This window comes from Rattus norvegicus, chromosome 17 (assembly GCF_021556685.1).
Source record: "Rattus norvegicus strain SHRSP/BbbUtx chromosome 17, alternate assembly SHRSP_T2T, whole genome shotgun sequence".
Taxonomy (NCBI): Eukaryota; Metazoa; Chordata; class Mammalia; order Rodentia; family Muridae; genus Rattus; species Rattus norvegicus.
Window position 1 is genome coordinate 61,085,732 of NC_141550.1, and position 143,694 is coordinate 61,229,425.

General features: G+C 42.7%; 3 protein-coding genes and 1 pseudogene across 10 annotated transcripts; 2 read left to right on the forward strand and 2 right to left on the reverse strand.

The window, feature by feature from the left end:
* Nucleotides 1-5,418: 5,418 nt before the first annotated feature.
* Nucleotides 5,419-7,986, forward strand: LOC120097863 (ral guanine nucleotide dissociation stimulator-like). 2 transcript variants are annotated; one of them, XM_087591717.1, is made up of 5 exons: nucleotides 5,419-5,661; nucleotides 5,802-5,998; nucleotides 6,552-6,599; nucleotides 7,049-7,239; nucleotides 7,444-7,986. In XM_087591717.1, exons 1-5 carry the CDS (start codon nucleotides 5,485-5,487, stop codon nucleotides 7,638-7,640), a joined length of 810 nt encoding a protein of 269 aa, XP_087447843.1. In that variant the 5' UTR covers nucleotides 5,419-5,484; the 3' UTR covers nucleotides 7,641-7,986. The 2 variants fall into 2 exon arrangements, with proteins under 2 accessions (XP_087447843.1, XP_087447844.1); XM_087591718.1 differs by having other exon boundaries at nucleotides 5,419-5,550.
* Nucleotides 7,987-40,281: 32,295 nt separating this feature from the next.
* Nucleotides 40,282-47,896, reverse strand: LOC148000221 (ral guanine nucleotide dissociation stimulator-like). 4 transcript variants are annotated; one of them, XM_087591721.1, is made up of 6 exons: nucleotides 47,691-47,896; nucleotides 45,947-46,032; nucleotides 42,269-42,465; nucleotides 41,680-41,727; nucleotides 41,040-41,230; nucleotides 40,282-40,835 (listed from the first exon to the last, which is right to left on the reverse strand). In XM_087591721.1, the coding sequence occupies exons 3-6, from the start codon at nucleotides 42,442-42,444 to the stop codon at nucleotides 40,639-40,641; spliced, it is 612 nt and encodes a 203-aa protein (XP_087447847.1). In that variant the 5' UTR covers nucleotides 42,445-42,465; nucleotides 45,947-46,032; nucleotides 47,691-47,896; the 3' UTR covers nucleotides 40,282-40,638. The 4 variants fall into 4 exon arrangements, with proteins under 4 accessions (XP_087447847.1, XP_087447846.1, XP_087447848.1 ...); XM_087591720.1 differs by having other exon boundaries at nucleotides 45,947-46,184; nucleotides 47,691-47,852; XM_087591722.1 differs by lacking the exon at nucleotides 45,947-46,032 and having other exon boundaries at nucleotides 47,691-47,845.
* Nucleotides 47,875-87,385, forward strand: 4921524L21Rikl1 (RIKEN cDNA 4921524L21 gene like 1). Of its 4 annotated transcripts, none has more exons than XM_087591349.1 (9): nucleotides 47,875-48,008; nucleotides 57,839-57,998; nucleotides 68,718-68,776; nucleotides 69,178-69,277; nucleotides 71,577-71,788; nucleotides 80,187-80,397; nucleotides 80,633-80,745; nucleotides 83,024-83,153; nucleotides 87,021-87,385. In XM_087591349.1, exons 2-9 carry the CDS (start codon nucleotides 57,852-57,854, stop codon nucleotides 87,237-87,239), a joined length of 1,191 nt encoding a protein of 396 aa, XP_087447475.1. In that variant the 5' UTR covers nucleotides 47,875-48,008; nucleotides 57,839-57,851; the 3' UTR covers nucleotides 87,240-87,385. The 4 variants fall into 4 exon arrangements, with proteins under 4 accessions (XP_087447475.1, XP_087447476.1, XP_087447477.1 ...); XM_087591350.1 differs by having other exon boundaries at nucleotides 47,881-47,947; nucleotides 57,839-58,013; XM_087591351.1 differs by having other exon boundaries at nucleotides 47,905-48,008; nucleotides 57,839-57,922.
* Nucleotides 87,386-129,601: 42,216 nt separating this feature from the next.
* On the reverse strand, nucleotides 129,602-130,172 carry LOC148000222 (small ribosomal subunit protein uS11 pseudogene; annotated as a pseudogene).
* Nucleotides 130,173-143,694: the final 13,522 nt, after the last annotated feature.

Below are 143,694 nucleotides of genomic sequence, written 5' to 3' on the forward strand. Positions count from 1 at the left end.
CCTTAGGTTTGATCTTCTCATTGAGTCCTGGATTTCCTGTATGTTTTGGACCAGTAGCTTTTTCCGCTTTACATTATCTTTGACAGTTGAGTCAATGATTTCTATGGAATCTTCTGCTCCCGAGATTCTCTCTTCCATCTCTTGAATTCTGTTGGTGAAGCTTGTATCTACAGCTCCTTGTCTTTTCTTTTGATTTTCTATGTCCAGGGTTGTTTCCATGTGTTCTTTCTTGTTTGCTTCTATTTCCATTTTTAATTCCTTCAACTGTTTGATTGTGTTTTCCTGGAATTCTTTCAGGGATTTTTGCGATTCCTCTCTGTAGGCTTCTACTTGTTCTCTAAGGGAGTTCTTTATGTCTTTCTTGAAGTCCTCCAGCATCATGATCAAATATGATTTTGAAACTAGGTCTTGCTTTTCTGGTGTGTTTGGATATTCCGTGTTTGCTTTGGTGGGAGAATTGGGCTCCGATGATGCCATGTAGTCTTGGTCTCTGTTGCTTGGGTTCCTGTGCTTGCCTCTTGCCATCAGATTATCTCTAGTGTTACTTTGTTCTGCTATTTCTGACTGTGGCTAGACTGTCCTATAACCTGTGTGTCAGGAGTGCTGTAGACCTGTTTTCCTGTTTTCTTTCAGCCAGTTATGGGGACAGAGTGTTCTGCTTTCGGGCATGTAGTTTTTCCTCTCTACAGGTCTTCAGCTGTTCCTGTGGGCCTGTGTCTTGAGTTCACCAGGCAGGTTTCTTGCAGGGGAAAAATTGGTCCTACCTGTGGTTCCAAGGCTCAAGTTTGCTTGTGGGGTACTGCCTAAGTCCTCTCTGCTGTGGCAGCAACCGGGAAAATCTGTGCCGCTCCTTCCGGGAGCCTCCGTGCACCAGGGTTCCAGATGGCGTTTGGTGTTTTCCTCTGGCGCCTGGATGTGCACAGAGTGCAGTCTCTTCTGGTTTCCCAGGCGTGTCCGCCTCTCTGAAGGTTCAGCTCTCCCTCCCTCGGGATATGGGTGCAGAGAACTGTTTATCCGGTCTGTTTCCTTCAGGTTCCGGCAGTGTCTCAGGCGCAGGGGTCCTGCCGCTCCCGGGCCCTCCCCTACGGGAACCCAGAGGCCTTATACAGTTGCCTCTTGGGCCAGGGATGTGGGCAGGGGTGGGCAGTGTTGGTGGTCTCCTCCGCTCTGCAGCCTCAGGAGTGCCCACCTGATCAGGCGGTGGGGTCTCTCTCCCACGGGGTTTGGGAGCAGAGAGCTGCTGCGGTCCGGGATCCGCCGGTGTGGGACTTCCGATCCTTTGATGAATATGAAGTGTCCTTCCTTATCTTTTTTGATGACTTTTAGTTGGAAATTGATTTTATTTGATATTGGAATGGCTACTCCAGCTTGCTTCTTCTGACCATTTGCTTGGAAAGTTGTTTTCCAGCCTTTCACTCTGAGGTAGTGTCTGTCTTTGTGTCTGAGGTGTGTTTCCTGTAGGCAGCAGAATGCAGGGTCCTCGTTGCGTATCCAGTTTGTTAATCTATGTCTTTTTATTGGGGAGTTGAGGCCATTGATATTGAGAGATATTAAGGAATAGTGATTATTGCTTCCTGTTATATTCATATTTGGATGTGAGGTTATGTTTGTGTGCTTTCATTCTCTTTGTTTTGTTGCCAAGACAATTAGTTTCTTGCTTCTTCTAGGGTATAGCTTGCCTCCTTATGTTGGGCTTTACCATTTATTATCCTTTGTAGTGCTGGATTTGTAGAAAGATATTGTGTAAATTTGGTTTTGTCATGGAATATCTTGGTTTCTCCATCAATGTTAATTGAGAGTTTTGCTGGATACAGTAACCTGGGCTGGCATTTGTGTTCTCTTAGGGTCTGTATGACATCAGTCCAGGATCTTCTGGCCTTCATAGTTTCTGGCGAGAAGTCTGGTGTGATTCTGATAGGTCTCCCTTTATATGTTACTTGACCTTTTTCCCTTACTGCTTTTAATATTCTTTCTTTATTTTGTGCGTTTGGTGTTTTGACAATTATGTGACGGGAGGTGTTTCTTTTCTGGTCCAATCTATTTGGAGTTCTGTAGGCTTCTTGTATGCCTATGGGTATCTCTTTTTTTAGGTTAGGGAAGTTTTCTTCTATGATTTTGTTGAAGATATTTACTGGTCCTTTGAGCTGGGAGTCTTCACTCTCTTCTATACCTATTATCCTTCGGTTTGATCTTCTCATTGAGTCCTGGATTTCCTGTATGTTTTGGACCAGTAGCTTTTTCTGCTTTACATTATCTTTGACAGTTGAGTCAATGATTTCTATGGAATCTTCTGCTCCCGAGATTCTCTCTTCCATCTCTTGTATTCTGTTGGTGAAGCTTGTATCTACAGCTCCTTGTCTCTTCTTTTGGTTTTCTATATCCAGGGTTGTTTCCATGTGTTCTTTCTTGATTGCTTCTATTTCCATTTTTAATTCCTTCAACTGTTTGATTGTGTTTTCCTGGAATTCTTTCAGGGATTTTTGCGATTCCTCTCTGTAGGCTTCTACTTGTTCATTAATGTTTTCCTGTGTTTCCCTAAGTGTGTTCATGTCTTTCTTGAAGTCCTCCAGCATCATGATCAAATATGATTTTGAACCTAGATCTTGCTTTTCTGGTGTGTTTGGATATTCCATGTTTGTTTTGGTGGGAGAATTGGGCTCCGATGATGGCATGTAGTCTTGGTTTCTGTTGCTTGGGGTCCTGCGCTTGCCTCTCGCCATCAGATTATCTCTAGTGCTACTTTGTTCTGCTATTTCTGACAGTGGCTAGACTGTCCTATAAGCCTGTATGTCAGGAGTGCTGTAGACCTGTTTTCCTCTCTTTCAGTCAGTTATGGGGACAGTGTGTTCTGCTTTCGGGCGTGTAGTTTTTCCTCTCTACAGGTCTTCAGCTGTTCCTGTGGGCCTGTGTCTTGAGTTCACCAGGCAGCTTTCTTGCAGCAGAAAATTTGGTCTTACCTGTGGTCCCGAGGCTCAGGTTCGCTCGTGGGGTTCTGCCCAGGGGCTCTCTGCAGTGGCAGCAACCAGGAAGACCTGTGCCGCCCCCTCCGGGAGCTTCAGTGCACCAGGGTTCCAGATGGTCTTTGGCTTTTTCCTCTGGCGTCCGAGATGTGTGTGCAGGGAGCAGTCTCTTCTGGTTTCCCAGGCTTGTCTGCCTCTCTGAAGGTTTAGCTCTCCCTCCCATGGGATTTGGGTGCAGAGAACTGTTTATCCGGTCTGTTTCTTTCAGGTTTCTGCGGTGTCTCAGGCAGGTGTCCTGCCGCTCCTGGGCCCTCCCCCACGGGAGCCCAGAGGCCTTATACAGTTTCCTCTTGGGCCAGGGATGTGGGCAGGGGTGAGCAGTGTTGGTGGTCTCTTCCGCTCTGCAGCCTCAGGAGTGCCCACCTGACCAGGCGGTTGGGTCTCTCTCTCACCGGGTCTGGGAGCAGAGAGCTGCTTCCTCCACTGGTGCTCTTACTCGGCTATTCATTGTTACCTATGAGGTTGGAGCCCAGGGTCAGTCAATGTATAGTCTTTGAGTAATAGCTTAGTCCTGGAAGCTCTGGTTGATTGGCATTGTTATTCATATGGGGTCTCAATCCCCTTCAAGCTCTTTCCGTCCTTTCTAAGATTCCTTCAACGGGGGTCCTGTTCTCAGTTCAGTGGTTTGCTGCTGGCATTCGCCTATGTATTTGCTGTATTCTGGCTGTGTTTCTCAGGAGAGATCTACATCTGGCTCCTGTCGGCCTGAACTTCTTTGCTTCATCTGTCTTATCTAATTGGGTGGCTGTATATGTATGGGCAACATGTGGGGCAGGCTCTGAATGGGTGTTCCTTCTGCCTCTGTTTTAAACTTTGTCTCCCTATTCCCTCCAAAGGGAATTCTTGTTCCCCTTTTAAAGAAGGAGTGAAGTATTCGCATTTTAGTCATCCTTCTGAGTTTCATGGGAATACACAGTTCTAAATGACATGTCTCCATCAAATATTTCCCTTCAGAGATCTGAGAACCCTGCAGAAGAGGAGAAGAAAGAGTGTTAGAGTCATACAGGATGGAGAACACCAAAAGAATAAGGCTCAATAAAGCTATTGACCAAAGCTCATATGAACTCACAGACTCCCATGCTATTCAAGCTACTCTTCCTGTACAAATGGACATCTTAGCAAGTCTGTCTTTATAACATTATTATGTGTATTTTCCTTCATGATTTTGATATTTTCCATTAGACTGAGAAGTGCATCCATTACCAGACCACAAAGGCTTACCTCTCTGCTTTCTCTAGAAGTTAGTTTTTGAGGCAGGGTATTTCTTTGGAGACCTGGCTGTCCCAGAACTCTATATGGAGACTAAGCTAGCCACAAACTCAGAAAGATATCTGATCTTGGCTCTCAGGTTCTTGGATTAAAAGTATGCACCATCACAAGAAACTTTTCTAGAAGGTTTATGGTTCAATTTTACATTTGGATCTATTGGAGTTACAGACAGTTGTTAGCTGCCATGTGCATGCTGGGAATTGAACCCAGGACCTCTGGAAGAGCAGCCAGTGCTGCCAACTCTTCAGCCATCTCTGCGACCCCTATATTGACAATTCTTGGGCATTTTCAGTTATGTATGATGTTTATTTTTACATCTCTGAGGATCATATCCTAGCTCTGGTCCATGTCAGTAAAGTGCTCAGCCACTGATTCCAACTGGCAGATTCCATTGGGAACTTTGGGAACATTGTAGAAAAAAAAGCATCCAAGTCTATGTGTCTTACTAGGAAGGATTCTTGGGAGTACTGACCACCTTTTAACAATACTGTCAACTCTTGCAAAGGGTTCTTGCAAGCTACAGATCATAGGCCATCATTGTAGAATGTCAGGAGAAGGACTTAAGCAGAAACTTGAAGCAGAAACAATGGAGGACAAATCCGTTCTGAAACAGAGTTGGGGGCCAGCTTCCATCTTGTAAGTTGGTGGATGTGGCTGAGACAGCAGTTTACAGAGGGCCACAAACCTTTGGGATTGAGCTCTAAAATGATCTGAGAAAGACAATTCCCATGCAAGAACACGGACATTATGTGGCTGAGGGCTGGTACAAGTGTGTATGTGTACTTGCATTTCACACAGGGAGCACACAGGGTAGCATGGAAGAAGGCAACATGGCTAGGGTTTAAGGTGGGCCTGGGTGTGCAGAGCTAAGTTTAGGTGTAGGGATAGAGATGTCATTCAAGTGTAAGGACTCAGATTGCAAAGCTGAGGTGTTGTCTGTACCCAGACATCCCTTGGAGCAGTGGAATGGGACACACCTATGTAACTGTGTCTAAGTGTGTACCTGAGGAATGGGAAGGGACCTAGAAACATTTAGGGAAAGTCCTGTGTGAAGAGGGGACAGTAAAGGGACCCCCAGGAAATGACCTCACTTCCTTCACTATGACCCAACAAAGCAAAATCCTGATGACCAGGCAGCCAACTGCTTACACACAGCCCAGCAGGCTCACTTGTCCAAGAGCTTAGAGAGAGCAGGATGTTCTCTTGTTGTCCTTGGACTACTGAAGGCTCAGGCCTGAGGAAAGATAAAAATGAAGGTCAGGTAGGGACCTTGAAATTCATGATTCTTTCTTGCCTACACTGTCTCTGGCCATTTGCCCAGAAGGATACAGACTTGACCCAGGACAACCAGGGCCAGGACTACGCAAACGAGGTAACCTCTCTGAACTCTTAGAGGTTTTACTAGTTTTGCTCAGGGTGTTACTATTGAAGAAGACTTGTAATGATAATAACCAATGAGAATGTTTTAGAAACCTGTGCTTGTCTGAACCATCCATCATGATGTCTCCTCAGGGTGAGCATGAGTGTGCCCCAAAGGTCGTGACGGAGCCCTGTAGAGAGTCCCGCATCAGTGCAGACATGGTGGAAAATCTGGTGAATCGACTGGTGTCATCTCTGCAGGATGGGGACCCCTCCTTTGTCCCTGCCTTCCTGTACACTTACCAACAGTTCACCACCACACAGCATGCGCTGGATCTGCTGTTGAAGAGGTGAGTGCCAACCTCGGAGACCAGAGGTCTCAAGCCCTCTTGTGTGTTCTGAGAAGCACTCTGTCTACTCCTTGACTAGAGTATTGTCAGGCCGCAGCAGCATCAATTCAAAAAATGCTTCTCCCAGACTTAGCCCAAAGGGGTTTGCTGGCCAAGCTGAGACTAATGAATGTAGCTGTCCTCTGTGCCTTACTGAAGCTCTTTATCTTTTGCCCACTATTTCTGAGGCCTTGGTGGAAGCACTCTTCCCATTTGTAAAGAATGTTCCACAATTCCTATAGAAATACCCAATATAGATGTGTCCAGATTAGAGACCTATGGAGGGAAATCTGAGAGACCTGTGATCACTGAGACGTCAGAATAGAGATGTGTTCCCCCACTGCACAAGCATCTTTGAAGCACCTACTGTATGTAGCTGAACTAATAATTCTGAGAGCAGACAGAACTTCCACATTCTGAATTTTGATTCTTATCTAGGTAGCCACCTGCCCGTGATGTCTTTTAGGTGGGGACCTGGGATTTTACAGGTGACATGAGTTCTGGTCTCCTCTAGGTTTGCCTACTTCTACCTGGATTGTGAAGAGGATAAACACATAAAGAGGCAAGTGGGCTTTGTAGAAAGAGGAAGGATTTGGGTCTCCGGTGTGGGGCATTTGGGTTCCTAGGGTAAGGATGGCCAATGTTTTGGTCTGGTTCTTCTCCTGGGTTCTAGTACCATAACGTGGTCCAAGCAGTGCCTGCGGGATGAGAATTGCATGGGCATGGTTCTTCCCAGTGGTGAGATGGGGAAGCCAGGGGCCTCAAGTGCTGCTGTGAGACTCTACGCACATACCAGCTCATGCCAGGAGGCTTGTTCAGCTGTTCTCCACTAGAGGTTGACAGTGAGGTGTGTGAGGTTCCTTGCTCACTAGGACCTCACAGCTCTGCCCACCGTTCTCATCTGCATAGGGCTGGATCTCTTCCTTGCAGTCCTTCCTGTAGGCAGAAGCCATGGGAGGGTTGTAGAAGGAAAGGCCTGCTCATAGCCTGTTGTGCATCCCCTCTCCCCAGCACTCTCTGTTGCTTCCTGGACACATGGATAGACCAATACCCTGAGGAGTTTAGTCAGACCATTCTGAAAAAGTTGAAGACCTACTTGACTGTGAACATGCCCTCCTCCGATCTGAATGTCCGTGTCCATATGCTCCTCAAGGAGTTGCGGCAAGAGTCCAATGAGTCAGAGGGAAAAGGTGAAGACTCAGGTAGGTGTTTGAGACCCTGTGTGTGAGGTTCTGTACTTGCTGTGCTGTGGCTGACGGGCTCCTGTTTGCAGAAGCTGTCACTTGACCCTGATCTGGGCACAGGACCTTTTGTAGGACAGAGTTGAGATCCCCAGCAGACATGGTCTCCTCTGTCTTTGGAAAGGCTGAGAGGAAGTCTCATCTTGGGGATCTTGTCTCTTGCAGTTTCACTGCCCGTTACCTTTCTCTACAAGACTGAATCGGCTGCAGATTTGTCTTCATCTGTAGAAGTGAGGAGCTACACCTCTGGAGATTTAGAGATGGAAGCGTGGTTTCCGTCAGGGAACGTGCAGCCAGAACCAGCTTATCTGCAAGAGACAGAGACCCTAGAATCCACCATAAAGGTCATCTCTTGGGACTAGATGGGACAGCAGCAGCCCAGCCAGCATACGGGCTAGCAGCTGTGGAACCTGTGTCTCACCGTGTCAGCCGACACAATGTCCTTCTTGCATCTTCTCCCCTTCTCGACCTTGTCCTATCTCCTTAGAGAATGACCCTGTCATTATCACCTGAGGGGTCTCTTATATCTGCTCTGCAGACAGCACCTGTCTGACGTACTGGCAGAACCATTCCCCGATTTCAATATAGCAACTTCCCTTACCCCACAGCCAGCCCTCACCTCCCCCTGAGAAATGGCCTTTTTACTTCTGTGGTTCTTTTTTTGTTGTTTTTATTTTAAGTATTTGTTTTAATAAATTGTTAGTACTCCTTTTTTGTTGATTACTTGTGGTTATGGTGTCCACTCAGCAGGCTTGTACTGGGCATAAACAGTCTACCAAGGAGACCACACTGCTCCTGTGAGAGGTTCCATGGAGAGAGACCATCTTGGAGGATGGGAGGTGAAAGTGACTGCTTAGACAGAGATCAGGTCTGTGCCTGAGAGTGGTGCTAGACATACAGGTCGTTGGGGCTGACTGCACTTTGCTGGGGTCCTAAGGCTAAGGTCATGTGCTGAGGTCAGACTGACCAGGTGCCCTTGAAAGTGGTTTCTGTTTTCGTTTCAGGCTCCTGAAACTGAGTAGCCACGCTATGTCAGGGTCTGAAGGGGGCGTGTCATGCTACACTGTTTACACCATTTTGATTTTCTTGAAGGAATGGTTAACTTCCACGGTGCTGGATCATGTAGGCTTATATTTTTCAGAACTTTACTAAGTGTACGTAAATGCTTTAACTTCCCTTCTGGCTCACCACTCGCCAGAAGCAGTGGAAAGGGAAGGTTAATGGGGCAAAAAGGGATGTAGATCTAGTTAGAAATAGTTCTTTGGGGGCGAATCCGATCTATGGGGCCCGAATATCAGTAGTTTAGTTCCCATAAGTCAGCAGTGGTAACTCAGACCTCTGACAAACACCATTCACGAATCAGCAATGGCAGCTCAATCCAGAAGAAACAGAGGCTCTCCCAATCGACCAGAGTTCATGGAAGCAGCAGGAAGCTGCCAGAATATCACCTGAAGTTCTTTGGTGCATTTTTATGAAGCCATGACAAATGACGATCCATCAAGTAGGTGAGGTGAACCAGTGCCACAGCTTCAGCATCCAAGTCCAGCATCAGGAAACCCCAACGAATCAGTACCACACAGCATCATCCCCTGTCTGTTGAGTTAATATTTGTACACTTTCCAAAAGTCATGGTTCTCTCAAGCATCCACTCTAGGAAAAACATCACACAGTCTTTTTGCAGGCAGCTTCCAGAAATAATATGAGTCAGTTCTCTGCAAAATATCCTGCCATGAGTCTGCTTCAGCAAACACATCCTCTCATAAGACAGTTTCCAGAAAAGCATCACATGACACAACTGAGGCTTTAAAGTGTCAGGAGCCATCTAGGATAGGCAAAGGCTAGCAGGTGGCCTACCTGGAGGTGGCCCACCAATTTTGCATGGTCTGTGATGAGTGAGCTCTATGAGGCAAGGTCCAAAAAGACTTCATCTCAGGATTGCTCCTTGCAGCTGATGTCTTTCCTGTCATCATTAAAATTAATATAATAACCCGTGGGCATCAGCCCAAACTATTGATCAGATTTCCTGTGGATTCAACATGAAGATGAACTTTTATGAATTAAGGCTGTTCAGGTGATTTAATTATTCTATAGAATTTCTGATTTGATTCAAATAGGTTTAGAAATAAAGTATTAAGGGATGGTTTTAGTTGTTGTGCTAGAAAGATGTAATAAAATCAGAATCAAGAATAGAATGTGCCCATTCCTCATAATAGTAAGCCAAAGCTGCATAATAAAATACAATGCGCTTTAGTAATTACAGTAAAAAGAGAAACAGACTTGGGACACATTCGTGTTCAAGGAAAAGTGTTTTGGTCCAAGGATGAAGCTCTAGGTGTACACTATGATAAGCAAGGCGTGTGAAAATTTCTGTGAACACATAATGAACATAATAGGATGAAACACTGCCTTGAATTTAATGTCAACATCCCTCTGTAACGCCCACTTTATATAACATTTTACCTCTGATGTAATTTTCTAAGAACTTTTGTCTAGGAGGGTGTAAAAAGGCCAAATACAAGAAATAAGGTTGGTGGCATGGGGGTCTCTGCTCCATCCATCCATCCTCCATCCATCCATCCAAATCTATGTTTGCTTATATGTACCTATGAAGGTATGTATGTACGTATGTAGGTATGTATGCATGGAAGCATGCGTGAACACTTGTGGAGTTGATGAGACAGGTGGCTCCACCTGGCCAGACTGTGTGTATGGATATGTGTCTGTGCACATTTGCCTGTGTAAGGGATTTCAATTTTTTTCTTTGTAACATTTTATCTATAAGGTAATTCTTTTTTACATAGAGAACTCTTTTGTCTAAAATCTAGAGAAAACTGAAAGTGACAAAAGATGGTGTATCATTTTCTGTTTCATTCAGTGTATGTGTTTTCTATGTAACGCTTTCTTTTCTGGTTCACAAAGAGTTAACCACCCAGGTCAGTGAGGGGCTCCTGGCTGCCTGGCCAGAGAAGGGAGCATTAGTAATGAATCCTTTACCTAATTCTCCTCTTTACCCACTTTCAGCAACAAGCTTCAGTAGGTCCAGAGGCCCAGAGCTTCTGGCTTGAGTAACTTAAAGTCAAGATAGGTAAAATTAGAGAAAGCCACCATAATCTCTCATAAAACCAAGACTTAACCCTTGCTGATGCTTTCCCCTTCAGTTTCCTTCAAGATAGAACCAGAGCGCTGAGCTGGCCTCCAGTACTAAGGAAACAAGAAATTTTACTTGAAGGCAATGCCAAGGTTTTATTTATATTTCTTCCTGTGTTTCTGGATATGACCTGGAAACCAGCTAACTGTTCTCAGCATGTTCTTGTCTCTCCACAAGACAATAACATTGATGACCACCACCAGTTGCTGTCCAACATGTGCAATCTTGGGCAGCTAAGGTGCTGGTCTATCTAGTGGGGCCAATCAGGTTGTGCAGGACCTCTTAGTGGTCACAGATCTGCTCACTACAGCTTTTTAGGAACAAAGGGGACTCTGCTCATCAGTCTCCATGAGATTATTCTTGGTTAAAAGTCAGACAAGTCTTAGCTCTCTAGAAGCTCTCTAGAAGCCAGCCTCTGCACTTCAGAGAGTCCGCATTATGGCATGGGAGTTTAGCTTCAAGAAGGGATGTGAAGGGTGAGATTTGCTGAAGTAGCCCTGTTGTGCAGGAAGTCAGCTGAGAGACCCCCTTCCTGACTCAGGTAGAGTTAAGCTTTCTGGTGATACAGGAAGTGAGCATGTGTCAGTCTAACAGCAGGAGATGAACTAGTAGTAGCAGTGGACTGGCTGTCACAACATAACAAAGAAAATACAACATGCTGAAGATACTTGTGTATCCATATATGAACAGCAATGGAAAGTGCCCTCACAGGTCACAGATTAATTAGATTTGGAAAACAGTGAGCCACCACATGGTCTCATTAGAGGTAATGAGAGAATCCCTCGTCATACGTGAATTATGGATAAAATCTGCCTCTATATCGTTATGCATGAATGAGCTACAACTGAAATTAGAATTGGTATCAGTAAGATGTACAAAAGAGTATACTGAAAATATACACAGTGAAAATCAACATTTCACAAAGAATTTGGGGAAATGAAAATAAAGAGATCCTGTGTTAGACAGTTCATGGACTGAAAGACACAAGAGCGTGTACAGTTGTCAGTGTTGCTCAAGTTGGCCTCATGATTGCTGTCAGCAGGGACTTGTCAGCAGCAAAGGAAGGAAAATCATCTTGGCTCTCAGCTTCAGAGGTTTAGTTCACCAGGGCAAGAAGGGCAAGAAGAGTGAGGAGGTCTGGGAGGGCAGAGAGGGCAAGGTGCAGTTGGGCAGTTCACACCCCCCACGGAGTCAGGAAGCAGAAGCGAATCGGGGAACTTGGCTGACTTTCATCTGTGCTTCTGTCCAGACCAATGGGATAGTGCTCTGCACACCCAGTGTGGACATTCCCTCAGCAGGAAATCCTCCTCGGAAACTCCACCACAGCACACACAGTCAGGTGCATCTCACCAAGCTCTGGGTTTTCTGAATGCACTCAGGTCTACAGCCAACATTGAACGTGAGTGCAGAACAATGGGAAGGGCAGAAGAAAGCAGAGGAGGGCAGCGCGTTGGGCGGGCAGAGCAGCTCCAGGCTTTGCAGCTTGTTAGACATTGGTCTGGAAACGTTTGCCTGGGATGATGACGGCTGGAAATGCATCTCAACCAGCATACACAGACTTCTGTGTTTTAGGGACAAAGTAATTGTACTGGGGTAGAATAGGCTTGGAGCTCATGAGGATTCCAATGGGATCTGTGCCGGTTTCACGGCTTTACTCAAGTATTTATATATTACAACCAGAAGAGCAGTAGCCCAGTGAATTAAGGATGAAGGGTGGAGAAACTTGGCACATAGTATAGATAGACTAGGTCCAGACCAACAGGACTAGAGCCTGATGTGGAGGTCACATTTTGCGGTGGATTCCAAACAGGGCACAGATGTATCCTGCTACAAGAGGATGGACACGTGCTTCAGAGCTGAAGAGTTTGTTTCTCTCCCATAGAGTTGTCCGAGGTGGAGAGTTTAGGACAGCTAGACAGTCTTACTGTGGCCTCCTGCTACTAGCTTCAACCTGGTCCCATTCAGTCTTGCTGCCTGCCTCCTATCTATCTGGCATAGAACACACAGAAAAGATTTTATGCTTTAGTGTCTTTTCCTAGCGAGCCAGGTTCAAACTCCATAACTCTGAACCTGCTCAGCCTGGAGCTCTACAAGGATCCAGGAACCACGGGCAGCCATCCCAATTGGCCTCCTCCTTCCCAGGGCCAGTTCTTCTGGTGCTGTCATTGACTGTCTGGTCTCTCTGATTCCTGTGACCAGGCCCGGGACTTGCAGACTCTGCTCAGATATCTTCTTAAGAGATGCTCAGAGGGGAGGCCATAATTGTCACTCAGGAGGTGGGAGGCTGTATCTGGCAGGGTGTGTATCCTAGAAACAGAAGTGGCATGATAGTGACCTGGAGTCACATCAGAGTGAGATGTAGATGGAGGAGGATGAGAACACAGGTCTCAGGTGTCCAGACAGCTCAGATGTTGGGGTTCAGAATGGATAGTTCTTCAGAGAATAAGGTCAGCAGAAAAGAGAGTAGGTGACTGGGAGGCAAGGAGAGGGAGATCGCGCTTGGAGCATTCTCAGACGCCTATGCTGGTGCGAGGTCTCTCAAAGCAGTATTTTTACACTGTAAGGAAATGGATTTGCCAGGGAAATGAAGGGCTTATGAAATTAATCTTATACCATGACCCAGACTTAATAGAAGAAAATAAAAGTCATGAGAACATGAACTTCCTGCTCAGGAGAGGTGAGGTCCAGAAGCAGGCAGAGTGCTTTTGCCAGTGTTTTCTGAGGCTGAGCTTGGTCTCCCCAGTGCTTGAGACAACATCTCTTGTTACTGAATCTCAAATCAGTAGGCTCCGTCCAGCTACTGGGCACATGGTGTGGTGGGGCATGAATTAAAGTAAGCTTAGGGAACGCAGAGAGGTTTTTCTGATCCTGCACTGCCCTGAAGTCCCCTCTAGGCCACACGAAGTGCTATCCAAAATCTGCTCTCATAGGAGTATGAGTAGACTTTGAAGAAAGAATCTGATGCTGCTAGAATTCCCTGGTCACCCATGAGGTTTTGTGACTTTGGGGGATGTAACACTAAGTCCGGTTGGACAGCGGTCCTGAGCATGCGTGTGGAGGTATACCTGCAAACTCCTGGGTCTATCACTGTTTTGGTTATCAAAGCCCTAATGAGTGAGTAATCCTGTGTGATCAGTGGAGGGATACTTGATGCTTACCTTAATCTCTCCATTTGTTCTGGACCTGTGGTTTACTGAAAAAGAAAGAAAGAGAGAGAGAGAGAGAGAGAGAGAGAGAGAGAGAGATAGAGAGAGAGAGAGAGAAGGAAGAAGGAAGGAAGGAAGGAAGAAGGAAGGAAGGAAGGAAGGAAGGAAGGAAGGAAGGAAGGAAGGAAGGAAGGAAGGAAGGAAGGAAGAAAAAGCTAGGTTGGATAGGGAAAAGGGGAAAGTCAAGTGGGTACCTGGCCTCCAGCACTCCAGCATAAGGTAGACCTGAATTTTAAAGAGTTAGGCAATACATCTGTAGCCTCCTTTTCTTCCCTTGTTGGGAACCAGGGCAGCACAGGCGGCTCCAGACACCTCACAGGATACAGAGACTCCAGACAGCTCTAAGGCAGCCTTCATGAGCAATGTCATCAGAGTGCAGGGCCAATTTACACTTGGGAATATTTGTGCGAATGACAGGAAAAGAGGGCAGATTAGGAGACCTGGGAGTCAAGGATGATGTGTGGTATGAGGCAGAATGGCTGCCTTCCATGGTTGCCTTATGGCAAGAGAAGCCAGAAAATACTGGCTCTGACTTCATCCAGTATGATGGTTCCTGGGTCTCTGTGCTCAACATAGTTGGGCCAGGGGTCCACCCACCTTACTGTGGTGAGCAGTAGCTTAATACTCGTGCTTCAACTGGGTCTTCTTCCTTCCATTTCTCTTTTCTTTTTTTTTTTTTTTTGTTCTTTTTTTCGGAGCTGGGGACCGAACCCAGGGCCTTGTGCTTCCTAGGCAAGCGCTCTACCACTGAGCTAAATCCCCAACACTCTTTCCAGAACTTTTATCATGAAGGGGTGTTGAATTTTGTCAAATGCTTTCTCAGCATCTAATGAAATGATCACGTGGTTTTGTTCTTTCAGTTTGTTTATATAATGGATCACGTTGATGGTTTTCCGTATATTAAACCATCCCTGCATGCCTGGGATGAAGCCTACTTGATCATGGTGGATGATTGTTTTGATGTGCTCTTGGATTCGGTTTGCCAGAATTTTATTGAGTATTTTTGCGTCGATATTCATAAGGGAAATTGGTCTGAAGTTCTCTTTCTTTGTTGGGTCTTTGTGTGGTTTAGGTATAAGAGTAATTGTGGCTTCATAGAAGGAATTCGGGAGTGCTCCATCTGTTTCAATTTTGTGGAATAGTTTGGATAATATTGGTATGAGGTCTTCTATGAAGGTTTGATAGAATTCTGCACTAAACCCATCTGGACCTGGGCTCTTTTTGGTTGGGAGACCTTTAATGACTGCTTCTATTTCCTTAGGAGTTATGGGGTTGTTTAACTGGTTTATCTGTTCCTGATTTAACTTCGGTACCTGATATTTGTCTAGGAAATTGTCCATTTCCTGTAGATTTTCAAGTTTTGTTGAATATAGGCTTTTATAGTAAGATCTGATGATTTTTTGAATTTCCTCTGAATCTGTAGTTATGTCTCCCTTTTCATTTCTGATTTTGTTAATTTGGACACACTCTCTGGGTCCTCTCGTTAGTCTGGCTAAGGGTTTATCTATCTTGTTGATTTTCTCAAAGAACCAACTTTTGGTTCTGTTGATTCTTTCTATGGTCCTTTTTGTTTCTACTTGGTTGATTTCAGCTCTGAGTTTGATTATTTCCTGCCTTCTACTCCTCCTGGGTGTATTTGCTTCTTTTTGCTCTAGAGCTTTTAGGTGTGCTGTCAAGCTGCTGACGTATGCTCTTTCCTGTTTCTTTCTGCAGGCACACAGCGCTATGAGTTTTCCTCTTAGCACAGCTTTCATTGTGTCCCATAAGTTTGGGTATGTTGTACCTTCATTTTCATTAAATTCTAAAAAGTTTTTAATTTCTTTCTTTATTTCTTCCTTGACTAGGTTATCATTGAGTAGAGCATTGTTCAATTTCCACGTATATGTGGGCATTCTTCCCTTATTGTTATTGAAGACCAGTTTTAGGCCGTGGTGGTCTGATAGCACGCATGGGATTATTTCTATCTTTCTGTACCTGTTGAGGCCCGTTTTTTGACCAACTATATGGTCAATTTTGGAGAAAGTACCATGAGGAGCTGAGAAGAAGGTATATCCTTTTGCTTTAGGATAGAATGTTCTATAAATATCTGTTAAGTCCATTTGGCTCATGACTTCTCTTAGTCTGTCTACGTCTCTGTGTAATTTCTGTTTCCATGATCTGTCCATTGATGAGAGTGGGGTGTTTAAATCTCCCACTATTATTGTGTGAGGTGCAATGTGTGTTTTGAGCTTTAGTAAGGTTTCTTTTACGTATGTAGGTGCCCTTGTATTTGGGGCATAGATATTTAGGATTGAGAGTTCATCTTGGTGGATTTTTCCTTTGATGAATATGAAGTGTCCTTCCTTATCTTTTTTGATGACTTTTAATTGAAAATTGATTTTATTTGATATTAGAATGGCTACTCCAGCTTGCTTCTTCTGACCATTTGCTTGGAAAGTTGTTTTCCAGCCTTTCACTCTGAGGTAGTGTCTGTCTTTGTGTCTGAGGTGTGTTTCCTGTAGGCAGCAGAATGCAGGGTCCTCATTGCGTATCCAGTTTGTTAATCTATGTCTTTTTATTGGGGAGTTGAGGTCATTGATGTTGAGAGATATTAAGGAATAGTGATTATTGCTTCCTGTTATATTCATATTTGGATGTGAGGTTATGTTTGTGTGCTTTCATTCTCTTTGTTTTGTTGCCAAGACGATTAGTTTCTTGCTTCTTCTAGGGTATAGCTTGCCTCCTTATGTTGGGCTTTACCCTTTATTATCCTTTGTAGTGCTGGATTTGTAGAAAGATATTGTGTAAATTTGGTTTTGTCATGGAATATCTTGGTTTCTCCATCTATGTTAATTGAGAGTTTTGCAGGATACAGTAACCTGGGCTGGCACTTGTGTTCTCTTAGGGTCTGTATGACATCTGTCCAGGATCTTCTGGCCTTCATAGTTTCCGGCGAAAAGTCTGGTGTGATTCTGATAGGTCTGCCTTTATATGTTACTTGACCTTTTTCTCTTACTGCTTTTAATATTCTTTCTTTATTTTGTGCGTTTGGTGTTTTGACTATTATGTGACGGGAGGTGTTTCTTTTCTGGTTCAATCTATTTGGAGTTCTGTAGGCTTCTTGTATGCCTATGGGTATCTCTTTTTTTAGGTTAGGGAAGTTTTCTTCTATGATTTTGTTGAAGATATTTACTGGTCCTTTGAGCTGGGAGTCTTCACTCTCTTCTATACCTATTATCCTTAGGTTTGATCTTCTCATTGAGTCCTGGATTTCCTGTATGTTTTGGACCAGTAGCTTTTTCTGCTTTACATTATCTTTGACAGTTGAGTCAATGATTTCTAGGGCATCTTCTGCTCCCGAGATTCTCTCTCTTCCATCTCTTGTATTCTGTTGGTGAAGCTTGTATCTACAGCTCCTTGTCTCTTCTTATGATTTTCTATATCCAGGGTTGTTTCCATGTGTTCTTTCTTGATTGCTTCTATTTCCATTTTTAATTCCTTCAACTGTTTGATTGTGTTTTCCTGGAATTTTTTCAGGCATTTTTGCGATTCCTCTCTGTAGGCTTCTACTTGTTCTCTAAGGGAGTTCTTCACGTCTTTCTTGAAGTCCTCCAGCATCATGATCAAATATGATTTTGAAACTAGATCTTGCTTTTCTGGTGTGTTTGGATATTCCATGTTTATTTTGGTGGGAGAATTGGGCTCCGATGATGCCATGTAGTCTTGGTCTCTGTTGCTTGGGTTCCTGTGCTTGCCTCTCGCCATCAGATTATCTCTAGTGTTACTTTGTTCTGCTATTTCTGACAGTGGCTAGACTGTCCTATAAGCGTGTGTGTCAGGAGTGCTGTAGACCTGTTTTCCTGTTTTCTTTCAGCCAGTTATGGGGACAGAGTGTTCTGCTTTCGGGCGTGTAGTTTTTCCTCTCTACAGGTCTTCAGCTGTTCCTGTGGGCCTGTGTCTTGAGTTCACCAGGAAGGTCACTTGCAGGGGAAAAGTTGGTCCTACCTGAGGTTCTGAGGCTCAAGTGTGCTCGTGGGGTACTGCCTAAGTCCTCTCCGCGGCGGCAACAACCGAGAAGATCTGCGCCGCTCTTTCCGGGAGCCTCCGTGCACCAGGGTTCCAGATGGCGTTTGGTGTTTTCCTCTGGCGTCTGGATGTACACAGAGTGCAGTCTCTTCTGGTTTCCCAGGCGTGTCTGCCTCTCTGTAGGTTTAGCTTTCCCTCCCTCGGGATTTGGGTGCAGAGAACTGTTTATCCGGTCTGTTTCCCTCAGGTTCCGGCGGTGTCTCAGGCGCAGGGGTCCTGCCGCTCCTGGGCCCTCCCCGACGGGACCCCAGAGGACTTATACAGTTTCCTCTTGGGCCAGGGATGTGGGCAGGGGTGGGCAGTGTTGGTGGTCTCCTCTGCTCTGCAGCCTCAGGAGTGCCCACCTGACTAGGCGGTGAGGTCTGTCTCCCACGGGGTTTGCTAGCAGAGAGCTGCTGCGGGCCGGGATCCGCGGGTGTGGGCCCATTTCTCTTTTAAGAACTTGTTTGTCACCATGTAAAAGTGATTACAGAGGCTTGAGGAATTACTCAGTGTTGGGGAGCACTCTGTGTTTTTTCGTGAGACCTCAATTTGGGTCTCAGCAGCTTGGTCTGGGTGGTGTACAACTGTCTATCCTTCACTGGCAGCAGCGTGTATGGCCTCTTCTCACCTTGAGGGGAACTGCACTAATAAGCACACATTCACAGACTTATAATTTAAAAATAATCTTTAAGTGTATAGAAAGACTCAGTAGAGTCTAAAAGAGTCAGTCACAATCTTTATGACAGCAGGTAAATCGGATGAGGATGACTATGGAGCAAGTTGAAGTCATCTTAGTTCCTAGAGGCCTAGACCCATCATAGACCACCAGGCCTGGTAAACCTAGGGACAACCAAATAGCTAAAGGCCAGTGTAAGAACACAACAAAAGCCAGGGCTGTATGGCATGACCCAGCTCTCCTCCTACAGCAAGGCCTGAATATCCAAATACACCCGAGTTGCAAAAAAATGACCTTAAATCTAATCTTATGATGATGACAGAGACCTTTAAAGAGGTAATGAATAAATCCTTTAATGAAATACAGTAAAATACAATCAAACAGGCTCTTAAAGAAGTAATAAATACAATTGAAATGTAAATAAGAAATGCCCACGTTAATAAAGATGGAGAAAAAAGAAGTAATAAATAAATATAGAAAAATACAGAAAAGAATGCAGGAAAATAGAATCAAATCAGTGAAAGAAATGAGTAAAACTGTTGAAGACCTGAAAATGGGTACAGAGGTGAGAAAGAAAACGCACACCGAAGGATTCCTGGAGTCGGAAAACCTAGGAATGAGAACAGGAACTACAGATGCAAGCATCATCAACAGAATACAGGAGAATGAGGAGAGAGTCTCAGGCATAGAAGGTACCAGAGAAGAAACTCCTACATCAGATAAAGAAAATGCCAAATCTAAAACGTTTCTAACACAAAACATCATGAAAAATTGGGACTATGAAAAGACCAAACCCAATAATAATAGGAATAGAAGAAGGGTGAGCTCTGGGAGTCATGTGTAGAGTTGGGAGAAGGATTGAGAATCCAGGAGGGCAGAGGGACCCCACAGGAAGACCAATAGAGTCAATAACCTGGACCACCAAAGAGCATACACAAGCTGGACCTAGGCTCTCTGGTCTTGGTTTACCTGCAGGTCCCCTAACGACTGGACCAGGAGCCTGGTGCCTGCCTGTGGATTCTGTTCCCCTAAATGGGCTGACTTGTCCACCTCAGTGGAGAGGATGCACCTAGTAATGAGTGACTTGTGTGTGGGTTTATAACCAGGGAGGCCTTCCCCTCCACAGAGAAATGGGGGGAGGAGAAAATGGGGAAAGATCTGTGTGAGGGGGTACTGAGAGGAGAGGGGGACTGATACTGGGGTTAAATCCAGGATCCAGTGAGTAAATAAATAAAGATTATTTTTAAAGGCAGGGATATGAGCATCTCAAGGAAGAAGTACTCTTTGTTGTGTTTACAAAGACACATGGTTTTGGTGGATTCTCAATTCCTATCTCTGAAGGGTCACTCAGGATTTAAATGGGATGGTAGGCTCCGTCTTGAGGTAATTGGGATAGGATTATAGCTGATAAGCTTATCCTAGATTGCTGAGTTCATGGGAAAGGGTGTTTTTATTGTAAGCAAAAGTCTTATGAAATTCCTTGAAAACATCAGAAAAAGGAAGCAATGTCACACACTTTCGGGCCTTTGTATGGTTTATTGCTATTTTAACATTATTAACTTGAAATTATCTCTCTATAAGAATAACATTGTCTCCATGTAGGAAACTTTCAAGACAATGTTGCTAATTGTGCTGAAATTCTTTGTTTTCAACTGGTGAGCCCTTTCCTTTCCCTGCTATGGCCCCTTCATTTCTCCTTTCTACCACTGTAGCCACCAGCAGGGCTATGGGCAGCAGCATTGTCCTTGTACCAGAGCACCTGTGTCAGGGGCCAAGTTAAAAGGTTCAATTCTTCCCTACTGTGTAGATATCTGTGAGCTCGGTGGGAACACCGCATTCACAGAGCCACCTCACTGAGTCTGTCCCAGTGTTCTTTACTGAGGAACTTCCAGTGGGCAGAGTGAAAGGCCAGGAGGCTCTGTTTGTTTTTTTCTCTTTATTTCACATTATGTTTCTCAGGGGTGCCTTTTTGCTACTTAGGCTCTTTCTATTTTTCGCACAGGCCGTTTCACCTAATAGTCTGTCTGCTCCCGAGGGCTTACTCACAAAAATACTCCATCATCATATGCTTTGCTGACAAGACACGGACGGTCCTCAAAGTCTGTAACATTCAAGGGTAAAGAAAACTCAGGTCTTGGATCCCATTCACAAAGCTCCCACCACCTTGCCCTTGCCCATTTCCCCCAACTCCAGGCACACTCTGGTCACCAATATCTCTACAAGTTTCAGGAAACTGGTGATGGCTAGGGTCACAACTAGCATGTTCCCTTGCTCCCCATTCCTGCATTTTGGTCGAATTTTCACTGGAGAGCACTGAGGGTCCACACCATCAGCAGGTGCTGCCCTCAAGCGGGGGTTTTCGGGAGATGGAGCCAAGATGGGCTTCGACTGTGTACGCTGACAATCTAATCTTGGCCAACTTCTCTCAACTTTCACTCCTGTTCTCCATTAAGGAGACTTGTTTTCTTTTCTTTCTATTTTAAAATATCCAATTTTATTTCACACCAAGACAGTAAATATCTGTTCGGTTCTGATGAGGACGAGAGTGCAGTAAGAGAGATTACAGCAGCCCGTTTCTTTTCTTTGTTTTTAAAAGACAGCTTCAGCAGGACAAGTTTTATTTTTTTATTGATTTTCAAATTTTGTTTTGCCATGCTGTGACTGTTTATTAACTGACCAGATTATAAAATACCATAGGTGACCCCTCAGCACGTCTGTCTAATGAGCCTGTTTACCTGGTCCTCGCTGTTGCTGGCAGCTCCACCTTCTACAAAATGAGGTGTCTTTTTCTCCATTCCACCTCGTGGGGAAGATATTTTGAATGGCCACAGGAAGGTATTTGTAGCATATAGATCTCATGAATTAGATCCTCCATGTAGATGATGCCAAATTTATAAGATATTGGGAATGGAGGAAATCCACTTTTTATTGAATTTTGCCATAGCCTCGCTTGAAGATGAGTGTGTTTACTGACTTCAGATTGGGGTGCCCCACGCAATGTATGGTTCCACAATCCTCAGCGTGGTAACTGAAGCCTTGTTGAGCCTAACAAAGGTGCCATTGAGGATCTGCTGAAGACGGAGAACCTGCAGTACCTTGTGTACCTTCTTAGAAGGGAGAACAAAAATACTCACAGGAGGAAATATGGAGAAAAAGTGTGGAGCAGAAACTGAAGGAAAGACCATCCAGAGACTGCCCCACTTGGGGATCCACCCCATATGCAGGTACCAAACCCAGACAATATTGCTGATGCCAAGAAGATCATGGTGACAGGAACCAGATATAGTTGTCGCCTGAGAGGCGGTGCCAAAGACTGACAAATACAAAGGTAGATGCTCATAGCCAACCAGTGAACTGAGAAAGGGGTCCCCAATGGAGGAGTTAGATAAGGGACTGAAGAAGCTGAAGGGGTTTGCAACCCCATAAGTAGAACAACAATATCCAGACCCCTCCCCGACCAGAGCTCCCAGGGACTAAATCACCATCCTAAAAGTACACGGGGATGGACCTATGGCTGTAGCCACATATGTAGCAGAGGATAGTATTGTCAGGAATCAATGGCGATGAGGCCCTTGGTCCTGTCAAGGTGGGATGTCCCAATGTAAGAGAATATCAGGGCATGGAGGTGGGAGGGAATGGGTGGAAGGCTGAGGGAACACTTTCATTGAAGCAAGGAGAATGGGGATGGGATAACAGGTTTCTGGAGGGGAAACCGGGAAAGGGGATAACATTTAAAATGTAAATTAAAAAATATCCAAAAAAAAAAAAACCAAACAAAAAAAGAAAATTACATAATAATGGGTTGAACAGGAACGAAAGAAAAGAATTGTATCTCTCTCGGTCTGTAATGGTGATGGCTCTGTAGTTCACAATGATTGGCACTCTTACAGAGGATGTAAATTCAGTTCTCAGAATCCACAAGAGGAAGCTTACAGCCACCTGGATCTCCAACTCTAAGGGACCTGACTCCCATACCTGGCCTTCAAAGGCACTGGAAACATGTGTTACATACAGAGATACATCCACATACTTTGACAATAAATCATTTTTAAAAGAACTTATTTTTGTCTACTGATATATTTCTCATTTTTGTATTATTAAAATTCAACATGGAATTTACTGTTTTGTAAAAATAAAAGGTAACTTTCCTAGGGACAGTTAAAAGCCATTTCTTTCTCTAATGATTCTTTTCTTTCCTTCATAATTGGAAATTTCCTCTGACTTGAGTTGCAAATTTGTACATGTATTTGGGTGTTTCTGTATTTTCTAGTCTGTTTCTTGTATTTGTCTGTGAAGATGCAATTAAGATGTGTATACAAAGTAAATATTCTAGAACCATCAGAAGCAGTGTATGGTTGCTCAAGTGAATTCTCTCTAGGATTTCATCATTGAATTAAAAAGGGATTACTGTACAATGCATCAGCATAGAAAAGGCTTGAGGTAAGAAAACAATTCTCATCCCTTCTGCTCTGAGAGACCCACCTGGAGCCCTGAGGACCCAAGAGCCAAGGCGCAGTCTGACAAAGGATCCTTCAATTTTCAGTCTGAACCTGGAGATGACCCTGTGTCACAGGACTCAGTACCCAAATCCTGCCTGGAGACAGCTGCTCTCCCAGGAGTGATAACACACCCAAGAGTGCAGGGGCTCAAGCCCCGTCAGAGACAGCAAGACCAGCTAACACTAGAGATAACCAGATGGTGAAAGGCAACTGTAAGAACCTAAGCAACAGAAACCAAGGCCACTTGGAATCATCAGAACCCAGTTGACCCACAACAGCAAGTCATGGATACCCCAACACACCAGAAAAGCAAGATTCTGATTTAGAATCACATCTCATGATAGTGATAGAGGACTTGGAGAAGGACAGGACAACACAGGTAAACAGGTAGAAGCCCTTAAAGAGGAAACACAAAAATCCCTTAAAGAATTACAGGAAAACACAACCAAACAGGTGAAGGAATTGAAAAAAACCATCCAGGACATAAAAAATGAAAACAGAAACAATAAAGAAATCACCAAAAGAGACAACTCTGGAGACAGAAAACCTAGGATAGAGAGCGGGAGGCATAGATGCAATCATCAACAGAATACACGAGGTAGAAGAGAGAATCTCAGGGGCAGAAGATCCATAGAAAACATTGACACAACTGTCAAAATACAAAATGCAAAAAGCTCCTAACCCAAAACATCCAGGGAATCCAGGACACAATGAGATCGAACCTAAGGATAATAGGTATAGAAGAGAGTGAAGACTCCCAACTTAAAGGGACAGTAAATATCTTCAACAAAATTATGGAAGAAAACTTCCCCAATCTAAAGAAAAAGATGCCCATAAACATACAAGATGCCTACAGAACTCCAAGTAGATTGGACCAGAAAAGAAATTCCTCCCATCACATAACAGTCAAGACACCAAATGCATTAAACAAAGAATCAGTTTTAAAAGCAGTAAGGGTAAAAAGTAAATTAACATATAAAGGCAGACCTATCAGAATTACACCAGACTTCTCAACAGAGACTATGGAAACCAGAAGATCCTGGGCAGATGTCATACAGACCCTAAGAGAACACAAGTGTCAGTCCAGGCTACTATATCCAGAAAAAATTTCAATTATCATAGATGGAGAAACCAAGATATTCCATAACAAAACCAAATTTACACAATACATTTCCACAAATCCAGCCCTACAAAGGATAATAGATGGAAAACTCCAATACAAGGAGGGAAACTACACCCTAGAAAAAGCAAGAAAGTAATCTTCTTTCAACGAATCCAAAAGAAGAAAAACACACAAGCATAAATGCACCTCTAATAACAAAAATAATGGGAAACAATAATCGTTGGTTCCTAATATCTCTCAACATCAATGAACTCAATTCCCCAATAAAGGAGAAGCGATCCTGCATAGGATCTCAGGCCATTAGACACTTTAGTTGAACCATCCTTCTTCCTCAGGACTATTAATGATTTTGGACTTCTTCACTTGTTGTAGGCTACAGAGTCATCCTACAAAAGTAACTCACTTGATTAGGATACTTGAGTTCCCCTTTCAATTTCTTTTTTTTTAAATAAATATTTTAATAATTATTTCATGTGTTTGAGGTTACTACATAATGATCCCACTTCCATTTTCTTTCTCTGTAGCATTCTGTATATCCCCTTTATCTCATGGAAATTCATGGCTTCTTTTTATTTTTGTTAAGCATATGCACATACACAAATACAAGCACATACATATGCACACACAATTATACATATATAAAGTATTCCTAAGTATATTAATATTTTTTAAAAAGGATATTTCATTGACCAGTGTGACACTTTGGCTTATTCATTTTCTCATAGAGATCAATAAAAGAAGATGGTACAAATGCAAACACTTCAGCAGTCATTTATTTTCTGCCTATTTTTCCCATTGAGTTAGTTTCTACATGTTGTTTTGTCTCAAGGATAATATTGAATAATACTTGATTGAGCAGTGAAGCAGAAAGAAACATGGAAAATATGGACTATGACGATAGATTATTCAACAAAGTATTTGTCATGAAAACATATGAGGGTCTGAGTTCAATAGCCAGAACTCACAGAAAAACTGACTGTGCTGTCATATAGGTGGAAATTCAAAATTTGGAAGCCATCCAAGAATACTCAGTAGGTTCCAGACTATTGACAGTCCCTGTAAGTTTAGTTTGTTTCTTATGTGTATGTGTGCATGCTTGTCTGTTCATCTCTGTGTGTGTGTGATGTGCATGCATGTGTGTGTGTGTGTGTGTGTGTGTGTGTGTGTGTGTGCAGAAAATCTCCATCTCTGTTCCCCACAACACTGAAGTAACTCAACTTCTTTTAAGGCATTTAAATTCAAAGGCTTGCCAAGGTGAAGCCATCCCACCTTTGATCTCATATCATTAGATGCTTTTCTAGTAGTCTTAGAAGCTCCTTTACTTGGTTCCAGAGCTTTAGAAGTCAAAGGAAAATACTAATGCTAAAAATTTATTGGTAAAATAAATAAAAGTGATGCTTTTGCCTGAGTATATCAGTAGAAAATCTGGCATAAATAACCAGTTAAAAACAAGCTTTGTGCCCTGGAGTCTGTGGTTCTGTAAGGGTCCAAAATGACTGAAGGAAGACCCAAGACTCAGATAGTATGCGAAGACAGAGGGTGTATTCTGCAGAAACATCTACCCTGCAAAGGTTACCATTTCTTGAGAATGATAATGACTTTTGTAACAACTGCTTAATTGCTTCTGAGATAACAACAAGCCTCTAAAACTTTATGCACTCTCCAATGTATTACAAAACCATTAAGCAATGGTCCTACAGAAGATATACACCACAGGACCACAGGTGCAAAAACAGGAGGCTATGGGAGAGAAGAGGAAGAAGGAGGTTGGAGATGTGCAAGAAACCCTTAAGAAAAAGGGAGGAGGGTTGGGTATTTAGCTCAGTGGTAGAGCGCTTGCCTAGCAAGCACAAGGCCCTGAGTTCGGTCCCCAGCTCCGAAAAAAAGAATAGAAAAAAAAAGATTCTAATTTTAAGCCATCTTTGTTTTACCGCGCCACTCCCTACACATTACCTTTTTGTACTGGCTAGTTTTGTGTGTCGACTTGACACAAGCTGGAGTTACCACAGAGAAAGGAGCCTTAGTTGAGGAAACGCCTCCATGAGACCCAGCTCTCCCATGGAAGTCCTTGACTAGCATCATTGAATATTATTACATGTGGAAAACTACTGACAGATACATTCAACAGAAGTGCCTAAAAACCACGGAAGCCGAGAGCAAACTGAAACAAGTATACATCCCAACTTAAACACTCTGTCCCCATAACAGGCTGAAAGAAAACAGGAAAACAGGTCTACAGCACTCCGGACACATAGGCTTATAGGACAGTCTAGCCACTGTCAGAAATAGCAGAACAAAGTAACACTAGAGATAATCTGATGGCGAGAGATAAGCGCAGGAACCCAAGCAACAGAAATCAAGACTACATGGCATCATCGGAGCCCAATTCTCTCCACCAAAGCAAACACAGAATATCCAAACACACCAGAAAAGGAAGATCTAGTTTCAAAATCATATTTGATCATGATGCTGGAGGACTTCAAGAAAGACATGAAGAACTCCCTTAGAGAACAAGTAGAAGCCTACAGAGAGGAATCGCAAAAATCCCTGAAAGAATTCCAGGAAAACATAAATAAACAAGTAGAAGACTATAGAGAGGAATCACAAAAATCCCTGAAAGAATTCCAGGAAAACACAATCAAACAATTGAAGGAATTAAAAATGGAAATAGAAGCGATCAAGAAAGAACACATGGAAACAACCCTGGGTTTGGTACCTGCATATGGGGTGGATCCCCAAGTGGGGCAGTCTCTGGATGGTCTTTCCTTCAGTTTCTGCTCCACACTTTTTCTCCATATTTCCTCCTGTGAGTATTTTTGTTCTCCCTTCTAAGAAGGTACACAAGGTACTGCAGGTTCTCCGTCTTCAGCAGATCCTCAATGGCACCTTTGTTAGGCTCAACAAGGCTTCAGTTACCACGCTGAGGATTGTGGAACCATACATTGCGTGGGGCACCCCAATCTGAAGTCAGTAAACACACTCATCTACAAGCGAGGCTACGGCAAAATTCAATAAAAAGTGGATTTCCTCCATTCCCAATATCTTATAAATTTGGCATCATCTACATGGAGGATCTAATTCATGAGATCTATATGCTACAAATACCTTCCTGTGGCCATTCAAAATATCTTCCCCACGAGGTGGAATGGAGAAAAAGACACCTCATTTTGTAGAAGGTGGAGCTGCCAGCAACAGCGAGGACCAGGTAAACAGGCTCATTAGACAGACGTGCTGAGGGGTCACCTATGGTATTTTATAATCTGGTCAGTTAATAAACAGTCACAGCATGGCAAAACAAAATTTGAAAATCAATAAAAAAATAAAACTTGTCCTGCTGAAGCTGTCTTTTAAAAACAAAGAAAAGAAACGGGCTGCTGTAATCTCTCTTACTGCACTCTCGTCCTCATCAGAACCGAACAGATATTTACTGTCTTGGTGCGAAATAAAATTGGATATTTTAAAATAGAAAGAAAAGAAAACAAGTCTCCTTAATGGAGAACAGGAGTGAAAGTTGAGAGAAGTTGGCCAAGATTAGATTGTCAGCGTACACAGTCGAAGCCCACCTTGGCTCCATCTCCCGAAAACCCCCGCTTGAGGGCAGCACCTGCTGATGGTGTGGACCCTCAGTGCTCTCCAGTGAAAATTCGACCAAAATGCAGGAATGGGGAGCAAGGGAACATGCTAGTTGTGACCCTAGCCATCACCAGTTTCCTGAAACTTGTAGAGATATTGGTGACCAGAGTGTGCCTGGAGTTGGGGGAAATGGGCAAGGGCAAGGTGGTGGGAGCTTTGTGAATGGGATCCAAGACCTGAGTTTTCTTTACCCTTGAATGTTACAGACTTTGAGGACCGTCCGTGTCTTGTCAGCAAAGCATATGATGATGGAGTATTTTTGTGAGTAAGCCCTCGGGAGCAGACAGACTATTAGGTGAAACGGCCTGTGCGAAAAATAGAAAGAGCCTAAGTAGCAAAAAGGCACCCCTGAGAAACATAATGTGAAATAAAGAGAAAAAAACAAACAGAGCCTCCTGGCCTTTCACTCTGCCCACTGGAAGTTCCTCAGTAAAGAACACTGGGACAGACTCAGTGAGGTGGCTCTGTGAATGCGGTGTTCCCACCGAGCTCACAGATATCTACACAGTAGGGAAGAATTGAACCTTTTAACTTGGCCCCTGACACAGGTGCTCTGGTACAAGGACAATGCTGCTGCCCATAGCCCTGCTGGTGGCTACAGTGGTAGAAAGGAGAAATGAAGGGGCCATAGCAGGGAAAGGAAAGGGCTCACCAGTTGAAAACAAAGAATTTCAGCACAATTAGCAACATTGTCTTGAAAGTTTCCTACATGGAGACAATGTTATTCTTATAGAGAGATAATTTCAAGTTAATAATGTTAAAATAGCAATAAACCATACAAAGGCCCGAAAGTGTGTGACATTGCTTCCTTTTTCTGATGTTTTCAAGGAATTTCATAAGACTTTTGCTTACAATAAAAACACCCTTTCCCATGAACTCAGCAATCTAGGATAAGCTTATCAGCTATAATCCTATCCCAATTACCTCAAGACGGAGCCTACCATCCCATTTAAATCCTGAGTGACCCTTCAGAGATAGGAATTGAGAATCCACCAAAACCATGTGTCTTTGTAAACACAACAAAGAGTACTTCTTCCTTGAGATGCTCATATCCCTGCCTTTAAAAATAATCTTTATTTATTTACTCACTGGATCCTGGATTTAACCCCAGTATCAGTCCCCCTCTCCTCTCAGTACCCCCTCACACAGATCTTTCCCCATTTTCTCCTCCCCCCATTTCTCTGTGGAGGGGAAGGCCTCCCTGGTTATAAACCCACACACAAGTCACTCATTACTAGGTGCATCCTCTCCACTGAGGTGGACAAGTCAGCCCATTTAGGGGAACAGAATCCACAGGCAGGCACCAGGCTCCTGGTCCAGTCGTTAGGGGACCTGCAGGTAAACCAAGACCAGAGAGCCTAGGTCCAGCTTGTGTATGCTCTTTGGTGGTCCAGGTTATTGACTCTATTGGTCTTCCTGTGGGGTCCCTCTGCCCTCCTGGATTCTCAATCCTTCTCCCAACTCTACACATGACTCCCAGAGCTCACCCTTCTTCTATTCCTATTATTATTGGGTTTGGTCTTTTCATAGTCCCAATTTTTCATGATGTTTTGTGTTAGAAACGTTTTAGATTTGGCATTTTCTTTATCTGATGTAGGAGTTTCTTCTCTGGTACCTTCTATGCCTGAGACTCTCTCCTCATTCTCCTGTATTCTGTTGATGATGCTTGCATCTGTAGTTCCTGTTCTCATTCCTAGGTTTTCCGACTCCAGGAATCCTTCGGTGTGCGTTTTCTTTCTCACCTCTGTACCCATTTTCAGGTCTTCAACAGTTTTACTCATTTCTTTCACTGATTTGATTCTATTTTCCTGCATTCTTTTCTGTATTTTTCTATATTTATTTATTACTTCTTTTTTCTCCATCTTTATTAACGTGGGCATTTCTTATTTACATTTCAATTGTATTTATTACTTCTTTAAGAGCCTGTTTGATTGTATTTTACTGTATTTCATTAAAGGATTTATTCATTACCTCTTTAAAGGTCTCTGTCATCATCATAAGATTAGATTTAAGGTCATTTTTTTGCAACTCGGGTGTATTTGGATATTCAGGCCTTGCTGTAGGAGGAGAGCTGGGTCATGCCATACAGCCCTGGCTTTTGTTGTGTTCTTACACTGGCCTTTAGCTATTTGGTTGTCCCTAGGTTTACCAGGCCTGGTGGTCTATGATGGGTCTAGGCCTCTAGGAACTAAGATGACTTCAACTTGCTCCATAGTCATCCTCATCCGATTTACCTGCTGTCATAAAGATTGTGACTGACTCTTTTAGACTCTACTGAGTCTTTCTATACACTTAAAGATTATTTTTAAATTATAAGTCTGTGAATGTGTGCTTATTAGTGCAGTTCCCCTCAAGGTGAGAAGAGGCCATACACGCTGCTGCCAGTGAAGGATAGACAGTTGTACACCACCCAGACCAAGCTGCTGAGACCCAAATTGAGGTCTCACGAAAAAACACAGAGTGCTCCCCAACACTGAGTAATTCCTCAAGCCTCTGTAATCACTTTTACATGGTGACAAACAAGTTCTTAAAAGAGAAATGGGCCCACACCCGCGGATCCCGGCCCGCAGCAGCTCTCTGCTAGCAAACCCCGTGGGAGACAGACCTCACCGCCTAGTCAGGTGGGCACTCCTGAGGCTGCAGAGCAGAGGAGACCACCAACACTGCCCACCCCTGCCCACATCCCTGGCCCAAGAGGAAACTGTATAAGTCCTCTGGGGTCCCGTCGGGGAGGGCCCAGGAGCGGCAGGACCCCTGCGCCTGAGACACCGCCGGAACCTGAGGGAAACAGACCGGATAAACAGTTCTCTGCACCCAAATCCCGAGGGAGGGAAAGCTAAACCTACAGAGAGGCAGACACGCCTGGGAAACCAGAAGAGACTGCACTCTGTGTACATCCAGACGCCAGAGGAAAACACCAAACGCCATCTGGAACCCTGGTGCACGGAGGCTCCCGGAAAGAGCGGCGCAGATCTTCTCGGTTGTTGCCGCCGCGGAGAGGACTTAGGCAGTACCCCACGAGCACACTTGAGCCTCAGAACCTCAGGTAGGACCAACTTTTCCCCTGCAAGTGACCTTCCTGGTGAACTCAAGACACAGGCCCACAGGAACAGCTGAAGACCTGTAGAGAGGAAAAACTACACGCCCGAAAGCAGAACACTCTGTCCCCATAACTGGCTGAAAGAAAACAGGAAAACAGGTCTACAGCACTCCTGACACACACGCTTATAGGACAGTCTAGCCACTGTCAGAAATAGCAGAACAAAGTAACACTAGAGATAATCTGATGGCGAGAGGCAAGCACAGGAACCCAAGCAACAGAGACCAAGACTACATGGCATCATCGGAGCCCAATTCTCCCATCAAAACAAACATGGAATATCCAAACACACCAGAAAAGCAAGATCTAGTTTCAAAATCATATTTGATCATGATGCTGGAGGACTTCAAGAAAGACGTGAAGAACTCCCTTAGAGAACAAGTAGAAGCCTACAGAGAGGAATCGCAAAAATGCCTGAAAAAATTCCAGGAAAACACAATCAAACAGTTGAAGGAATTAAAAATGGAAATAGAAGCAATCAAGAAAGAACACATGGAAACAACCCTGGATATAGAAAATCATAAGAAGAGACAAGGAGCTGTAGATACAAGCTTCACCAACAGAATACAAGAGATGGAAGAGAGAGAATCTCGGGAGCAGAAGATGCCCTAGAAATCATTGACTCAACTGTCAAAGATAATGTAAAGCAGAAAAAGCTACTGGTCCAAAACATACAGGAAATCCAGGACTCAATGAGAAGATCAAACCTAAGGATAATAGGTATAGAAGAGAGTGAAGACTCCCAGCTCAAAGGACCAGTAAATATCTTCAACAAAATCATAGAAGAAAACTTCCCTAACCTAAAAAAAGAGATACCCATAGGCATACAAGAAGCCTACAGAACTCCAAATAGATTGAACCAGAAAAGAAACACCTCCCGTCACATAATAGTCAAAACACCAAACGCACAAAATAAAGAAAGAATATTAAAAGCAGTAAGAGAAAAAGGTCAAGTAACATATAAAGGCAGACCTATCAGAATCACACCAGACTTTTCGCCGGAAACTATGAAGGCCAGAAGATCCTGGACAGATGTCATACAGACCCTAAGAGAACACAAGTGCCAGCCCAGGTTACTGTATCCTGCAAAACTCTCAATTAACATAGATGGAGAAACCAAGATATTCCATGACAAAACCAAATTTACACAATATCTTTCTACAAATCCAGCACTACAAAGGATAATAAAGGGTAAAGCCCAACATAAGGAGGCAAGCTATACCCTAGAAGAAGCAAGAAACTAATCGTCTTGGCAACAAAACAAAGAGAATGAAAGCACACAAACATAACCTCACATCCAAATATGAATATAACAGGAAGCAATAATCACTATTCCTTAATATCTCTCAACATCAATGACCTCAACTCCCCAATAAAAAGACATAGATTAACAAACTGGATACGCAATGAGGACCCTGCATTCTGCTGCCTACAGGAAACACACCTCAGACACAAAGACAGACACTACCTCAGAGTGAAAGGCTGGAAAACAACTTTCCAAGCAAATGGTCAGAAGAAGCAAGCTGGAGTAGCCATTCTAATATCAAATAAAATCAATTTTCAATTAAAAGTCATCAAAAAAGATAAGGAAGGACACTTCATATTCATCAAAGGAAAAATCCACCAAGATGAACTCTCAATCCTAAATATCTATGCCCCAAATACAAGGGCACCTACATACGTAAAAGAAACCTTACTAAAGCTCAAAACACACATTGCACCTCACACAATAATAGTGGGAGATTTAAACACCCCACTCTCATCAATGGACAGATCATGGAAACAGAAATTACACAGAGACGTAGACAGACTAAGAGAAGTCATGAGCCAAATGGACTTAACAGATATTTATAGAACATTCTATCCTAAAGCAAAAGGATATACCTTCTTCTCAGCTCCTCATGGTACTTTCTCCAAAATTGACCATATAGTTGGTCAAAAAACGGGCCTCAACAGGTACAGAAAGATAGAAATAATCCCATGCGTGCTATCAGACCACCACGGCCTAAAACTGGTCTTCAATAACAATAAGGGAAGAATGCCCACATATACGTGGAAATTGAACAATGCTCTACTCAATGATAACCTAGTCAAGGAAGAAATAAAGAAAGAAATTAAAAACTTTTTAGAATTTAATGAAAATGAAGGTACAACATACCCAAACTTATGGGACACAATGAAAGCTGTGCTAAGAGGAAAACTCATAGCGCTGTGTGCCTGCAGAAAGAAACAGGAAAGAGCATATGTCAGCAGCTTGACAGCACACCTAAAAGCTCTAGAGCAAAAAGAAGCAAATACACCCAGGAGGAGTAGAAGGCAGGAAATAATCAAACTCAGAGCTGAAATCAACCAAGTAGAAACAAAAAGGACCATAGAAAGAATCAACAGAACCAAAAGTTGGTTCTTTGAGAAAATCAACAAGATAGATAAACCCTTAGCCAGACTAACGAGAGGACCCAGAGAGTGTGTCCAAATTAACAAAATCAGAAATGAAAAGGGAGACATAACTACAGATTCAGAGGAAATTCAAAAAATCATCAGATCTTACTATAAAAGCCTATATTCAACAAAACTTGAAAATCTACAGGAAATGGACAATTTCCTAGACAAATATCAGGTACCGAAGTTAAATCAGGAACAGATAAACCAGTTAAACAACCCCATAACTCCTAAGGAAATAGAAGCAGTCATTAAAGGTCTCCCAACCAAAAAGAGCCCAGGTCCAGATGGGTTTAGTGCAGAATTCTATCAAACCTTCATAGAAGACCTCATACCAATATTATCCAAACTATTCCACAAAATTGAAACAGATGGAGCACTCCCGAATTCCTTCTATGAAGCCACAATTACTCTTATACCTAAACCACACAAAGACCCAACAAAGAAAGAGAACTTCAGACCAATTTCCCTTATGAATATCGACGCAAAAATACTCAATAAAATTCTGGCAAACCGAATCCAAGAGCACATCAAAACAATCATCCACCATGATCAAGTAGGCTTCATCCCAGGCATGCAGGGATGGTTTAATATACGGAAAACCATTAACGTGATCCATTATATAAACAAACTGAAAGAACAAAACCACGTGATCATTTCATTAGATGCTGAGAAAGCATTTGACAAAATTCAACACCCCTTCATGATAAAAGTTCTGGAAAGAGTGTTGGGGATTTAGCTCAGTGGTAGAGCGCTTGCCTAGGAAGCACAAGGCCCTGGGTTCGGTCCCCAGCTCCGAAAAAAAGAACAAAAAAAAAAAAAAAAAGAAAAGAGAAATGGAAGGAAGAAGACCCAGTTGAAGCACGAGTATTAAGCTACTGCTCACCACAGTAAGGTGGGTGGACCCCTGGCCCAACTATGTTGAGCACAGAGACCCAGGAACCATCATACTGGATGAAGTCAGAGCCAGTATTTTCTGGCTTCTCTTGCCATAAGGCAACCATGGAAGGCAGCCATTCTGCCTCATACCACACATCATCCTTGACTCCCAGGTCTCCTAATCTGCCCTCTTTTCCTGTCATTCGCACAAATATTCCCAAGTGTAAATTGGCCCTGCACTCTGATGACATTGCTCATGAAGGCTGCCTTAGAGCTGTCTGGAGTCTCTGTATCCTGTGAGGTGTCTGGAGCCGCCTGTGCTGCCCTGGTTCCCAACAAGGGAAGAAAAGGAGGCTACAGATGTATTGCCTAACTCTTTAAAATTCAGGTCTACCTTATGCTGGAGTGCTGGAGGCCAGGTACCCACTTGACTTTCCCCTTTTCCCTATCCAACCTAGCTTTTTCTTCCTTCCTTCCTTCCTTCCTTCCTTCCTTCCTTCCTTCCTTCCTTCCTTCCTTCCTTCTTCCTTCCTTCCTTCCTTCTTCCTTCTCTCTCTCTCTCTCTCTCTCTCTATCTCTCTCTCTCTCTCTCTCTCTCTCTCTCTCTCTCTCTCTCTTTCTTTCTTTTTCAGTAAACCACAGGTCCAGAACAAATGGAGAGATTAAGGTAAGCATCAAGTATCCCTCCACTGATCACACAGGATTACTCACTCATTAGGGCTTTGATAACCAAAACAGTGATAGACCCAGGAGTTTGCAGGTATACCTCCACACGCATGCTCAGGACCGCTGTCCAACCGGACTTAGTGTTACATCCCCCAAAGTCACAAAACCTCATGGGTGACCAGGGAATTCTAGCAGCATCAGATTCTTTCTTCAAAGTCTACTCATACTCCTATGAGAGCAGATTTTGGATAGCACTTCGTGTGGCCTAGAGGGGACTTCAGGGCAGTGCAGGATCAGAAAAACCTCTCTGCGTTCCCTAAGCTTACTTTAATTCATGCCCCACCACACCATGTGCCCAGTAGCTGGACGGAGCCTACTGATTTGAGATTCAGTAACAAGAGATGTTGTCTCAAGCACTGGGGAGACCAAGCTCAGCCTCAGAAAACACTGGCAAAAGCACTCTGCCTGCTTCTGGACCTCACCTCTCCTGAGCAGGAAGTTCATGTTCTCATGACTTTTATTTTCTTCTATTAAGTCTGGGTCATGGTATAAGATTAATTTCATAAGCCCTTCATTTCCCTGGCAAATCCATTTCCTTACAGTGTAAAAATACTGCCTTGAGAGACCTCGCACCAGCATAGGCGTCTGAGAATGCTCCAAGCGCGATCTCCCTCTCCTTGCCTCCCAGTCACCTACTCTCTTTTCTGCTAACCTTATTCTCTGAAGAACTATCCATTCTGAACCCCAACATCTGAGCTGTCTGGACACCTGAGACCTGTGTTCTCATCCTCCTCCATCTACATCTCACTCTGATGTGACTCCAGGTCACTATCATGCCATTTCTGTTTCTAGGATACACACCCTGCCAGATACAGCCTCCCACCTCCTGAGTGACAATTATGGCCTCCCCTCTGAGCATCTCTTAAGAAGATATCTGAGCAGAGTCTGCAAGTCCCGGGCCTGGTCACAGGAATCAGAGAGACCAGACAGTCAATGACAGCACCAGAAGAACTGGCCCTGGGAAGGAGGAGGCCAATTGGGATGGCTGCCCGTGGTTCCTGGATCCTTGTAGAGCTCCAGGCTGAGCAGGTTCAGAGTTATGGAGTTTGAACCTGGCTCGCTAGGAAAAGACACTAAAGCATAAAATCTTTTCTGTGTGTTCTATGCCAGATAGATAGGAGGCAGGCAGCAAGACTGAATGGGACCAGGTTGAAGCTAGTAGCAGGAGGCCACAGTAAGACTGTCTAGCTGTCCTAAACTCTCCACCTCGGACAACTCTATGGGAGAGAAACAAACTCTTCAGCTCTGAAGCACGTGTCCATCCTCTTGTAGCAGGATACATCTGTGCCCTGTTTGGAATCCACCGCAAAATGTGACCTCCACATCAGGCTCTAGTCCTGTTGGTCTGGACCTAGTCTATCTATACTATGTGCCAAGTTTCTCCACCCTTCATCCTTAATTCACTGGGCTACTGCTCTTCTGGTTGTAATATATAAATACTTGAGTAAAGCCGTGAAACCGGCACAGATCCCATTGGAATCCTCATGAGCTCCAAGCCTATTCTACCCCAGTACAATTACTTTGTCCCTAAAACACAGAAGTCTGTGTATGCTGGTTGAGATGCATTTCCAGCCGTCATCATCCCAGGCAAACGTTTCCAGACCAATGTCTAACAAGCTGCAAAGCCTGGAGCTGCTCTGCCCGCCCAACGCGCTGCCCTCCTCTGCTTTCTTCTGCCCTTCCCATTGTTCTGCACTCACGTTCAATGTTGGCTGTAGACCTGAGTGCATTCAGAAAACCCAGAGCTTGGTGAGATGCACCTGACTGTGTGTGCTGTGGTGGAGTTTCCGAGGAGGATTTCCTGCTGAGGGAATGTCCACACTGGGTGTGCAGAGCACTATCCCATTGGTCTGGACAGAAGCACAGATGAAAGTCAGCCAAGTTCCCCGATTCGCTTCTGCTTCCTGACTCCGTGGGGGGTGTGAACTGCCCAACTGCACCTTGCCCTCTCTGCCCTCCCAGACCTCCTCACTCTTCTTGCCCTTCTTGCCCTGGTGAACTAAACCTCTGAAGCTGAGAGCCAAGATGATTTTCCTTCCTTTGCTGCTGACAAGTCCCTGCTGACAGCAATCATGAGGCCAACTTGAGCAACACTGACAACTGTACACGCTCTTGTGTCTTTCAGTCCATGAACTGTCTAACACAGGATCTCTTTATTTTCATTTCCCCAAATTCTTTGTGAAATGTTGATTTTCACTGTGTATATTTTCAGTATACTCTTTTGTACATCTTACTGATACCAATTCTAATTTCAGTTGTAGCTCATTCATGCATAACGATATAGAGGCAGATTTTATCCATAATTCACGTATGACGAGGGATTCTCTCATTACCTCTAATGAGACCATGTGGTGGCTCACTGTTTTCCAAATCTAATTAATCTGTGACCTGTGAGGGCACTTTCCATTGCTGTTCATATATGGATACACAAGTATCTTCAGCATGTTGTATTTTCTTTGTTATGTTGTGACAGCCAGTCCACTGCTACTACTAGTTCATCTCCTGCTGTTAGACTGACACATGCTCACTTCCTGTATCACCAGAAAGCTTAACTCTACCTGAGTCAGGAAGGGGGTCTCTCAGCTGACTTCCTGCACAACAGGGCTACTTCAGCAAATCTCACCCTTCACATCCCTTCTTGAAGCTAAACTCCCATGCCATAATGCGGACTCTCTGAAGTGCAGAGGCTGGCTTCTAGAGAGCTTCTAGAGAGCTAAGACTTGTCTGACTTTTAACCAAGAATAATCTCATGGAGACTGATGAGCAGAGTCCCCTTTGTTCCTAAAAAGCTGTAGTGAGCAGATCTGTGACCACTAAGAGGTCCTGCACAACCTGATTGGCCCCACTAGATAGACCAGCACCTTAGCTGCCCAAGATTGCACATGTTGGACAGCAACTGGTGGTGGTCATCAATGTTATTGTCTTGTGGAGAGACAAGAACATGCTGAGAACAGTTAGCTGGTTTCCAGGTCATATCCAGAAACACAGGAAGAAATATAAATAAAACCTTGGCATTGCCTTCAAGTAAAATTTCTTGTTTCCTTAGTACTGGAGGCCAGCTCAGCGCTCTGGTTCTATCTTGAAGGAAACTGAAGGGGAAAGCATCAGCAAGGGTTAAGTCTTGGTTTTATGAGAGATTATGGTGGCTTTCTCTAATTTTACCTATCTTGACTTTAAGTTACTCAAGCCAGAAGCTCTGGGCCTCTGGACCTACTGAAGCTTGTTGCTGAAAGTGGGTAAAGAGGAGAATTAGGTAAAGGATTCATTACTAATGCTCCCTTCTCTGGCCAGGCAGCCAGGAGCCCCTCACTGACCTGGGTGGTTAACTCTTTGTGAACCAGAAAAGAAAGCGTTACATAGAAAACACATACACTGAATGAAACAGAAAATGATACACCATCTTTTGTCACTTTCAGTTTTCTCTAGATTTTAGACAAAAGAGTTCTCTATGTAAAAAAGAATTACCTTATAGATAAAATGTTACAAAGAAAAAAATTGAAATCCCTTACACAGGCAAATGTGCACAGACACATATCCATACACACAGTCTGGCCAGGTGGAGCCACCTGTCTCATCAACTCCACAAGTGTTCACGCATGCTTCCATGCATACATACCTACATACGTACATACATACCTTCATAGGTACATATAAGCAAACATAGATTTGGATGGATGGATGGAGGATGGATGGATGGAGCAGAGACCCCCATGCCACCAACCTTATTTCTTGTATTTGGCCTTTTTACACCCTCCTAGACAAAAGTTCTTAGAAAATTACATCAGAGGTAAAATGTTATATAAAGTGGGCGTTACAGAGGGATGTTGACATTAAATTCAAGGCAGTGTTTCATCCTATTATGTTCATTATGTGTTCACAGAAATTTTCACACGCCTTGCTTATCATAGTGTACACCTAGAGCTTCATCCTTGGACCAAAACACTTTTCCTTGAACACGAATGTGTCCCAAGTCTGTTTCTCTTTTTACTGTAATTACTAAAGCGCATTGTATTTTATTATGCAGCTTTGGCTTACTATTATGAGGAATGGGCACATTCTATTCTTGATTCTGATTTTATTACATCTTTCTAGCACAACAACTAAAACCATCCCTTAATACTTTATTTCTAAACCTATTTGAATCAAATCAGAAATTCTATAGAATAATTAAATCACCTGAACAGCCTTAATTCATAAAAGTTCATCTTCATGTTGAATCCACAGGAAATCTGATCAATAGTTTGGGCTGATGCCCACGGGTTATTATATTAATTTTAATGATGACAGGAAAGACATCAGCTGCAAGGAGCAATCCTGAGATGAAGTCTTTTTGGACCTTGCCTCATAGAGCTCACTCATCACAGACCATGCAAAATTGGTGGGCCACCTCCAGGTAGGCCACCTGCTAGCCTTTGCCTATCCTAGATGGCTCCTGACACTTTAAAGCCTCAGTTGTGTCATGTGATGCTTTTCTGGAAACTGTCTTATGAGAGGATGTGTTTGCTGAAGCAGACTCATGGCAGGATATTTTGCAGAGAACTGACTCATATTATTTCTGGAAGCTGCCTGCAAAAAGACTGTGTGATGTTTTTCCTAGAGTGGATGCTTGAGAGAACCATGACTTTTGGAAAGTGTACAAATATTAACTCAACAGACAGGGGATGATGCTGTGTGGTACTGATTCGTTGGGGTTTCCTGATGCTGGACTTGGATGCTGAAGCTGTGGCACTGGTTCACCTCACCTACTTGATGGATCGTCATTTGTCATGGCTTCATAAAAATGCACCAAAGAACTTCAGGTGATATTCTGGCAGCTTCCTGCTGCTTCCATGAACTCTGGTCGATTGGGAGAGCCTCTGTTTCTTCTGGATTGAGCTGCCATTGCTGATTCGTGAATGGTGTTTGTCAGAGGTCTGAGTTACCACTGCTGACTTATGGGAACTAAACTACTGAAATTCGGGCCACATAGATCGGATTCGCCCCCAAAGAACTATTTCTAACTAGATCTACATCCCTTTTTGCCCCATTAACCTTCCCTTTCCACTGCTTCTGGCGAGTGGTGAGCCAGAAGGGAAGTTAAAGCATTTACGTACACTTAGTAAAGTTCTGAAAATGTAAGCCTACATGGTCCACCACCGTGGAAGTTAACCATTCCTTCAAGAAAATCAAAATGGTGTAAACAGTGTAGCATGACACGCCCCCTTCAGACCCTGACATAGCGCGGCTACTCAGTTTCAGGAGCCTGAAACAAAAGCAGAAACCACTTTCAAGGGCACCTGGTCAGTCTGACCTCAGCACATGACCTTAGCCTTAGGACCCCAGCAAAGTGCAGTCAGCCCCAACGACCTGTATGTCTAGCACCACTCTCAGGCATAGACCTGATCTCTGTCAAAGCAGTCACTTGCACCTCCCATCCTCCAAGATGGTCTCTCTCCATGGAGCCTCTCACAGGAGCAGTGTGGTCTCCTTGGTAGACTGTTTATGCCCAGTACAAGCCTGCTGAGTGGACACCATAACCACAAGTAATCAACAAAAAAGGAGTACTAACAATTTATTAAAACAAATACTTAAAAGAAAAGCAACATAAAAAGAACCACAGAAGTAAAAAGGCCATTTCTCAGGGGGAGGTGAGGGCTGGCTGTGGGGCAAGGGAAGTTGCTATATTGAAATCGGGGAATGGTTCTGCCAGTACGTCAGACAGGTGCTGTCTGCAGAGCAGATATAAGAGACCCCTCAGGTGATAATGACAGGGTCATTCTCTAAGGAGATAGGACAAGGTCGAGAAGGGGAGAAGATGCAAGAAGGACATTGTGTCGGCTGACACGGTGAGACACAGGTTCCACAGCTGCTAGCCCGTATGCTGGCTGGGCTGCTGCTGTCCCATCTAGTCCCAAGAGATGACCTTTATGGTGGATTCTGGGGTCTCTGTCTCTTGCAGATAAGCTAGTTCTGGCTGCACGTTCCCTGATGGAAACCACGCTTCCATTTCTAAATCTCCAGAGGTGTAGCTCCTCACTTCTACAGATGAAGACAAATCTGCAGCCGATTCAGTCTTGTAGAGAAAGGTAACGGGCAGTGAAACTGCAAGAGACAAGATCCCCAAGATGAGACTTCCTCTCAGCCTTTCCAAAGACAGAGGAGACCATGTCTGCTGGGGATCTCAACTCTGTCCTACAAAAGGTCCTGTGCCCAGATCAGGGTCAAGTGACAGCTTCTGCAAACAGGAGCCCGTCAGCCACAGCACAGCAAGTACAGAACCTTACGCACAGGGTCTCTAACACCTACCTGAGTCTTCACCTTTTCCCTCTGACTCATTGGACTCTTGCCGCAACTCCTTGAGGAGCATATGGACACGGACATTCAGATCGGAGGAGGGCATGTTCACAGTCAAGTAGATCTTCAACTTTTTCAGAATGGTCTGACTAAACTCCTCAGGGTATTGGTCTATCCATGTGTCCAGGAAGCAACAGAGAGTGCTGGGGAGAGGGGATGCACAACAGGCTATGAGCAGGCCTTTCCTTCTACAACCCTCCCATGGCTTCTGCCTACAGGAAGGACTGCAAGGAAGAGATCCAGCCCTATGCAGATGAGAACGGTGGGCAGAGCTGTGAGGTCCTAGTGAGCAAGGAACCTCACACACCTCACTGTCAACCTCTAGTGGAGAACAGCTGAACAAGCCTCCTGGCATGAGCTGGTATGTGCGTAGAGTCTCACAGCAGCACTTGAGGCCCCTGGCTTCCCCATCTCACCACTGGGAAGAACCATGCCCATGCAATTCTCATCCCGCAGGCACTGCTTGGACCACGTTATGGTACTAGAACCCAGGAGAAGAACCAGACCAAAACATTGGCCATCCTTACTCTAGGAACCCAAATGCCCCACACCGGAGACCCAAATCCTTCCTCTTTCTACAAAGCCCACTTGCCTCTTTATGTGTTTATCCTCTTCACAATCCAGGTAGAAGTAGGCAAACCTAGAGGACACCAGAACACATGTCACCTGTAAAATCCTAAAAGACATCAGGGGCAGGGGGCTACCTAGACAAAAATCAAAATTCAGAATGTGGAAGTTCTGTCTGCTCTCAGAATTATTAGTTCAGCTACATACAGTAGGTGCTTCAAAGATGCTTGTGCAGTGGGGGAACACATCTCTATTCTGACGTCTCAGTGATCACAGGTCTCTCAGATTTCCCTCCATAGGTCTCTAATCTGGACACATCTATATTGGGTATTTCTATAGGAATTCTGGAACATTCTTTACAAATGGGAGGAGTGCTTCCACCAAGGCCTCAGAAATAGTGGGCAAAAGATAAAGAGCTTCAGTAAGGCACAGAGGACAGCTACATTCATTAGTCTCAGCTTGGCCAGCAAACCCCTTTGGGCTAAGTCTGGGAGAAGCATTCTTTGAATTGATGCTGCTGCGGCCTGACAATACTCTAGTCAAGGAGTAGAGAGAGTGCTTCCCAGAACAAACAAGAGGGCCTGAGACCTCCACGCTTGGAGGTGGGCACTCACCTCTTCAACAGCAGATCCAGCGCATACTGTGTGGTGGTGAACTGTCGGTATGCGTTCAGGAAAGCAGGGGCAAAGAAGAGGTCCCCATCCTGCAGAGATGACACCAGTCGATTCACCAGATTTTCCACCATGTTTGTACTGATATGTGTCTCTGTACAGGGCTCCGTCACGACCATTGGGGCACACTCATGCTCACCCTGAGGAGACATCATGATGGATGGTTCAAACAAGCACAAGTTTCATTCTGCAACATTCTCATTGGTTATTATCATTACAAGTCTCCTTCAATAATAACACCTCGAGCAAAACTAGAAAAAACTGTGAGAGTTCAGAGAGGTTACCTCGTCTGCGTAGTCCTGGGTCTGGTTTTCTTGGGTCAAGTCTGTTTCCTTCTGGGCAAATGGCCAGAGACATTGCAGGCAGGAAAGAATCATGAATTTCAAGGTCCCTACCTGACCTTCATTTTTATCTTTCTTCAGGCCTGAGCCTTCAGTAGTCCAAGGACAACAAGAGAACATCCTGCTCTCTCTAAGCTCTTGGACAAGTGAGCCTGCTGGGCTGTGTGTAAGCAGTTGGCTGCCTGGTCATCAGGATTTTGCTTTGTTGGGTCATAGTGAAGGAAGTGAGGTCATTTCCTGGGGGTCCCTTTACTGTCCCCTCTTCACACAGGACTTTCCCTAAATGTTTCTAGATCCCTTCCCATTCCTCAGGTACACACTTAGACACAGTTACATAGGTGTGTCCCATTCCACTGCTCCAAGGGATGTCTGGGTACAGACAACACCTCAGCTTTGCAATCTGAGTCCTTACACTTGAATGACATCTCTATCCCTACACCTAAACTTAGCCCTGCACACCCAGGCCCACCTTAAACCCTAGCCATGTTGCCTTCTTCCATGCTACCCTGTGTGCTCCCTGTGTGAAATGCAAGTACACATACACACTTGTACCAGCCCTCAGCCACATAATGTCCGTGTTCTTGCATGGGAATTGTCTTTCTCAGATCATTTTAGAGCTCAATCCCAAAGGTTTGTGGCCCTCTGTAAACTGCTGTCTCAGCCACATCCACCAACTTACAAGATGGAAGCTGGCCCCCAACTCTGTTTCAGAACGGATTTGTCCTCCATTGTTTCTGCTTCAAGTTTCTGCTTAAGTCCTTCTCCTGACATTCTACAATGATGGCCTATGATCTGTAGCTTGCAAGAACCCTTTGCAAGAGTTGACAGTATTGTTAAAAGGTGGTCAGTACTCCCAAGAATCCTTCCTAGTAAGACACATAGACTTGGATGCTTTTTTTTCTACAATGTTCCCAAAGTTCCCAATGGAATCTGCCAGTTGGAATCAGTGGCTGAGCACTTGACTGACATGGACCAGAGCTAGGAATGTTTGCTTTTACCATGTTTAGGTATGGGCTTTGAAGTCCTGATCTTTCCAAGATTTTTATTATGAAGGCTGTTGAATTTTTTTCAAATGCTTTCTCAGCATCTAGTGAAATGATCATGTGGTTTTTTTCTTTGAGTTAGTTAACAAAGTTGATTATGTTGACGGATTTCTATATATTGAACCATCCATTTATTCCTGGGATTAAGCCTATTTGATCATGGTGGTTGATTGTTTTGATGTGTTCTTGCATTCAGTTTGTGAGAATCTTATGCGTATTTTTGCATTGATATGCATAAGGCAAATTGGTCTGAAGTTCTCTTTCTTTCTTGAGTCTTTGTGTGTTTTAGGTACAAGTGCAATTGTGCCTTCATAGAATGAAATGGGTAGTGTTCCTTCCGTTTCTATTTTGTGGCATAGTTTGGAGAGTATTGGTATGAGGTCCTTTATGAAAGTCTCATAGAATTCAGCACTAAACCCATCTGGTCCTGGGCTTTTTTTGGTTGGAAGACTTTTAATGAGTGCTGATATTTCTCTACAAGCTATGGGACAGTTTAGATGGGTTATCTGGGCCTGATTCACCTAGGTACCTCTTATCTGTCTAGAAAATTGTTCATTTCTTCCAGATTTTCCAGTTTTGTGGTAGAATCTGTGATTTTTTGGATTTCCTCAGTTCCTGTTATTATGTCTCCCTTTTTATTTCTGATTTTGTTAATTTGGATACCGTCTCTATGCCCTCCGGATAGTCTGGCTAAGGATTTATCTATCGTGTTGATTTTCTCAAAGAACCAGCTCCAGGTTTTGTTGATTCTTTGTATAGAGAGATCCGATTCTTATTCTCACAGTTTAATTGTCAAATCCTGCCCTGATAATAATAATATTACTGTTATTTAGGTATGGGGATTGAACCCAGGGCCTGATGCTTGAGAAGCACACATTCCTCCACATCCAGCATCAGAGAAATTCTTGTGAAGTTTAATTCGTTGAAACAAAAATCAATCCTTCCTGTGTAGCACAAAACATGTAGATAAGTGAAGCCTCTTCCCACAATATTCACAATATGCTTGTCTCAGGTGAACAACATGTCTTTGCTTTATAGACAATTATTTATATCAATAAGGAAATACTAGGCTCTGTTAAATCATCTGTGTGAGGAGTTAGCCTTGGGCCACTCGCCTCCTAATTCCACAGGAGTATGTGTCGATCTTTCCTCAAATGGTGCTGATTCAAACATGCTGGCCAGGCAGCACACCGCTGTGGCCTTGTGTGCTGTGTACATTGAAAGCATCTTAATGGTGGCACAGTCTGCTCACATGGTGCAAACACAGAATGAAGAACAAGGTACGGATGACACAATTTTATTTCCACAACACCCACAGAGTGTTTGTAGTAACAGTGACATAGCAGGTTCATTTGACCGTGTAGAAGCTCAACTATTCTGGAAAAAAACATGTTGAGGTAATTTATCAAAGCTTCTCTGTATATTTTGATGGTTTAAAGAACTCCAGTTCTTTAAATGGCGTGGAGAGATGGCTCAGTGGTTAAGAGCACCGACTGCTCTTCCAGAGGTCCTGAGTTCAATTCCCAGAGACCATATGATGGCTTAGAACTATCTGTAATGGGGTCTGATGCCCTCTTCTGGTGTGTGTGAAGAGAGCGACAGTGTATTCACATAAATAATTAAATCCTATAGAAAGGAAGTGGAAGGAGATGTAGTCTTCTCCTCTTCCATGCACTCATGAGAAATATTTGATAAAACACTGAATTTGTTCAAAGCAAAACTTATATTTTTCAAAATATTTTTTCAATAAAGATTTTTAACATACTGAAGCAAAATGGTACTTGAAAACAGGCTCCATTGTAAAGGAAATAAAAGTATTTATATTTTATAATAAATGGAAAGCTTGTTGCTGTTGAAAAAATTGTCAAAGTGATTAATATTAAGAAGTAAGGCTACAGCAAAAAGAAGGAGAAGATGAATGGGAGAAAAATGAGGAGGAAGAGAAAAAAGGAAGATCAGGGGTCCAATGTGAAGACCAGTTTACAAACGAAGCTATCCGAGGGCATTGCCCAGATGCAATGCTAAATGAATGTTCAAATACTCTACATTCTGTGTATGGAAGGAAACTGGGCTAGTAATCATCACAACCGAGTTACAAATATGCCCAAGATGAGTTCCAGAAGGCCCCAAAGAGGTAGCACAGGTCTGACTGTGTGGAGGTCTGGAGGAGGGTCAGAAGCATAGTGGTGTTATTTTCTCTGTCAGAAGCAAGCCCTTAGTTAAGAGCTATAACTCACCTTTCCACTCTTCAGTTTTGCTCCAGAATTTTATATGGTAGAATCAACTTGCATTTGGAATTTTCTGGCTCCTGTTCTGCCCCTAGCTGGGAAAATTAGCATTCTTAGGAAATAGATGTGTCTTATTTCTTCATCTGGCCATATCCTCAGATGACAAGGGAAGTCAGCTGTGTTGGTGAGAAACAAGGCTGAAGGGGAAGCTTGTCTGCTTTTCAATTAGATTGTCCATGAAAACGACCTGGGGAGAGTTTTGAACAATTACAAATACAGGGTGTCCCTAAACATCTGAATCAATAGACCTAATGTAGCCTGGACGTGGATATTTCTTTCCTAATGATTCTGACAACTATAGTTATATACTATGTCTGCAATGTCTCCTTTTTAGTAGTATTAGCCTAAGGTCCTTCTTTCTTAGCTTCCATTACCTGACAATTTAAAAGGAAACCTACTGGTTATAAGTAATGGTTCACAGAATCCTATCACATCTGCTGCACTGTTAATGATTCATTTCACTCACAAGCTCTTTAGAAAATTGCTCTTTTAGTAAGTCCAGTTTGTCTCTTATAGAAGACTTCCTGCCTCCCTTTTCTTACTTCCATCCTCAGGTCAACAAACAGCAAAATTTATGGAATATATGTGTATATATATATATATTACTTAAAGATTATATAGACATATTTTCTATATGTGTCAATGCAAACATATTTTTTATTGGTTATAGTTCTTTATTTACAATTCAAATGTTATTCCCCTTCCTGGTTTTCTGTTCATATCACCCATCCCCTCCCCCTCCCCCATAAGGGTGTTCCTCCCATCCACCCTCCCTTACCATCCCACTTGACATTCTGCTGCGCAAGGGGTCCAACCTTGGCAGGACCAAGGGCTTCCCCTTCCCCTGGTGCCCCAACAAGGCTATTCCATATCCACATGCAGATGGAGCCCTGGGTCAGATCATATATAGTGTTCGGGTAGTGCTTTAGTCCCTGGAACCTCTGGTTGGTTGGCATTGTTGTTCTTCCAGGGTTGCAAGTCCCTTCAGCTCTTTCAATCCTTCCTCTAATTTCCCAAAGAGGGTCCTGTTCTCATTTCAGTGGTTTGCTGCTAGCATTTATGACTGTATTGGACATGCTCTGGTTGTGTCTCTCAGGAGAGATCTATATCCGGTTCCTGTCAGCATGCACTGCTTAGCTTCATCAATCTTTTCTGGCTTTGGTGACTGTATATATATATGGGTCACATGTAGGGCAGGCTCTGAATGGCCGTTCCTTCAGTCTCTGCTCTAAGCTTTGCCTCCATATCCCCTCCTATGGATATTTTTGTTCCCCCTTTTAAGGAGTGGAAGCATCTGCATTTCGGCCATCCTTCTTGAGCTTCCTGTGATCTGTGGATTGCATCTTGGGTAGAGAATAGGGATTTATTAGAATGATTTACAGGCTGAGACCAGGCTAATCCAATGGAAGTTGGCTACGAACAGAAAGTTTAAGCATCCCTTAGTTGCTCAGTCCAAGAGGCTGAATGTCTCAGCAGGTCTTCAATATACCTGGAATCCCAAGGAAGAAAACTCTAATAATGCCAATAAAGGAGTGGGCTCAAACAGCGAAGGGCAAAGCTCCCTTCTTCCCTGTCCTTATAGAGGCTTCCAACAGAAGGTGTGACGCTGATCAGAGGTGGGTTTTCCCAGCACTATCTTCCTACTCCAAGTCCTGGGTTAAAGGTGTGTGTCTTCCCATGTCAAGATCCTTACCTCAAGAATGTGGATTAAAAGTGAATCTTCGTACTTTGAATTAAGAAAGAATCTCTCACAGGTGTGTCCTCCACTTTTAGGTTTTACTTAGTTCCAGATGTAGTTAAGTTGACAGCCAAGAATAGCCATCATAGCAAGCAAGCTTTTCTCTGAGAGAAGAGTAGTAGCAGATTCTAAACAGTTGTTTTTTTCAGTTGAAGTTGCGTCTGTTTGCATTGGTAGAAGATGGTGTCATCAGTTGGCATCTATGAACACTGGTAACCATACATTTAGTAAGAGTACAAACAGAAATCATCTAACTAGCTGAGTTTCAAAAATGTGTGTCAACTAATTGTTCAGTTACTTAGGAGGTTGGGAAGATTCAGTGTAAATGAAGTGACAAGTTCTGGAGGGCAGGTGATGAAGGCATTGATTCCTTCTGTTCCATGATGGGACATGAGTTTTGGTAAAGCATAATATTAAGGAAGAAATTCCACATGCCAATATTTTTTTTATATCTAATCATTTGAACAGATGCACCCAGCCACATCAAATGTAAGACCCAATGATTGTGGCCTCAACCTGGGTCACAGATGTACTGAATCTTCTCTATGATTTGTGTTGTGGTATTTTTAAAGCATTTTCTTTGATATTGTTAACTATTCATATTCTCATTAGAATGCCAGGAAGCCTAAAGGGGGCTGGTTGTGGTCTTTATTGAGGGAGTTGCGCTTCTTGCAAACAAACTTATATTCTTCTCCTCAGCATTGTCCCTTAACAATGTGAGTGATTTAGCGGCTTTCATTATGCTCAGATTAATATATAAAGAGGTGTATTGGAATTTTGATGTTCCTTTATATTTCTACTCCATTTATACTTTACCTAAAATGAAAAATAGCTAGTGATAATGAACATAGAAATAGAATAAACATTAGTTTGAAATAGTGTATGTGTATTAGAGATATAATTCTGTGTGCAAATACAATTCTGTATTGAGCTTTTATACAACTGAATTATAAGTCTTTCATCTTTTGTAGTAGAAAATGCATGGGCCATTTAGTGAGACGTACCCACGGTGTTTCGTGTGACATCTTTTTAAATTCAGGCCTCATTTTCTTTTCTTTTAAAGATTTTTTAAAATTTATTTACAGTCCACCCACCACTCCCCACCCCCACTCCCATGCTCCTCTCTGCAGTTCCTCATCCTATTCCTCTCCCCCCACCGGTTCCCTAGAGGATGCTCCCCCATCACCAGGCTTCCCTACTCCCTGGGGTCTCAAGTCTCTTGAGCACTTGACACTTCTTCTCCCATTGAGGGAGGCCAGGCTATTTCTGTGCTGTATATGTGTGGGGCGCCTTGGGGCAGCCGCCTGGTTGGTGGCTCAGTGTCCAGGAGCTCCTTGGCATGGTGCCAGTTGACTGCGGGTCTTTTTAGGGGCTGCCTTCCTTGTCTGCTTCTTCTATCCTCCCCCTATTTAACCATGAGGGTCCCCAGCTTCCGTCCAATGGCTGGGTGTAAGTATCTGGGTCCGTCTCATGCTGGTTGGGCTTCTCAGAGCCAGGCCTGCCATGTTAGGCTCCTGCCTGTAAGCACATTATAGCATTAGGAAGTGTCAGTCCTTGGTGTCTCCACATGGATTCCCAGTTGGACCTGTCACTGGACCACCTTTCCCTCCGTCTCACCTCCATTTTTGTCCCTGCAGTTCTTTTAGACAGGAACACTTCTGGGTCAGAAATTTTGACTGTGGGATGGCAACCCTGTACCTGCTCTTGAGGCCCTGTCTGTCTACTGGAGGCAAACTCTTTTTTTATTTCCCTCTCCCCACTGTTTGGCACTTCATCTAAGGTCACTGCCATCGAGTCCTGAGAATCGAACACCTCCCAGGTCTCTGGTACTTTCTAAAGGGTCTCTCTACCTCTCACCTTCTGAGGCTGCATATTTCCATTCATTCTGCTGGCCCTCTGGGCCTCTCTCCTGTCTCCCATTTTCAGGGAAAAGTTCCCCTTTTCCTCTACTCTTCCCCTTCCCACCCAAATCCCCCTCCCTCTGCCTCCTGTGATTATTTTCTCCCCCTACTAAGTGAAATTGAAACATCCTCACTTGGCCTTTCTGTTTGTTAAAGTTCTTAAATTCTGTGGAGTATATCCTAGGTATTCTGTACCTTTTGGCTAATATTCACTTATTACTGAGTACATGTATGTCTTTTTGAGTCTGGATTACCTCTCTCAGGATGATATTTTCTAGTTCCCTCCATTTACCTGCAAAATTCGTTTTGTCCTTGTTTTTAATAGCTGAAGAGTATTCCACTGTGTAAATGTACCACATTTTCTGTATCCATTCTGTGGGAAATCTGCTTTTTTCCCCCCAGCTTCTAGCTATTAAAAATAAAGCTGCTATGAACATCATGGAGCCCTTTTCCCTTTGATGTGCTGGGGCGTCTTTTGGGTGTATGATTAAGAGTAGTATAGCTGGGTCCTCAGGTACGTCAATTTCCAGTTTTCTGAGGAACTGCTAGATTGATTTCCAGAGTGGTTGTACCAGTTTGCAATCCCTCCAACAATGGAGGAGTGTTCCTCTTTCTCCACATCCTGCCAGCATATACTGTTGCCTGAGTTTTTGATCTTAGCCATTCTGATTGGTGTACAGTGGAATCTCAGGGTCATTTTGATTTGCATTTCTCTGATGACTAAGGACTTTGAACATTTCCTTAAGTGCTTCTCTGCCATTTGAAGTTCCTCTGTTGTGAATTCTCTGTTTACCTCTGTACCATATTTTAATTGGGCTATTTGGTTTTTTGGGGATCAGCTTCTTGTGTTCTGCATACATTTGGCGCTCTCTCCGATGTGGGCTTAGAGAAAGCTTTTTCCCATTCTGTGGGTTGTTAATTTATCCTACTGATTGTATCTTTTGCCTTAAGAAGATTTTCAGTTTCATGAAGTCCTATTCATCAATTGTTGATCTTAGAGCCTGAGACATTGAAGTTTCTGTTTAGGAAATTTAATGAGGTTGAGGCTCTTTCCCAATTTCTCTTCTACTAGTTTGAGTGTATCTAGTTTTATGTTGAGGTCCTTGATCCACTTCAACTGGAGCTTTGTGCAACGTGATAAATATGGATCTATTTTCACTTTTCTACATACAGACCAACAGATGAGCACTATTTATTTATTTATTTATTTATTTATTTATTTATTCTTATTGGATTTTTTTAAATTTACATTTCATTAAGGGTGTTCCCTAACCCATCCAAACCCTCTTCCACCCCCCTGACATTCCCCTACACTCGGGGTCCAACATTGGCAGGACCAAGGGCTTCTCCTTCCATTGGTGCCTAACAAAGCCATTCTCTGCTACATATGCAGTTGGAGCCCTGGGTCAGTCCATGGTCTTTGGGTAGTGGTTTAGTCTGGGAGCTCTGATTGGTTGGCATTGTTGTTCTTCTGAGGTTGCAAGTCCCTTCAGCTCTTTCAATCCTTTCTCTACTTCCTCCAAAGGGGAGAAAGTTCTCAGTTCAGTGGTTTGGACCAGCACCATTTATTGACAGTGCTTTGTTTTTCCCATTGTATGTTTTGGCTTCTTTGTCAAAGATCAAGTGTTTCTAAGTGTGTAGGCATATTTCTGGCTCTGCAATTCTATTCTATTGATCAATCTGTCTGTCTCTGTACCAATATCATGAGGATTTTATCACTATTGCTCTGTAGCAATAAACAGCTTGAGATCAGAGGGTGATAATTCCCCCAGAAGTTCTTTTGTTGTTAAGTGTTGTTTTTGCTATCCTGTGTTTTTTGTTTTACCATATGAAATTGAGAATTACTCTTACCCTGTCAGTAATCTTGATGGAGATTGCACTGGATATGTAGATTACTTTTGGTAGGATAGCCATTTTTACTATGTTACTCCTACCAATCTTTGAACTTGGGAGATCTTTCCATTTTCTAATATCTTCTTTGATTTCTTTTTCAGGGATTTGTAGTTCTTGTCATATAGATCTTTCATTTGCTTGGTAAGAGTTACGCCAAGATATTTTATACTATTTGTGGCTGCTTTAAAGGGTGTTGTTTTTCTACTGTCATTCTCAGTCTATCATTTATATGATTGGTTTAATTAATTTTTATATTGAGCCAGTTTGGTGAAGTTTATCAGCTGAAGAAGTTCTCAGGTAGATTTTTTTCTTTTTGGATTGCATATATATATATATATATATATGTGTGTGTGTGTATATATATATATATATATATATATATATATATATATATATATATATATATATATATACTATCATCCACAACGAGTGATACCTTGACTTCTTCTTTTCCAATTCTTATCTCCTTGATCTCCTGTTGTTGTCTTATTGCTCTACCTAGAACTTCAAGTACTATACTGAATAGATATGGAGAGAGTGTCTTGTTCCAGATTTTAGTGGGATTGGTTCAAGTATCTCTCCATTTAATTTAATATTGGCAGACTGATTGCTGTATATTGCTTTTATTATGTTTAGGTAAGGGCCTTGAATTCCTGGTCTTTCCAATACTATTAATATGGAGGGGTGTTGTATTTTGTCAAACGCTTTTTCAGCAACAAATAAGATGATCATGTGATGTTTTTCTCTGAGTTTGTTCATATAGTGGATTGCATTAATGGATTTTTGTATACTGAACCAATCTTGCATTCCTGGGAAGAAGTCTACTTGATCATGGTTAATGATGCTTTCGATGTGTTCTTGGATTCAGTTTGTGAGAATTTTACTGAGTATTTTACATGAATATTCAGAAGTGAAATTGGTCTGGTTTTCTTTGTTGTGTCTTTGTGTGGTTTAGGTATCAGTTTAACTGTGGCTTCATAGAATGAATTAGGCAGTGTTCCTTCTGCTTCTATTGTATGGAATACTTGGAGGAATATTAGTATTAGGTCTTCTTTGGATGCCTGGTAGAATTCTGCACTAAAGTCATCTGGCCCTGGGCTTTTTTTTTTTTTTGGTTGGAAGTTTTTTTAATGACTTCTATTTTCTTAGGGCATATGGAACTGTTTAGTTTAACTGCTCTTGATTTTAGGTATGTGGTATCTGTCTAGGGAAGCATCCATTTCATCTATACTTTCCAGTTTTCTTGAGTAAAGGCTTTTGTAGTAAGTTCTGATGATTTTTTTTATTTGCTCAAATTCTGTTGTTATGTCTCCCTTTTCATTTCTGATATTGTTGATTTGGATACAATCTGTGTCCTTTAGTTTGGGTAAGGGTTTATCTATCTTGTTGTTTTTCTCAAAGAACCAGCTTTTGGTTTTGTTAATTCTTTGTATCATTCTGTTTCTACTGAGTTGATTTACACTCCGAATTTGATTATTTTCTGCTGTCTACTTTTCTTGGGTGTGTTTGCTTCTTTTTGTTCTAGGGCTTTCGGTTGGGCTGTTAAGTTGCTGGTGTAGAATCTCTTCAGTTTCTTCATGAGGGCACTTAGTGCTATGAATTTTCCTCTTGGCACTGCTTTCATTGTGTCTTATTTTCATTGAATTCTAGAAAGTCTTTAATTTCTTTCTTTATTTCTTCCCTTACCAAGTTATTATTCAATGGAGAGTTGTTCTGTTTCTATGGGTATGTGTGTTTCCTGTTCTTTATGTTGTTATTGTTTAGCCTTAATCTGTGGTGATCTGATAGGATGCATAGGATTACTTCAATCTTCTTGTACCTGTTGTGGCTTATTTTGTGGCTGATTATATGGTTAATTTTGGAGAAAGCACACTGAGGTGCTGAGAAGGAGGTATATTCTTTTGTTTTAGGGTGAAATGTTCTGTATATATCTGTTAAATCCATTTGGTCCATAACTTCTGTTAATTTCACTGTTTATCTTTTTAGTTTCTGGTTCAATGACCTGTCATTGGTGAGACTGGGATTTTGAAGTCTTCCACTATTATTGTGTGAGGTTCAATGTGTGTTTGACTTTAGTAAAGTTTCTTTTACAAATGTGGGTGTCCTTGCATTTGGGGTATAGATGTTCCGAATTGAGAGTTCATCTTGGTCATTATTTCCTTTGATGAATATGAAGTGTCCTTCCCCATCTCATTTGATAACTTTTGGGTGAAGTCTATTTAATTGGATATTAAAATGGCAATTCCAGCTTGTTTCTTGGTACCATTTGCTTGGAAAACGTTTTCTTCTAGCCTTTTACTCTGAGGTAGTGTCTGTCTTTGTCATTGAAGTGTGTTTCTTGTATACAGAAAAATGTTGGATCCTGCTTGCATATCTAGTCTGTTAGCTTAGTTGTTTTTATTGGGGAATCGGGTTCATTGGTTTTGAGAGATATTAAAGACATGATTGTTAGTTCCTGTTATAGTTGTTGTTGTAGGTGGTATTATGTGTGTATTATTTTCTTTTGGGTTTGCTGTGAGATGACATATTTCTTGTTTTTTCTTTAGTATAGCTATTCTCTTTTTGTTGGAGTTTTCCTTTCAATTTCCTTTTAGAATCCTCTATATGGATGGGGATATATATATATATATATATATATATATATATATATATATATATATATATGTTTTTGTCATGGAATATTTTGTTTTATCCATTTGTGATGAGTGAGAATTTTGCTAGGGATAGTAGCCTGGGCTGATATTTGTGTTCCCTTGGAGTCTGCATGACATCTGTCCACAATCTTACAACTTTTAGAATCTTTGTTGAAAAGTCTTGTGTAATTCTGATAGATTTTCCTTTATATGTTACTTAGTCTTTTTCCCTTGTAGTTTTTAATATTCTTTCTTCTACTTGTGCAGTTAGTGTTTTGATTATATGTGACAGGAAGATTCTTTTCTGGTCCAATCTATTTGATTTCCTGTAGACTTCTTTTACTTTTATGGCCGTCTCTTTCTTTAGGTTGTGGAAGTTTTCCTCTATGATTTCTTTGAAGATGTTTTCTGGCCCTTTGAGCTGGGACTCTTTGCTCTCTTCTATTCCAATTATTCTTAGATTTGGTCTTTTCATATGTCCTGGATACCTTGGATGTTTTGGGTTAGAGGTTTTTTATTCTTTGTATTTTCTTTGACAGTTGTGTCCATATCTTCTATGATATCATCTATGCTCAAGATCTCTCTTCTATGTCTTGTATTCTGTTGGTGATGCTTGCATCTGTAGCTCCTGACCTCTTTCCTAGGTTTTCCATTGCCAGGGTTACCTCTATTTGTGATTTCTTTGTTGTTCTATTTCCATTTTTAGGTCTTGGACCCCTTTGTTCAATTCCTTTCCATGTTTGGTTCTTTGTTCCTGTATTTCTTTGAGAGATTTTTTGTTTCCTCTTTAAAGGCTTTTACCTGTTTAATTGTGTTTTCCTGTATTTCTTTAAGTGAATTATTTATATCCATCCTCCTTATAGGTCTCTTTTATCCCAGCGCTCATGAGGCAGAGAGGTAAGTGGTTCTCCATAAGTTCAAGGCAAGCCTGGTCTACATAGTGAGTTACAGGTCAATCAAGACTACAATAGAGAGATCCTGTCTCAAAAAACTTAATATAAATAATTAAATAATTAAATTTCCACTTATTTATTTACTTTACATCCCCATCACAGTACATTCTCATAACAGCACATCCCCCACCCAGTAACATCCTCCCCTCCATCACGTTTCCCCTTCTCTGAGAATGGGGAGGCTGTCCTGGGTACCAACCCACCCTGGGGCATCGAGTCACTGCAAGACTGGGCGCAACTCCTATCATAGAGGCCAGATAACACAGCCCAGTGACAGGAACAGGACCTACAGGCAGGGAACAAAGTCAGGGAATGTCTACCCCCACCACCCCTGCTTCAATTATTAGGGGACTAGCATGAAGATCAAGCTGGACATTTGCTACATATGACCAGCCCAACTTGAGACCCATCTCATAGGCAAGAACCAATCCCTGCAATGATTAATCACACTCTGTTTGACTTGCAGACAGGAGCTTAGCATAACTGTTGTCAGAGAGGCTCCACCCAGCAGATGATGGAAACAGATGCAGAGACCCACAGCCAAGAATTAAACAGAGCTCAAGGAGTCTTGTGGAAGACTTGGGTGAAGGATTGAGTGACCTGGAGGGGATAGGAACTCCACAGGAAGACTAACAGAGTCACTAACCTGGACTTTTGGGGGCTCCAAAAGTTTGATTGGACTGAATCACCAATCAAAGAGCATACATGGGTTGTTGTCTCTGACAACAGTTATGCTAAGCTCCTCTCTGCAAGTCAAACAGAGTGATTAATCATTGCAGGGATTGGTTCTTGCCTATGAGATGGGTCTCAATGGGCTGGTCATTGGTTGGGCTGGTCATTGGTTGGGCTGGTCATTGGTTGGGCTGGTCATTGGTTGGGCTGGTCATTGGTTGGGCTGGTCATTGGTTGGGCTGGTCATTGGTTGGCCATTTTCTCAGTCTCTGCTCCATCTTCGTCCCTGAACTTCTTGTAGAGAGGACGAATTTGGAGCTGAAGGCTTTGTGGGTTGGTTGGTGTCCTTATCCCTCCACTGGGAGTCCTGTCTGGCTACAGGAGGTAGTCACTTCAGGATTCACATACCTGAGGCTGGGCTACAGTCATTCTCATAAACTCCCTGGAGTCTCCCCAATCCCATGTCTCTGGCACATCCTAGGGACACCCTTCCACTGTCAGCCATCAATTTCAATTCACTCTCCCACTCCTCTCTCCCCAGCTCTCCCCACATCTGATCCCTCATGTCCCCTTCCCATCCCTCTGCAAGTTCCTTCCATCCACCTTTGATGACTATTTTATTTCCCCTTCTGAGTGAGATTTGAACATCCTTTCTTTGGCTGTCCTTGTTATTTATCTTCTGTGGGTCTGTGGAGTGTGGCCTGAGTATACTGTAATTATGGCTAACATCCACTTATAAGAGAGTACCATGCATGTCCGTTTGAGTCTGGGTTATCTCCCTCAGGATAATATTTTCTAGTTCCACCCATTTGCTTATAAATTTCATGATGTCCTTGGTTTAAATAGCTGAGTACTATTCCATTGTGTAAATGAACCACCTTTTCTTTATCCATTCTTTAGTCAAGGGACATCTAGGTTGTTTCCAGTTTCTGGCTATTACAAATAAAACTGCTATGAACATAGAGGAGTAAGTATCCTTGTGGGATGGTGGAGCATCTTTTGGGTATATGTCCAGGAGTGTTATAGCTGGGTCTTGAGGTTTATAAAATTGTTTATAAAATATATAATAATCCACAAGATAGGTTATAGAAAAGGATTTTAAAATGTGATAGAATCCAGGTAAGAACAACCACACTGTATTCTCAGCACTTGAGAAACAGAGGCAGACTCATCTTCACAAGTTACAGGTCAGTAAAAACTAAAGATTGAAATCCTGTCTAAAACAATGTATGAATCTCTATCTCAAAGGGATGTAAAGTGAATAAATAAATAAACAAATAAATAAATGGAGAAAAATAAAAATAAATAAAAATGGAATTTTTTTTTTTTTGGTTCTTTTTTTCGGAGCTGGGGACCGAACCCAGGGCCTTGCGCTTCCTAGGCAAGCGCTCTACCACTGAGCTAAATCCCCAACCCCTTAAAAATGGAATTTTAAATGATAAAAATTGTGTGGTAATAGACAATAGACTTGGTAGCTTACTTTTAGAGTTAGTAATATATACATCCATGGTATTTGGAATACATCTCAGGGTGGTCAACAGGACCACCTTTTGTGAGGATAGAATTTCATTTCTAGAATTTATAAACTAGTTTCTTGTTTTATACGCTAGTCTGTAAACATATAAACACTAACTTTTTTTCAGACAAGATTTTCTTACATATTTTTGGGTATCTTAGAACGCTCTATGTAGACCAGGCTAGCCGTGAGCTCACAGAGATCTGTTTACCTCTGCCTCCTGAGTGGGAGGAAAGGCATGTGATACAATGACCAGATAGCAATAACTTTTTCAAAATTATTTAATTTTAAATTATCTGGTCCAGTTGAGGAAACATTTAGAAAAGAACTTTCAAGCTGCCACTTTCCTGGGAAAGCCATAATATTAAGTAGAATAAGAAAGAAGAGAGACTTTGTTATTGCCAGAATGCTTACCTTGTTACCTTTTGAGTGTTAGTCCTTTGGAAAAGTTCAAAGTAAGAAATGAACATTTTTCTGGATAGTAATTAACACATGAATAATCAGAAAATTTCAATAAAAGCATCTTTAATTGCAGATTTGCCTCACAAATGGAGAAGACTACGATAAATGAGCGGTTGCCTTGTGGAAACAAGGAAGACTCGAGAACTGAAAGACAGAGGTACCTTCAGAAGCTTGATGTGACACACCCTGGGATCTATTCATGGATAGAAATTGAGGCAAAAACTTGGGATGAGGTGAATTAACCTTTGGTAAAATCTCATATTTCTGGCTTTATTTGATCAATATAACATATAACGCTCCCTTGATTTGACACAGAGATGTGTTTTGCATAAAGACAGGGATTCAACCTTAGAATGTGGTGTTTGGCAATTGTACTTATGGATCATCGCAGTTCTGTGCTCACAGAAATCTCACAGCACTATGCCCTGCAGGCTTGTGGTCCATGGTGGCCCAGAACATTCTGTGATGTGTGACTTTTATTTAGACTTAAAACAAAATGTCATCTCATGCTAAAAGTAAACGATGACATTTATGAATGAGTTTTTTACTTCCCTTTGTTATAAATCTTGGTGTATATTGGATGCTCAGTGCATATTTTCTGAACGATGGCATGGAAGGTGAACCAAAGGCAACCTCTAGGATAAAGGTTAGCTTTGGCACTGCCGTGCTATAGTGCAGGCTTACCTAGCTCTGAAATTAGTGATGTTAGTAATATTTAAATGTTAAATATTTAAATGTTTAAATGTTAGTTAATATTCTGTAATGAGATGTTAATTCCCAGTACTAACTCTGCCTGCATTAAAGAACTTTTGTTTTTGATAAATCATGCTGTCTTTCAAGCAATTAGAATCCGAATAATACAAATGACACAGGACTTTAACAGGCTATGTACTTTCAACAAAGTTTTGCTCTTGTAGGTTGTGCTAATGATTACATATTTAGACCCACAAACCCCCTTATTAGTCCCTCAACCTGATTTGTTCTTTGAAAGTCACCAATCTACAACCTGTAGGTTGAATTTCCATGCAAATAGTTATATAATATTTAGCCCTTTAACCTGTTCCATTTAGTTAGGGTAATACCTTGGGGAGTCTTCATTTCTTAACGTTGCTGTGCAGCGTCTCTCATGTGGTCAGGAATGGTGGCTCACATCTGTAATCCTAGCACAGAGTCTGAAGAAGAAAGATAGGCTCAAGTTCAAAGCCAGCCTGGTATACATAGTGAATTCCTGCTACCTAATGAAATCCTGTCCCAACACACAGACACAGACACAGACACAGACACAGAGACACACACAAACACACACATACAGACCCACACAGACACACAGGCAGACACAGACACACACAGAGAGACACACAGACAGACAGACAAACACACACAGACACACAAAGGCACATAGACACATACAGCATTGCGAGGCTGCACCACATACCTGTTCCTAGGCTGATAATTGTGCTGTGAGCATTGCTGTACCCACGCTGTGTACTTCTTCTTGTTTCCTTTCGACTGGGTTTTGCCCTCCTAGCCAACTGAGTTCATGGTGCTATCTCTCTGCCTTCCCTTATACTGTTCTTTCCTGCTTGTCCATATTTTCTCATTTGGCTTCATTTACTTAGGAGTGTCTCACTACCTTCTCTTCCATGAAGCCTTCTCTAACTAGACTGATTTTCCAAAGTCCATCTAGAACTTATCCTTTCAGATAAGTTATTCAGCTTATCCTTCAACTTTGAATAAATATCATCTAAGTATAAATTGGGAGGAATATCAAATGATATATGACATGTTTTCTCAAAAAATTTAAGACATGTTTGCCTAAGTTATAGGATAAAATATGTATCATGCCAATACTTTTTCCTGAGGACAAAGATGTTCTAAAGTTTTTATTTTTATATTCTGAGAATTATTTTATATTCTGAGGAATTAATATAAGATCAAATGCACTTAATAAATCAGACACATTGTTTAATTGAGTGCTCCTGTTTGCCTTAAAACAGAAAAACATAGACCTGCTTTCCTTCCTTGTTTAGCCAGAACTGGAGATTATAGACGTAACTGGTAGGAAGTCCCCTGCAGTAGTTTTCTTTCTTTCTTTTTTTTTTAATCAACTTGAGTATTTCTTATATACATTTCAAGTGTTATTCCCTTTCCCAGTTTCCGGGCAAACATCCCCCTCCCCCCTCCCCTTCTTTATGGGTGTTCCCCTCCCCATCCTCCCCCCATTGCTGCCCTCCCCTCAACAATCACGTTCACTGGGGGTTCAGTCTTAGCAGGACCCAGGACTTCCCCTTCCACTGGTGCTCTTACTAGGATATTCATTGCTACCTATGAGGTCAGAGTCCAGGGTCAGTCCATGTATAGTCTTTAGGTAGTGGCTTAGTCCCTGGAAGCTCTGGTTGCTTGGCATTGTTGTTCATATGGGGTCTCGAGCCCCTTCAAGCTCTTCCAGTTCTTTCTCTGATTCCTTCAACGGGGGTCCTATTCTCAATTCAGTGGTTTGCTGCTGGCATTCGCCTCTGTATTTGCTGTATTCTGGCTGTGTCTCTCGGGAGAGATCTACATCCGGCTCCTGTCGGCCTGCACTTCTTTGCTTCATTGCAGTAGTTTTCTATACACTCATCCTAGCACCTTCACCTGCTCCTGGGGTGTGGCAAAGCAGTTTCGTGTGACAGGTGCTAGGACAGACTAACTGAGGAACCTGATTCCACAGTGGAGACCATCCAGGGCTTTAACCTGACTCTGAGGCTATGCTATTTCCACATCCCTTCTTCTAGTCAGCGCCACACTTTGTTTGCAATACACAATCACGGCCTGCGAGTACTCCTAAGAGCTCAGGAGATGTGGACTTTTCTTTTTTTTTTTTTTTTAATTAACTTGAGTATTTCTTATATACATTTCAAGTGTTATTCCCTTTCCCGGTTTCCGGGCAAAATCCCCTTCCCCCCTCCCCTTCTTTATGGGTGTTCCCCTCCCAACTCTCCCCCCATTGCCGCCCTCCCCCCATAGTCTAGTTCACTGGGGGTTCAGTCTTAGCAGGACCCAGGGCTTCCCCTTCCACTGGTGCTCTTACTAGGATATTCATTGCTACCTATGGGGTCAGAGTCCAGGGTCAGTCCATGTATAGTCTTTAGGTAGTGGCTTAGTCCCTGGAAGCTCTGCTTGCTTGACATTGTTGTACTTTTGGGGTCTCGAGCCCCTTCAAACTCTTCCAGTTCTTTCTCTGATTCCTTCAACGGGGGACCTATTCTCAGTTCAGTGGTTTGCTGCTGGCATTCGCCTCTGTATTTGCTGTATTCTGGCTGTGTCTCTCAGGAGCGATCTACATCCGGCTCCTGTCGGTCTGCACTTCTTTGCTTCATCCATCTTGTCTAATTGGGTGGCTGTATATGTATGGGCCACATGTGGGGCAGGCTCTGAATGGGTGTTCCTTCAGTCTCTGTTTTAATCTTTGCTTCTCCCTTCCCTGCCAAGGGTATTCTTTTTCCTCATTTAAAGAAGGAGTGAAGCATTCACATTTTGATCATCCGTCTTGAGTTTCGTTTGTTCTAGGGATCTAGGGTAATTCAAGCATTTGGGCTAATAGCCACTTATCAATGAGTGCATACCATGTATGTCTTTCTGTGATTGGGTTAGCTCACTCAGGATGATATTTTCCAGTTCCAACCATTTGCCTACGAATTTCATAAACTCGTTGTTTTTGATAGCTGAGTAATATTCCATTGTGTAGATGTACCACATTTTCTGTATCCATTCCTCTGTTGAAGGGCATCTGGGTTCTTTCCATTTTCTGGCTATTATAAATAAGGCTGCGATGAACATAGTGGAGCACGTGTCTCTTTTATATGTTGAGGCATCTTTTGGGTATATGCCCAAGAGAGGTATAGCTGGATCCTCAGGCAGTTCAATGTCCAATTTTCTGAGGAACCTCCAGACTGATTTCCAGAATGGTTTGACCAGTCTGTAATCCCACCAACAATGGAGGAGTGTTCCTCTTTCTCCACATCCTTGCCAGCATCTGCTGTCACCTGAGTTTTTGATCTTAGCCATTCTCACTGGTGTGAGGTGAAATCTCAGGGTTGTTTTGATTTGCATTTCCCTTATGACTAAAGATGTTGAACATTTCTTTAGGTGTTTCTCAGCCATTCGGCATTCCTCAGCTGTGAATTCTTTGTTTAGCTCTGAACCCCATTTTTTAATAGGGTTATTTGTTTCCCTGCGGTCTAACTTCTTGAGTTCTTTGTATATTTTGGATATAAGGCCTCTATCTGTTGTAGGATTGGTAAAGATCTTTTCCCAATCTGTTGGTTGCCGTTTTGTCCTAACCACCGTGTCCTTTGCCTTACAGAAGCTTTGCAGTTTTATGAGATCCCATTTGTCGATTCTTGATCTTAGAGCATAAGCCATTGGTGTTTTGTTCAGGAAATTTTTTCCAGTGCCCATGTGTTCCAGATGCTTCCCTAGTTTTTCTTCTATTAGTTTGAGTGTGTCTGGTTTGATGTGGAGGTCCTTGATCCACTTGGACTTAAGCTTTGTACAGGGTGATAAGCATGGATCGATCTGCATTCTTCTACATGTTGCCCTCCAGTTGAACCAGCACCACTTGCTGAAAATGCTATCTTTTTTCCATTGGATGGTTTTGGCTCCTTTGTCAAAAATCAAGTGAGCATAGGTGTGTGGGTTCATTTCTGGGTCTTCAATTCTGTTCCATTGGTCTATCTGTCTGTCTTTGTACCAATACCATGCAGTTTTTATCACTATTGCTCTGTAATACTGCTTGAGTTCAGGGATAGTGATTCCCCCTGAAGTCCTTTTATTGTTGAGGATAGCTTTAGCTATCCTGGGTTTTTTGTTATTCCAGATGAATTTGCAAATTGTTCTGTCTAACTCTTTGAAGAATTGGATTGGTATTTTGATGGGGATTGCATTGAATCTGTAGATTGCTTTTGGTAAAATGGCCATTTTTACTATATTAATCCTGCCAATCCATGAGCATGGGAGATCTTTCCATCTTCTGAGGTCTTCTTCAATTTCTTTCCTCAGTGTCTTGAAGTTCTTATTGTACAGATCTTTTACTTGCTTGGTTAAAGTCACACCGAGGTACTTTATATTATTTGGGTCTATTATGAAGGGTGTCGTTTCCCTAATTTCTTTCTCGGCTTGTTTCTCTTTTGTATAGAGGAAGGCAACTGATTTATTTGAGTTAATTTTATACCCAGCCACTTTGCTGAAGTTGTTTATCAGCTTTAGTAGTTCTCTGGTGGAACTATTGGGATCACTTAAATATACTATCATGTCATCTGCAAATAGTGATATTTTGACCTCTTCTTTTCCGATCTGTATCCCCTTGATCTCCTTTTGTTGTCTGATTGCTCTGGCTAGAACTTCAAGAACTATATTGAATAAGTAGGGAGAGAGTGGGCAGCCTTGTCTAGTCCCTGATTTTAGTGGGATTGCTTCAAGTTTCTCTCCATTTAGTTTAATGTTAGCAACTGGTTTGCTGTATATGGCTTTTACTATGTTTAGGTATGGGCCTTGAATTCCTATTCTTTCCAGGACTTTTATCATGAAGGGGTGTTGAATTTTGTCAAATGCTTTCTCAGCATCTAATGAAATGATCATGTGGTTTTGTTCTTTCAGTTTGTTTATATGATGGATCACGTTGATGGTTTTCCGTATATTAAACCATCCCTGCATGCCTGGGATGAAGCCTACTTGATCATGGTGGATGATTGTTTTGATGTGCTCTTGAATTCGGTTTGCCAGAATTTTATTGAGTATTTTTGCGTCAATATTCATAAGGGAAATTGGTCTGAAGTTCTCTTTCTTTGTTGTGTCTTTGTGTGATTTAGGTATAAGAGTAATTGTGGCTTCGTAGAAGGAATTCGGTAGTGCTCCATCTGTTTCAATTTTGTGGAATAGTTTGGATAATATTGGTATGAGGTCTTCTATGAAGGTTTGATAGAATTCTGCACTAAACCCGTCTGGACCTGGGCTCTTTTTGGTTGGGAGACCTTTAATGACTGCTTCTATTTCCTTAGGAGTTATGGGGTTGTTTAACTGGTTTATCTGTTCCTGATTTAACTTCGATACCTGGTATCTGTCTAGGAAATTGTCCATTTCCTGAAGATTTTCAAATTTTGTTGAATATAGGTTTTTATAGTAAGATCTGATGATTTTTTGAATTTCCTCTGAATCTGTGGTTATGTCTCCCTTTTCATTTCTAATTTTGTTAATTTGGACGCACTCTCTGTGTCCTCTCGTTAGTCTGGCTAAGGGTTTATCTATCTTGTTGATTTTCTCAAAGAACCAACTTTTGGTTCTGTTGATTCTTTCTATGGTCCTTTTTGTTTCTACTTGGTTGATTTCAGCTCTGAGTTTGATTATTTCCTGCCTTCTACTCCTCCTGGGTGTATTTGCTTCTTTTTGTTCTAGAGCTTTTAGGTGTGCTGTCAAGCTGCTGACATATGCTCTTTCCTGTTTCTTTCTGCAGGCACTCAGCGCTATGAGTTTTCCTCTTAGCACAGCTTTCATTGTGTCCCATAAGTTTGGGTATGTTGTATCTTCATTTTCATTAAATTCTAAAAAGTTTTTAATTTCTTTCTTTATTTCTTCCTTGACCAGGTTATCATTGAGTAGAGCATTGTTCAATTTCCACGTATATGTGGGCATTCTTCCCTTATTGTTATTGAAGACCAGTTTTAGGCCGTGGTGGTCTGATAGCACGCATGGGATTATTTCTATCTTTCTGTACCTGTTGAGGCCCGTTTTTTGACCAACTATATGGTCAATTTTGGAGAAAGTACCATGAGGAGCTGAGAAGAAGGTATATCCTTTTGCTTTAGGATAGAATGTTCTATAAATATCCGTTAAGTCCATTTGGCTCATGACTTCTCTTAGTCTGTCGACATCACTGTTTAATTTCTGTTTCCATGATCTGTCCATTGATGAGAGTGGGGTGTTGAAATCTCCCACTATTACTGTGTGAGGTGCAATGTGTGTTTTGAGCTTTAGTAAGGTTTCTTTTACGTATGTAGGTGCCCTTGTATTTGGGGCATAGATATTTAGGATTGAGAGTTCATCTTGGTGGATTTTTCCTTTGATGAATATGAAGTGTCCTTCCTTATCTTTTTTGATGACTTTTAATTGAAAATTGATTTTATTTGATATTAGAATGGCTACTCCAGCTTGCTTCTTCTGACCATTTGCTTGGAAAGTTGTTTTCCAGCCTTTCACTCTGAGGTAGTGTCTGTCTTTTTCTTTGAGGTGTGTTTCCTGTAGGCAGCAGAATGCAGGGTCCTCCTTGCATATCCAGTTTGTTAATCTATGTCTTTTTATTGGGGAGTTGAGGCCATTGATGTTGAGAGATATTAAGGAATAGTGATTATTGCTTCCTGTTATATTCATATTTGGATGTGAGGTTATGTTTGTGTGCTTTCATTCTCTTTGTTTTGTTGCCAAGACGATTAGTTTCTTGCTTCTTCTAGGGTATAGCTTGCCTCCTTATGTTGGGCTTTACCCTTTATTATCCTTTGTAGTGCTGGATTTGTAGAAAGATATTGTGTAAATTTGGTTTTGTCATGGAATATCTTGGTTTCTCCATCTATGTTAATTGAGAGTTTTGCAGGATACAGTAACCTGGGCTGGCATTTGTGTTCTCTTAGGGTCTGTATGACATCTGTCCAGGATCTTCTGGCCTTCATAGTTTCTGGCGAAAAGTCTGGTGTGATTCTGATAGGTCTGCCTTTATATGTTACTTGACCTTTTTCCCTTACTGCTTTTAATATTCTTTTTTTGTTTTGTGCATTTGGTGTTTTGACAATTATGTGACGGGAGGTGTTTCTTTTCTGGTCCAATCTATTTGGAGTTCTGTAGGCTTCTTGTATGCCTATGGGTATCTCTTTTTTTAGGTTAGGGAAGTTTTCTTCTATGATTTTGTTGAAGATATTTACTGGTCCTTTGAGCTGGGAGTCTTCACTCTCTTCTATACCTATTATCCTTAGGTTTGATCTTCTCATTGAGTCCTGGATTTCCTGTATGTTTTGGACCAGTAGCTTTTTCCGCTTTACATTATCTTTGACAGTTGAGTCAATGATTTCTATGGAATCTTCTGCTCCTGAGATTCTCTCTTCCATCTCTTGAATTCTGTTGGTGAGGCTTGTATCTACAGCTCCTTGTCTCTTCTTTTGATTTTCTATATCCAGGGTTGTTTCCATGTGTTCTTTCTTGATTGCTTCTATTTCCATTTTTAATTCCTTCAACTGTTTGATTGTGTTTTCCTGGAATTCTTTCAGGGATTTTTGCGATTCCTCTCTGTAGGCTTCTACTTGTTCTCTAAGGGAGTTCTTCATGTCTTTCTTGAAGTCCTCCAGCATCATGATCAAATATGATTTTGAAACTAGATCTTGCTTTTCTGGTGTGTTTGGATATTCCATGTTTGTTTTGATGGGAGAATTGGGCTCCGATGGTGCCATGTAGTCTTGGTTTCTGTTGCTTGGGTTCCTGCGCTTGCCTCTCGCCATCAGATTATCTCTAGTGTTACTTTGTTCTGCTATTTCTGACAGTGGCTAGACTGTCCTATAAGCCTGTGTGACAGGAGTGCTGTAGACCTGTTTTCCTCTCTTTCAGTCAGTTATGGGGACAGAGTGTTCTGCTTTCTGGTGTGTAGTTTTTCCTCTCTACAGGTCTTCAGCTATGCCTGTGGGCCTGTGTCTTGAGTTCACCAGGCAGCTTTCTTGCAGCAGAAAATTTGGTCTTGCCTGTGGTCCCGAGGCTCAGGTTCGCTCGTGGGGTGCTGCCCACGGGCTCTCTGCAGCGGCAGCAACCAGGAAGACCTGTGCCGCCCCTTCCGGGAGCTTCAGTGCACCAGGGTTCCAGATGGTCTTTGGCTTTTTCCTCTGGCGTCCGAGATGTGTGTGCAGGGAGCAGTCTCTTCTGGTTTCCCAGGCTTGTCTGCCTCTCTGAAGGTTTAGCTCTCCCTCCCACGGGATTTGGGTGCAGAGAACTGTTTATCCGGTCTGTTTCTTTCAGGTTTCTGCGGTGTCTCAGGCAGGTGTCCTGCCGCTCCTGGGCCCTCCCCCACGGGAGCCCAGAGGCCTTATACAGTTTCCTCTTGGGCCAGGGATGTGGGCAGTGGTGAGCAGAGTTGGTGGTCTCTTCCGCTCTGCAGCCTCAGGAGTGCCCACCTGACCAGGCGGTTGGGTCTCTCTCTCACCGGGTCTGGGAGCAGAGAGCTGCTGCGGGCCGGGATCCGTGGGTGTGGGACTTCCGGTAAACACAGAACGTGCCCGGTCCTAGAGAAATTCTGCTTTCCTGTGTCCCAAGCTCACCAGGCAGCTTTCTTGCAGCAGAAAATTTGGTCTTACCTGTGGTCCCGAGGCTCAGGTTCGCTCGTGGGGTGCTGCCCACGGGCTCTCTGCAGCGGCAGCAACCAGGAAGATGTGGACTTTTCTAAGTGGGCAGGAGTAGTGCTGTCTAGTTGTTGTTTGGCTTTTTCTGTGGAGATGTGACTAAATGTCTATTCATACCAGATACAGCAACGACGACATACGAAAGAAGAATGCTGCCCAAGATGGGCAGTAATCAACCCTGAGGTTTAGATGGGCTATAATCAACGCTGAGGTTTGGGGATCACTAGAGGAGCACAGGGGACTGAGGTATCACTGGAGATCCTATCCCAGCATAATGGCAGCTCAAATGTGCTCTGGTAGTGATGATTTAAAAAAAAAAGAGTCTCCCCCAGGTATTGTTAGATCTCCTGGAGGGACCCTATGGTCCTCTAAGCTTTATGCACATTCAGAGCATAGTAACTTCCATGAGCTTCTGGAGTCTTGTGATCCCCACTCTCTTCCAGAAAGGGATGTTTTCATCCAGAGAAGGCAACTACACAGCACAACATGGTTGGTCAAATTTCAATAAGTACTAAGGGTGCACTGGGGCCTTGTTCCTCATGGTACCACTTGGACTGTTGTGAGAAAGGAGTCATCGGGATGAGATATCTTCCCTCACACATTAGAATATCAATGTACTCTTGACACTAATGCTAGCAGCAGATGTTATGTACAGCTTCTACTGTGCCACACGTGTATTCTCTAACAGCATCCCTGATGACCCACTGTGGCAATGTCTATCAATATTTTCATGTCACAGGTGAAGAAACCAAGCCAAAGGATGAACTTGCTCAGGACCCCACACCTCATCGGGGTCAAGTTGAGATGGAGCCCCAGGCATTCTGACATCTGTGTAGACACTGTCCCTGCAAATGATCCCATGAGACATTTGAATGATAATGGCCCCCACAGGTTCAGACATTTGAATGCTCAGTTACTAAAGAATGCACTATTTGAGACAGATAGGAGGCGGGGTCTTGGTGAAGGAAGTGTGCCACTGGGAGTGGGCTTTGAGGTCTCAAAAGCTCATTCAAGGCCCAGTCTCTCATGTCTGCCACCGTGTTACCTGCTTTAATGACAGACCCAGCCTCTGAAACTGTAAGAAAGTTCCCAATTAAGTGCTTTCTTTTATCAAGAGTTTCTTTGCCTCTTTACAGCAATATAACAGTGACTAAGAGGTCATCTAAGGCATCATGTTAATTTCATCATCACTACCATGGCGTCTCAAATTATAGTGTTGGCGAGGTGGTGTTTGGATGTCAAAATTACAAACGCTTATTGCTGCATGGCATTTCCTCTTTCAGTCTTACTGATTGTGCCAACTTGAGTATCTGAGAGAATACAATTCAGACCTAATGATGTGTTTAACATTAGTGCCGGAGGGTCATATTTCTGGAAAAAGCCAGACAGTATGATATTAGGTGTTGCAACACATCTGCGACTGTACACGGCGTGCAGAGGAAGCGTCCATCTGTGCTCCTATAACACTTAAGAAGAGAACACAAACAGGAGATGGATAAGCTCGAGCCGGAGTCTAACTTAACTTTCCCCCATTTTTTGTTCTAGTTGCGAGAATCATTAGCGATGCTAAAAGCGGCCAAGAAAATGCGTTGTAGGATTCAAAGGTATGACTACATGCAACGTGCAGAGGTAGCTGCTGTGTTCCGATGCAGGCAGAGCAGTGTGATGCACGTGTGTAAGGCCAGGGTAACATTTCTGCTCCCAGTCACTTCACATGATTGCACAGCTGCATGGGGCAGGGGATTAACTCAGTGCTGGAGTGTATGTTTGCCTATGTAAGGCCCTGGTTTCATCCCCGTGCACCACAAAAATAAAAGGAGAAAGTAGTTATTCACGCAGTCCCTACACGTCACAACTAACCACATAACACAGCTAGAAAAATGATAGATCTCTTGAGTAGCTTGTTTTCCAAAGAATTTGCCAAATTGCCTTTTAGATGGTTATTTAGAAATCACGTGGTATTTAAAAAATTCACTCATGAGAATCATTCCTTTAAAATACTTAGGCTCGAACTTGAAAATTCCAACTTAGTCGTCACAATTGAAAAACAAGCGAGAGAAATGGAAGCGCTTGGTGAAAAACTGTTAAACACAGGAAACGACGTGGTAAGTTTAATAGGTTTCTCATTAATGCCGTCAATATGGAAGAGTTGTTGTTCTTTCTCTAGTAGTACTCCACTGGACCATGTTACCCAGAATGAAAAGGCTCATTGACAAAAGTGTTTGTTTTAATCACATTGCTACTATTTATTAGTAGAGGTGAAAGTCCTCTGGCTTTACAGAAATTGACGGAATAGATAAAAGAAATTTCGGTAGAATTTTTAATGAGAAACATTGATGGTCCTGTTTTATATAGGCATCCATTGATGGGCACACTCAATGCTTCCCACAGTTTGGTTGCTGTCAGTTGTGCTGCTTTGGATCTCTGGGTCTCTCATAAAAGTTTAAGATAACTCTTACATTCAGTGCTAGTTAGATGAAGAATTCTGACCTTGTCTTATTGCCAGTTTCTTAACGTTAGCTTCTGTACTCGTTTTGCTTTCTGTTGCTGCTCACTTGGGGAGAAGAATGTTATTTCACCTTAGATCTCCCCAGTCATACTCAGGTGCTGAGGAAGGTCAGGACAGGAACTGAAGGCAGGAACTGAAGGCAGGAACTGAAGCACATAGCTTGTTCCCCATGGCTTGCTCTGCTATGCTTTGTATGCAGCCGAGGCCCCGTGCCTAGGATTTCTGTGCCCTCAGTTGGATGGGCCCACCTATGTCAGTCAGTAGTCAAGAAAATGTCCCACATACATGCCCCCAAGCCAACCTGACTGAACTTCCTCGTTTGAGATTTCCTCTTCCCAGATGTGTCAAAGTGGCAACTAAAACTAACTGTGACAACTTTTGGGGAAAGATAACTTACAATTTCTACTCGTCATCAAGAATAGATACTAAGTCTTACAGAAGCTTTTGATTCGTGCCAGAGAATTGCCCTGCACCACCCACCCCTTTGGGTTTTAAAAAGAAAAGTTATGTCTGAAAAAATAAAAAAAGATGTGGCTTCTGAGCTGTCATGGACCTTGCAGAGTACCCTAGGAATCCTACCATTGACTGTCGTCAGTGTCTGAGCTTCCCAACCATGCGGCAGTCCATGCCCCTGAAAGGTGGATATGCCTCTGGGATGGAAATCTATCGCTGTAGAATGAAAGTTGTGTATCTGCACACCCACAGAGCAGCATCCATGTTCTCTTTCCTGGAAGCTGACCCCTGTTGCGTTTTGAGCCCCAAATTGGACCAATGAAGTGGTTGCTCTTTTTACTCATAGAGCCCAGGCTATTTTCGGTGAAGCATCTTTCTTCAGCTCAGCTTGCACGTTGATTTGCCCTCAGCATTGTGTTGTAAAGTCCCTTCTTCATCAGACTTCACCAGCCTCCCAGCCCTAACTGCCAATGTCTTGGAGCCTCCACAGGTGTCCAGTACTACCCTTTGAAGCCCCCATGGCTTCCAACTTTTGTTGTTCCCAAGGAATATCATATTTAGTTTATTTTTTAATTTTTAAAAATGATCTTATAATTTCTCACCTGAATCCACTGCATGCTCACCACTCCCACCCTCTCCCACCCTTCTTCACTCCCCTTCCTCCTCACAAATCTCCTTCTCACACTTGTCTCTTCATTTGTGTGACCCAGTGAAATTAACCAGGGCCGTCTGAGTGGGTTCAAGACTAAAGACAGTGACAACACACCCTCCAGAACTTCTTACTTAGCTCCTTTTGGGTTACAGTATTTGTGATTAAAATTTCTGAATTGATTTTATTATTTTGGGAATGATGAATTTATGAAATTACACAAGGCCATTCATGGCTGAGGATGTGACACAGTTTGCCTAGATTGTGCCAAGGTGGGCTTTCAAAACACAGCACTCCACGCCCACAGAAACCACACATTCTCACAAACATACACATACAGGGGTGTGCACACACACATGTACAGGCACACACACATACATGCTCACACACATGTACATGCACACACATGTACACACATACATGCATAGGGTGAATCACAAGTCCCTATGAGCCATATTTAGTAGATACTGAAGAAAAATATTTTGAACTCCAGTTCTGTTTTTCTTAATTGAATTGTATTTTACCAGCATGCAGAGAAAGAATGTGACATTTTTATGTACATATGTTTTTATCCATTGTTGCTAATTCTTCAAACACCAGTGCCCTTCCTGGGCCTCCTTACTTCCCTTTCCTAAGTCACATTATTTCCTCACAATTTCCCTTTTCAAAATGTATATTCCATTTCCGGTATACTTACAGTTGCTGAGCTGTGGGTGAAAACTGCAAAATTTCAGGTTCACAGAAGTTACTTACGTTCTGATTTGTAAAAGTCCACCTTTGTAATTTGTTTTAGGTGGAAGCGGCACCGGAAGGAGACCCGGTGGAGCCGAGGGAGGAGGCTGTTGCTGCACCCTGGAGTCAGATGGAGTTGATGGAGCTCACATCTGAGCTCACGAAAATGAGAATGCAAGAGGACTCTTGTAAAACGGAAGTTCAAAAATACAAGGAACTCTATCTACAAGAACTAAGAAGCAATAATGCCTTACTCTCACGTCTTCAAAATAGGTGAGGGAGAGACGGGGGAGGGGGCGGGGGGAGGAGGGGAGGAGAGGGGAGGGGAGGGGAGGGGACGGGAGAGGAGAGAGGTGCTGAGACTAAACTAAGCTCAGTGCCTGTCACTAAAGGATACTTCTCAGTGAGCAGCGTCCCTGGATCTATAGATTATGAGAGCTAAGTGGACTTTGTAATTCTGGGAGGTTACGCTAAAGCACTTCTTTGAAATGTTAATTCGGGACACTTTTTACTCCTCCATTCTTGCAGTATGTCTATTTCCAACTCAGTATTCTCACCTAGTTGATTTAATCTATTGATTTTTTAGGTGTTTATGAAACTCTTTAGTTAACATAGTTTTACTATAACTCGATTGTTTACATAAAATAAATATTAAAAGCTTTACTATTTTTGGAAGACTATAACCTCTGCATTGAACGTTCCCGTGGTATTCAGTGTCACCACTAGAGGGTGCAGCAGAGTCACTGCCCTTCAGTGTTTCTCTCTCCTCGCATTTTTGGGATACAGGAAAAGACCAACTTTGAGCCGAAGGAAGCAGAAGTCTCAGCTGGTTACAGCAATTCCTTGTTCAGTTGGGCTAAGAGTGTGTGGCAGAAAGGTCAGCTTCACCTCCTCGGTGCCTCGGCAAGGATGTGCTGAACTAATTGCCTGGGCTGCTTGTTTCAGTTTCTCGTCCTCTCTCCATCTTGGCCTCCCTGACCCAGAACTCCTCAGGGATAAAGGCTCAGTTTCTTTCACTTCGGTGCAACGAATGTACAGATAGCAGAAGCAAATGCTTGTGGGTGTCTTTGAGGGATTTTTAAAAAACATATTTTCATTAAGCCGTTGAGAATTTCATTCATAAATGCAAAGTATTTTGATCGTATTCAACTTCCATCACTAACTGCCCACCTTTACCCTGCCACCAAATTCGTGTCCTTTTTTTTTTTTTTTTTCGTTTTTAAATTCTAACCTAATGAGTAAAATTTTTGCTGCCCAAATACCCTTGGGTTTGGGGTCATCCACGATAGGGACCTTTAAGGGACAGCCTTAAAGAGAACCGATTCTCCCTCAGAAGCCATAACTGTCAAAAGCTCCTCTGGTGTGGGAGCTTGAGACCCTCTCCCCAGTTCATGCTAGGATGCTGACTGGCTTGGTCCTGTGCATGTCACCGTGAGTTCAGGATGACAGCAATCCTGTCGTGCCTAGGAGATAGCTTTCCTTAGTCTCCATCCTCCTTTGACTCTTGTGCCATGTGTTCTGTAATGTTCTTTGAGGCTCGTGGGTAGGGGTTGATAAAAGGAGTCCCATTTGTGGCTTAGCACTCCATTGGCTTATAGTCTCTACCACATTAGCCAGTTGGGAATGTCTGCATTAACCACATAGAACTTTCTCCAATGAGGTCTGAGAGTTGCACTAATCTTTACTAATTTAGAGGGCAACTTGATACCATGTTCATTTAGCAAAATAATAATAGGGGTTTCACCCCTTGGGGCCAATGAGCTCTCTAACCATTGGTTCTTGACTTTATTCATAATACCTCACATGTGTTTCCTCTTGTGAAATATACCTATATCCAGTCAGAAGGTTGGTTGGCTACCCTCCATGCTGGTCATTACTGTAGCTTGCAGGATTCAGAGCTGGGTAAGGCAGTTGATGGCTTTTCTTCCCATTCAACCTGTGTGGGTCCATGAAAGCTAGCCAGGGGGAGGAAGCTTCCTGGTCAGTAACAACTTGATTTCTCAGTACTAGTGTGAATGGGATTCTTGATTTCTTTCCCAGTCTTTTTGGCTTCAGGGTGTGGGACAACTACTGATGTTATTTTTAGAACATGCCGCATAGCTGAAAGTGATCATTAGCTTGAGACGTTCCCTGGAGGAGTCTTTGGGGGCTGCCACGTGTAGGATTATATCATCTGCAAACAGCAATACCTTGACAGCTTCCTTTCCTGTGTGTGTTCCTCTTATTTCCTCCTCGTGTCTGTTGCTCCAGCTAAGATTTCAAGCCCTATTAAACAGAAGAGACCAAAGCAGACACCCACGGCCTTGTCTCGTTTTGATCTTGGTGGGAGTCCTTCATGCTTTTGTCCCCTCACCAGGATTGTGACTCCTGATTTGCCACACTTGGCCTTTATTCTCCTTGCATATGTTTTCTTCACCCATAACCGATCAAGGATTTTTATCATAAACAGATCTTAGGTTTTGTGAAAGAACTTTAATAAGATGATCACATAGTTTCTGCCCGTGGATATACTTATGCGGCAAATTGCATTTTATTGATTTACATATGCAAAATGTGCTTTTAGTCTCTGAGCCATGTTTGCAGCCCAAGACTGGTAATGTTTGGAAGAAATGAGTCGTCTTGGTTTCTTGTGTTATTTGTGTTTTTGCCCTGGGATCTGCTCATTTCTTGTTTTTTTAATTTGTATTTTTCACTTCCTCTCTTACAGTGTTTTAGAAGAAGTTGAGTGTGTGAGAATGGCCTTCGTGTGTGGCTTATTTCATGCTTCCTGAGTAAAGTTTGGCTCTTTTAGTTGGTGGGCTTGTCAGTGGTTTGTCTACTTGGCACAAGCTAGAGTCATGTGGGGGAAACGAATCACAACTGAGAAAATGCCTCCGCTGGATTGGCTGTAGGCAAGTCTGTGGGGCATTTTCTTGATTGATGATTGATGCGGTAAAGGCCAGCCCATTGGGAGCAATGCTACCCCTGGGCAGGCGGTTCTGAGTTGTATAAGAAAGCAGGCTGAGCAAGCCATGAGGAGCAAGGCAGTAGGAACACTCCTCCATGGCCTCAGCATCCATTCCAGCCTCCAAGTTCCTGCCTTGAATTCCTGCTCTGACTTCCCTCAGGGGTGGATCATTACTTGGGATACATAAGGCGAATACACCCCGTTCTCCCAAGGTAGCTTTTGGTTATTATAGTGATCACCACAGCAACAGAAACTTAAGCAGGACAGTTGGAAACAGTTCCTCAATATCATCTATTAAATTATTTTCAAGGTTAATATTACTATTTAAACCATCACTAATGTTCAGGAGGCCAGAAGTCACTTCTCATGTTTGGACTCAACGTTGTGTTTGCATTTTGTCCAAGCAGTGTAACTGGGTCTGAATTTTGTGGCATATGAACTCTTTTGGCTCAACAGCCTTATAGGGTTGAGATGGCAACAGAATAGGAAGGAACTGGCATTAAAAGAAATAATTAGACCTAGAAATTTATCCTGTGCATATGTCTTAGTTAGGGTTTTGCTGCTATGAACAGACACCATGACCAAGGCAACTCTCATAAGAGCAACATTTCATTGGGGCTGGCTTACAGGTTCAGAGGTTCAGTCCATTATCATCAAGGCAGGAACATGGCAGCATTCAGGCAGGAAGCTAGGGCTTGGGTATTAAAGCCCACGCCCACAATGACACATCTACTCCAATAAGACCATACCTCCTAATAATGCCACTTCTTGGCCCAAGCACATACAAACCATCACAGCAAACTAACAAACATATCTGAGATAATTTTCCCAAAATGCATCTGTAGTCTGATGTACATTGGAGCATTACACACAGTAACCAAGTTAAGTGTCTGCCAACAGATTACTGGCAAAGAAAATGAGAATTGTAATGTGCTTATCTTGAAAATGGGAATTTCAACAGCAGAATAGAATTGAAGATTATGGATAGAACTGAAGATTTAAAGAGCACCATGCAAAGTAAAGTAATCTAAGGACAGAGAGAGGCAAGCACGAGTTCCACATACTTTTGGATTGTAAAGCAATTCCCCTCCAGGCAGCGTGCTTGACAGTGGCCACTGCCAGATGTGGTGTGCATCGAAGAGACACACGTGGGCTGGGAGTATAAAATCCATTAAACTGGAGAAGTAACATTTTCTTCTACTGAAATAAATTGTATATCACATTCAATCCAGCAAATACAATACACAATTCAAAGTTTCTGAGAATGTATTTCAAATGAGGTACCATAAAGATATAGAGATGGGTATCACTTCATTTAGTTTGATGAAATTATTTGACAAAAGTTTCCATGAATTATATTTCTTTTTCATTGGATATTTTTTATTTACATTTCAAATGTCCCCTTTCCGGGTTTCCCATACATAAACCCCCAGTCCTATTCCTCCTCCCCCTTCTTCTATGAGGGTGCTTCCCCATCCATCCACCCACTCCTTCCTACCTTCCCTCCCTGACATTCCCTTACACTGGATGGTCCAGCCTTGGCAGGAGCAAGGGCTTCTCCTCCCATTGGTGCCCAACAAGGTCATCCTCTGCTACATATGCAGCTGGAGCCAGGAGTCTGTCCATGTGTATGCTTTGGATGGTGGTTTAGTCCCTGGGAGCTCTGGTTGGTTGATATTGTTGTTCTTAGGGGGTTGCAAGCCCATTCAGCTCCTTCAAACTTTTCTCTAACTCCTCTAATGGGGACCGTGTTCTCAGTCCAATGGTTGGCTGTGAGCATCTGCCTCTGTATTTGTCATGCTCTGACAGAGCCTCTCAGGAAATAGCTATATCAGGTTCCTGCCAGAATGCACTTCTTGGCATCAGCAATATGGATTTGGTGGCTGTATGTATATGGGCTGGATCCCCAGGTAGGGCAGTCTCTAGATGGCCTTTCCTTCAGTCTCTGCTCCAAATTTTGTCTCTGTGTTTCCTCCCATTAATATTTTATTCCCTCGTCTAAGAAGGACTGAAGCATCCTCACTTTGGTCATCCTTCTTCTTGAACTTCATGTTGTCTGTGGATTATATCTTGGGTAATTTGAGCTTTTGGGCTAATATCTACTTATCAGTGTGGTTTTTTTTGTGGTTGGGTTACCTCACTCAGGATGATATTTACTATTTCCATTCATTTGCCTAAGAATTTCATGAAGTCATTGTTTTTAATAGCTGAGTAATACTCCATTGTGTAAATGTACCACTTTTTTTGTATCCATTCCTCTGTTGAGGGACATCTGGGTTCTTTCCAGTTTCTGGCTTTTAATGCCTCTCCTCTTTCAGTGGATTTGTCTGCAGTGTTCAGGAGAATCTAGGTTGTGGTACAGCTGTATTTGTTTATGAGGTTGGTGGTTGAGTATTTTGTGCAGCCATAGTCACTATCCAGGTGTTAGCCCCCTCTGCACGAGACTACAAAAACAGATACTTGTTAAGTCTTTTTTTATTTTATTTTTTTATTAGATATATTTCTTTATATACATTTCAAATGTTATTCCCTTTCCCGGTTTCCTGTTCATAAGCCCCCCCTCACCCCCTCCCAATCTCCCATACGGGTATTCCCCCTATTCACCTCTTTACCGCTCCCCCCGACATTCCCCTGCACTGGGGGTCTAACCTTGGCAGGACCAAGGGCTTCCCCTTCCCCTGGTGCCCCAACAAGGTTATTCTCTGCTACATATGCAGTTGAAGCCCTGGGTCAGTCCATGTATAGTGTTTGGATAGTGGTTTAGTCCCTGGAAGCTCTGGTTGGTAAGCATTGTTGTTCTTATGGGGGTTGTAAGCCCCTTCAGCTCTTTCAATCCTTCCTCTAATTCCCTCAAAGGGGGTCCTGTTCTCAGTTCAGTGGTTTGCTGCTAGCATTGACCTCTGTATTGGACATGATCTGGATGTGTCTCTCAGGAGAGGTCTAAATCTGGTCCCTTTCAGCATGCACTTTTTAGCTTCATCAATCTTATCTAGTTTTGGTGACTGTATATTTATGGGCCACATGTGGGGCAGACTCTGAATGGCCATTCCTTCAGCCTCTGCTCTAAGCTTTGCTTCCATATCCCCTCCTATGGATATTTTTGTTCCCCCTTTTAAGAAGGACTGGGAGCATCCACATTTTGGTCATCCTTCTTCTTGAGCTTCCTGTGGTCTGTGGATTGTATCTTGGGTAATTCAAGCTTTTGGGCTAATATCCACTTATCAATGAGTGCATACCACGTGCGTTTTTCTGTGATTGGGTTACCTCATTCAGGATGATATTTTCTTGTTAAGTCTTGATTGGTTTAGGGAGCAAAGGGACACAGATAAGCCAGTGTATGTTAATGTGTTAGAATTAATTAAAAGGAAGAGGGAAGAAAAGGTGGACAATGTCACAGTGACTGCAGTGACTGGTCTCAGGTCAAGTTAGATAGGAAGTAGAGGAGAGGATGCAGAGAGGAATGGGAGTAATCAAGGCAGAGGGAAAGTGGGCTGAATATAGAGTTAACTGAAGACTATACCAAGAGGGTAAAGAATGTACCCTCTCTATATACTATGATACAGGAATAAAGTAAAAAGTATAATAAATTACAATTTAAAATAATGTAATAAAGGCATAGTATAAACCAGGTCAGCCTCTAAACTTTGGGAGTAAGAAGAAAAGGCATAGAAAAAGAGTAAAGGAAAAAATGAAAAAGAACACACACACACACACACACACACACACACACATAAACATACACACATACACACATGAGCACATGAGCATATGCATACACAGAGGGTCGGGAGACATGAACAGGAGAGGACAGTGTTTGCTTGCTACAACCGACTGTACCATCCTGGTAAGACATGGCTGTAGGGGAGGGCGGAGAGCTGAGTGGAGACATGAGATATCTGGGCCCCTGGCAGCTAAGAGGGTAACAAGAGCTGTGCTGAGGAAGGAGAGCTGGGCGGAGACACGAGGAAAGGGAATCAGAAGCCTGAATAGTTTTCCTCTCCTTGGTGAACCTGCTGCTTCACTGTGTTTTCTGTCTGGTCCTGGACTGGGCTTTTTCCCAGTCCTGTTCTCTTGTGGGATCCCAGTTCTTGTTCTTGTATGTGGGGTTTTCTTGATTGCCCTATGGACTGTGGATAGTTGAGGCAGACTCCACTCAGCCACCAATGCTGCATGCCCACAGGCCTGCCTGGCTATCTGGTACCCAAAGCACTGTGTAGAGCTCTGTGGTGCTGATGGTGTCCCTGACAGCAGGAATCCTACTGTGGTATTCCTAGTCGAATATCCATTTAAGTTTCCTGGTAGGAATCTGGACTCATTGATCACACTTATAGTGGTAAGAGCAGTCCAGTGGGAGGGCAAGTTTAGGGCCCAGGGGATAGAAGGGTTTGTTGGGGCCAAGATGGAAAAGTAACTTGTGGAGTGATAGGAAACTCCCTTTCACTGTGTTTTCCAAAATCATCATCAGACAATTGTTCCTGTGTAGATTCTTGTCTTCTATCTTACCTGGAAGTCTTCAAGATTTTTTCTTTTAATCATTAAAGCATTTTGCTAAATACAAGTGTATTAGTCAGAGTTCTTTAAAGGAATACAACTGAGTGAATATATATGCACATGAACGTGCATGCACAATCACATTCACACACACAGAGGGCATGTGTTCACACACACACACACACACACACACACACACACACACGATTTAATAGATTGGTCTACAAGCTGTAGTCTGCATAGTTCAGTAATAGCAGTCTTGTATTGGAGAGGCTGAGAATCCGATATCTGCTCAGTCCATGAGACTGGATGGCTTAGCAGCCTGAGTCTGGCACTTGAGGATTCCTGGAGAGCTGCTGGCCTTTAGTCTATGTTGGAAGCCTGAAGAAATTGGTTCTAATATTGATGAAGAGTTGCTGCAACAAGTTAGATGAATTTGCCAGCAAGAGTGAGGGAAAGCAGGCAAAAAGAGAAGTTTCTGTCTTCCATGTCCTACAGTCTGGGCTGCATCAGAAAGTTCCACCTACATTTAGAGTGGGTGGGTGGACTTTCTGCTTTAAATGGTTTGATCAAGAAAGACCAGGCTGGCCTAGAACTCTCTGGATCCTTCTGCCTCTGCCTCCCAAGTATTGGGAATAAAAGCATGTACCACCACTTCTGGCTCAGGTAGTCTTAACTTTTACTGATTGTATGTATTTAGTAGTACAGCATGATATTTGAATATGTTCATATGCAATAGGATTATTATAATTATCAAGTATGCCTTTATCTTCCAGAGTAACCCTTTAAAAATGTAAATCTTTACAGGCACATTAAAAAAATCAAAGCAGATTCCTTCCACAGGCCATAGCTTTACCTGTTAAGCCACATATTGTTAATCTGTCCTATACTGTTCGATGGTTCAAAGTTTCCATTGTTGTCTTTTGAGACAAGGTTCACTCTGTAGATGAGGCTGGGCTAGAACTCACAGTCTGGCCTTAAACTCACAATCCTCCTGCTTCAGCTTTGTATGTGCTAGCATTATGGACATATGCTTCCATACCTTGCTGTGTGTCTTGAGACTGACCCTAAGCCTATAATTGTGTGCCGTCTGAATCCTGTGACAGCTTCAGAGTTAATGCACCATTTTACTCTGGTACCACCATTCTCTGAGATGCAAGTCATGCAGGAATCCTGTAGTCATTTTGGGGAACAGGAGATATACTCCACATTAACTTTTTTCCATCTGTGCAGGACTTGCAAGTGTCCAGAGCAGTCATGTTCAAATCATGAGGGGGAGATGCGGTGGAAGACATCTTCAATGGTGGCTCTTGTAGGGCCCCACCCCGAGTGCCCTCAAGTGCCATATCTAACAGGCAGCAGCATGGAGCCACAAGGAAATGTGCCCCAGCCCTCCCAATGCCCAGGAGCTAGCTGTGAATTCATGGAAAATGCTAGGGGCTGCGTGAGTTGTATAATCATATTTTCTTTGGGTTTTAACTTCTTGATATTACTCAGTGCTTAATTTGGGTGAACTCCTGAGTTACTTCGTTGACTTATGCTTTGGTAGAAGGTCACAGTAATGCACATAAGGAAAAGAGAATTAAAAACAGTAAAAACATGAATCCTAAAGTATTTTAAGAAAGATGTGCAAGTGTTTTTGCTTGAAAAAGTAACCTTCTACTAACTTCTTCCTGAAGTCTGAAGATACGGAGAAAGTGAGGCATAAACTGATAAGCTCAGTGCGTTCTTTACTCTGTGCTTTGCATCAAGAAACCAGGAGGACTAAAGAGCTACAAAAAGAGCTTGCCAAGTAAGTCTTTATTTAACCATTATTTGGCTTAATTAGAATTGAATGAAATCCTAAACACAAACTCACACCGAAAGTGCGTATTGTCATATGGACTTTAGACACTCAAAGTGCATCCTGAACAATTTTGGTTGTCAAAATATTACAGTTACTCTTCAATCATTTTTAAAACAGTAAGAATAATGCCAATTGCTCTCTTCTTCATCTACCTTGAATTTTTATTTCCATACATTTTATCATCCATGTTTACTCCCATTTAAACATGTGTATGTACAGAGTCAAAGCTAGCTAGAGGGAGAGCAGGCAACACTGGTATTTCTGGGTCTGGGTCACTTCATTCAGAATTATTATTTCCAATTTCATTCCTTTTCTTAAACATTCATTTTTTATATCAAATTCCATTGTGAATAGGTAGCACATTTTTCTTATCCAAGTGACCACTTGATGGGTATGTAGGCCCTTTCTATGCTCTAGCTGTTGTGTTTAGAGCAGAAATGCACATGGGTGAGCATGTGTGTCTGTTCTAGGATATAGGGTCTTTGGGGACTATGTGTAGCTGGAGCATATTCTAGTTCCAATGTTTTGGATCTGATGTCCATCTTGATTTCCTTAGTGCTGTACAAGTTTGTACAAGTTTGCACTCTCACCAGCAGTGAAGGAGTGGTTTCTTCCTCACATCCATGCCAGAATTTATTACCTTTTTGCCTTTTAAAAAATGTTAGCTATTCTGACCTACGTAAGATGAAATCTCGCAGTAGTTTTGATGTGTATTTCCCTGATAGCTAAGGATACTTAACATGTAAGAGATAGTTCTCAGCCATTTGCATTTCTTTGAAATCTCTCTGTTAGTTCTGTCTTGGTTGCTGTTCTATTGCTGTGAGGAGGCATCACGTACAAGGGAAGCATTTCATTGGGGCTTCCTTATTGTCTCAGTCCATTATTATTATGCTGCTGGAGCATCAGCTAAGAGCTTCATATTGATCTGAAGGCAGAGGGGAGGAGGAAGGGAGAGAGAGAGGGAGGGAAAGACAGACGAACAGCCTGGGTCTGGCATGGGCTTTGCAGACCCCCACATGGCCGTTGTTATATTTATTTGCTGAATGCTTGGTTTATTTGATGAGTGTAATCAATGGTCTCCTCCCACTTAACCTCTTGTGCATGGTCTTTATTTCATGCATTAGTCACTATTGTGTAAGTAAAGACATGGATTTTTAAAAAATGGCCATGATTCTTCACTTATTCTTTGTGGGTTTCCTTCCTCTCAAACCTTTTTTTTTTTTGTCTTACTTTCCCTCTCTATAGCAATTTCAAAGACTTTTTCTATTTGTTTTCAACTATGAATGTTCTTGAGGCCTGTGTTTTGTGCTGGCACTGTGATCAGAATGTGGCTTATAAACCTGGCTTCTAGCACCGAGCTGCGTCTTCTAATCTCCCTGATGTGTTTTCATGTATATTGTCTTCTTTTGCTAGAATGTATTCTGTAGTTACCAAGGCATAGTTTTATAGATATTTTGAAAACATTATATAGAACTATTCCTAGCTTCTTTGCCTCGGCTACTAACTTCTGGATTATAGCTAATATTTAATATTAAGTTAAAGTATATGTTAACATGCTGAAATTGATACTAATCATTATAGAATTTCATATATAGTTATAATATCAACCATTTGTCTGCCATGCATATCAATTGTTCTGGCTAGTCTTCATACATGAACCTTACACAAGCTAAGAGGATTGAAGCTCAATTAAAAAAAAATGCTATTATAAGATCCAGTTGTAGCAGATAAGCCTGCAGGGCATTTTCTTAATTAGTGATTGATGAGAGAGGACCCAGGTCATTGTGGGTGGTGCCATCCCTGAGCTGGTAATCCTGTGTTCTATAGAAAGCAGACTGAGCAAGCCGGGAGGAGCAAGCCAGTAAGAGAACCTGCTCATGGCCTCTTCATCAGCTTCTGCCTCCAGGTTCCTGCCCTGTTTGAGTTCCTGTCTTGTCTTCCCTGATGGACAGTGATTCAGGATACACATGCAAAATTAATCCTTTCCTCCCCGAGTTGCTTTTGTTCATAGTGTTTCATTACATCAGTAGCAATCCTAAGACATCAGTTATCTATGACTATAATATAAGCCTAGTGGTTTCACATAAAGTTACTGTGAGACAGGATTATGATGTACAGATGTTTCCTACATATGATAGGGTATACTAATCTTAAAAAGCTCCACCACCACCACCACCACCACCAACAACAACAACAACAACAGAAACCCTTTGCTTTTTTGCAGAATGAAGAAGATCTTTAACATGGCCCCCCGGGAAGGACATGGGCATGAAGGCCGAGGACATAGTTTTCATGAGGTTTCAAAAGTCAGCCGAGCCAAAATGGGTGTTCCAGTTGCCATGCTAAGACTCGAGGTGATCAAGTGGGATCAAAATCACTTAACCTTGGGAGAAATAAATTTCTGCAAACTTCCAACAGCCCATGGAGATTGAACATGACATCAAGGAAATATGGGATTGATTTCCTCATCTTAAAAGTGACTTACGGATAGATGTAAACAGCACACACCATGACAGTGCTCAGATTTGCCAGTAGGAAATCACTGGCTTATAGCCAACACGCCATGAGTGAAACCACACAAATTACAGAATCTAGTCGCTGTTGGTACATGCATAATCACACTATCCTCACCTTCTCCCTTTTTCATATTCCCCAATTTGAGGGGAAAATCTGGACACATTGGCCTCACTGTAAGAATTTACAGTAGTGGGGTTGGGGATTTAGCTCAGTGGGAGACCGCTTGCCTAGGAAGCGCAAGGCCCTGGGTTCGGTCCCCAGCTCTGAAAAAAAGAACCAAAAAAAAAAAAAAAAAGAATTTACAGTAGCAGGGTGCTGTGCATAACCTTCCATGTAGCCGTAGGGTACTTTGTGGATTCTCATCAGCCCTTCTGATGGTGTTCAGTCAGCACCCTCCCGTTGTGTCCCAGGATCACCAACTTCCGTGGTTGGTTAAGTAGCTCTCTTACTGAGACTTTTACAAACCAATCTTTCCCCCTTTCCTCTTAGATCACTCAGTTTAATGGCTTCAGAGATTTATTTCCTTTCTGAGTCTGTGGTTTGGGGAAACTTTGGAGACAGCTTATCTGTTATGCCTCTCAGCTGAGGTGGGGCAGCTTGATGCCTGGGGTACGGGGTGATCTCTAGCTGCTGTGGATCCTGCTTGCTGCTCTCCTCGGCTGGGGAGGCAGCTCCGACTCGTGTACTGGAAGACTTGGTCTGCTGGAATGTCACTTGAGGTGGCAGTTGGAACCCTTTCCCCACCCCACACTGGAACCCCTGGTGTAGCTCTGTGGCTTAGTGACCTCACACGGTAGCGTGGTGCCCCGGGGCAGCATTCTGGGACAGTTTTCTAACTTATGTTGGAAGTTGCATGTAATCCCTTTATCAGACTCTGTCACCCTTCTCTGTGGGATGGCCTGCCCAAAGCTAGCACACTCTGTTCTTTGTGTGCAACAGCTTACGTCTCCTTCTCGAAAGTGCCAGTACCTGCTACTGTTCAGTTGTCAGACTTTGTGCTAACTTGAAGCAAACTTGAAACACCAGGTCGTATCAGCAGTATCAGGTCCCAGTGTGCCTGAGATCAGATGCGATTCCTAGAGAACTGCCCTTCAAAACAACTTCTCTGTGTGTGGGCACCTCAAAGCTCAGGTGGCAAAGCTGTCACCCAGACACTACATTCTCCTAACCTGTCACACAAATATTTTTTAAACTGCTTTGTTTATGATTAATCCAAGTGAACATGGATTAATCTCTTCTGCTGTTTCTTCATTTCTCCTAAGAGATGGTCTCTGGGTTTCACTGGAATTTGTGACACTATAAGAATCCACTTTTGCAAATCTTTCTGAGATAAAAAACCTCTTGCCTTGGAATGTCCAGGGCACTGTACCCAAGCAATGCCTCTAAAGCTTTTGTAACTTTATGGCTACAAAACTTCATGGGAACTACGGTACCAGTTTACACATTTCTGAAGTCTTAACACGGTCCTAGTCAAGGCTGGTCCGGCACACCACATGTTTTCAGCAATAGCCTGGATTTGACGTCATCTCAAAAGATGTTTTAGAATTCTGTGGTGATGTTACTTGTGTGGTGGTTGCAGATGGGAAGTGAGTGTTTAGAGCCAGTGTATGCTACTGTCAGCATGTGCTGGCTCCGTTAGGCTTCTTCTCCCCTTACTTCTCACGTTCGTTTCACTCCTGGCTGCCCGTAGCCGAGTCCCTGCCCTGCCAGACTTCATGATCACTTCCACTGGCCTCGAAACCCTCATCACCTCTGGTTTTTCTAGGCCTCGGGACTATCATTCTCGTAACTCGTTCTTAAGTTACACTGTTCACTATTAAATTTTTCGATTACCTTTTATACGTTTTTAGATTGTCATATTACATGAATGCTCACACAAGTGTAAACCAGAGCTGAGGTTGTGGCTGGGCGGGAGAGAGCTTCCTAGCATGTGCCATGAGCTGCTTCCAAATCACAGCGATCCACATGCACCGTACACACACCGAGGATAAATTAAAATTGTTTATAATTTTTTTAAATGTATTTTATTTTTAAAACTTATGTGTGAAAAACTAAAACAAAAAATGCTGTCATAAAATTTGGAGGCAAATTGATGGAACTAGAAAAGCATGACCTGAGGTAACCCAGATCCCGAAAGACAGACATACTGTGTACTCACTTATAAGTAGGTATTAGCTATTAAAAATAGTCAGACCCAGAAAGGCTAAATAACAAGAAAGACTGTAGGGGGTGACTCCTGGATATTCCTGGAAGAGAATTCAACTGGTGAACTGAAGGTGGGTAGAGATGTGACCAAAAGGGACCAGGTAGGGGACAGAAGGATGAATGGAAGGGCATTTGAGGGGCAATTAGGTCCCCTAGTAAAGGGAAAACTTCCAGGAATCTATGAGAGTTATACCAGTGAGGATTCCTAGTAATGGAGGATGGAGAACCTGAACCAGCCATCTCCTAGAACCAGGCAAGACTTATAGTGCTGAAACTGGAACACCACCCAGAAAAAAAAATTGACTTACAACCCTGGCCTAGCCCAATCACAAGGTATGAGAGAGACCACAGCAGACACTGTTTGGATGGACAGGAACTGGAAGCTGGATAGTCCAGAGATCTATGGCAGAACTAAACAGAACTGGCCAAACGGGGAGTGTCAATGAAATTATTGCTAATATTCTACTCTAGTCATAGACTGGACACTATCCAATTATATTTTAAAAGGCTTCATCTAGCAACTGATAGGAAAGGATGCAAAGGCCCGCAGTCAAACATTAAGCAGTGAGGAAAGAAAGGAAGGATTATAGGGGACAGATGGGTTAAGATAACACAAGAACATGGCCCACAGAACTAACTACTTAGGGCTCATAAGAGCTTAGAGAAAATGAGGTGGCTGTCACAGAACCAACATGGGCCTGTGCCAGGGCCACTGAATATGAAATGGTTGTTTAGCTTGGGATTTTTATGGGACTCTGAAGAGTGGGAGTGGGATGTCTCTTATTCTTAAGACCCTTTTCCTTTTACTGAGTTGCTTCATCCAGCCTCGGTATGAGGATTTGTGCCTAGACTTATTGCATCTTGTTATTCGGTGTTCAATTGCTATCCCTGGGAAGTTTGGTGCTTTCTGAATGGAAACACAGGACAAGTGGATCTGGGGAATTAGGGTTTGATTCCTGCAACCCACATGGTAAAAGAAAATCACTCTCATAAGTTATCCTTTGATTTAGACAAATGTGCCATGGCAGAAGCACACTACTTCTCACATATGCAAAAGAAATGTCAATAAAAAAATTAAAAGTTAAAAAAGAACTTATGTGTGTGTCTGAGTGTAGGTATGTGCATGTGAGGGATGGTGCCCACTGAGGCCAGAAGGGAGTGTTGTTTCCTCTGGAGTCAGACTTTACAGGAGTTATGAACTGCTTGACCAAGTGCTGGGGACTGAATGGTCCTCTAGGACAGCAGCAAATGCCCCTAACCACTGAGCCATCTCTCTAGTCCCCGTGAATAGAAACACTATAAGAGTTGTTACTGACTTCATATATTCAAGACTACAGAATTCTTTTTTTGAATGCATTTAAATAGTTCTCTGAGTTACTGATGCAAAATGCATATTCAACACAGCACAGGTCATTGGATCCTGATTTGATTTGATTTTACGATTTATTTTTTTATTTGGATCCTGACTTTGAATGACACACCACTTTCGTCTGTCTCAGGGAGAAGCGGCAGCTGCAGACAACTTAGTGTGTGCTCGCGAGACTCCACGTGCTTCCTTCCTAACCCAGATGGAGCTTGAAATGAAAAGGATCGAATCTGCTATCGCCGAAGTGAACACCCAGGAATGCTTGGTTAAAAAAGAGCTGGACGTAATTAAGCAGCTGTACCGAGGAGAGTTAGAACACATAGACAGCGTGTCATTGGAGCAGACCGTGTAAATGGAGGGGAGCCACGGCAGGAGGACCCTGGGCCTCACCGCGGAAGCACAGTCGCAGAGAACCCAGCTCATGATCATTGTAAACCGCTAGAGTAACGGAACAGTGTAAATCTGGAAAATATGTTGATAAATGAGCGTCCTCTAAAATGCTAGTCCAGGACAGTGTTTCTTCCTCCATTTTTCATGACATATGGCATTTCCTACTTTAATATTCTTACATAGTTGATTTAATAGATCTGATCTTTAATTTTTTATGAACGTCTCTAGATAGCGATTTGTATTATTATAAGTTAAATAATTATAGCTTAATTTGTAGAGTTCCCATAAATATTAACATCAAAAGTTTAACTGTTGGGAAGAGTATAGCTTAAACCCAAACCTTCAAGCGCTCCTGACACTCACTGTGGGCCCATTCTGGCATGGGCAATCTAACGTTCTTGTGATGTTCATTGTTACCACTAGAGGGAGTAGGCAGAGGGGCTGCCATTTGGAGTCTCTCCCAAAACGCATTGTTGGAATACAGGGAAGGACCAACAGAGGAGCTGAAGTACCAGAACTTCCAGGGTAGTTAGAATAATTCCTCGTTCAGTGTGGGCAAGAGTGTGTGGTCAACAGAAAGGGCAGCCCCACCTCGCTGTCTTGGTGAGGATGTGCAAATAGCCCTAGAACTAGTCACTACACTGGACCTCAAGTTCTTGTTGTTCAGGATGATTCCTGAGTTCCAAACACTTCTGGCCTATGAGTAGATAAACAGATAAAGAGAACTAATACTAATAATTTTCCTTGGAGAGTTTTCAAAACACCTGGAGCTTAGTTTAATAAATACAGATATTGTTGGAAATTTTCCTTTTTAGTTCTATTTAAATAGATGCTTTCTAAAGTGATGCTTTAATAATTTATACGTAATGAAATACACACTATAAACAGATTAGCATACCTTCACCTTAGAAAGTTACCTTCTCAGTACAAGTATATCTTTGTTATTATTGAGTTAGTCCTTGGACATCTTGATACCATGCATATTACTACATTCTGGTTACTCTATCTCTCTTATTTCCCTCTTGCCCCATCAAGCTCCTCTCTCCCCTACTTGCCCCTTTCTGTGTTTGTTTTGCAGTGAGGCCCCGTGGGACTCTCCTTCTGCAAACCCAGTGCAAGCATCTGCAGGTGTTGAAAGTCCACAGCCACAATGGCTGTCCTATCCAGAAGACATTTGGCAGCCTTTTTGGCTGCCTTTTCTTTCTGCCTTCTGTTTTGTGGTGTTCCCCGAGCTTTGAAGGGGAACAGCATGCTTGTCTTGCTTAGGCCTGAGCACCCCAGCATCCCTTTCTCAGCCCTGTAGGGATTAGTGTTCCCAGTGACACACCAAGGGGTCGTCTCTATACACCCTCCACAGGCCAAGGGTTCCTCCTGATATGTTCCACTCTCCTTTCACTCTGGACTGCCCCCCTCAGAAACATATATATCTCTTCAGAATGATTGTAAACTACAGAAGTTCACAGTGAATGTGTTCTGGTAAGTTTTTGTGTTAAAACATTACTCAGTGAGAAACTTCATTTGCAGCAGTTAAGAAAATGTTCATTTGGGGTTGGGGATTTAGCTCAGTGGTAGAGCGCTTGCCTAGCAACCGCAAGGCCCTGGGTTCGGTCCCCAGCTCTGAAAAAAAAGAAAAGAAAAAAAAAAGAAAATGTTCATTTATCTTAAAACTGAGAATAAGATACCCAGGTTTTGATGCTCACAACCTCACAGCTCTATTCAAAGCAGAAAGGTAGCAAACCTTGAGGCCTCCGTGAGGGGTGGCTCTAAATTACACTGCTCTGACAGAGCCCTGCCTTCAACTCTCTTCCACTAGAAATGTTTGTAAGAGTTTGGGGCTCAGTGGAAAATTCCTGCCAAGAGAAAACCCCAGATGATATCAACTGCAAATTCATGGCAGCTAGAGTGAGGCTAGAGACATTTCCAAGTGGGCTTAACATTTTTCCTCTGAGTTTCAACTTTCTGGTATGATTCTTAATTTTTAAAAAATATTTCTAAAAAATTATTGAAATAGTGACCTGTTTAATCAACTGTGCTTTGCTGGGTATGGTCACAATAATGGGCATTAATTACACAAGAAAACAAACTTTGTAATTTACTAAAATGGCCATGTACCTTTTTTTTTAAATCATTTTTGTCTCTTGAACTATTTCTTTTTTTTTCTTTTTTTTTTCTGAGCTGGGGACCGAACCCAGGGCCTTGCGCTTGCTAGGCAAGTGCTCTACCACTGAGCTAAATCCCCAACCCCTATATCTTTTTTTAAAAATTACATATATTTCTTTACTTACATTTCAAATGTTATTCCCTTTCCTGGTTTCCTATCCATATCCCCCCCCCATCCTCTCCCCCTCCCCCATAGGGGTATTCCCCCATCCATGCCCTTTATTGCACCCCCCCCATATTCCCCTACATTGGGGGTCCAACCTTGTCAGGACCAAGGGCTTCCCCTTCCACTGGTGCCCCAACAATTCTCTGCCACATATGCAGTTGAAGCCCTGAGTCAGTCCATGTATAGTCTTTCAGTAGTGGTTTAGTCACTGAAAGCTCTGGTTGGTTGGCATTATTGTTCTTATGGGGTTGCAAGCTTCTTCAACTCTTTCAATCCTTCCACTAATTCCCCCTAAGGGGGTCCTGTTCTCAGTCAGTGGTTTGCTGCTAGCATTGACCTCTGTATTGGACACACTCTGGATGTGTCTCTCAGGAGAGATCTATATCTGGTCCCTTTCCGCATGCATTTTTTAGCTTCATCAATCTTATCTAGTTTTGGTGGCTGTATATATATATATGGGCCACATGTGGGGCAGATTCTGAATGGCCATTCCTTGAGTCACTGCTCTAAACTTTGCTTCCATATTCCCCTCCCATGGATATTTTTACCCCCTTTTAAGAAAGAGTGGGAGCATCCGCATTTTGGTCATCCTTCTTCTTGAGCTTCCTATGGTTTGTGGATTGCATCTGAGGTAGTTCCAACTTTTGGGCTAATATTCACTTATCAATGAGTGCATACCATGTGTTTTTCTGTGATTGGGTTACCTCACTCAGGATGATATTTTCTAGTTCAATCCATTTGCCTACGAATTTCATGAAGTCATTGTTTTTGATAGCCGAGTAGTACTCCATTGTGTAGATGTACTACATTTTTTTGAAGCCATTGCTCTGTTGAAGGGCATCTGGATTCTTTACAGCTTCTGGCTATTATAAATAAGGCTGCTATGAACATAGTGGAGCATGTGTCTCTGTTGTATGTTGGAACATCTTTCGGGTATATGCTCAAGAGAGGTATAGCTGGGTCCTCAGGTAGTAGAATGCCTAATTTTCTGAGGAACCTCCAGACTGATTTCCAGAGTGGTTGTACCAGTCTGCAATCCCACCAACAATGGAGGAGTGTTCCTCTTTCTCCACATCCTCGCCAGCATCTGTTGTCCCCTGAGTTTTTGATCTTAGCCATTCTGACTGGTGTGAGGTGAAATCTCAGGGTTGTTTTGATTTGCATTTCCCTTATGACTAAGGATGTTCAACATTTCTTTAGGTGCTTTTTGGCCATTCAATAATCCTCAGCTGAGAATGTTTTGTTTCGCTCTATATTCCATTTTTTAAATAGGATTATTTGGCTCTCTGTAGTCTCACTTCTTGAGTTCTTTGTATATTTTGGATATTAGCCTTCTATCAGATGTAGGATTGGTAAAGATCTTTTCCCAATCTGTTGGTTGACATTTTGTCCTAATGACAGTGTCTTTTGCCTTACAGAAGCTGAGATGTACCTTTCTTAAGTTGATTCAATAAGTGTGCTTCAAAGTTTTGAATCTGGACTGCTTCATGCATATAGAGAAAGAACCATCAGTGGCCTCTGCAGGGAATCAAATAGGGTACAAATATAAAATGCCCCAAAGCTCCCACCAGAGAAATCAGAGACTCTGTTGTTATGATGGTTCTATCTTTATTATTTAAGGGTCCATGATTACCAAAGAATGATAGCCTGGACTCAAGTAGTATATAAACACAACTATGAAGACCCCACATGAGCTCACAGGCAGGAATTAAAGCACATTAGGGGGATTGTGGGGAGGGGGTAGGTGATCTCTATCTTAATCTGTTGGGTCATTCCAGAACCATTGCTGTGGAATGGGGGACTGGAAACTGTTGTTGAGGAAGTCTGGAAACTGCTCTTGTCCCATTGTCCTTGTCTCAGGCCAGGTGGAGGGACAGCTTCTGAGGCCTGGACTTGCCTGGACTTGCCCCATTCTTGGAAACAGAGATTTAGGCCTAGTCTCCTGAACTGCCAATTTGAAGCCTGTCATGTAAGAGGCCAAACTTACTCCATCTTGGAAACAGCCTCCATCTTAAAAGAAAAAAAAAAGAAAGAAAAGAAAAGAGGCCCAGAGAACTTGACCCACAGCTGAACCCAACTGCAACCAAGAACCAGGAAGGACCCCAGGGCTTTTCCTTGGCCACAGTTACTCCCTAGCTACTTCCTAGCAACAGTTAGTCAAGTTCAGTCTGATTGTTTCAGATGTACTTTAGACCATTTGTAATTGTATACGGTTCCACCCACCTGTCAGCATACAATAGTCATCCTATTAGATGCTGGCCATGCTGGACACTCCTCCCTCAGCCCTCCCTGGCTTGCCATTTCCTATAAAACCTCGTCCCAATGAGAGTTCCGGGTTGCTGCACCAAACTGTCCATGGGTTGGCTGTGAGTAAGCCCATAGAGGCCTGGAGGGCATGGCCAATGAATTTCCCTTCCCAGACACTCATCCCTGCAAAAGGTATTTAATCTGTGGCCCACCCTGAGAAATGGGGTATGGTTTTACTCATCCACTTTCTGCCATGACAATAAACACCTTAAAACCATGGGCTATCTCTTTTCATTGGGATATGCAGTAGGGAGCCATGGAGAAGGCCTTTGCCTACAGAGCTGCTGTCTAATCTCCAGTAGAAGGACTCTCTGCACTTCCAGACATGGCCCCACCAAGCCAAAGACTCCCACAAGGGAATAGTTGGAGCTCTTCTTTTTTTCCCCATCAACCCAGGCTAGATCCAGTCCCACAGGCCCTCAATCTGTTCTTAGCTCTTCTGCAGCATCTAGAGGTGCCTGGGTATCTGGGCATGGGGATCCCTGAGCCAACTATGGCTGTCCCAAGCCTCAGACTGTGCTTCCCCACCCCACTGGAATGGTGTCCTGTGGCTTCCCTATACAGCCTGACACAGTATGAGGTAAGTGCAGTCAAACTCCCCACATCCTGGCTCACCAAGAGGGAGATCCCTGTAGCAAAGTGGACATGGGACCCACAACTTTGCTGAAGTGTGATGGTGCACACTGGTTCAGAATCACACGTGGCTTTATTTCTGTGCCTGGGACTTTTATGTTTGGAAAGCACAGATGGCACTAAGCAGAGGGTAGAGACCCTAGATCCTTGTGTTTTTATTGCAGGACATTATCCTTGTATTAGGCTGCAGGCTAGCTCCTGGAGTAACTGACAAACTGTCCCCAGAACAGGGCATGTACTACAGGACCTGGACCTACTCACAAGCCTGAGTCAGGATAGACATATAATGCTGGAGGTTAAGTAAGGGTCAGAATATAAACAAAGTGGTGGTTCATGAAACAGGACCTAAAGAAGAGTAGGTGCCATGGGTTGATGTCCGAGCAGCTGTCTTCAGAGAGTTCCTCTCCAGGGGAGCATGCAGAGAAGGTTGCCATGCTCTCCTCTAGCAGACTGATCAGATTTGGGGGTGTTTACATCATGCCTATTCTTACAACTTATCTGTCACCATGGACTGAATTCATGGTAAAATGGGACTTGCTGAAAAGCACACTCCTGTCTTGGGTGTGCCCATGCTGAGGGAGAGATTGCAGGGACAGGAGCGATGTGAGCCCGTCCTGCTAGGCCTGATTGTTTTGTATACACTGTATCCCACTTTTCTTGCTTGCACGCATTAATTTCTGGAGGCTTGTCTTTCTGCATTGTCTCATTCTGAACTCTTCTGTTGCAGGAGCACAAGAGCCCAAACTGCTTCTGGTGGTGTGGAGAGGGAACTGGAGTCCTCTCCATAATTCTTGTGCTCGGTCTCACAGATTCCAAGCTCCTGCCTGGCCATTGGGAATCTGGGGGTCTCAAGAGGGAGGAGTAAAGCCAGACTCAGCCTTTCTCCTGGCATGCTATGAGTTTGGACATAGGGAAAGGGAAGTTTGGGAGGTAAGAGCTGTTCTGGCTGAGCATTCTGTGATAGATGTCACTTGGGATATAGCATTCTTGTGTATAGGTTGTTGACTAGTAACTAACAAAAACAAGGAGGCTCTTTGAAAAGTGGTGGGTGCTTTATTTGGGAGCATGTTAGGGAGAGGAGACTGCGTAGAGGTTGTCTACTTGGGGACGCATGAAGGGTGGCCATTAAACCCTGCTCTCAGCTGCTCTGTGAACTGTGGTGCCACTTATCAAATGCTGACTATTGCTGTCTCCGAGTTGGTGTCAAAGGCTTTGTCTTCAGATCCCCAAATGCCCTAGTTTTCCTTAACTGTCATGGGAAGAGGAGAGGCCTCAACTTGCCTGTCCCTCATTCTCATGAGCAGAGGCCAGGGAAGTTCAGCTGGGAGGCGGCAGTGGAGCCCAGCTATAAGCCATGCTCTCCTGGGCTGCCATGGATCCCTGCTGTAAGCTGTGCCCTCCTGGGTTGCATGGAGCCTCACTGTAAGCTGTGGTGTCCTTCTGGGTTTCACAGATGTCTCTGCTGGAACCTCCTCCAGAACTCTAGGGGCTGAGCTTGGGACAGGCCTGCAGAAGAGAATTTGCTCTCCAGGCTCAGAGAGATCAAGGCATGTCAACAAGAACAGAAAGAACATGCATGCATACAGTGAAAGTGACAGAGGGCTATGTTGTCATCCTTCCCTCTTCATGGTCTAGCCCAGGTTACCAGTTGTCTTCAGGACTCAGGAAGTAGAGACCATCCTGCATTATCAGATCTAAACTTGTAGCAACATTTTCCTGGTCCAGCTCTTTGCTAAATGCACTGGTGCTCTCATTCTGAACACAGATACTGAACTCTGCAGGTTCAGTATCAATGATGTAGACATCTTTTTTCATGAAATGAAATATGAAGAGGCTTGAATTTTATTAGTGTAGGGGTCCCTACCCTCATCCTCAGGGAATCCTATTTGTCCTCTGGACATGAAAGCTAGCATAGCTCTGGGGGGGAACCCTAGCTCTCTTCACTCATTGGTCAGGCTCCACAGGTCAGTCCGGGGCAAGAGCTTCGATAGTCTGGAAGAGTCTGGTCTTCCTTCCTATGTTAAATGTATCAAAAGAAACCAGGTCCAGAGCAGGGCAAAGATTCACTCTCACGTAGCAGACTCCTCTGACTCCTGACTTCCTGGTCTAAAAGCATGATTGTGGATTCCAAACCAACATTCAGTGCTGCTAATGCCGGGAGTGCCAGGGCACCAGGAGGCTCTGCTCTTACAATGTTGCAAAATTCTGGGATACAACAACATCCTGGTGCACTGCTTCCAGTTCCATTTTTCCTGATCCAACCCAAGCTTCTGGACATTAGCAAAGAGTGCATATGATACCCACCACTCAATTATAGAGAAAGGTAAGGAGAATATGGTCTCCTAATAACACCCCCCCCCAACATACACACATTTGAGGCCTACCCTCTGCTCTGACAGAAGGTATTCTGAGACTGGTGTTTTAGAAATCCCACACTCTGAGCCCCTGGCTGATAGCCAGACCTGTGAGAGAGTCTTTCCTCACAGTCGGTAGGCTCCTCTTTCCCTGGAAAAGAGTTCTATGTATGGATCTTGTAGACTCCTAAATTTGAGGGGTCAGCCTACTGGAAGCAGTCTTAGATTACTTTGTGTGAACCCAGGTTTATAAGCAGGATATCAGAAAATCCTGCGGACATAATGACTGTTCCCGCTGCTTTTGATAGTGCATACACATTAACTCTAGTGTGTGCCCAGGCCTAAGGGCCATCCAGAAAGGTAAGCCAGCCTGAAGGGAGCTCCAAATGCATCCAACAACAGGAATGGAATGTTTGAACTCTTGCCTGGTTACTGTTATTGCATCTTGGCATCTTGACAGATGCAGTGTTTGTGTGTGTGTCACATGCACACATGCACACATGCACACACGCACACACGTGTTTTGTTCCTATCCAGCACTCTTCTCAGAAGACAATATGTCTGCTGTCTTCAGTGACTCTGGTGGTGAGTCTTTCTGGCCTGCTTTGTCCTGTTCAATTTTTTGTGTTTTGTTCTTTTTTAAAAATGTCATTGTTTCAAGATGCACTACTTTCCCCCAAACAGGAAGGGTCACAAAGAGTTAGAGGGACAGTAGCCAAAGATGGCAATGAGGTTTAGACCTGGTGCTGACAGAAGAAAGATGTGAGTAAGGCTGTGTGAGCTGGTGTACCATGCATGCATGACAGGTAGGAGCTGAGACACCAAGTCACTTTCAGTCCCTCAGATAAGGATGCTGGGACTGATCTCACATATTCATCCTCAATGATTTTGTATACTTGTTTAAGGACATTTATTTATAGATGTGACACAGGCTGGCCTAAACTCTCTAAGTATTTGAACATGACCTTAAAAACGTGGACATCTGTTCATCCTGTCTCCTCTGAGAACTGGGATTACAGGCATGTGCCACCAAGCCTGGCATGTGTGGAAAACGGAATGGAACAAAAATGGCTCTGAAATCTTGCTTCCTCCTGTTGAGGGCTGTAAGAAAGTATCTTTTTTATCTTCAATCATCTGACTGCTGAGTTCCTTATCTTTCAAACAATTGGAAAGCTCACATTTAATTGCAAGTGGTGGCTGGGAAAAATAGTGCTTGCCCTCTGAAATCCTATCACTTGAGAGGTGGATGGAGAATGATCAGGAGTTCAAGGCCAACTTCAGCCAGATAACAGACTAGAGGCAACTCTGGGCTATACGAAATTCTTCTTGAACAAAACAAAAGAGATACCAAGGTGTGGCCACTTTGCAAGTCAGCATGGAGAACTCTCAAAAAGCTAAAAAATAAATCCACAGATGACAAAGCCATACCACCCATCGATATACTTCCAAAAGAATGAAATCACACTTCCCAGAAACTTGGTCTGTTAAGTTCATTGTCCGCTCCCCCATCTGGGGGCGTCTACTGATGTAGTCAAAACAAGGAACACATCCACTATGGTGCTATCCAGCTGTTAAAAAGAATGGAATCACGACAGTTCAGGTGAATGGATGGAAACAACCCATGTGATCCTGAGGTGACTCAGATCCAGAGGGAAATCACTGCATGTTCTCAGTTGTTTTTGGATTCTTCTTCTAAACTTTCAGCTGTGAGGACACCAAGTGGAGTAACCCCAGAAAAATACAAAGTGTCTGGGAGGTGAGGGTTGGTGGTGATGAGGATAGTAGGATACAGGTGCCATTAATGGGGAAACATCAAGAAATATGGAGGTGATTATGATATTTTCTGGGAATGAGGGAAGGAGGGAAATGCTGAGGGAGAACAACAACAAAGATGATAGAAAAAGACAGAAAAACATTATTTTATGTTTATATAATGATACATAAATAACTATGTGGAAGCAGGGACAGTACCCACCTCCCAGCATGCACCATATACACATATTCTGTAAACTCCCAGATGTCATGGTCCTTATTGCTACTCAGCACAGCAGGGCTCGGGCCACAGGCTCTCCACAGCATCCTCCCTTGACTTTGGCCAACTAACACAAGCCCTGAGTTCTCTACAAACTCCCTGTGGATGAGGCTCTAGAATTTAAGGGTGACTATGAATTTTGTGTACTGAAGAGCAATGCTATTACTTGTGACCTGAGCAAGGGGAGCTATAGGCAGTGGCAGGGCCTGGGTATGCAGCGAGTAAGCTTTGTTGATAGTGACATCACTTCTTCAGCCAGCACCTGGGTGTTCTCACCTTAAGCTTCATGCACAACATAAGCCCACTGAAGTTGCCGAAGAGGTGTCGAGGGGAATCTTGGGGTTGCTGGTCACTCAGTTAAAGTTGAGGTCGTTCCTGGTGCACAAGCAAGTAACCCTGGTAGACACCATGATTCTTTCCACCCTGCCGTGGCTCCATAAAAGGTCTAGGGCCTTTCTTTCTCCAGGCTCCACAGTACCAATGGCTGGTTCCTCATCTGCATTAAGCAGCCTCGGTCCATGGAAGTCTCGAGATGAAGCTTCAGTTTGATGGTAGGAAGCTTGCAGAGAGCAAATCTACAATGGATACCCCATGGAAAGAGGAAGGTTCAAAGGAAAAGAAGCAAAACCTTCATGCTGAGTGAAAGAGGGAAAAAGGCCACCTTCTAAGCTCCTGAGGGGATGGGTAAGTGTGATCCTTCCCTGGCTGCCCAGCCCACGGTTCACTCTTCTGCCCAACTTTGTGTTGAATGAGTTTAAGTGCAACCACTTGCACTCCCATAAGGTGACCCTCTCTGTGGCACTGCTCCCCTATTTTGGCAGCACATTAGGAAGGATGGCTGTACGCAGTGTTAGTCGAGTACTGCTTCCATCAAGAGCTTTCCAGATCACAGTGGGCTGCAACCTCATCACTGGAATATTCCAGAAACTATAGAAATTGAGGAAGAATGCCATAGACAGTGTTCTCCTCTCTGCAATCAACAATAGCTCCAATCCTGGGTATGGGTCTTCCAAGTGGGGAGAGATTGCTTTTCTGATGAGTCTAGATTTGCATGTGGTCTATGAGTCATATACATGACAGACAGTGGAGCCTGAATTCACAGAAACTCAAGGCTTTTGTGAGAGTCCCTTGTCTGGGAGGGGCCTTCCAAAATGTGGGCAAAGCCTTCAGTCGAGCAAAGATCATCAAGCGAACATCTCTGGCAGGTACAGGACTGCTATACTGACTGTGGTGGTATGAATAGGATTCGCCCTCATGGATTCATGTGTTTTTTTTTTTTTATTTATTTTTTTTTATTAACTTGAGTATTTCTTATATACATTTTGAGTGTTATTCCCTTTCCCGGTTTCCGGGCAAACATCCCCCTCCCCCCTCCCCTTCTTTATGGGTGTTCCCCTCCCAACCCTCCCCCCATTGCCGCCCTCCCCCCAACAGTCTAGTTCACTGGGGATTCAGTCTTAGCAGGACCCAGGGCTTCCCCTTCCACTGGTGCTCTTACTAGGATATTCATTGCTACCTATGGGGTCAGAGTCCAGGGTCAGTCCATGTATAGTCTTTAGGTAGTGGCTTAGTCCCTGGAAGCTCTGGTTGCTTGGCATTGTTGTACTTTTGGGGTCTCGAGCCCCTTCAAGCTCTTCCAGTTCTTTCTCTGATTCCTTCAATAGGGGACCTATTCTCAGTTCAGTGGTTTGCTGCTGGCATTCGCCTCTGTATTTGCAGTATTCTGGCTGTGTCTCTCAGGAGCGATCTACATCCAGCTCCTGTCGGTCTGCACTTCTTTGCTTCATCCATCTTGTCTAATTGGGTGGCTGTATATGTATGGGCCACATGTGGGGCAGGCTCTGAATGGGTGTTCCTTCTGTCTCTGTTTTAATCTTTGCCTCTCCCTTCCCTGCCAAGGGTATTCTTTTTCCTCATTTAAAGAAGGAGTGAAGCATTCACATTTTGATCATCTGTCTTGAGTTTCGTTTGTTCTAGGGATCTAGTGTAATTCAAGCATTTGGGCTAATAGCCACTTATCAATGAGTGCATACCATATATGTCTTTCTGTGATTGGGTTAGCTCACTCAGGATGATGTTTTCCAGTTCCAACCATTTGCCTACGAATTTCATAAACTCGTTGTTTTTGATAGCTGAGTAATATTCCATTGTGTAGATGTACCACATTTTCTGTATCCATTCCTCTGTTGAAGGGCATCTGGGTTCTTTCCATTTTCTGGCTATTATAAATAAGGCTGCGATGAACATAGTGGAGCACGTGTCTCTTTTATATATTGAGGCATCTTTTGGGTATATGCCCAAGAGAGGTATAGCTGGATCCTCAGGCAGTTCAATGTCCAATTTTCTGAGGAACCTCCAGACTGATTTCCAGAATGGTTTTACCAGTCTGCAATCCCACCAACAATGGAGGAGTGTTCCTCTTTCTCCACATCCTCGCCAGCATCTGCTGTCACCTGAGTTTTTGATCTTAGCCAATCGCACTGGTGTGAGGTGAAATCTCAGGGTTGTTTTGATTTGCATTTCCCTTATGACTAAAGATGTTGAACATTTCTTTAGGTGTTTCTCAGCCATTCGGCATTCCTCAGCTGTGAATTCTTTGTTTAGCTCTGAACCCCATTTTTTAATAGGGTTATTTGTTTCCCTGCGGTCTAACTTCTTGAGTTCTTTGTATATTTTGGATATAAGGCCTCTATCTGTTGTAGGATTGGTAAAGATCTTTTCCCAATCTGTTGGTTGCCGTTTTGTCCAAACCACAGTGTCCTTTGCCTTACAGAAGCTTTGCAGTTTTATGAGATCCCATTTGTCGATTCTTGATCTTAGAGCATAAGCCATTGGTGTTTTGTTCAGGAAATTTTTTCCAGTGCCCATGTGTTCCAGATGCTTCCCTAGTTTTTCTTCTATTAGTTTGAGTGTGTCTGGTTTGATGTGGAGGTCCTTGATCCACTTGGACTGAAGCTTTGTACAGGGTGATAAGCATGGATCGATCTGCATTCTTCTACATGTTGCCCTCCAGTTGAACCAGCACCATTTGCTGAAAATGCTATCTTTTTTCCATTGGATGGTTTTGGCTCCTTTGTCAAAAATCAAGTGACCATAGGTGTGTGGGTTCATTTCTGGGTCTTCAATTCTATTCCATTGGTCTATCTGTCTGTCTCTGTACCAATACCATGCAGTTTTTATCACTATTGCTCTGTAATACTGCTTGAGTTCAGGGATAGTGATTCCCCCTGAAGTCCTTTTATTGTTGAGGATAGCTTTAGCTATCCTGGGTTTTTTGTTATTCCAGATGAATTTGCAAATTGTTCTGTCTAACTCTTTGAAGAATTGGATTGGTATTTTGATGGGGATTGCATTGAATCCGTAGATTGCTTTTGGTAAAATGGCCATTTTTACTATATTAATCCTGCCAATCCATGAGCATGGGAGATCTTTCCATCTTCTGAGGTCTTCTTCAATTTCTTTCCTCAGTGTCTTGAAGTTCTTATTGTACAGATCTTTTACTTGCTTGGTTAAAGTCACACCGAGGTACTTTATATTATTTGGGTCTATTATGAAGGGTGTCGTTTCCCTAATTTCTTTCTCGGCTTGTTTCTCTTTTGTATAGAGGAAGGCAACTGATTTATTTGAGTTAATTTTATACCCAGCCACTTTGCTGAAGTTGTTTATCAGCTTTAGTAGTTCTCTGGTGGAACTTTTGGGATCACTTAAATATACTATCATGTCATCTGCAAATAGTGATATTTTGACCTCTTCTTTTCCGATCTGTATCCCCTTGATCTCCTTTTGTTGTCTGATTGCTCTGGCTAGAACTTCAAGAACTATATTGAATAAGTAGGGAGAGAGTGGGCAGCCTTGTCTAGTCCCTGATTTTAGTGGGATTGCTTCAAGTTTCTCTCCATTTAGTTTAATGTTAGCAACTGGTTTGCTGTATATGGCTTTTACTATGTTTAGGTATGGGCCTTGAATTCCTATTCTTTCCAGGACTTTTATCATGAAGGGGTGTTGAATTTTGTCAAATGCTTTCTCAGCATCTAATGAAATGATCATGTGGTTCTGTTCTTTCAGTTTGTTTATATAATGGATCACGTTGATGGTTTTCCGTATATTAAACCATCCCTGCATGCCTGGGATGAAGCCTACTTGGTCATGGTGGATGATTGTTTTGATGTGCTCTTGGATTCGGTTTGCCAGAATTTTGTTGAGTATTTTTGCGTCGATATTCATAAGGGAAATTGGTCTGAAGTTCTCTTTCTTTGTTGTGTCTTTGTGTGGTTTAGGTATAAGAGTAATTGTGGCTTCGTAGATGGTATTCAGTAGTGATCCATCTGTTTCAATTTTGTGGAATAGTTTGGATAATATTGGTATGAGGTCTTCTATGAAGGTTTAATAGAATTCTGCACTAAACCCGTCTGGACCTGGGCTCTTTTTGGTTGGGAGACCTTTAATGACTGCTTCTATTTCCTTAGGAGTTATGGGGCTGTTTAACTGGTTTATCTGTTCCTAATTTAACTTCGGTACCTGGTATCTGTCTAGGAAATTGTCCATTTCCTGAAGATTTTCAAGTTTTGTTGGATATAGGTTTTTATAGTAAGATCTGATGATTTTTTGAATTTCCTCTGAATCTGTAGTTATGTCTCCCTTTTCATTTCTGATTTTGTTAATTTGGACGCATTCTCTGTGTCCTCTCGTTAGTCTGGCTAAGGGTTTATCTATCTTGTTGATTTTCTCAAAGAACCAACTTTTGGTTCTGTTGATTCTTTCTATGGTCCTTTTGTTTCTACTTGGTTGATTTCAGCTCTGAGTTTGATTATTTCCTGCCTTCTACTCCTCCTGGGTGTATTTGCTTCTTTTTGTTCTAGAGCTTTTAGGTGTGCTGTCAAGCTGCTGACATATGCTCTTTCCTGTTTCTTTCTGCAGGCACTCAGCGCTATGAGTTTTCCTCTTAGCACAGCTTTCATTGTGTCCCATAAGTTTGGGTATGTTGTATCTTCATTTTCATTAAATTCTAAAAAGTTTTTAATTTCTTTCTTTATTTCTTCCTTGACCAGGTTATCATTGAGTAGAGCATTGTTCAATTTCCAAGTATATGTGGGCATTCTTCCTTGATTGTTATTGAAGACCAGTTTTAGGCCGTAGTGGTCCGATAGCACGCATGGGATTATTTCTATCTTTCTGTACCTGTTGAGGCCCGTTTTTTGACCAATTATATGGTTAATTTTGGAGAAAGTACCATGAGGAGCTGAGAAGAAGGTATATCCTTTTGCTTTAGGATAGAATGTTCTATAAATATCCGTTAAGTCCATTTGGCTCATGACTTCTCTTATTCTGTCTACATCTCTGTTTAATTTCTGTTTCCATGATCTGTCCATTGATGAGAGTGGGGTGTTGAAATCTCCCACTATTATTGTGTGAGGTGCAATGTGTGTTTTGAACTTTAGTAAGGTTTCTTTTACATATGTAGATGCCCTTGTATTTGGGGCATAGATATTTAGGATTGAGAGTTCATCTTGGTGGATTTTTCCTTTGATGAATATGAAGTGTCCTTCCTTATCTTTTTTGATGACTTTTAATTGAAAATTGATTTTATTTGATATTAGAATGGCTACTCCAGCTTGCTTCTTCTGACCATTTGCTTGGAAAATTGATTTCCAGCCTTTCACTCTGAGGTAATGTCTGTCTTTGTCTCTGAGGTGTGTTTCCTGTAGGCAGCAGAATGCAGGGTCCTCATTGCGTATCCAGTTTGTTAATCTATGTCTTTTTATTGGGGAGTTGAGGCCATTGTTGTTGAGAGATATTAAGGAATAGTGATTATTGCTTCCCATTATATTCATATTTGGATGTGAGGTTATGTTTGTGTGCTTTCATTCTCTTTGTTTTGTTGCCTAGACGATTAGTTTCTTGCTTCTTCTAGGGTATAGCTTGTATCCTTATGTTGGGCTTTACCATTTATTATCCTTTGTAGTGCTGGATTTGTAGAAAGATATTGTGTAAATTTGGTTTTGTTATGGAATATCTTGGTTTCTCCATCTATGTTAATTGAGAGTTTTGCAGGATACAGTAACCTGGGCTGGCATTTGTGTTCTCTTAGGGTCTGTATGACATCAGTCCAGGATCTTCTGGCCTTCATAGTTTCTGGCGAGAAGTCTGGTGTGATTCTGATAGGTCTGCCTTTATATGTTACTTGACCTTTTTCTCTTACTACTTTTAATATTCTTTCTTTATTTTGTGCGTTTTGTGTTTTGACTATTATGTGACGGGAGGTGTTTCTTTTCTGGTCCAATCTATTTGGAGTTCTGTAGGCTTCTTTTATGCCTATGGGTATCTCTTTTTTTAGGTTAGGGAAATTTTCTTCTATGATTTTGTTGAAGATATTTACTGGTCCTTTGAGCTGGGAGTCTTCACTCTCTTCTATACCTATTATCCTTAGGTTTGATCTTCTCATTGAGTCCTGGATTTCCTGTATGTTTTGGACCAGTAGCTTTTTCTGCTTTACATTATCTTTGACAGTTGAGTCAATGATTTCTATGGAATCTTCTGCTCCTGAGATTCTCTCTTCCATCTCTTGTATTCTATTGGTGATGCTTGTATCTACAGCTCCTTGTCTCTTCTTTTGGTTTTCTATATCCAGGGTTGTTTCCATGTGTTCTTTCTTGATTGCTTCTATTTCCATTTTTAATTCCTTCAACTGTTTGATTGTGTTTTCCTGGAATTCTTTCAGGGATTTTTGCGATTCTTTCAGGGATTTTTGCGATTCCTCTCTGTAGGCTTCTACTTGTTTATTAATGTTTTCCTGTGTTTCCCTAAGGGAGTTCTTCACGTCTTTCTTGAAGTCCTCCAGCATCATGATCAAATATGATTTTGAAACTAGATCTTGCTTTTCTGGTGTGTTTGGATATTCCATGTTAGTTTTGGTGGGAGAATTGGGCTCCGATGATGCCATGTAGTCTTGGTTTCTGTTGCTTGGGTTCCTGCGCTTGCCTCTCCCCACCAGATTATCTCTAGTGTTACTTTGTTCTGCTATTTCTGACAGTGGCTAGACTGTCCTATAAGCCTGTGTGTCAGGAGTGCTGTAGACCTGTTTTCCTCTCTTTCAGTCAGTTATTGGGACAGAGTGTTCTGCTTTCGGGCGTGTAGTGTTTCCTCTCTACAGGTCTTCAGCTGTTCCTGTAGGCCTGTGTCTTGAGTTCACCAGGCAGCTTTCTTGCAGCAGAAAAGTTGGTCTTACCTGTGGTCCCGAGGCTCAAGTTCGCTCGTGGGGTGCTGCCCACGGGCTCTCTGCAGCGGCAGCAACCAGGAAGACCTGTGCCACCCCTTTCGGGAGCTTCAGTGCACCAGGGTTCCAGATGGTCTTTGGCTTTTTCCTCTGGCGTCCGAGATGTGTGTGCAGAGAGCAGTCTCTTCTGGTTTCCCAGGCTTGTCTGCCTCTTTGATGGTTTAGCTCTCCCTCCCATGGGATTTGGGTGCAGAGAACTGTTTATCTGGTCTGTTTCCTTCAGGTTCCGGCGGTGTCTCGTCTTTATTTTTAATAGCAGAATAGTACTCCATTGTGTAAATGTACCACATATTTTAATCCATTTTTCAGTTGAGGGACAGGTAAAAAAAAAGCTGTATGAATATAGTTGAGCAAGTGTCCATGTGGTATGTGGGGCATATTTTAGGTACATACCCAGGAGAGCTGGGTAGAACTTTACCCAAATTTCTGAGAAACTGCCAAATTGATTTTCAGAGTGGTTGTACAAGTTTGGATTCCCACCAGCAATGGAAGAATGTTCTCCATATTTGTCTCTTTGTTTCTCATTTATTGATTTCAACCCTGAGTTTGATTACTTTCTACTGGTTACTCATCTTGGGTGTGTTTCATTCTTTTTGTTCTATATCTTTCAGGTGTTCTTTTGAGTTGTGATCAGAAGAGATCTCCAATTCCTTTGTCAAGGCACTTAGTGCTATAACCTTTCCTCTTAGCACTGCTTTCATTTTGTGCCATAAGTTTAACTATGTTGTGCCTTTATTTTCATTGAATCCTTAAAAGTCTTTAATTTCTTCTTTCCTGACCCAGTGTCATTCAGTAGAGACTTATTCAGCCTTGTAGGCTTTCTGTCATTTCTGTTGTTGATATTCAGTCTTATTTCATGACGGCTTAATAAGATACAAAAAGCTATTTCAATTTCGTTTTACCTATTAAAGCTTGCTTTGTGACCTACTATATGGCCAATTTTGGAGTGGGTTCCCTGAGATTCTGAGAAGAAGGTCTATTCTTTTGTGTTTGGATGAAATGTTCTGTAGATATCCGTTAGATCCATTTGATTATAATGTTGTTAATTTCATTATTTCTCTGTTTAGTTTCTGTTTCCATTGGTGAGAGTTGGGTGTTGAAGTCTCCCACTATTAATGTGTGTAGTCTGATGTATGATTTAAGCATTAGCAATGTTTCTTTTATGATTGTGTGTCCCCTTTCATTTCAAGCATATATGTTCAGAATTGAGAAGTTACCTTTGTAGATTTTTCTTTTGATGAGTATGAAGAATACTTCCCTATCTCTTTTTATTATTTTTATTGAAATTCTATCCTATTAGATATTAAAGTAACTATTCCAGCTTATTTCTTGGATCTGTTTGCTTGGAGAACTTTTGTTGAGCCCTTTACTCTTTGGTAATGACTATCTTTGTTGCTGAGGTGTTTTTGGTACACCTGAGTGGTAGATCCTCTTTTTACATCTTTTCTGTTAGCTTGGGTATTGTTTATTGGTGAATTGAGTCCAAGTATATTGAGACATCATAATCACCAACCAGCATCTGTTAATTCCTGTTATTTTGATATCGGTGGTGGTAGTGTGTGTGTGTGTGTGTGTGTGTGTGTGTGTGTGTGTGTGTGTGTATGTGTGTGTTTGCTAACCTTCCTTTGGTTTCTTTTGTGGTCTTATATATTATCTGTATTTTTCTCCTTGCTTTAACTTGTTTTTCTAGTATCTTCTGTGGGGCTGGATTTGTGGATAAATATTGTTTAACTTTGGTCTTGTCATGGAATATCTTGTTTTCTCCATCTATGGTAATTGAAAGTTTTCCTGGGTGTAGTATTATTCATTTTGTCTCTGTTACAATTGTTTCTTCCCTCAATCTTTATTATTTCTTGCCATATACTGCTTGTAGGGGTGGCAACATGCTTTATTTATTAATGCCTTAGGATGCATCATGAGGTCATTTGTTTGAGATTGTGCTGAATATTTTGTTTTTAGCATTGTTTTGTTTGTTTTAATGTAAGCACACAATGCACACAGTGTCAGACATGGGCTCATTCTCATGGCATGGGTATGGCCAAGGGGGGGGTGTCTGGCAAAGCATGACAACTAGCAGTGTATGCCAATCGACTAGTGGGATGGGTGTCCACTAAGGCCTCATACCTAGCATTGTATGTTCAACAGTGTCCTGAAAGGGAAGTGATTCAGCAAGGCCTGGGTCCTAAAAGGTAAATGTAGAGGTGTCTGGGGATGGTCCTCAGTACCTATAAATAGCAGTGCATGTTTGCAAGTTTACGGACATCCAGTAGGGAGGAACAACAACCAGTGCATTTTGATCTGCAGCAATAAGAGAAGAGAAGTCCAGCAGGGCCTAGTTCTTAGAAGTATATTTGGGGATTTGATGGCAGAAAGGTGGGACAACTAGCAAGCTCTGATATAAAACAATGTATAAGAGATACAACCTGAGGCTGGGTGGGCTCAGGGCTGTATATGTTTCCCTGAGACATTTTCCTACTAGTTGATTCTGACCTTGGGGACCCTGGGAACCTAGTGCCAACACCCTCTTCCAAACTAGGCCTGTGGTTTGCCAAAGCCACCATGAACTTGTCAAGGTTTCTCTGTGATCCAAGCAGGGGGCTGTCTTTCTTTGTAATGAAGGGAAGGGTGTTTTAAATTTGATCTATTCACTACCAAACTTTCAAGCAAGAAATTTCACACGACCCAGTGTGTGTCAATCAAATATTACTACAAATAAACTATCAATTTGTTTTAAAACAGTGCTGTATGCCTATTGTTTTACTATTTGTTAAAGATGAAAACCATTTTCACACAAATGAAAGGCATATCCTTACTCGTTTTACATCAATCACTAAACCTTGGGTGAATGGCTGACATACCATAGCCTTGATACCTACAAGTTTCCAGATGGTGAAGATATGAGGGTATCCAGTCAGGGTCTGATGCTGTGTCAGGCATCAAGGAGGTTTCAAGCAAAGCTCGTACTTATTAGTATATATGAGGTGGCAATGGGGACGGGGTGGGCTATTAGGTTGGATAGTAATAGGTGCCTGATATCTAGCATTGTATGTGAGTTGTCACTTGAAGAGTTTGTCTAGGAGGCCTTACACCTCTAAGTTTAGGAGGGAGGGCAACACTGCTAAGTCTAGATAGCATAGCCCAGGGAACAGCAATTTATTTTAGGTGTCAGTGTTGCAGGGACCATGCTCAAGAGGGGTAGCGTCCAGTAGGGAAAGATAACAATGTATGAAGGGTTAAAGAGATTTCAGGGCGTAACGGTGTGTATGTGGTAACAGAGATAAGGGAGAGGTATCCAGGAGGACCTGATTCCTAGCAGCTTTGTGGAGTGTGTGTGTGTGTGTGTGTGTGTGTGTGTGTGTGTGTGCAAGTGCTAACTGAATACATAACGAGCACCTGGAATGTGACAGAAAACTACCACCACTGGCTAATGCCTAAGAATGAATATTCAATAGGGATGGAGGTGCAACAGGACCTGATACCAAGTAATGTATTTGAGTCTGCAGAGCCCAGGGAAGGTGAGCACAGCAGGGTCTGCTAAAAACATGTGGTTTTGACATCAGCAGAGGGGGGTATCTTGCCATTTCTGATATCTAACAGTATATGTGGTATAAGAGGTCTACATGGCCTGATACCTGGATGTGTGTACACTGCACTGTGTGTCCAACAGGGCATGATGCCTCGTGGTCTATGTGGGGTGGCAGAGGAGGCTCTGATAACTAGCAGTGCATGTGAAATGGTAGCCTGGGGGTGTTGTCAATCAAAGCCTGATATCTCTAAGTTTCAATGGAAGGATGGCAGGAAGGAGTCCAGCGTGGCTTAAATACCAGTGTTGTTTGGGTGACAAAATAACACCAAACACAATATGTGAGGTACAGAAAAAGGGGGTAGGCCTGTGGGTTCTGGCACATAGCTGTGTATGGAGGGCTCCAACAGGACCTCATACTTATACCTAGGAGTTTGTTTGCTGGACATCATGGAGGGGGTTGCCCAGCAGGGGATGAATTCTAGCAGGAGTGGCAGTGATGGAGTATGCTAGAGGGACTGACACCCACCTGGGTTTGTGTTGGGGTGGCATTTTTGTACACAGTGTGAAGGTTATCCTTGTGCTTCCTCATTTGCCTAAGGCATTCTCTGATTTTCTTTAATAAAGAGCTGCAGGACTATACCTGGGCAAAATAGGGAAGGTGGGACTTCTGGACAGAAATAGGAACTGTGGGAAGAATTCAGATATGGAAAGTCGCCAGCCAGACATGGAGGAAGTTGGATGTACTGAGAGGTAATGGGACAGGTGGCAAGTGTGGATTAGAATAAATGGGCTACTTAGGTTACACACACTTCTTCTGAGGTAGCGAGCTAAGGCCTCAGGTATAATTAATGAATATAGGTCTTTGTCATTATTCAGAAGCTGGCAGATCAAGAAAGCACTAGTTCAGTGAAGTAATTCAGTCAGCAGCCGTGAGTGCAGGCTGGGGTTGGGGTGACACAGCACCTGGTATATAACTCAGCATTTGGAGTTCCTCAAAAGGGAAGTTGTTATTAATAAGACCTGATATCAAGCAGTGCCTGCAGGCTGGGTAGAAAGACAGAGGGCCTGATACCTAGAGGTTTATGAGGTAGTGAGGTGAGTAATACTACTTAATAGCCAGCATTTTATGTGGGATGCACAGGTGTCCAGCTGGCCCTGATACTTGTTGCCCTCAACCACCCTAAATACCACATATACAGGCTCTCCCGGATGCCCTCACACTGCCACTGTTTTACTGCATTGCTAGAAGTTAGTGTCTAAGTGTTGGAGCCTGAAATCTAAAGGTTAGTATGTGGTACTCACATGAAGTACTCATTAGAGTTTGATCAATCACCAGGCTTCTGGGTGCCCATAGTTGTGTGTGTAACATGAGGAGGCTTGAACCTGGGAGACCCTGAAAGGGACAGTAGGCATTTCATCTGATTCTCAGGAAACCAGGCCAGTCACTGCCTCCAGTCCTCCATAGATTAGTGGCTATTAGTCATGTAAGGGCAACGCCCCAAGCCTGTTCACAGGTAAAGGATGTGATCAGTGGACTCAAGAGAGATCTCCATTATAATGAGCTACCTAAAGGCCTGGAGGCTTAGCCAATGAATTTCCCTTCTCAGACACACCTCCCTGCAAAAGGTATTTAATCTCAGGCCCATTCTGTGAAGTGGGTACGGTTTTACTCATCCGCTTTCCATCGTGACAATAAATGCCTTAAAACCAAGGACTGTCACTTTTCATCGGAATCTCCTTAGGAGCCACAGAGAAGGCCTTCGCCTACAGAGCTGAAGGGAAATTCATTGGCTAAGCCCTCATCAGCCCTCCACCCCACATACCCACACAAATACACACACACACACACACACACACACACACACACACACACACACACTGACAAATATTCAAAGCAAGTTTTCTCTTCCTGGAGGTTAGTAGTGGGGATAGGCTGAGGGAGATCTGAAAGGGTCAAGGAAGGCAGCATATTCCCATTTTAACCTGTCAAAGTGTGGTTTGGTCATGGCAGAAGGATTAAATCTTCCACACCGATTAGCAACAGGAACAATAACAACACTGTCTGGTAGCTTGACAACACAGTAGCTATAGAGGTCTGGGAGTCAGTAAACCACCAACTGATGTAATTCAGGAATTTCTGCTTTCAGGGTCAAACCCAGGCTACCCCTAAGTGCTACTCTGCTGAAAGGTAACCCCAGGCCCCAAATACAAATACGCACACACCAATGCCCCATGGACACGCACCTCCCTTAGGTTCCTTGGGTCAAACTGGCAATCTGCTGGCTCTAGTGGGAGGTGAGGCAGCAGTGGGAGCCATGGGTGGCTTTGGTAGATTCTATGGGCAGGTTTCTGTGACAGAGGCATGTAACTTTCTAGCTCACTTAGTTATTTATGTCATTAAAAAAAGTGAGACAGGCGATTCACCAGTGACCATCTAAAATCTCCAAGGTCCTGAAGGAATGGGAAAGATGCTGAGAACCCAGTGAGGCTGTTATTAATTTTTACGCATAACCACAAGATGGCGCCAACTTTCCAACTTAATCATTTTGACACTTCGTTTTTCATTTTCCACAGGATTATCTGTCGGATGGTTTAATTAGTCTTCCCTGGGATATAGACATGTAGATTACAGCCATTTATCTCACAAATAAATCAGAGTGATGCACTCAAAACCAGAGATAGGCAAATTTTGAGGCTTTCCCCCGCCATACAATTCATCAGGTTAATTTTATTTGTTTATTAATTTTATTTGGCAGTTCTCAGCCAGCCAGTGAGCAAAGGCAGCAGTTCCTCTTATCGTAGTCTTCCTCCAATTTTTCAAGTGTTTGTGAGTTCTAATTCCAAGATCAACGACCACCTTGGGTTGTTTCTAATTACCCTTGAATTTCTTTTTCTTCATTATTCCATAAACAGAATTCAGATTTTTGTATCTACAAAACAAAAATTGGCTGACTGTTCTCTGATCACATTGCAATGTTGGTTTTAAAGAGACTTGAGATTGGTTAAATCCTGCTGTGTGCAAGTCTCAGCCTCAAGATCCAAACCCCTGCTGAGTTTGGGCTGGGGCCTGGAATCAGAGAGATGGCTTTGAATTAAACATGTCTGCTATTTTTCCTCTGTGTTAATTTACAAGCATTAGAACATCTGCTCAAATGACTTAGAAGATGAAGTTTTTTTTTTTTCACTCAGATGCAAAGGTCCACACATATCCTGGCATCTGGCAGAATTGGGCTCTGGCCTTGATACCGTTATGGATTGATGATCTTTCCCTGTGCTCTCCTCTCCCTCTCCCACTGCCTTGGCTTTGTGTTCAAGCACTCATTAGATCTTCCAGGACTTCAAAGCTCTTTCTTCCAGGCCAGCAAATGACCGAAGGAGTTCTAATCTTTGAGGAGACCAATTACCATCTCCAGGGGATCCGGCAACTACTCAGATGCACACCCCTGAGCCCAGCTCCTGGGCCAGGAGGATGTACGGCTGGTTGGCCCACGCCTGTGTGGCTTGGTATACCCTTGGAAGTGGTGAGAGAGTTTACCAAGCACATAGGGTTGGAGTAAGGAGTACTCTCCAAGTTAAAATGGAGTGGGTGTGGGCATGGTTTGAAAACTGGAGTGTCAAGGAGCTGTTTATAATTCTAAAAATACTATTTTAGTATTTTAAAGCTTTGGAAAGTGGCAAAGCTAGCAGACTTACTGCTGATTGCACCATCATCACGGAATGTTGACTTGGGGAGAACACGGGTAATGCTCTCGAGCTGGACGTCACTGTTGGGGACCCTCCGGTGTTTCTCCTCCATGCTCAGCATTGACAGCACAGCTCTCCAGTTCTTCATCAACATCACCTAGTGTTTGAAAACCTTCTCACACTCCGGCATCAACAACGTTGTGCCTCCTGTAACGGAAGTGCTTAATATTGCCTACCGAGCTTTCAGCACTTTAAGTCACAGAATAACTTAATGATATTGATTAATTACAGGTCTGCCAATTATGAGGAATTCAATGTGTGGATGTCTTTCTCGGCTCTGTGACTAATGCCTACCCGTCACTAGATACTTGTAAAAAGGATGTCTGCATGGCAGAAATCTGACTCTTAGGACACAGGAGGAGCACATTGGTGTTTCCCTTACTTTGAAAACTTGTCCTGATTCTGACCAAGACTTCTGACCTACTTACCCGATCCATGCTCTAAATGTAATCCCACTGGCGACAGGTATGACCAGTTTTGTAGCCTGTGGCAGGACAGTACCAAGTGTATTGTCTTGGGACTTCTCAAGCTTCAGGGATCATCTACCTTCTAGAGCTTCTGCCCCTTTTTAAATGACACTGGGGACAGCATTCACTGCTCACAAAGATAATTAGATGAGAGGAGATAGGGAACTGCAGGAAACTGAGATTCTAGTTAACCGTAAGTGCGAAGAGGCCCATGTGTGCTTCAGAGAACAGACAACTCGCTCACGTGAAGAAGAACTGGCTGTCACAGGAGGCAAATGCTCATTTGTGTGATGGTTTGTATGTGCTTGGTCCAGGGAGTGGCACTATGAGGAGGTTTGGCCTTGTTGGAGTAGGTGTGTCACTGTGGGTGTTGGCTTAAAACCTTCATCCTAGCTGCCTAGACATCAGTATTCTGCTAGCAGCCTTCAGAAGAAGATGTAGAACTCTCAGCTCCTCCTGCACCATGCCTGTCTGGATGCTGCCATGTTCCTGCCTTGATGATAATGGGCTGAACCTCTGGATCTGTAAACCAGGCCCAATTAAATGTTGTCCTTTATAAGACTTGGTTATGGTGTCTGATCACAGCAGTAAAACCCTAACCAAGACAATTTACAATTTGTAACACATTTGATGAGACAATGTGCAATGTCAAATAACATCTAAAGTTTATCAAAAAGGGTCTGGGAGGGGTTGGGGATTTAGCTCAGTGGTAGAGCGCTTGCCTAGGAAGCGCAAGGCCCTGGGTTCGGTCCCCAGCTCCGAAAAAAAAAAAAAAGGGTCTGGGAAGGAGATTCATGGCCTAAATATGTGCATGGGTCCTAGTCATTCATGCAGATATTAGTCTACTTGAGTATGCTCACAAAGGCAGTGAACAGCACATAGAAAACTCATATGTGTGTGTGTGTGTGTGTGTGTGTGTGTGTGTGTGTGTGTGTGTGTGTGTGTGTGATATAGAGTTATATAGACAGACAGACTGACAGAGGAACATTACCAGCAAACAAGTGGACAGTGTAAATGGAGTGATATAAAAGAATAAAATATAAGGTGATTTTGGCTAGGCATTTCTTGCCTAAGGGCAAAGCTATGAGTTCACTGAGCCCTATAGACAAAGTGAGAAGGCCAGTCAGTGAAGAAGGCTAGTCAGTGAAGAGCTAGACTTAGAGTTGTGTTTTAAGGATAATAGATGGAAAACTCCAACACAAGGAGAGAAACTATGCCATACAGAAAGCAAGAATATAATCTCCTTGCAATGAAACCAAAAGAGAGACACACAAACATAATTCCACCTCTAACAACAAATAACGACAATCACTATTCCTTAGTATCTCTCAACATCAACGGACTCAATTCCCCAATAAAAAGACATAGACTAACAGACTGGGAAATGGTTGAAATGAGGGAAGAAGGAACTGAGTTGTATTCATTAGCATGTTCAAGGCAGGGGCTGAACTGTAGGGGACTCTTGCAAACAACTCAGCTTTGGTGTCACTTTGCATCCATATCTTGGCTTAGCAACTTCCTGGGGCCTTGAAGATGAGGGCAGGGTTGTGGTTGCGGCTGCTGTGGTGTGGTCCTGTGTTAATGGGTGGTTGGTCTTTACATGTTGCTGTTCTGGACTTGACTCTCACTAACTCCAGTCTCACAAGGTGAGTTGTGTCCTGCAAGCAAGACCCTCATGATGTTGTTGGTGCTCATGATGCCGAGGACTCTCAGAGCTCTGGGCCAGCGAATAAGGACATCTGCTCCCAAGCCTGAGCGGCCTGGGTTCCATCCCCAAGACACACATGGTAGGAGAGAACCAACTCCTATAAAAACGCAGGTCGAACGTACCATGGGGAGCAAGGCGGTTAGCAGTGACTCCTTCATGGCTCCGTTTCGGTTCCTGGCTCCAGGATCCCACCCTGACTTCCGTCCATGATAGACTATAATGAGGATGTGTCAAGGAAATAAAACCTCTGTCCCCCAAGCTGTGGGTGGTCATGGTTTTCACAGCATAGAAACCATGAGTGAGACACTATCTTATGTGCCGTACCAAACCCCCTGCCAGAACTTTAAAGCAACAGTAGTTTTCACTCTTTCACTTCTAGAAATCTGAAATCAGCCGCACCAGAAAAATAAGAAATCAAGATTCCGGCTAGACTGCATTCCTTTCAGGTACGCTCTAGGGACTGGCTGCATTCCTAGGCTCTGGGCCTATTTCTTTGTTCTAAAAAGTAAAATCTTTCTTGGGTCCATTTACTTGAATTTTTTCCCCTCCCTTCCCTCTCTATTTTGAGAAATTTTGTAATTACATGGGTACACATGTTTTAGCTTCAGTTCTTTTGCCAGGACAAATAACTCCATAAAAGTAACATCAGAGGATAAATCACTTACCTTGCTCACAATTCCATCCTATTCCTGCACTAGTTCAGGGACGTCAAAGCAGAAATGTAAACACTTCTGTCTTAGTCAGTGTTCATCACTGAGAAGAAACACCATGACCAGGGCAACATATAAAGGAAAGCATTTAATTGGGGCTTGATTACAGTTTCAGAGGTTTAGTTCATTATCAACATGGTGGGAGGTGTGGTGACACGCAGGCAGACACGGAGAAAGAACTGAGAGTTCTACATCCGGATTCACAGGCAGCAGAAGAGAGAGACTCCGGGACTAGCTTGAGCTTTGGAAAGCTAAAAGCCTACCCTCAGTGACACACCTCCTCCAACAAGGCCACACCTCCTGATCTCTGTCAAGTAGCACCCAGAACTAACCACTCAGCATTCAAATAAATGAGTCTATGGGGACCATTCCTATTTAAAGCGCCTATTGCTGTAGGATAAAAGTACAAAGGAAGAATTTCCTAAATGTCACTTGACCCCAAGGCAAAACCAGGGCTAAAAAACAAAAAACAAAAAACCCAATCCCTGAACTTGCCACAGAATCCCATCAGTACCTGAGCAAACAACAACAAACCCAAACAAACAAACAAACAAACAAAACCCCACCAATCCCAGAACTCACCCAAGCTCAAGAAACAAAATTCCAGCAGTCTTCACCCTAGAAATCTCCACTGTGGGGCTGCAGACAGTGAAAGATACCCTGATTCCTGGTCGGATGAGGTCGAATCCCTGGGAGACCCTAAAAGGGACATTCCCAGTCTCCCAGAATACCGGGGCTGCGGTAGCTGCGGCCCCACCCCCACCCCCACCCCCACCCCCACCCCCACCCCCACCCCAAAGACCCCTGTAGAAAGGTTTGAGATAGACCAATCATGTAGGGCAATGCCTCAAGCCCCTCCTCCCCAGGTGAGGACGTGACCACAAGTTATATAGGTTCAAAGCAGACCAGTCACAGAGGACAACACCCCAAACCTTTCCTCCACAGGTGAGTAGTGGCCACAGGTTCCATATGCTCAAGACAACGCCCCAAGCCCCTCCTCCACAGGTGAAGACATGACCACGGTCCTGTAGGTTCAAGACAGATCCGTCATAGAAACAGGTCACGCCCCCAAATATGTAGATGAGGTCTTCCCAAGCTCTCCGGCCAAACCAATAGGAAGTACCTGCCGTCAGACCCTGACCCATCCAAAAAATTTACGTGCTGCGTTCAGAATTAAAGGTGTGCAGGAATTATTCCATCATCTGAGAGCTTCTGTTCTAGGAGCTATAACACTGCCACTTGGGGAAGAGATCGCTCTCCTGAAATCACCACCAGAAGCTCCCCTGCACCCCTCGCCACCTGCTAGTCAGTTTCCCGCTGGCTCAGCCAAGGACGGGCAGCAGCAAGGACCAGCAGCAGAAGCAGTGAAAGCTGCTCCCCTTCCCTGCCTGAGTTCTCTCTCCCCTTGCCCAAGCCCACGCAGCACCTAGCCAGGCAAGAGATCACCGTGAAGAGCACCCTGGTGCCAGAGCCCCACACTCCACCTTTGAAAGCTCCACACACTGTCCCCCACCCCCAAGAAATCCTATACAAACCCTGCTTTCTTCTCAGTTCCCTGCTGCTTCTCCTAGGAGCAGAGGCAGCTACTCTCCTGGGCTTTTCCCTCCAGTAAATCTCTTGTGTGAGGTTTGTTGTGCGGTGTGACTTAGTGGTATTCCTTGGATATAACAAGTTATGCAGAGCAGAGTTTTCACTGAGGAAACCTTCCCCCTTTCAGAGCAAAACTGTTAAAACTCTGAGGAAACCGTTGTCTCCCGGAGCAGAACTGTTAGACTTGCACTGGACAGACTTTCCCTTGCAGCAGCTGAACAGAGCTGGAACGCTTCTGTAGAAGCCTTTCTCTTCAGAACTGCAACACTTACAATTCCAACATTTATAGTCAAGAACAGGGATTCAAACTCATGATTCTTCTTGCTTGCTGCTCCAGAGGCAAGAGCCTGCGGTTGGAATGATACTACCCCTAATCAGTGTGATTTTTCCTATCTCAGTCAACAGTTCTCTGTGGAGTCAGCCTGTTGCAGGTAATTCATCAGCAAGACGTTCTTCCCAGGTGGTTCCAGATTGAATCAAGTTGAGAGTTAAAATGACTAACACACCAGGGTATTTGTTTATAGGTCAACTGATTATTAACCTTATTTTATCTGCACCTTCAATTTCCTTAGATCATGTAACATACAGCACTACTGGTTCCAGAAATGAAGTTGTAAACATTATGAAGGGACCATCATTTTGCCTAATGCAGATATAATTGTGGCCTTCAGTTAAAAAGCTGATTATTCAAAAATATCTTTTATTAAATTTACAGCTGTGACATTGGATCTAAACAGAAGCAATTTATGTACCTTAAGTGGAAATACCGGACTTCCACTTAGCCCTTCTTTATGTGTAGGCACAAACATACTCCAAACTGCTCCTACATTTTCATTTCTGTTGCTGTGATAAAATACATTCCCAAAAAAACAACATAGGGGAGAGAGTTTATCTGGCTTACGATTCTAAGTGACAGTCTGTTACAGGGGATGCAGCTAGTCAATCCACAGTGAAGAGCAGAGAGAAATACATGCATGGGTGCTGACTTGTGCTCAGCCCCCTATCTATACATACACAGGTCAGGATCCTGTGTCTAGGGAATGGCGCCACCCACAATGGGTAAACCTTTCCAAACCAATTAATACAATCAAGAGAGTCTCTCACAGGCTAACCTGATCTAGGTAGTCCCTCATTGAAACTCTCCAGGTGATTCTAGACTGTATCGAGTTAATAATTAGAAGTGACTGTCACACCATCCAACTCCACATCAAAGATAGATCCAATTGCTCACATTATGGGAAAGCCAGGATAAGCATGGTAAAGCACATGCTGGACAGAAGGTGCTTCCGTTAGCTTGGGTTTAACACACATGTTCTTCTTTCCTCCTAATGACCCTGACTTGAAGACCCTCCCCCACCCCCTTTGGCTAGTTGAGGATGACTTAGCCAGTGAAAGCAAATAGCTATTGTCAACTGGTACCTTTCAAATTTTACTCTTTTCTTCTAGCCAATAGCAACAAGGACAGAGTGAGAAAACACATGTGAAGGCTGGGGCTTTGCCCAGGAAATGAGCTGCAAAAAAGGATTTACTCTCAGACACTATCATGAGAATGATTTCACTGGGAGTAGAATTTGGATAAGGAAATAATGCAGCTTTTTCTGAGGGAACAGAGGATGCCTTTGAACATTCCTCAAGTTCAGCAGAGACTATAACCCTGTTATCACATTACACCAAGAGGGTGGAAGTGTTGAACTGTGGCTTGTGAGACGGGTCCACAGTGAAGGCACTTGCCACAGAGTCCGATAAAGCTGAGTTCAATCCCTGGGACCCACATAGAGAATGGAGAGAGCTGAGGCCAATGAGTTGTCCTTTGACCTCTACATAGTCTATGAACTGTGCACACACATAGGAAAGAAAGAAAAATAATAAATATATTTGAATGTGAATGAAATAGGTCAACATTTGAGCAGAAAACTTGCAAAGATTATTAAAGAGTTACAAAATTATAGATGATGCTTGTTACTTACCAGCAAAGAAGTTATGTAGTCCATTAGTTTTTAAACACATTATCATTAGGAAAATTTTGGCAAGGGTCTAAATAATGTGTTTCCCTTTAACTATGTCCCTACCAGGTTGTAAAATAAACCGTTGTTTCCTATTCTACTTGTCATAATTCTGTTTCAGAAGTATTATGACATTCATTTCAAATGACATTGATAAAGAAGGGAATAAGCTTAATTTCTGGGTCAGCAATCTGAAACATTCATAGCAGCCTGTCCCCTCCTTGACTTTTGAGTTGCACTACGGGAGAAGGCTCACACATCATTTCCATCAGAGCTGATTAAAGATACAGTTGTGGGAAGAGCTTGAAGGGGCTCGAGACCCCATATGTACAACAATGCCAAGCAACCGGAGCTTCCAGGGACTAAGCCACTACCTAAAGACTATACATGGACTGACCCTGGACTCTGACCCCATAGGTAGCAATGAATATCCTAGTAAGAGCACCAGTGGAAGGGGAAGCCCTGGGTCCTGCTAAGACTGAACCCCCGGTGAACTAGTCTATGGGGGGAGGGCGGCAATGGGGGGAGGGTTGGGAGGGGAACACCCATAAGGAAGGGGAGGGGGGAGGGGGGTGTTTGCCCGGAAACCGGGAAAGGGAATAACACTCGAAATGTATATAAGAAATACTCAAGTTAATAAAAAAAAAAGAAAGAAAAAAAAAGATACAGTTGTGCCTGTATAGGGAGGGCCACTGGGGGCTTGGTACTGAATAACACACACACAGTAAGACGACTTTGTTGAAAAAGCCAGCGTCAGCCCAAGCCAGAAGTGAAAGAAGAAAGAACTGTGTTTGCTGATGTGGGACTGTGTTCATTTGTCATTAGTTATCTGGGTCACTGATAGAAAGAGCACAATATAAAGAAGCAAAGAGGAAGGTAAGGGCAGGATGGAGCAGTGTAAAGTGAAGTCTTCCAGTGCTGGTAGATCGCCATAAGGTTGGTACGGTAGGGCTGTGTGGTAGGTGTTACCACTAATTGCTACTTCCACCGGAAACAGTTATTCAAAAATCATGCATACCTACTAGGCTCACTGAATTTTACTGTGAAAGTCTGTTTCTTCAATAAGTGATTTCAAACAACAAAAACCCCTCTTAATAGCTTCATCAGAGCGATTGATTCTTGGCCCAACATTTCTCTGGCTTCAGGTTTTTATCGACTGGCTGTCTGTTTTTCCTATTAACCTTTCTTTTATGATTTCCATAGCAGTTTAACACCTGGCCTGCAGTTCTGCGGTGGGGGAGGAAGACTTGGTCATTATCTCATCTCACCCATTTCTACATCTTTTAAGATTGGGCTTTGATCATGTTCCTGCTCACATGCTAGAGGGCAGGGTTCTCTGAGGAATTGGACAGTCTTAAAGGCTTCCTCCAGAAGCCATATGCAATCTTCACTCTGTTGGAGCAACATTGTTGGAGAGGAATGACCTGCACTTCCTGGATCCTTTCGGGATACCTCTGGACATCTGGCATTCCAGTATAATCCCACACTTTTTTCAACAGCTCCCTGTTGCTAGATACTGCACTTTGCATATCCCCAAAGCCAGTCAGTCTGCCAATGATGTGTCTGATGCAGAAATTCCTCAAGAGAGGACACAGTCCACAAAAGTTAAGGAAAATACACTTTGGGGTGGATTTTGGTGTCACAACTCAGAATTATTTTATCTTCTCCTCTATATTCTTTTTATAAAAGTATCTTGAGTCATTTCTTACAGCCCAGTCATTATCCCCCTCCTAGTCCACCCTCCGACAGTTTGTTTATACCATTCATCTCCCCCACCCCCTGTCTCCAATGGGATGTCCCCACCTTACCACCCTCACCAGGCCTGTCTTTATGCTGGAGGTAGACTCTACAAGTAATCACTCTCCACTGTCAGGCATTTGGTCTAAAGTCCCTTCCTTTGAGTCCTGGGAGTCTCTCATTTCCCAGGTCTCTGGTACATTCTAGAAGGTCCCCCACTTCCAACCTCCCAAGGCTGCCTGTTTCCATCAATTCTGCTTGCCCTCAGGGCTTCAATCCTGACCCACAATACCTGTCATGTCCCCCTTTTGCCTTCCATCTCTCATCTTCCTTCCAAGTCCCTCACTCACTCTGTCCCCTGTGATTGCTTTCTTCTCCCTCCATTGTGGAATTAAAGCATCCTCACTTGGGCCCTTCAGCTGGTCAACCTTCTTCAATTCTGTGGACTGTCTCCTGAGTATTCTGTATTTTTTGGCTCATATCTACTTATTAGTGAGTATATACTATGAATAGCCTTTCGGGCCTGAGTTACCTCACACAGGATGATATTTTCCAGTTCCATCCATTTGCCTGGAAAACTCATGATGTCCTCATTCTTAGTAGCTGAATATATTCCATTGTGTAAATAAACCACATCTCAGTATCTATTCTTCTGTTGTGGGACATCTGGGTTGTTTCCAGTTTCTGGCTATCACAAACAAGGTCACTATGAACATAGTAGAACATGTACCTTGTGGCATGGTGGGGCATCTTTTAGGTATATGCCCAGGAGTGGAATAGCTGGGCCTTCAGGTAGATCTATTTCCAGTTTTCTGAGGAACCTCCAGATTGATTTCCAGAGTGGTTGTACCAGTTTTTGATCCCACCAGGAATGGAGGAGTGTTTCCCTTTCTCCACATTCTCACCATCATGTGCTGTCACCCAATTTTCTGATCTTAGCTTTTCTGATTGGTGTAAAATGGAATCTCAGGGTCGTTTTGATTTGCATTTCCCTGAGGACCTTGAACATTTAAGTGCTTCTCGGCCATGTGAGATTGATTCCTCTGTTGTTTAGTTCTATACCTCTCTTTTTATTATTATTGGTTTGTTTGATTTTTGGAAGGTAACTTCTTGAGTTCTTTATATATTTTTGATATTAGCCCTCTGTTAGATGTGGGGTTAGTGAAGATTTTTCCCAATCTGTAAGTTACAAATTTGTCCTATTGACTGTATCCTTTGCCTTCCAGTTTTCATGAGGTCCCATTTATCAATTCTTGATCTTAGAGCCTGAACCATTGGGGTTCTCCTTAGGAAATTTCTGCCCACCCCACCCCCACCCCCATGTCAATGAGTTCAAGGCTCTTTCTCATTTTCTCTTGTATTGGATTCAGTGTATCTGGTTTATATTGAGGTCCTTGATACATCTGGACTTGAGCTTTGTGCAAGGTGACAAATACGGATCTATTTTCATTTTTCTACATACCACCTACCAGTTAGACCAGCAGCATTTATTGAAGATGCTTTCTTTTGTCTATTGTATATATTTGACTTCTTTGTCAAAGATCAAGCATCCGTAGGTGTGTGGTTTTATTTCTGGGTCTTCAATTCTATTCCATTGATCAACCTGTCTGTCTCTGTACCAATACCATACATTTTAAATCACATTTTTATATGTTTTTTATATCCTAGGTGTTTGTTTTTTTTATATGAAGTCGAGAATTGCTCTTTCTATGTCTTTAAAGAATTGTGTTGGAATTTTGATGGGGATTGCATTGAATATGTAGATTGCTTTTGGTAGGACGGCCATTTTTAACTATGTTGATTCTACCAAATCCTGAACATGGGAGATCTCTGCATTTTCTGAGGTCATCTTGGATTTCTTTCTTGAGAGACTTGAGGTTCTTATCATATAGATCTTTCATTTGTTTGATTAGAGTTACCCCAAGATAATGTATATTGTTTGTAATTATTATAAAGCGTATTGTTTCCCTATTTTCTTTCTCAGCCCATTTATTATTTGTATAAAGGAGGCTACTGATTTGTTTAAGTTAATTTTATAGCCAGTCACTCTGCTCAAGCTATTTATCAACTGTAGAAGTTCTCTGGTAGAATTTTGGAGTCCTATGTATACTATCATCTGCAAATAGTGGTACCTTGTCTTCTTCTTGGCCAATTTGTATCCCCTTGATCACCTTTTGTTGTCTTACTGCTCTAGCTAGAACTTCCAGTAATATATTGAGTAGATATGGGAAGAGTGGGCATCTTTATCTTGTCCTTGATTTTAGTGGAATTGCTTCAAGTATCTCTGTACTTAATTTGATATTGGCTGTTGGTTTGCTGTAAATTGCTTTTATTATTTTTAGGTATGGGCTTTGAATTTCTGATCTCACCAATACTTTTAACATGAAGGGATGTGTGGGTTTTTTGTTTGTTTGTTTTTTGTCCAATGCTTTTTCAATATCTAAAGAAATGACTCTGTGGGTTTTTTCCTTTGAGTTTGTTTATATAGTGAATTATATTAGTGGATTGTTGTATATTGAACCAACCTTGCATCCCTAAGATGAAGCCTACTTAATTGTGGTGAATGATGGGTTTGATGTGTTCTTGAATTCTGTTTGCTAGAATTTTATTGAGTATATTTGCATTGATATTCATAAGGGATATTCGTCTGAAGTTCTCTTTCTTTGTTGGGTCTTTGTGTAGCTTAGGTAGTGTTTCTTCTGTTTCTATTTTATGAAATAGTTTGAGAGTGTTGGTATTAGCTCTTCTTTGAAGGTCTGGTAGAATTCTGCACTAAAGCCATCTGGCCCTGGACTTTTTTTAGTTGGGAGGTTTGTAATGACTTCTATTTCCTTAGTGGATATGTGCCTATTTAGATAATTAACATGTTCTTGTTTTAACTTTGGTACCTGGTATTTGTCTGGAAAATTATCCATTTCATCTAGAATTTTTAGTTTTGTTGTAGTAGGAGCTGATTAATTTTTTAATTTCCTCAGTTTTTGTTGTTATGTCTCCCTTTTCATTTCTGATTTTGTTAATTTGGGTACTGTTAATGTGCCATGTATTTAGTTCTGCTATGGATTTGAAAGAACCCCAAATTGGGGAGACTCTCGCTCCAGTCTTGGGATGGCGTGCCCCAGGAAACACGAGTAGCCGATCTTGATGTAACAATATGAGACAGCTTTATTAACGAGATCTCGGGCTGACACGTATCTCACGCAGGAGATAGAGGAGCCGACCTCGAGCCTCTAAAGGCAGGGGTTTATATAGGGAAAACCAGGGGACTTCGAGCGGTTACACATAATTGGCTGATTCAAATGGTGTACAGTTACTTTTGGCGCGGAGTTACATCAGCAAAGAATACGTGCAATCTAGCATCTCAGCAATGTGGGTAGGGTGACTTATCTCACTCAGCAGGGGGATGACTCATCTTTAGGGAGTGAAAGAAGGGGAGGGGGTGGCTCCAAATGGCCAGTGTCCTTGGGGGCTGATAGCCGGGCCGGTGAGCCCTATCTCAAATTCCCTCAGGCATGTCCGGACTTTGTTTGTGACTAACTTTTTGAAATTTAACTCTTCTGATTTATCTATGGTGCTGATTCTCTCAAAGGACCAACCTTTGGTTTTGTTGACTCTTTGTATCATTCTCTTTGTTACTATTTGGTTGACTTCTGCCCTGAGTTTGACTATTTCCCAAGTCGGTTGATATTGAGAGATGTTAAAAACAGATGATTATTAATTCTTGTTATGTTTCTTGGTGTAGGTAGCATTGTGTGTATGTGATTCTCCCTTTTTGGTTTTGTTGTGAGATGATTAATATCTTGTTTTTTTCTTTGGTGTACATACCCTCCTTGTGATGAAGTTTTCCTTCTAGAATCCTCCATAGGGCTAGATTGGTAGAGAGCTATTGTTTAAATTTGGTTTGTCATGGAATATTTTGGTTTCTCCATCTATGTTGATTGGTAGTTTTTGCTGGGTACAGTATGCTGGACTGGCATGTGCATTCTCTTAGGGTCTGCATTACCTCTGTCCAGGTCCTTCTGGCTTTTAGGGTCTCTGTTGAGAAGTCTGGTGTAATTCTGATACACTGCGACTGGGTTACCTCACTCATGATGATATATTCTAGTTCCATCCATTTGCCTAAGAATTTCATGAAGCCATTGTTTTAAATAGCTAAGTAGTACTCCATTGTGTAAATGTACCTCCACATTTTCTGTATCCATGCCTCAGGTGAAGAACATCTGGGTTCTTTCCAGCTTCTGGCTATTATAAATAAGGCTGCTATGAACATAGTGGAGCATGTGTCCTTGTTGCATATTGGAGCATTTTTTGGGTATATGCCCAGGAGTGGTATAGCTGGGTCTTCAGGTAGTACTATGTTCAGTTTTCTGAGGAACTTCCAGACTGATTTCCAGAATGGTTGTACCAGCTTGCCATCCCACCAACAATGGAGGAGTGTTCCTTTCTCCACATCCTCGCCAGCATCTGCTGTCACCTGAATTTTTTATCTTAGCCATTCTGACTGGTGTGAGGTGGAATCTCAGGGTTGTTTTGATTTGCATTTCCCTGATGACTAAAGATGTTGAACATTTTATTTTTTTAGGTGCCATTCGATATTCCTCATTTGAGAATTCTTTGTTTAGCTCTATACCCCATTTTTATTAGGGTTATTTGATTATCTGGAATCGAATTTCTTAAGTTCTTTGTATTTATTGGATATTAACCCTCTATTGGATGTACGATTAGTAAAGATGTTCTCCCAATCTCTTGGTTGCTGTTTTGTCCTAATGACAGTGTTCTTTGCCTTACAGAAATTTTACAATTTTATGAGGTCCCATTTGTCGATTCTTGATCTTAGAGCATAAGCCATTGGGGTTTTGTCCAGGAAAATTTCCCAAGTGCCTGTGTTTCGAGGTTCTTCTCCACTTGGAGATCCTTGATCCACAAGGACTTAAGTTTTGTACAAGGCAATAAGAATGGGCCAATTTGCATTCTTCTACATGCTGACATCCAGTTGAACCAGCACAATTTGTTGAAAATGCTGTGTTTTTTCCACTGTATGGTTTTAGCTCCATTATCAAAGATCAAGTGACAATCAGTGTGTGGGTTTATTTCTGGGTCTTCAATTTTATTCTATTGATCTATCTGCCTGTCTCTGTACCAATACCATACAGTTTTTAGCACTATTGCTCTATATTACAGCTAGAGGTTAGGGATGGTGATTCCCCCAGAAGTTGAGAATAGTTTTTACTATCCTGGGTTTTTTTGATATTCCAAATTAATTTGCAAATTGCTCTATCTAACTTTGTGAAGAATTGAGTTGGAAGTTTGATGGCGATTTATTTCATTCTGTAAATTGCTTTTGGCAAAATGGCCATTTTTACTATATTAATCCTGCCAATCCATGAGCATGAGAGATCTTTCCATCTTCTGAGGTCTTCTTCAGTTTCTTTTTTCAGAGACTTGAAGTTCTTGTCATACAGATCTTTCACTTGCTTGGTTAGAGTCACATGATGGAATTTTATATTATTTGTGACTATTGTGAAGGGTGTCATTTCCCTAGTTTCTTTCTCAGCCTGTTTATCCTTTGAGCAGAAGACTACTGATTTGTTTGAGTTAATTTTATACCCAGTCATTTTGCTGAAGTTATTTATCAGTTGTAGGAGTTTTCCGGTGGAATTCTTGGGGTCACCTAAGTACACCATCATATCATCTGCAAATAGTGATGTTTTGACTTCTTCCTTTCCAATTTGTATCCCTTTGATATTTTGTTTCTAATTGCTTTGGGTAGGACTTCCAGTACTATATAGAATAGGTAGGGAGATAGTGGATAGTCTTGTGTAGTCCCTGATTTTAGTGAGATTGCTTCAAGTTTTTCTCCATTTAGTTTGATGTTGGCTATTGGTTTTCTGTATATTGCTTTTACTATGTTTAGGTATGGGCCTTGAATTCCTGATCTTTCCAAGACTTTTACCATGAAGGGATGTTGATGTTGTCAAAGGCTTTCTCAACATCTAGTGAGATGATCATGTGCTTTTTTTTCCCCTTGAGTTTGTTTATATAGTGGATTATGTTGATGGTTTCCATATGTTGAAACTTCCCTGCATCCCTGGGATGAAGTGTACTTCATCACAATGGATGATTGTTTTGATGTGCTCTTGCATTTGGTTTGCAAGAATTTTATTGAGTATTTTGGCATCCATGCTCATAAGGGAAATTGGCCTGAAGTTCTCATTCTTTTCTTTTTTTGGGGGGGGGGGTTCTGTGTGTAGTTTAAAGTATAAACATAATTGTGGTTTCATAGAAGGACTTGGGTGGTGTTCCTTCTGTTTCTACTTTAGGGAATAGTTTGGAGAGTAGTGGTATGAGTTCTTCTACGAAGGTCTGATAGAATTCTGCCCTAAACCCATCTGGTCCTGGGCTTTTTTTTTTTTTTTGGTTGGGAGACTTTTCCTAACTGCTTCTATTTCTTTAGGGGTTATGAGACTGTTTAGATGGTTTATCTGATCCTGATTTAAATTTGGTACTTGGTATCTGTCTAGAAAAATTGTCTGTTTCATCCATTTTTCCAGTTTTGTTGAATATAGGTGTTTTTTTTTAACTAGGATCTGATGATTTTTTGAATTTTCTCAGTTTCTGTTGTTATGTCTCCCTTTTCATTTCTGATTTTGTTAATTTGGATACTGTCTCTGTGCCCTTTTGTTAGTCTGGCTAAGAGTTATCTACCTTCTTGATTTTCTCAAAGAACCATCTCCTGGTTTTGTTGATTCTTTATATGATTCTTTTGGTTTCTACCTGGTTGATTTCAGCCTTAATTTTCATTATTTCCTGCCCTCTATTCCTCTTGTGTGTATTTGCTTGGTTTTTTTCCTAGAGCTTTCTGGGTATGCTGTCAAGCTGCTAGTGTATGCTCTCTCCAATTTCCTTTTGGAGGCACCCAGCTATGAGGTTTTTAGCATTGCTTTCACTGTGTTCCATAAGTTGGATATGTTGTGGCCTCATTTTCATTAAATTCTGAAAAGTCTTTAATTTCTTCTTTAACCAAGTTATCAGTGAATAGAGCATTGTTCAGCTTCCATGTGTATATGGGCTTCCTCCCCTTTTCATTGTTATTGAAGACCAGCCTTAGTCTGTAGTGACCTAATAGGTTGTATGGGATTATTTCTATCTTCATGTATCTTTTGAGGCTTGTTTTGTGACTGATTACATGGTCAATTTTGGAGAAGGTACCATGAAGTGCTGAGAAGAAGGTATATTCTTTTGTTTTAGGATGAAATGTTCTATAGATATCTGTTAAATCCATTTGGTTCATAACTTCTGTTAGTTTCACTGTGTCTCTGTTTAGTTTCGGTTTTCATGATCTGTCCATTGATGACAGTGGAGTCTTGAAGTCCCTCACTATTATTGTGTGAGGTCCTATGTGTGCTTTGAGCTTTAGTAAAATTTATTTTATGAAAGTGGGTGCCCTTGCATTTGGAGCATAGACATTCAGAATTAAGGGTTCATCTTTGTGGATTTTTCCTTTGATGTGTTCTTCCATATCTTTTTTGATAACTTTTAGTTGAAAGTCGATTTTATTCAATATTAGAGTAGCTACTCCAGTTTGTTTCTTGGGATCATTTGATTGGAAAGTTTTTTCCCAGCCTTTAGTCTAAGGAAGTGTCTGTCTTTATCACTGAGATGTGTTTCCTGTATGCATCAAAATGCTGGATCCTCTTTATGTACCCAGTCTGTTAGTCTATGTCTTTTTAGTGGAGAATTGAGTCCATTGATGATGAGAGATTTTAGAAACCGATGACATTGTTTCCTATTGTTTTTCTTGTTAGAGATGGAATTATATTTGTGTGGCTATTTTTTAGGTTAGTTGAAAAAAGACTACTTTCTTGCTTTTTCTTGGGTGCAGTTTCCCTCTTTGTGTTGGAGTTTTCCATCTATTATTCTTTGTGTGGCTGGATTTATGGGGAGTTACTGTGTGTAACTTTGGTTTTTTCATGGAATATCCTGTTTTCTTCATCTATGTTAATTGAGAGTTTTGCTGGATATAGTAGCCTAGGCTGGCATTTGTGTTCTCTTGGGGTCTGTAGGACATCTGCTTAGGATAATCCTAGCCTCTGAGAGTTCTAGAGTGCAGTGGGCAGCATCCCACCCCTTCCTCTACCTGCTGCATCCCTCCTGCCCCATCCTCTGTGATCCCAGAATCACAAAGGGAGATGAAATGGAAATACTGTTTAGGGCAGAACATTCAACAGTCAGTCACTCTCAGCATTTTGACGCTGTGAGTTTTTACAGTAGAGGTTTTCCACTGGGGTGGAGCTTCTCTGACCAAAGTTGACAGCACTAGTGATCTATAAGAATTATCATAAATATTTACAAGGAAATTTTACAGGGGCATCTTCTCCATGTAGCAAAGGAATAGCTATTGCTTCCCAACTAGGGCTTATGAGCATCACCCCATGGGCTTTTGAAGAGATTTACAGCTTCTTTTGTAATTCATATCTGGGTGGCAAGCTGAACTACTCCTAGTTTTGGGGGCCACAAGCAAATAAGATATGGGAAGCATGGACACAGCAAGCAATCTGATCTGATAGCTGAGACAGATGCTTTGAGAATGGGGAAGGCACTAGATACAGACAGGATACATGGACAAATGCACGATTCACACCCAGAGCAGAATGGACTGCTGTATTCAGACCCTTCAATCTTGGTTAACCTTCTGTCAACACTTGGTTGATAACCAGTTCTTGGAACTACATATACCACTTGTCACTTCTCCCGTGATTGGCAGCCACACAGCGTCAAAAGTTTAATGGTAATTATGTTCTCATGTGGGTAGATGTAGGGAGTTCATAAAGTCTCCAGATTATTGAAGCAGCAATGCTAAGAATCTAGGAAAATAAATTTAACGATCCTAAATGATGATAGTGTTGGTTATCCAAAACTAGGTTCTCAATTCTACCTCAAGGTGGCAGCAATGTTCTACTTATAGCTATAGTGGCCTAGCAAGAAGGTTCAGTTTGGTTTCCTTTAGGCTCCGGACTGGCTATCCTACTAGACTGTATCCTCAGAAGGAGCTGTGGGAACTCCATTGACTGAACCGAATCTTATGTAAATACAGCTCTGCTTTGCAGGAATTGCAGCAAAGGGTCAGAACCACATAGCACAGCATTTGTGCTATCGATCACAATGTCAGTTCCTCCTCAAAACACAGCTATGAATTATCTACAACTGTTCACAACTCAGTAGCTGCAGACGATTAATTTTTGTAGAAAAATGTGTTTTCCCTAATCTGGCTACATGTAGTCTCTTCATTCTAAATGGTGTGACTTAGACATTTCCATTTTTAGCAATCCAGGTATCTAAGAGCTAGAGAGGTGCTCAGCAGATAAGAGGACTTGCTAGTCTTAAAGAGGACTTGAGCGAAGTTCCCAGCACCCACCTTAGATGGCTCACAATCACCTGTAATCCAGCTTTAGGGCATCCTACACTCTCTTCTGGTCCCCTCTGGCATCCACAGGTACCTGTATATTACACAGAAACACATAGTATGCATACAGAACAGAAACACACGGAAATGCAAACACATGGATACCTTGAAAAGGAACTATGTTAATAATGCTGTGTAGCTCTTAACTGTCAATAATCTTCCCCATTAATTGCTGTCCTTGTAACATTTTAAAGCAGAATTTGGCTTTCTTACAACATCTAGGAAATGAAGCAAGGCCAAACGTTTCGTGTTTTCCTTACTGTGATAGAGCTGTGAGAGCCTGTGTCCTTCATGCAGGTGTCAGGACTGAGACATCACTGCATCAAATGCAACTGCAACAAGGCACAAGTGACCCCAATTAAACCATCCTTTGGGGTTTTCTTTGACTTTAGCGAATTCTTCTGGCTTTTAAATCAGACAACGTATTCAACATAAAAATCGGAATGGGATCCGGTTTTTGTTTTGTTTTGTTTTTGGTTTTTGTTTTTGTTTTTGTTTTTAACTTACAAAGCAATTTATTAACAGAAAATAACTTGAGAAGTCCTGTTCACAGATGGCGACCACGACGACCACCCTTCCTTCGAGTGCTGTCAGATGGGGGTGATATCCTCAATCCGCCCAATCTTCATCCCAGAGCGAGCAAGAGCTCTGAGGGCTGACTGGACTCCAGGTCCAGGGGTCTTGGTCCTGTTTCCTCCTGTGGCCCGGAGTTTGATATGCAGGGCAGTGATGCCCAGTTCCTTGCACCTCTGGGCTACATCCTGGGCAGCCAACATGGCTGCATATGGAAAGGACTCATCTCGGTCAGCCTTCACCTTCATTCCACCAGTTACTCGGCAGATGGTTTCCTTGCCAGAAAGATCAGTAACATGGACAAAGGTATCATTGAAGGATGCAAAGATGTGGCAGACACCAAATACATTCTCTCCTTCATCCACCTGAGGTCCAAGGCTGATGACCTGTTCTTCCTTCTTTTCCTTCCCCTTGCGAGGTGCCATTTCTGAACGTTGTCTCCAGACTCCTCCACCGGAAGCCAGAATGGGATCCATTTTTAACACCTGGCCATGAGTTACTCAGAGTCAGGGCCTTTATTTATCTGGGTATTCAGTGCTTAATAGGAGGGAAGTACTTCCTGGTACTATAAATCTAGCCAATTACCCATTGCTGGTGAGGCCGTGAACTCCACAGGAGAACCTACAACTGCCACTTACAATTATAATCTCAACTGCATTCCAAATAATTTGTATTTTCTTTTGAAGCAGACGGAAATCATTTCCAACAATCTCCAACTGGCAAAAATGCAGAGAACTGACCTTGCGATGCTCGATGCCAACTGATACATATACAGTATGATCCTACAGAGATTCATACAGGGAGCACTGTGGAAGAGGGGAAGGAAAGACTGTAAAGGTCTGTTGCCAACTGTATCCACTACTTAGGACAGTGAGACTAGACTCAAGCAATCTCATCAGTGTAGCTGCCTAAGCAAGACCTGAACAATGACACCAGCAGTTGACGTGCCAGCATGGATAGGAAATCTCACAAGGCTCACATCTCGATGAAGGACTCTACACAGTTGCTAACTGTCAAAAGAGGGGGGCCAGTCTTCAGGAGGGTTACTCAACACCAAGTGGTCAGCCCTAAACACCTAGACTGTAAGCAGCACTATGTGGGTCCAGCTGGTTGTATTCGTGTAACTGTGTACAATGTAACAATAATAATCAAGGGAATAATGGAGATAACGCATGAGAGTAGAAGGAAGGGCTCGTGGGTACAGGAAGGAGGAGCAGTGATGGAAGAGAACAGATATGATAACGGACTGAAGATGACCATGTTGAAAGGTCATAATGAAACCTTAGTTTGTATAATTAATAAATGCTAATAACAAGGAACAGACTATTCCGATGTTATTCAAACAGGAGAATGCAAAGACCCAATGCTTTCACCGTGCATCTGCCTGTTCTTAAGTGTTCCTGCCTGTCTGTCCTGGTTCCTTGATCCATGTAATTCATATCTGGCAGGCATGATGACTGAAACAGGTTATGTGGCTCGTGGATGCTTCAGACTCTGTCCTAGCTGAGATATATAATGTAGGTTTCCTGTCTTTCTCCCGTGGCTCAGCTTCTGCCTTTTGATTTCCCCATATTCCCTGGTAGGCACTGAGATAGACTCGGCGAGCCACTTAACTAGCAGTGATCAGCCACGAAACATCACAACTTCTTTTGTTGTTGTTTTTTTTTTTTTTCAGAGTTAAAGATCGAGAGAGTTCATAAACTGCATAAAGACCTGGCTTCAAAACTGAATGATGAATATTTAAGAAGAAACCTGGCAGGGGGCACAAAACTGGAAGGTTGCATGGGCTGACACTGAATGCAACCCATGTATATAGGGCTCATACCGCTGAGACATGTGAGCGCCACACAGAGGCCATGGTGCTGACACATGTGAGAATGACAACCTCATACGACTGCCATGCCTGTGAGTGCTATAGCAGCCGCAGCCCCTATGTATGACCCTCACTGAACCATGGCTCCTTAAAGTCATGAACCTCTGAGGTCCTTCCCATGCTGACTAGTTGAAACTGGACATAACTGTACTGCTCACTGGGACAAATGTATTTGGGGGTTGTTGTTCACTTTGGAGGAACACAAGTGGGCTGGTTCTTACTGACGTGACAGAAGCTGTCCAGGCTGAGAGTAAAACTCTCAGGAAAGGTGACTTTGTTCAAGACTTTGATTAAATTCCTTTTCTCCAATAAAGTGAATAGTTCATTTCCTGCAGTGCAGTGATGCCAAAGAGCGATGGGTCAGGGAGCAGGAGACAAATTGGGGCTTAAGGCAGAGAAGACATGGGTTTCTTTTAGAGAATTAGAATTCTGGTTGTCACATGGGGAAGAAAGAAAGTGTGAGGTCTTTTAAAGGCCCCTTCAAGATAGGAAAGAACAGGAACAAACCAGGCCTGATGCTCTGAGATGGGACGATACAAAGACAAGATGGCATAATAAGCAATTGGACTGGAGAGGACCATCACACCGCAGAAATCTCTCTCACAAAGGAACTTGGAGTCCTGCTCCCCTGGCGCCAGTCTGAGTCCACAGGTTGAGAACCACAGTGCCATCCTGGGTGCCTGGGTGGACTTGAGACAAAAATATCTGGGTTCAGATCTCAGCTCCACCTCTTAGCAAATGTGACTTACGGTGAGATAATAAACTTCTCTGGGTCACACTTTCCTCATCTATTAAATGCATAAGGTAATTCCTAGTACATGGGATTCTTCTGCTGATGAAATTATTTTTTTTTCTTTTTTCTTTTTTTTTTCGGAGCTGGGGACCGAACCCAGGGCCTTGCACTTGCTAGGCAAGTGCTCTACCACTGAGCCAAATCCCCAACCCCTGATGAAATTATTTTAAATGAGAAATTATTAATAATGCATGGAACCCAATAAAGATGGCATGATCCTTAATTGCTATATTTAGAAACAGTTTTGCCATTGGGTTTTATTTATTTTTTATTATTTTACGGAACACTTGCTACAAAGTACTTATGCCCCACCCCAACCTCAATACACACAACAGGGTCTCATGTGTCCCTGGTTTGCCTTGAATTCATTATATGCCTGAGTCGATGATGACTCTGAATTTCTAATCCTCTTGCCTCTAGCTCCCATGTGCTGGGACTACAGGCATACATACATGTACATACATGTATATATGTATATGTATAGTGCTGGGGTTCAAACTCAAGGCTCTGTGCATGCTCAGCAAGCACTTTGTCAATGAACCACACCACTAGCCCCAGACTTTCCATTCATATAAGCATTAATGGATTCAATGTTATCAAGTTGTCTCTATGAGAGATTCAAAAGAGGTTGTGGATTCTCCTTGAAATCTGTCTACCTAGAAAACAGCATCATGGTATTTTCTAATTTTGAAATGTTCTAGAATCTGTGCCCGTGAAGACATAGTGTGGATTTGGCTGTTTGCAGAGGAGACTGGCCAATGGTTTTGTTCCACTTCCCACCTTCTGCAGTAGTCTTTATAAGATAAGGAAAATCTCTTACTTAGAGGATGATAGACTCTCTTTTGGAAATTACTTAGATTTTGTACTTTCAGGGAGAAGAAATTCCAGCCAACCAACGTTATTCATAGTATACGGGGTTGGGTTTTAAAATTCTTCAGTTGAATTTGGTAATTAAAAATTTTCCCAATAGTTTTTATATCCCTTAGTCTTAAATCGCTAATTGTTTTATAATTTGTTGTTGTTGTTGATAGTGTTGAGCCAGGGTCTTGTTTAGCTGTCCTGGAACTCTCCGTGTAGACTAAGCTGGCCTCAAAATCACAGAGTCTGCCTCTGCCTCTTGAGTGCTGAGATTGAAGGCATGAGCCACCATTACCAGTTAATAATTGTATTTTAATATTAAAATATGTTTTAATATGTTCTCTAAGTGCTTACATTTTATGACTTTCAATTATTAGTGTTAGTCTTTTTCTGTTTTTTTTTTTAAACCAAACTTTCAAAGTTTTTTTCTGGAAAACAAGATTTTGAGTTTAGAGTTTTTTTTTTTATCTAAAACTTACTTGATTTTTGATCTTTCTGTTTCTTAATTTCCTTCCTCTAATTTTATTTGTATTTTTTTATTATGTCGTGGGTGATGGCTTTCTTGTTTTATAAATTTAAAATGGTAAGCACTGGGATAATTCCACTCTATAGGATTTGGATACCCTAATGTATAGTTTCATAAAATCAGCAATCTCCATAAGAGTTTCCTTTTAAGGAATAACGTTGGCATAACATATTCTCACCTAGAAGTTTACCATGCTATCTGCTTTTTTGCTGAGTCTACTGAAAGTTGAATTTGCAGAGGGAGATTTTAAAGAAGGCAGTACCTGATCCTGTTATAGTCAAAAATTAGGAAAATGCAATTTGTAGAGAGGTGACTAAGTTTGCAAAACTCGTGGAGCTGGTGAGATGGCTCAGGGGCCTCATGCAACTGTTGCCAAGCTTGGCACCCGAGTTTGGTTCTCAGAATCAACACGGTAGAAGGAGACAGCAGGTTGTCTCCTGACCACTGCAAGCCCCGGCAAGCTCATGCACCCCACCCTCAGTGAATAAATGTATATATAAACAAATAAAAGTCCCAAATTCATTAGATGAGCTGTAGTTAAACGGTAGAAAACTTGTTTCTGTTTTTGAAACAAAAATCCACATTGAAGTGGTTAGTGGCTGACTCTGTTGCTGCCCTCACTGTCGACTCTACCATGGGTCAAATCGGTTACTTCATCTGTTACAGAACTTTGGGGCTTCTGTTCCTTTTCTCTGGTCCTTGCTTCCATGATCTTGATATTTGTATTTCTTAGGCAAAGTGAGATCTATGGTCCTATTGTTCAAACTGTGTTTTAAGTCAACAGACATCACCTTCTGAGAACTACCTTGATGTGACTTGAGAAACGGGACTTTCTAAACCTGACGTCCTTGGTGCTATCAAGGACCTTTACCAGTGACTTGGTGCTCAACGCTAACCACCAATGTCATGCTGTCGCGTGTGGCTTTGCTTGCTTGCTTCAGGAAGGACCTATAAACAATCCCCCGGCTGCAGCCGAGGGGTGCTTCCTCCTCCAGTGGAAAACAAACTGACCCAGCTGGAGTAAACTTGTTTGGCAACATTGCTGCCTCTAAGGGTATTTGGATCTCGACTCTGACGCTACAGCAGAAGCCACTAATCACATTTCAAAAATTAATCGTATTTCATGTTGTTGCGCAATAAACATTAAGTGTACATTTGGAATTAGTGTTCATTTTGCTTAGTGTTCATTTTGCGTTAAGAATGGGCAGCCATAAGTTCCTTTTTCTTCTGCCAATAACTTCCAGGTTAAAGACATTTCTGAAAGCATCTTAACAATTACTTATGGTTGTTATTCAGTCCCCTGGAGTGTACTGACTGTCCAGTGTCAGACCTTTGACATGACATGACTATGAAGTCACAGGCTAGTAAGAGGGAAAGAACGAGCTGACTCCCACAGGCTGTCCTCTGGCCTCTAGGAGCGCACTGTGGCATGTGTATGACCCCAACCCCAGTATCACACAAAAGTAGATATGATTGAATTTACTTAGGTGCGTAGGTATTTTGCCTGCATGCACTTCTGTATATTGCTTTCATGCCTGGTTCCCACAGAGGACAGAGGAGGGTATCTGGACTAGAGTCACAGATGGCTGTGATCTGTCACATAGATGCCGAGAATCAAAGCCATGTCCTCTGGAAGAATGTCCAGTTCTCTTAACTGCTGAGCTGTCTCTTTAACTCCTTATTTGCTTGTTTGTTTGTTTATCTAATTTTAAAGGATAGGCTTTTTCTGTATTATTTCTTGCCTCATGTTTGTTACCTCTTGGAACAGTATTAGATTTTGAAATCTGCTGAACATGGAAATCAACGGGGGTGCTTAGTGTAGTTCAAAAGCAATGACATGGTAAGTTTATTTGCTATGTAAATGAGGAAAGAAACCGTGATTGGCAGCATGTAAGTTTATCAAAGGTTTTTATCTGGAGTGTCTTATGCTAATTTATGTGCAGATTTACAAACATCTGCATCTAGTCCACGGCCTTTCCTGGAGACTGACCACTCCCATGCAGTAATTCCTCACCGCCCCATTCCGTTTTGCTACACGATTCAAGTTATTTGTAGTTGACTCTGGTTACTTGTCGTGTTCAACACTGAGATGCATGTAGATTGCTTTTTTATTAAGGAATTCTGGTGACACTTTCTTATGAACACACAGCTGAGCTGGGTAAATACTGTGCTGAACTCTAACACAGAAACTGAACAAGATGATCTCGGTGACTTGGCTGAGAGGTGAGAGCCTCAGGAAGTCGCTTTTACACAGAGCCTACCCGGCTGGTTTTTCTCTTAGGGTATGAAGGAAGAAATGGTTTGTCAGGGATTCTAGCACGTGTATCATTAACAATTAATTTTACATCAATTTAATGTAGCCATGTATGCCATGTAAAACTTATTGCAAACATCTTCCCGAAAGCTTGCTCTTGAACCAGTGGACTAAACAATGGTGGTGTACTACTTTGCTCTAAGAAATATTACAAATAAGGTAGTCTATTGTGTGGATTAATGTTCATCCCCCATATTAGAGCTATATACAAAATATCAGATTTTATATTTTTAAGGATTTTTATTCCTTAAATCCTTAAATGAATGAATGAATTCCTTAAGTGAATGATTCTTCATTCTTCATATTTGTGTATGTATTTAGTAGGTGCTTCATGACTGCTCCTCAGGTAAATGTCTGTGTGTGCCTGTGTGCAGTGTTTCCCCAGATGTCAGGATTGCAGGGCAACCTGCCACATATGGAATAATAAACTTAACTGTTTACATTTGGTCATTCAGAAAGTGTCATTGTAGGGCAGGAGAGATGCCTCAGTGAGTGACAGTGCTTGCTTTATGGATATTTAGTTTTGATGTCATCTTGAGAGTCTTGAGTCACTTGGAAGATGGACCTTTGGGCATGTTGGCAGGATTGTTTTGATTATGGGAATTGATATGGGAAGAGCCAACTTAATTGAGGGCGGTGCCATTCCTTGGCAGAGCACCCTGGACTGCATAACGCGGGGAAAGTAAGCTGACCTCTAGCACTCATGTACTCATTGTTTTCCTCTGTTGACTGACATGTTTTCTCTTCTCTTAAGTTGGTTCTGTCAGAGCATTTAATCATAGCCTTAGGAGAAGAAATCAGTGCCCAGTGCAAACATGAGGTCATAGTCACTGTCCTGCTGTGAATAGACCATGACCACAGCAACTCATAAAATAAAGCATTTAACTGGGGCTGGCATACAGTTTAGTCTATTATTCCTGGTGGGAAACATGGGAGTGTACAGGCAAACATGATGCTGGGAGAAGTACTGAGACTGCATCCTAGTCCATAGGCAGAAAGAGAGCCTGGGCTTGGTATGGGCTTTTGAAATCCCAAAGTCCACCCCGAGTGATGCACTTCCTTCTCCAACAAGGCCACACCTCCTAGTCCTTCTTATCCTATTAAAAAATTCTACTCCCTGGGGCTGGATCATCGTTTAAAAGTATTGGTTGCTCCTGTAAAGGTCCTGAGTTCAAATGCCAGCAACGGCAGAGTGGCTAACAGCTCTCTGAGAGACTGATGCCCTCTTCTGGCACTCAGGTGTACATGCAGATAGAACACTCATATACATAAAATTAATTAATTAAAAAATACACTCCCTGGTGACCTTGCATTCAAATATACGAGCCTAATGCAGCCACCTTACTCACACCATCATGGATGAGGGTCTAAGTTCCAATCCCATTACTCATGGAAAAGCCAGAATACCCCAGGTATGCCTGCAGTACCAGTGCTGTCTGAGTAAGAGACGGAAGATTGCTGGAGCTGTCAGCCTGGCTCCAGGTTCACTGGGAGCCTCTGATTCAAGAGGATGAATGATATAGTTAGAGCAGGATCTTTGATGTCTCCCTCTGCATCTGTGTGTGCACACCTTGACAAGCATGCCTCTATCTGCACCCCCACCCCAACATACACGCAAAACATTCAAAATATTTTAAAGAACTGCCATCGTATGCTAGACAGAGCACAGGTTGTCAAGCCAGGTGCTGTATTTGCATCCCCAGCACCCTTGGCAGATAAGCTCGGGCACAGTGACTGGGAGAGGTGAAGGCTGACTCAGGACAGTGCACTCCAAACACTAGTCATTGGTTCTTACCAGCAAATCAGGTCAGAGGGTTCTATGTAGAATAGTGGTTCTAGCTATGGGAACCTATGAGGCTTCTCTGCTCTGTCCTGATCCTCCAGCACTTTTTTTTTTTTTTTTTTTTGGATAAGGACAAAGAAGTGGACACAGGGATCCAGCACAGAACTCTTACCTCAGAGACAGGCTGCAGTGTGCAGTGTCTGTCCCCACTCCGCTTCTACCCCCACTCCACCCCACCCCGCCCTGCCCATCCCACCTTTCTTCTGCAATGTGTGGCCTGGCTTTTTGGTCATTAGACACCTTTGTTGGTTTTGATTCTTTTAGAGAATTTGTTTAGCAAACAAAACACTTTGCAATAACTCCTTTAAAACTAATTAAAGATGGAGACTTCAGAACCCCCAGCTTAATCGTAGAAATCAGACTTTTAGAAGGATATCGTTTGTGTGACTATTGTCTTTTGTTGCAGGAAGATTACTTTCTTGCTTCTTCTACGGTGTAGTTTCCCTCTTTGTGTTGGAGTAGCTATTAAAAACAATGACTACATGAAATTCCTAGGCAAATGGATGGAACTAGAAAATATCATCCTGAGTGAGGTAACCAAGTCCCAAAAGAACACACATGGTATGCACTCACTGATAAGTAGATATTAGTCCAAAAGCTTGGAATACCTAAGCAAAAATTCACAGATCATATGAAGCTCAGGGAGAAGGAAGACCAAAATATGGATGCTTCGGTCCTTAGAAGGGAAAACAAAATACTCATGGGAGGAAATACAGGGACAAAGAGTGGAGCAGGGACTGAAGGAAAGTCATCCAGAGACTGCCCCGCCTGGGGATCTATCCCATATGCAGCCACCAAACCCAAACACTATTGCTATGCCAAGAAATGCTTGCTGACAGGGGGCTGATACGGATGTCTCCTGAGAGGCTCTGCCAGAACCTGACCAATATAGATGAGGATGCTTGCAGCTAACCACAGGACTGAGAATGGGGACCTCAATGGAGGAGTTAGAGAAAGGACTGAAGGAGCTGAAGGGGTTTGGAACCCTTAGGAAGAACAGCAATATCAACCAATCAGACCCCACCAGGGCTCCCAGGCACTAAACCACCAACCAATGAGTAAACATGGAGGGACCCATGACTCCAGCCACATATGTAGCAGAGGATGGCATTGTTCACCATCAATAGGAGGAAAAGCCCTTGGTCCTGTGTAGGCTCATTCCCCAATGTAGGGGAATGCCAGGGCGTTGATATAGGAGTGTGTGGGTGGGAGTGGGAGCATCCTCATAGTAGCGGGGGTGGGGGATGGTATGTGAGAGGGGGGAAAGGGTATAACATTTGAAATGTAAATACATAAAATATCCAAGAAAAATAAAATTTTAAAAAAGAATACGGTTCGGTCCCCAGTTCCGAAAAAAAAGAAAAGAAAAAAAAAAAAAAAGAATACGGTTAGCTAAGGCAGAAGTTTCGATTACCCCGGTGACAGTATATTTTCTATAAATAAATTAAAATAATTACAGGCTTTGATAAAACTTTCCGGAGTGAAGCTTTGGAAGTGACAACAGCCAGGCACTAATTGTGGTAATGGGCAGTGTGGAAGCATATGGTAGCTTTTACAAGGATGTATAAGCAAAGGGTCCAGATGGACTCGTTAGACATTCGCATTTCTGCCGTGCGCGTGCGCAGTCGCTGCCTCGGTTTTCAGAGCCAACCGTTCTTTTGGGGACTGATCATGTTGCAGATGGAAAACATTATCCCTTATTTTCTGTTCTTGTTGGAAATGTTTTGCAACCATACCCATATACATTAGGAAACCATAGCAAGGAAAATATCCATAATAAAACGGACCATTGGTATGGAATGAGGTCAACATTAAAACAAAAATAAACAGATCTCTGCTGGATCTCGACCCAAGTAGCCATTTTAAATTTTAAACTGTTCCGAAATAGCTGACAGATTCCACCTGCCTTCTTGGGGACTTCCTAGACAGACAATTCTTTATTCTTTTCGCCTCGAACAAGGAGAGGCCTCTCTCACCCTAAGGAGTCACTCCTGAGTGAGGCTAATACGCTTTTACCAACACAAACTTGTTAACTCACCAACAATGAATGTTCTGACATGATCAGTCTGATCATACCACTGAAGCCGTGTCAGCTCTAAGAACTACATTCTCTTTATGCTTTGAGGATTTCATATGTGCATGTATTGTATTTTAATCAAATTTAAATTTTAGGCCCCTCCCTCTCACCTTCACAAATTCTCTCTCTCTCTCTCTCTCTCTCTCTCTCTCTCTCTCTCTCTCTCCCTTCCTTCCTTCCTTTCTCTCTCTCTCTTTCTTTCTTTCTTTCTTTCTTTCTTTCTTTCTTTCTTTCTTTCTTTCTTTCTCTCTCTCTCTGTCTCTCTTTCTTTCTTTCTTTCTTTCTTTCTTTCTTTCTTTCTTTCTTTCTTTCTTTCTTTCTGGTTTTCAAGACAGGGTGTCTCTTTGTAGCCTTGGCTGTCCTAGAACTTGCTCTATAGACCAGGCTGGCCTTGAACTCATAGAGATGTACCTGCCTCTGCCTCCCAAATGCTGGGATTAAAGTCCTGTGTCACCAACTTATTTTTTAAGCCACAGTACCTTGGGTTGCCTGTATAAGCATGGGTGTGGCAACTTCTGAGAAACTACATCCCTGAAGAAAGTTAATTTTCCATCTCCCCCACAGTCATCAATCACAAAACCTCCTCATCGAGAGGTGGATTTTCTTGTGGAAGTGAGTTCTTCTTATTTTAAGCATTCTTTATTTATTTTATGTGTGTGAGTACATTGTAGCTGTCTTCAGACACACCAGAAGAGGGCATTGGATCCCATTACCGATGGTTGTGAGTCACCATGTGGTTGCTGGGAATTGAACTCAGGACCTCTGGGAGATCAGTCAGTGCTCTTAACCACTGAGCCATCTCTCCAGTCCTAGAGGTAAAATTTCTTAACCCCATTCTCCCACTCCATTGGGATTTGGGCTGTTTGCTCTTCTGCAGGCTAAGACCTCCAATTTTGAAAGTTAAATTCAGCATGAAAATAATCTTTGTCCTAGTTACAGTTTTAGTACGTAAAAAAGCTGTCAATTACAATTGATTCTTTTTAACATCAGTAAGTTGGTAGGAGCTGTTTTATTTCAGGCTCTGAAAGGTTAGGTGTCTTTAATTTTTTAAAAGTCAAATTCTTTATTTATTTACTTTTGTATGGATATGCATGCACTCACACTACAGAATATGTAGAGACCAGAAGACTTTCAAGGAAATAGGCTCTCTCCTTCCACCACACGGGATGGAACTCAGGCTGCAGATTTGGCTGCAAGCCCCTCTACCTGCTGAGCCACCTCACAGACCCTCAGTTATGTATCTCAATGGACTATTGAAGGTTGAGTAATAGCAGAAACGACAGCTTCTCTTTGGCACAGCATTAACAATGGAGCAGGAATAAGCTGGGCATTTTATCTCCCCTGCTCTTGCAATGCAGAATACAGATTCTCAACTGAGAAACTTATCTAAATGGAGAAAAATCACACACCATGCAGTATGACAGCACATAGTGTTTTATTTTCTGTAATCATATTTAAATTCCAAAAGAAAGTTTCCAAATTTTCTTTCTTGGAAAGAGCTGTCCTGGTTTTCTCATAGATCATAAACTCTCTGTTTGGGCAGAAGAAATGTCCCTTCCTCTTATGTAATTAGTTGAAAATGGTGTAATTTGCAAGGAATTGTTCTGTCTTACTAAGTTAACATAGAGAGTTTCTAAATGCAGGGCAAACTCTCCGGGATGAAAGACAACTATGCTATCCAAAGCCACTCATGAGCCCAGCTGTGGGGAGGTGCGAACACAGCTTGGAGGCTGTGAGGACCCATCCCATTACTTGCTATTATTTGATCTTCCTATATACAGTTGGAGCATACTGAGAGCTAGGGGTCACCTGGGGAAAATCTGTGTGGCCAGCTACAGAAGAAAGTTTGGGCTCTGTATTTTGAAGCATTTTGAGGTGTGTCCAGCAACCAGTAGCTCTCAGAATCACTGGTAAGAGAAACAGTGGGCATCATTTTGTTAGGTGGTAAAAGTCCTTTTGAAGAAGTGACAGAGAGGTACCCGCAGGAAGAGAACTTATATGAATGCTCTTCCAGGGCCATATCGGTGAGGTCCTGGGTCCAGTGGAGGTTTGATTGGCTCTGGGAAAGGACTGGAAGGTGGGTCGGAGTGACCACAGGAAGAAGGGAAGTTTTGGTGGAGTGAAATGGGGATAAGGAAAAAACTGCATCTTGTTGGAAAGATGAACACATGTCATGACACCGGGAAGTCATGGGAGCAGCAGCAGGACACTGGAAAGTCATGGGAGCAGCAGCAGGACACTGGAAAGTCATGGGGGAGGAGGCAGAAGTAAGAACTACGGATATGTATCACATGCAAGAGTGGAAGTGAACTCTGGTCGGGACTTGCTGCTGTCAATCAGGATACAGCAAAGGGGGATATAGGATGCTGGCAATGCTGGTGATGGGAAGAGGTCGCCTTGGCGTCTGGTGGCTGGAGAAGGTAGAGCCAAAGACTCAGCTTTCATGCCAAATGCCAGATGTGAGAGAAAGAAGGAAAGGAGCCAGGAGTGGCTATCAAACTCCAGCTTGACTACACATTTTTGGGTGACTGGTGGGGCCATCTGCTAAGGTGACATCTGGCTTCCACTGTCAGGACAGATGTGAGTGCTGTTTGGGGGAAATTATGTTGGAATAATAAATGGACTTCAGAGGACATGGTACCAAGGCTTTGACTTGGGAGTGAAGATGTCTTCCTTATTGCTCTGGCAGTGCAAGTAAAAAATATGACGTTTTTCTTATAGGAAAAGAAACAATGAAAGAAAGAAGTAAAATTAAAGACCCCAAGAATCAAGCAGGGTGTGGTTGCACACACCTGTAGTCCCAGCATTGGGAAGGCAGAGGTGGGTCTCTGAGCTTGAGGCCAGCCTGGTCTACATAGTGAGTGCCAGAATAACCAGGGCTTGATAGTGAGACCCTGTCTCTAATTAATAAATTAATTAAAATGAAAAGTCCCAAGAATCTGAATATGTTTCAGTGGAGCTCATTTCTAATCTGCAGTGATGTATTTCTAACCAATTAAATCTGAAATTAAATTATAGCTAAGTGTCCTGCTGTTAATACTGTGATGAAAAGCACTTTTGGTTGTTGACCGTTGCCGTTGATAATTTTAAGTGTCTCCCTAGGCACACATTAGTAGCTGCGGGTCAGTGACATCCCTGTGGCCTTTTCAGGCTCATGTCTCTTTCTGCTGGTTTCTCTCAGTGGGCCCGTGGCTTGTGCTGGCTCTGTTTGTTAAGGAGCTTGGTTAAATCATGAAAAGTCTGCCCTTCAGGCCGTCCAAGATTCCTTCCTCCTGGATGAACACAAAGGAGCCTTTGATGCTTATGGGCTCAGTGTCCAAAGGAACAGTTCCAGGGCATCCAGTTCTGCCTGGGTCTCAGTTATCAGATCACCTCCCCATGTTCTTCTTCCTCTTCCTCCTTTGTCTTTTAACAGTTGTGAGAGTAGCTTAGAATAGGGAGATTCCAGTGAACAAAAACAGCTGAGTCTTGCTGACAGAAAAATCCGCATCCATGCATTTACATGGCTGGCATTGACTTTGGCTTTTTTCTCCAGATGTGCCATTTAATTCTAAACACAGCTTTACAGTGTAGACATTACTATCAGCCCCATTTTACAGACAAATAAGTGAACCTCTGAGATGAGTTCATTGTTCCTGTGTCTCCCGCCAGAGAGGAAGGGCTGGAAGTTCCACACAGGCATATCCCTCA

Bases quoted from the DNA above. Each gene is read 5' to 3' on its own strand.
- LOC120097863 (XM_087591717.1), top strand. From the start codon at position 5,485: ATGTTCTCTTGTTGTCCTTGGACTACTGAAGGCTCAGGCCTGAGGAAA. The intron at 5,662-5,801 runs GTAACCTCTCTG...ATGTCTCCTCAG, and splicing joins GCCAGGACTACGCAAACGAG to GGTGAGCATGAGTGTGCCCC. The intron at 7,240-7,443 runs GTAGGTGTTTGA...TGTCTCTTGCAG, and splicing joins GGGAAAAGGTGAAGACTCAG to TTTCACTGCCCGTTACCTTT.
- LOC148000221 (XM_087591719.1), bottom strand. From the start codon at position 42,786: ATGTTCTCTTGTTGTCCTTGGACTACTGAAGGCTCAGGCCTGAAGAAA. The intron at 42,466-42,609 runs GTAACCTCTCTG...ATGTCTCCTCAG, and splicing joins CCCAGGACTACGCAGACGAG to GGTGAGCATGAGTGTGCCCC. The intron at 40,836-41,039 runs GTAGGTGTTAGA...TGTCTCTTGCAG, and splicing joins GGGAAAAGGTGAAGACTCAG to TTTCACTGCCCGTTACCTTT.
- 4921524L21Rikl1 (XM_087591349.1), top strand. From the start codon at position 57,852: ATGGAGAAGACTACGATAAATGAGCGGTTGCCTTGTGGAAACAAGGAA. The intron at 80,398-80,632 runs GTGAGTTGTATA...TTCTTCCTGAAG, and splicing joins TGGAAAATGCTAGGGGCTGC to TCTGAAGATACGGAGAAAGT. The intron at 80,746-83,023 runs GTAAGTCTTTAT...GCTTTTTTGCAG, and splicing joins CTACAAAAAGAGCTTGCCAA to AATGAAGAAGATCTTTAACA.